Source organism: Pecten maximus, chromosome 18, assembly GCF_902652985.1.
Source record: "Pecten maximus chromosome 18, xPecMax1.1, whole genome shotgun sequence".
Classification (NCBI taxonomy): Eukaryota; Metazoa; Mollusca; class Bivalvia; order Pectinida; family Pectinidae; genus Pecten; species Pecten maximus.
In genome coordinates, this window is record NC_047032.1 from 13070995 (window position 1) to 13215173 (window position 144179).

General features: G+C 35.8%; 6 protein-coding genes and 1 long non-coding RNA gene across 7 annotated transcripts; 3 read left to right on the plus strand and 4 right to left on the minus strand.

The window, feature by feature from the left end:
- Nucleotides 1-5831: 5831 nt before the first annotated feature.
- Nucleotides 5832-28272, minus strand: LOC117317111 (protocadherin Fat 4-like). Its single transcript, XM_033871910.1, has 16 exons — nucleotides 28142-28272; nucleotides 27596-27661; nucleotides 26573-26743; nucleotides 23591-23657; nucleotides 21650-21807; nucleotides 20094-20276; nucleotides 17767-17882; nucleotides 16641-16818; nucleotides 16313-16471; nucleotides 14776-14907; nucleotides 13216-13338; nucleotides 11006-11188; nucleotides 9747-9934; nucleotides 7382-8094; nucleotides 6941-6982; nucleotides 5832-6180 (listed from the first exon to the last, which is right to left on the minus strand). Exons 1-15 carry the CDS (start codon nucleotides 28221-28223, stop codon nucleotides 6946-6948), a joined length of 2556 nt encoding a protein of 851 aa, XP_033727801.1. The 5' UTR covers nucleotides 28224-28272; the 3' UTR covers nucleotides 5832-6180; nucleotides 6941-6945.
- An 8885-nt stretch (nucleotides 28273-37157) lies between these two features.
- LOC117316236 (protein dachsous-like) lies at nucleotides 37158-47962 on the minus strand. Its single transcript, XM_033870773.1, has 8 exons — nucleotides 47935-47962; nucleotides 45876-46058; nucleotides 44758-44948; nucleotides 42788-43111; nucleotides 42389-42556; nucleotides 41534-41742; nucleotides 40703-40968; nucleotides 37158-37219 (listed from the first exon to the last, which is right to left on the minus strand). Exons 1-8 carry the CDS (start codon nucleotides 47960-47962, stop codon nucleotides 37158-37160), a joined length of 1431 nt encoding a protein of 476 aa, XP_033726664.1.
- Nucleotides 45947-58705, minus strand: LOC117317082 (protocadherin-like wing polarity protein stan). The gene is made up of 12 exons (XM_033871870.1): nucleotides 58597-58705; nucleotides 57121-57183; nucleotides 55890-56060; nucleotides 55648-55714; nucleotides 55268-55434; nucleotides 54576-54764; nucleotides 53840-53955; nucleotides 52777-52954; nucleotides 50809-50967; nucleotides 49728-49860; nucleotides 48841-48963; nucleotides 45947-46058 (listed from the first exon to the last, which is right to left on the minus strand). The coding sequence occupies exons 1-11, from the start codon at nucleotides 58646-58648 to the stop codon at nucleotides 48909-48911; spliced, it is 1350 nt and encodes a 449-aa protein (XP_033727761.1). The 5' UTR covers nucleotides 58649-58705; the 3' UTR covers nucleotides 45947-46058; nucleotides 48841-48908.
- A 12524-nt stretch (nucleotides 58706-71229) lies between these two features.
- On the plus strand, nucleotides 71230-75775 carry LOC117317083. The gene is made up of 3 exons (XR_004530090.1): nucleotides 71230-71330; nucleotides 72347-72452; nucleotides 75387-75775. It is a non-coding gene; the product is annotated as an uncharacterized LOC117317083 (long non-coding RNA).
- A 15419-nt stretch (nucleotides 75776-91194) lies between these two features.
- On the plus strand, nucleotides 91195-93718 carry LOC117316237 (sericin-1-like). The gene is made up of 3 exons (XM_033870775.1): nucleotides 91195-91297; nucleotides 92203-92322; nucleotides 93350-93718. The coding sequence occupies exons 1-3, from the start codon at nucleotides 91195-91197 to the stop codon at nucleotides 93685-93687; spliced, it is 561 nt and encodes a 186-aa protein (XP_033726666.1). The 3' UTR covers nucleotides 93688-93718.
- Nucleotides 93719-103295: 9577 nt separating this feature from the next.
- LOC117317084 (collagen alpha-2(I) chain-like) lies at nucleotides 103296-107213 on the plus strand. The gene is made up of 3 exons (XM_033871871.1): nucleotides 103296-103472; nucleotides 106056-106158; nucleotides 106811-107213. The coding sequence occupies exons 2-3, from the start codon at nucleotides 106059-106061 to the stop codon at nucleotides 107140-107142; spliced, it is 432 nt and encodes a 143-aa protein (XP_033727762.1). The 5' UTR covers nucleotides 103296-103472; nucleotides 106056-106058; the 3' UTR covers nucleotides 107143-107213.
- A 7515-nt stretch (nucleotides 107214-114728) lies between these two features.
- Nucleotides 114729-115850, minus strand: LOC117316238. Its single transcript, XM_033870776.1, has one exon. The coding sequence runs from the start codon at nucleotides 115848-115850 to the stop codon at nucleotides 114729-114731; it is 1122 nt and encodes a 373-aa protein (XP_033726667.1).
- Nucleotides 115851-144179: the final 28329 nt, after the last annotated feature.

The following is a 144179-nucleotide window of genomic DNA, read 5'->3' on the forward strand; positions in this document are numbered from 1 at the left end:
ATTTCGCTGGACGTGTAATTCAGCCACTTTTCCTGCAGTTAAAGGGAGATAATATACATACGAAATGCAAAATAAGTATTTCCTGTTCCGCTCTAAGGACAAGGTTATGTAACCATATCAGTACATAATTTGAACGTAGCACGCCTGATTGTTTATTTGTATTTGTTAAGTTTCTTGACTTCCCTTTTGATTTTCAACGCTGTTGGGCCCTAGCATCACTAACAAGTCCAAAAAGGACAAAATATAGTTGGTAATATTCACGCAAAATAATAATAATAATAAAAAAATTCATTCTATTCGCGAAAATAGTTTTCTAGCAAATATAGTATGTACACAAACATGTTCTCATGGTGATGCGCGAAGTTTAACAACAATACCTGCATGGTACGTGCGTCTTCAGTGCGTCGTGCGTCCGTAAACAATTTATATTTTCTACTTCTTCTCAGAAACCCCTCAACCAATGTAAATGAAATTGTTGGAGAAACCTTCTATGGCAAAAGATTAACCTAAATTGGGAACTATATGGTCCCCACCTCCAAAAGGAATGAGGGGAGGTGCCAAAGGGGTTCAAATCGACTGAAATTTCAAACATCTTCTCCTCTAGACCCAAATAAGGTCGAATCAAATACTTTTCATAGAGTAAAGGGTCTTAAGGTGCTTTACAAAAAAGTGACTTTCATGACCGGGGAATCTCAAGTTTGCCCCTGGTTTGTATCGGAATGCATTCAATTTTTTACTCCTATCCTGCATGGCATATTCGAAAGGTTCTTAAAGGAAAACGTCTTCTCTCTTATCGAACCCACAATGCTAATTTAGATAACATCTATGTTATGCTACGTTTTCAAATAGATGACCGAGGTGGTGGTAATAAAACAAGCAGACATGTCATGCATCGTCTTACTTTTGATCTGCAGAGAGTGCCTTGTCGTATTGGCGAATAGTGAAGAATCCAGTCTACATGGCTCAGTTGATCAGTTCCACACTAGACAAGGCTGGCAGAGCTGTATATAAACACACAGTTCAACATCCCGCTTTGGCAGGCCAACATCACCTTAGGTAAATATATGCATACGCTTTATATCATCCCAGGAAAATACATATATACTCTTTATTATCACCTTAGCGAAATAACACATTATCATGACGTATATAGTTAGTAATGGGAAAACAGTCGAATCTGTCGGTATAAATTCCGATTGGGAAAACAGTCGAATCTGTCGGTGAAAATTCCGATTGTTTTTTAGAGATAATATTGTGCCTTGAGATGTAGTTAAATATGTTTTTTTTCTACCACAATACCCTGTGTTATTCAACTCTCAGACCATCAGTTAATCATTACAGCTGTTGATTAACAATCTGTTTATACCACACATGGTATAAACTCTGTACGCATTTTGATTGGCCAACACGGTGAACTTTGACCCAAGCTGCAATTGTTATTGACGTCATCAATAATCTAATGACGTCACATCACCGGGTCCCGGACGTCACCGGTACACTTTATTTGCATACGCGAAATTATACTTGTCCACGTTTCCCTTTGATTCAAGCCGATATTATTGTGGTAGAAACAGGTCACATGACTCGAAATTGTTGGATATGGAATTTATTTCACACGAGTAAGTTATTTTTTAAAAGTTGCAAAAACCACTCGCTAAAGCTCGTGTCTTTTGTATTTTTAAAAAATAACTTACTCGTGTGAAATAAATTCCATATCCAACAACCACTCGTTGTGTAACCTCTATATAAACAATTTGCTGCTAAAGATAATATTTGCAGATATTTGTTTGAAGTACGACGTCATATATTGACATACTCCATACTTGTATAATTCTGAATACCTTTTTAAATACTATATATACTTCTAGGAGTATTTTGTACAAACTCCCCTCTTTGTTTAGATGTAGTTAGTTTATAATTATATTTTGAAATAAACTCATGTTTTTCATTAATGCCTTTCGATGATCTCTATGATATTTCGTTTACGTTTCAAATGTCAATTCTGATTTTTGTATCAACCAGCTATTGCCAACATATCCTCCATTGTTCTTGGCTCGTTCTCTGGTGGTTTTATTACAAGACGGATCAAGCTAACACCTTGTAAGATGCTTGAAATGTTAATTATTTTATACGCTGCCAACATGATTCTATTTGCTGGGGGTTTGTTGCTGGGATGTGATCAACCGGAACTAGTTGGCCCCAAAAGGTACGTGTTTTGATAGGATCATATGTCAGTGAAAGACAACACGCTTCGTCCAAATAAAGAATTAATTAAATTAATACAGGTATTCGTGGATCTATGTGTTGTAAAATGTGTTTGCTAGAAAGAAGGCATTTTATCAACAAATTTGGACCACTTATTTTACTTTAGCGACATTTGCATTTGAATTGTCGGTTTCAATTCGGTAGTAGAAAGCACTGTTGTGATTGATGCCAAAAATAATCAATAGCGAAAATATAAGAAACAATTTGAATTCTTAGGAGCAATCCACTTGTTTGTCTTCTCTACATTTCTTGAAGTACAGAATTGAATTTATATTACAGTAAGCATGCGGTTATTCTTACATCAGCTAACCATTCCACGATATGTTCATATGATTGTGGCTGTAATGAAGATGATTTCTTTCCAATTTGCGGATCAAATGAAATCAATTATCATTCCCCGTGTTACGCCGGATGTGAATCTCCGTTAGGAAAAGGTGGAGTAAGTATAAATGATACACAAGATGTTTTTTTTTGAAATTTGAGCAATGAAAGTCGATCAAGTATCTGTGTTCTTAATTATACGCCGGATATGAATCTCAATTAGGAAAAGGCGGATGTGAATTCCCGTTAGGATAGGTGGGGTGAGTATAAATGATGTATTCATAAATGGAGCAGTGAAAGTTAAGTATATATATGTCTAATTACAGGTAAAGTAGATAAAAGCATGTGACAATTTGTTTTCTAAATAAAATCGCAACAAAAGATTTATCGCTTAGAATTTAAATGCGCCATGTTTACCCTGTCAATCGTACCAGTGTGTGAGTGGCAGTTTGAAATAACAATTATCAGATATGGTTCTCAACTTTATTACCGTTTCCTTGAATATATACTTCCACAATATATAACTTTTATCAATGTTAAATGTTTTTCAAAATATCATGAATGGGAGACAATTAAGAAGTGAAATATATATTTATAAAAAAAAACGGTTTTAATTAGATTCTAGGAATTAACATAAATTCGTTGCTTTGTAGAACTTTGCCAATTGTACATGTATACCAAATGGAAGAGCCTCCACGGGACTATGCGAGTCAGATTGCGGGATGTTGTATCCTTTCGCAATTGTCAGTTTTGTCGCTGGATTCATTGTGGCTCCTACCATTTTACCAAGTATCATTACAACGATAAGGCAGTTTCTATATCTACAATTTGATGCTTGCCTTACAGTTTAATTATATAATGTAACATTCATAAATATCAAGATTAATGTCAAAAGTGATATTCATATAAATTGTTAAAGTATGTATAGTTAAATGAAGAATGGTATGTAGCGTTTTAACTGTATTCAAAAACTACAAAGCAATATCTAGTTCAACTAGACATATATACATGATTAAAAAAAATTTAAGAACGGATATGCCATTTTAAGAAAAGCCTCGAACAATATTTACTTTAAATTTAGTGGATGTTAAGCGGCATCGCCGTGTATTACCATAGCATCGTTATGATAATTAGATTAACATATTCTTTAATTAGACAGCAAATGTTAATTGTGGACGTCTGTGTATTTAAGGTGTGTGGCGGACCGCGATAAATCAACGTCCATTGGACTTTCCGCTTTCCTTAACTCGTTAGCAGGTACATGTATGTAATACGTTTTCCGTCATATTTTGAATGACTGGTAATTCTTCTTGCTTTTAATCTCGTGGATGGATTAATAAAATGCTGGTAGCTTAATATGTAAGTTTGGATACGACACTTTTCGTCTTCGATGAGTATTAAATCAGCTGTTTTTCGTGGTATTTTGACAGATAAGAAACCTTTGGTTGTAGACGTTTCGTCGACGTCGGGTAGGTAAGAGGTTAGTACCGTCGTAACTTCAGTGCTTCCCTTTAAGTTGAAATATGTACATACATGTATTTCAGTTCATTCCGAATTCAAGGATGTGTTTCCAATATGTTTCGGTGACAAATGTCAACTGCTTACGGACATTTTTAGAACACGTGGTTCCATGAGCCGCATGATCGTAAAGACCACGTAATAGTTTCATGGTAAATAGTGAAAATTCATGGTGAACAGCGAAGGTGAACAGTGAAAGTGTTATGATGAAATTATAATATCCTTAGGAAGTTAGGATGTCTTATTTATGCTATATGAAGTATATCAATGAATATGTTTGATTTGATGTTCGATATACCTAGCGGTTCTGCTTTCACAACTTTGGATAACATTTTGAGGACATAAAGTAGCTCAGATTCGATTTAGACTCGCATGCAGGTTGTCGTCGATAGATCAGAGGACGCTTGCCCTCCGAAAACACCTGGTCTCTTTTTCATGTAATTTTACAAAAGGTTTTATGCAAATCCATCAGTTACCCTTGCTTTATCGTTTATGAGTTATCAACATATCAATGTATTTACCAACATAGTTATCTATGACATTTAGTGAAAAAAAAACACCAACATCAATACCCGGAGGTGTGGGATAACATACTGAATGATGATTTCATTAAACATCTGTGAAAAAACAGAGGTCAAAATATAAATTAATACTTAGATTAACATCTGGAGGGAGTTATACACATATATAAATCCTGCTTGAATCTGGTTATCGATAAAGGGAAGATAACCCATTACTGTTCATGTTCATGGATTTTAATAAATTACGAATTACCATTATGAAACCAGCATTTTATGAAAATAGCATAAATATGGTCATTTTCAGATATGTTTTTTTATGTATAAGTAAGGATTTATCGTACATTCAATTTTTTCAGGGTTTTTACCAAGTCCAATAATATTCGATTCAGCATGCTTAATTTGGCAAAAAAAAACTGTGGAACTGAAGGAGCATGTTTATTCTACCACAACGTCGACTTCCGACTGAAAATCCATCTGATTCCTCTAGTTTACATGTTTGCGGGACTATGCTTCTTGTCGTTTGGGTTTTATAAAGTTCGTTTTGGAAAAAATGGCCAAGCGAAGAAGCGGAAGAATATTAAATTGTCTTACGTTCCGAAGGAAATAAAATTGAAAAAAAAACTAGTAAGAGAACATCGACAACCATGGCTATAAATTTGTGTTATTGAGAAAGGAAAGGTATGAAAATATTTTCAACTCTCGGGAAAATAAACCTTAAATGTCTGATTTATTGACTTCCTTGTCAATGACGTTACTAGGAATCGTATCTCAATTGTCTCTACACTTCACAAAAAAATACGGCCAAGAACTTGTCCAAATATTGTTTATTAAGCATTTGTAAAAATAAATGAGTCGTTACCACGATGAAGTTTAAAAATGTAGCTTTTGTACCGTATACTGTAATTTCTAAATTAAACAGTTTGCACAAAATGTCTTATTTGTTCTTTACACAAATATGTAATGTTTTGATTTCTCGTGATATGTCGAAGTTTGCTGCACGTGATCAAGGGGATGCCTCTACATTATACATTACTCATGTTTCGTCATTGCCAACCCCGATTCTCCTTACAAGAACGTTACATTATCTGGAATTACACGACAGGTGTCATTAATGAAACAGAAGAATCATATGGCGAAAGCTCGAAGCAGCATTCTTGCCTGATATTTTGCTTTGAAATTCATGAACAAAAAATAATCAAAAAACCATTACCAAGATAAATTATTTATTTTGGAATATTTGATGGCCTGAATTGCATTCATGCTTAATACATAAACAATTCTCGTGATATCTCCCCAGTGTAGTTGAATAACAAAAGTAGGTGACCATATGTAACATTCATACATATTCAAACACTGTTTCTGTTCTAAGCATTACGAGATTTTCTTGTCAGCATTTTCTCCATCTAATGGAATCACTTGACTCATTGCTGGACTGTTATAGCGATGTGGCAATTCGCTGAGGTGGCATTGTGCGGTGTATACTGGAGTCGATCACTACTATTCGTCCCTGAGAGATTCGGTTGTCACTGTAATTTCATTCTTGTCGGACATCGCACTAGAAAAAAAAACCGCAAATGAAATACAAATGTATCAGTAATTCGTATATTATTATCTACATTGCAGAATTCGTAACTGAAATATTTTGGTAATCTTACACTGAAACCTTTTCACGTTCGATCGGGGAATCGAACCCCGGCCGCCTAGGTGAAAGGCTAGTGCGTTGCCACTGTGCCACCCGATCACTGAAACTTTCCTTCTCCATATTTCTATAATACATACTGATCTTGTTTCTAATTAATACTATTTATAGACAAACAAGGTCAAACCTGGAATTCCTCTGCCATTAACCAATAACACATATTACCAAACAGAAATATCATAAACGCAAGGTTAATATAGACTGAAGCAATAGTAAAGAATACAAGGAATTTATGTCACCATATAAATGTCTAAATTGAAAATATTCGGTACTGTTGAGTCTATAAAAATGGTAGTTGCTACTCCTGCATAACGTGTTGCATTTTCCGAAGTGGACGACTGGGTTGGCAGGTGTCAGTACAATGTGACCAGTTGGGGTATCCTGCTGGGTGTCTTCGGCAGTATACTTCAGTGCGGTAGCACATGTTATGTCGGCAACAGTTTTATAATGAGGGAGACAAACACGAATATACGACAGCCTCCAAATACCTACACATACATTACACAGAGGCATCACCCACATTAGGGAGGCCGTCCTTAAAATACCACAGCTGTGCCCAGGATGTTAAACAGTACCAAACCAAAACCAAACCAACTCCTCTATAAGAAAACATTACCTTCTTTAAGAGTCTTTGCTCTCCATATTCAGGTGTTCAATGCTGAAAGATTGATTAAAGCAAAAGTTATTTTCACTTCCATTAACTAATCTAATCACAAACCGCTTTTGACCCTGTAACCCCTTGTCTCGGTCAACACAGTTTTGATTTGAAAGAAGACATTTATCCTATGTTTTCTTTTTGATAGAGGTTTAATGTAAGTATCACGTTCTTCTACTAAGATGTGTCTGGCTTAAAGTGCTAAAAACATTATTCCAATCATGATATCAAATATTTGGTTACTTAGTATCAAGTAGTATTTTCACAACATAACAAAAGAGTACAGCTATGCTAGACAATACCAACTTATATTAGGAACACTTAGCTTTGATTTCCAGTGTATCCCGATACATTTATATTAGGTGGTATCTTATATGAAATTTAATAGTCGTTAAAGCTTACCTGGTTTCTGTCGTTTTCTTCGAACAGACATATCCATACCGGAAGTAGCGATATAACATTACACTGAACATAACGACAGCAGCGACACCTATGATAATACATACAGAAAACCAGGCAACATTTCCAGTATCATCAAAGAAATTGTCACTTGTAGGGGGGACCACAATGACCTTGACCGGAACATCAGCTGTCCTTCCGGGGCTAGTTGCACGTATTTCCACATACAGCTCCGTATAATTCCCGTAAACTGACACACTTTTTAATAGGTAAATTTCACCGTTGTCTTTGATTCCGAAATACTCTGTTGATCCAGAATACATTGTGTAGACGATATTGTTATTGGTGTACAGCACATCAGCGTCCTTAGCTTTGACTTGAATAACGGACGAGCCAACGGTCATATCCGAAGCTATCGTTGTCTCGTATGAGTCCTGTTCCCAGACCGGCGAATTATCATTGATATCGGCTACAGTAACCTGAAGTAATACTGTTGCTGTCAAACCGCCAGAATCTGTTGCTGTAACGATCAGGTCAACAAATGCAGGCATATTATCTTCGTCAACGTCGTAATTCACCATAAACGTAAGAAGTCCCGTTGTTGAGTTCATTATAAATCTACCGAGAGAGTTACCGGAAGTGATCGTGTACGAAACTGTGTCTCCTGGATCGTCGTCCGTAATTACGAACCCGGGACTTGGTAGTACGTAGTTAATCTGTAAAACATGCATGCTATTTTTGATTTTCCTCTTACCAAATTCACAAAGGGACTAACAAACAAAGTATTCCTAATGCCATATCATCTACGTTTTGTGATGGCAAGATTTAACTCACTCATACACTCCATGACGTTACGGACGATACGTCATTATCTTCACTAATACACAACAATAGCCACGTTACATAGCACTATACACAAATATATGATAATAGAATTTGTCCCTGCTTTTGGGCAAAGCAATCTCAACCCAAAGGGAAATTCATGAACGTCCAACAAGTCTTAAATTAATTCACAATGTTTATTCAAATAACTACTTAAATAAGGCATCGGTGATAGTATTCGTATGTTACCAAAAGCTCATCTTGTCGTTTCATGAAACTGTGTGTCTCTTACGCATTTCTATCATTCATCAATCGACAGGCTAGTGTCACTCATTCATAGCTTTAAGAATCTGAGTAAATCGCGCGCGGTCGCTTTGGAATTTCATTTGAAGTGTAATTATTAATGTGAATGTTTACATCAAAAGTTCCACCAGTGTTTTGTTTTAAATCGTTAGGAGTGGTACACAAAGAAATACTGTTGTGCGATTTTTTCACTTGTGATAGCTGCATGATGTCGCGATCACCATTATGGAAGGCAGGTGCACTGTTGACTACGCCATTCTCAGATGTTACTGTGTTAGAGAGAATCGCGGACATTTTTAATCTTTGAACGTTGTTTAAATGTCCGTAGCTGTTAAGAGATCGGGGATTTTTGTGTCCAGTGATGTTTTTTCCCAGCAAGATAAAATGTGTGGCCATTGTGGTCATTGTAACAGTAGTTAGTTGGTTGTCACTAAACACTTTGTAGGTTTCAACAGGACATTTTGATCATTCTAACTTTGTCGTCATGTATATTGTTAAGGTTGATCCCCGTCTGTGTTTTATTGTCTAACGTTCATTGTATGTAAGGTATTCAAAGTTTGTTTCATTGTCGTAACATAGTTGTATCCCCCTCCCCCCAACACACACAAACAGCGAGATGTGTTCTCCCAAGTCTCAACAAGAACAGGCATTTTCACAATGTTTAAAGACAAGCAATGTCCGCGATTCTCTCTAATACAGACACAGCTGAATCTAACGTCGTCAACACTACACCTACCAACCATATATGTATATATATTTATCATAGGGATGTAAGTAGTGTGTTTGTATATTTTCGCTTGTTTTACTGTAAGCAGACGACGAATTGCAAACAAAATGCAGTTCCGGAAGTGCTTCCGGTTCAGAAGGTTAACGCGTGCAATCTGTCATACCCTAGGGATCGACAGAGTAATCTGTCACCTCTTAAACGGGATATAAATCGGTGAATTGTGAGAGAAATTCTACTTAACAGGAATTTATGTAATATGCCACCATTCAGGCTTCTTTGTTTCCCTCTTCTTTGATATTTGATGTAATTTTGAAACGATAAATGACTTAAAGATAATTTTGTGAGATTAGGATGTGCATTTGTTTCGGATTAGGGCAGGCTTGACCTACTGTAAGTCCATGTAATACCAAATACTATTCTTATATTTGATATACAGTATACAGGGATATACATTATAACTGGTACTACGTGTTATCAGTACAAGGAAACATTTTAAAAAACGATTTTTTTACTCACACCACGTTCATATGTTATCACCGAATAAATAGATTTCTGGAATACAGGAGCCTCATTGACGTCCAGTATGTTAACGATAAGATCCTTTGGTCCGTCCGACAGGTGCCCGTCGTCCACTGTGAAACTAATCGTGTACTGAGTGACCCCTGATTCGTAATCTAGTATTGAGGCTACTGTTACTCGACGTGCTAGAACAAAGCATGGTAAAATAGGAAACACAAATTACTATTGGTTTGAAGTGTATCTTGTCATCTTAACATTAGAGCATTCTATTTCCTGGTATTTGGGGTTGATAGGAAAGGGTGGAATATAAGATAAATGTCGATCTTATAACGTTTTGTTTTCATTTCAACATATTTACATTTACACTGCAGCCCCACTATATAACTTTACCAAGCTCACTTGGAAGTTATGAGTCCATAACTTCCAAATCTTTATTATGACGTCATTAATATAGTGACGTCATAATTTTCACGTCGGCGATAACGAAAGATGGCTGTTGAAAAGGCTATTCCGTCTTTGACGATAATAATTGGTTCATTCATCGTCGGAGCAAAATTCCTGGATATAGTCTTTAAAAATCGTTGTCAAATGTAAATATAAGCATTGAACTGCTTTCAGTTAGATGTTATGGGCATATGAATGCCAACTGGACAAAGGCAAATTCAACATGAAGCGCCAGCGCGCTTCATTAAATTTGCCTTTGTCCAGTTGGCATTCATCAGCCCATAACATCCAACTGAAAGCAGTTCAATGCTTAATTAACCTCTCTTAAGGAGAAGAAAACACCGGTCATACACACTAAAGATCTCCGTCTCATTCCTGATAGCATTTATATACATTCCAATATAATAATGCACATATTACTAACACTAATGGAAGTAACAACACACAATTAAGTTATTTTCTAGGTTTTCGAAATATTGGTAGAAGGAATGATTTCTCATCAAAAATCATCCCCTTGGTCTGTTCGAACCAATTCAGGGTATTTACGAATTGCTGATACGTATATAATTTGAATACAAACAGTTGGTTAAACGTATTCGTTGATCACATATTCACGCAGGCCACATTTTAATATACGTTTACACAGAATGGTTTTGCAAAATTTGGTTAAATTGTATAAAATAGAAAACAAAATACATTTGTAATAATGTGATTTTTTTTATGGAAAGTCAATATTCAGCAATTATATATCAAAAGCCAATACACATGATGTAATGAATGTTTAAGATTCACAACATGAAAAACATACTCACATGAAGCATCGAAGTTAAACACAGACGCTGCTGATGCTGGATTGTAGGAGAATACATAAGAATGGCTATCTGTGACGTCAGGGTCAGTCATCAATATAGTTACAACTTCCGCTCCGATCGCTAATGATTCTGGAATGTTCAGTGTCCGAGGGAGATTATCAAGAGTCGGCTGGCTATTAATACCTACAAAAGAATTGGAGACGCTCACTTTTCCGGAGCATCTTTGATTTATAATGTCATTATGTTTCTTTCGTTACAGTGTTTTGTCTTTGTTTTCATTATTTTTTTCATAGTTTTTATTTCTCATATCTACAAGTTATGCTGTAGTAGATAGTGGACCCATACTAATTCAGGAATTGGTTAACTCGATGTTCCTATGGAAACATTAAGGAACGGTTTTACTTTACGTTATTTACTGTATCGTTGTTTAATATAGCGGGCTTATTTCCACGATTGTCCCAGTCAGAGTTAGAGCTCGCACAACAACACATTGTAAACATTCAACAGAGAACAGATGAACAGGTTAGTGTATGTGTGTATATATACTGAAACGAAAAAGAAACGCAACTTCAAATTGTAGGTTTAATAAAATAATACTTGTGAGCATTATGTTTAAATTTCATATGTAATAGTTAATATTGAATATTGATGTAACATCCTTTAAATGTTTAGAGATTTTTAAGAACAGGTCACTTTGCTAGAAGGTCATGATTGGTAGTACCCTACGTGAATCCAAGTTGAAATGGCAGCAGTTTTGAAACCGTGCCCTAATATCGTGTGTGTCCTCCTCGAACAGTTATCACATCTCTAATTCTTTGTTGCATTGAGTTCATCAGGGCATTGACTTTCCGTATTGGAATGTTATTCCATTCTTGGACGAGTGCATTTGCTAACTGAGGGAGGGTATTTGGGGGGTTACGGCGATTTCGAATTCTTCTGTCTAATTCATCCAACAAATGCTCGATTGGGGACAGGTCGGGGCTATATGGAGGCCAATCTATAGGAACAATGTTCTGTGTCGCAAGAAAGTCTCTTCAGACTCTTGCAACGTGTGGTCTCGCGTTATCTTGCTGAAAGGTTAGATGATGCTGCCTAACAAACGGCACAACATGGGGCCTAAGGATCTCATCCCGATAGCGTACGGCCGTTAAATTCCCATTGACTATCACCAAAGGCGTCTTCAAACCATGGGAGATTCCCGCCCAAACCATAACTGATCCACCCCCAAATCGGTCGTGTTCCAAAACACAGGCGTCAGCAAAACGTTCGCCTCGACGCCGGTACACACGTTGACGGCCATCTGCTCGAAATAACGTGAATCGAGATTCATCGGTGAAGAGCATAGACCTCCAACGTCTCATAGGAAAACGTCTGGGCATATGTGCCGTTGCCCATTGCATACGACGTGCTCGACGTTGCGGTGTTAGTGGTAAACCAACGTACTGTCGCCTTGCACGCAAATTAGCCTCACGCAGTCTGTTGATCACTGTTTGGGGATGAATTCGACGGTTATGATTACCAATCGTATTCCTTGCCGTTTCAGCGGCCGTTAATCTCCTGTTACGCAGGTGTGCCAACCTAAGAACCCGGTCTTGACGTCGCGACGTTACGCGTGGACGTCCTGATCTCGGCTGGTCATCGACTCTTCCTGTTGCGTTAAGACGTGAAACTAATCGACTAATAGTCGATTTGTGAACTCTGAATTGTCGAGCGACGTGAAGTTGCGTGTTCCCTGCCAGAAGCATCGCTATAGCACGTCCTCTATCAACCTTTGATAACCGTGGCATAATTGTAAAAGGAATTATTGTTTGCAAAAGTATTGGCGATGATGTGGCTCAATGTTAGTGATGAATTGATACTGGTTTGAATGAAAAAAGAACGCATATGTTTGTACAGGCACGGTTTTTGATGTTTTTACCGCGCCGGAAGTGCATAGGTCTCTAGTCACACTTGGGTGATTTTGAAGATTGGTATGGGTGTTAGGCAGGGTGCATGTTTATTTCCGCGATTTTTATACAGATATGTATATTTAATACAAAATTAATCACAATTTTCCATGTTGCGTTTCTTTTTCGTTTCAGTATATATATTCATAATTCACGGTATGCATTTTCGCTGGGTATTTATTATCGCGCATTGAACTACTTTTTGAACTTTTCAGGCCTTTAACAACTGTTCAACAATCACTTATATTTTGTTTGAAGACTTACCCGTAAAGATGAATGTTAGAGTGACAGAGGACGAATCAACGATCCCATCATTCACTCTTATATTTACATTGTAAGTAGCGGAAGTCTTCGTCACCAGTGAAGTCGCTAAAATTACTTCTCCTGCTGAGGGAAGTCAGAAATATTTTGCTTAAAGAATCGCAATAAAACAGTATAGATAGATCATCACTAGATGTTGCTTTAGTGATTATAATTCTACATATCTGTTTAAGTTTGATAATGTCTCGATCAAATACCTTGTTTCTTACTTGAATCATTGTCCTTTTTAACGTTTGTAATTTTCATTTGTAATCAGGAAAGGGAAAGACATTACAGATGTTTTAAGGATACCATATTATTCTTGTATTGTTACATTGCCTGCTGTATTACAGATATGTTAGTAAAAAAGATGGGGACATGAAACCTTGTTTCAACAATTAATTTTGATACAAATTCAATCATAAAACTGATTCAATGATTGTGTTGGTATGTAAATCACGACAGTTATTTGTCAGTAAATAAATAAATAAAATCAATAAATATATTGATTTTTTTTTTACAAATCACAAGCAATTAAGTGGCTCTTTCAAACTTAATGTAAAAATTGTTCGAGGGGTGTATATAGTTGTCGAAGGAATTTTCTAAATCGAAACGACGAAGTAAAAGTATAAAGATTTTGTTTCATAATTTGATAATTATATGGGAAATGTTCTTTATATAATAATTTCCACTATTTTCTTAATAATGGTTTTGTAAATGATCATAGACATTTTTTGCAAGGAATTGTTTTATATTAGACTTCAATTTCAACAAATTTTATTGTCATTGCATGCGACATTTGGATCAGACATCAGGCAAAAAAAAAATCTTTTCCATTATAAATATATACACAGATAAAAACATCTTTGTTTAGCATCCTTGTAGCAAATAATATACATAATTCAGTAAGAGATTGTAGTATATTACATTTTTACCAGTGAAATATCAAAAATGATTCATTCTATAAAAGTGATATTTTTCAAATCACTTTTGCTGATTTGACCAATCAAATTAATGATTAGAAAATACCAAAATAATTGGCCAATCAGAAAGCCCGACATATATGTCAGCACCTGGACAGGGGGAACTTACTTTTTTTAGGGAACTGTAGGCCTAGTTAGCATACGGGGTAGGGTTTTCGTTGATAAAAAATGTAATAAACAGAATATCTAACAGTGTCTTCAGTAATACCAAATATATTTCACTCGTGTGGCTAATATTTTGATATTTTTCACTCGTGCTGCGCACTCGTGAAAAATATCAAAATATTAGCCCAATTCGTGAAATATATTTGGTATTACTGAAGACACTGTTAGATATCCTCTATATATATAGTGAGATCACTCCAGATAGAAGTATGACTTAGTGTAATAATGTTATTGACTTATAAAATCTGTAAATGTGACAATATCAACTAGGGTATGATCTGTATATATATTTGTATGGTGATGATTGTTTATAAATTACTTCCTTGGGTAGTAGGCCATGATGTTAGACATACCTGCTACGATATAGTCTACTTACAACTGGCCAGTTTAAACCAACAGGAACCGCAGCCAATAGTGGCATAGCTCACACTGTTTCCTTCTGGATCTGTCGCCTCTACAGTGTATACCAGGGTACCAAGTGGTGTCGTCAGAGGAAGGGTGACATTAGCTACAAATGTAAATACAAATATAAAAACAATATTAATACAAAATATATTTATTTTACGATATGAATACAAATATAAAAACAATATAAATATAAAATACATTTATTTTACGATATTTATACAAATAGAAAAACAATATAAATACAAAATACATTTATTTTACGATATAAAAACAAAACTAAAAACAAAATAATTACGAAAGAGATATCAAATAAATACAATTCAAATAGAAAATAAATATGAAATGAATATTAAATAAATACAAAATTAAAACAAAAAAATTATTAAGTTGCAGTTATAAAATGTTAAGTAATCTCAATACACCTTATAAATTCTGACAAATGCATTGTGCATTGTGATTAAGGCATGGCATCGTATCCTACTCTTAAGTAACAGCACGTGTTTTTAAAACATACTATACAAATATGCTTCTAAAAATAGAATCATAAAGATAAATTTATGTTACAATTGTTCATACTAATAAGTTGTGCGGTCGGATGGCGCAGTGGTAGCGCACTTGACTTACAACAAGGCGACTGGGGTTTGATTCTTCTGTCGAACGTGAAAAGGTATTCGGTCAACAGCTCAACCACGTGGATTTTCTTTCGGGTTATTCGCTTTCCCCCCGCAGTAAAACCCTCGCGCACTTCAATCCAGTCCAACAAGCGATATAACTTGTTTCACAATGGTTGTTAGTTCACATTTACATTAAATTTTATCAATGAGTAATATAATTTCCCCTTGTGTATTAGATCACTTTTTTATTTACCTATTATAGCATAACACCCAGACATGTGTTCCTACTCTACAGGGGAACGAAGTATTGCAAAACTTATCAAACTGTTGGTTTTTGGTTGTTTGTGTTTAATTTGTAACAAAAGCAATAGATTCGATACTTTGCAGAAGATCTTTAACCTAAAACTCCTCTTGTCCTAAACATGATCATCAGAAAGATATTTTAGTACAGATATGAGGAGGTACAGATTTGCTTTTTGCGACGTAATTTTAACTGGTAACTTTTTCATCTTTTTTTTTTTTACTTATAAATTTTCAATGAGGGAAACCAATGTTGGTACCCACGTGATCAGCCTTCGCATACTCCGATCGAATTTATGACTTATTCATGAACCAAACTCAGTGATTTGATGGTTCTTTTAATAAAATCTGTCCAATCAGGAACGTTGTTTTTGTGTCGCTTGGTTTGTTTGGCAATATGGCAGATACATAAACCATGCCGACATATGGGCGCGGCTATCTAGGTATGTCGTATTTATTTTTCAATGGCAAAGAAAGGTTCAATTTAACACGAAGCATTTCGATTGGTTGTTAAGAATATGAAGTCTCGGCAAAACCGACGGTCAATTACAAACCCAAATCATAAATAAAAATGCATATTGTATACCCTACCTGGTAAATTGGAGAAAATAGCGGGACTGTTTTCTGTCACGTGCACGGTAAATATCTCAGCATCTGTTGTCAGGCCGTCGGTGCAATGTATCGTTAAGGTGTAAAGGGAGGTTGTACTGAAATCCAGATTAGGCGACGATTGGCTGTATATACCGTATGCTTAAAAACATAAAACATATTCTTTACAGACGTAACAACCGATTCGGTAGATTATTGGTTTTAACGATACATAAGATGAAAAAAAGACAAACAAAACAAATTACTGCATCTATAGCACTACACGTCACATGACCAGTTAGCGAGTGTCACAATAATGGAGTATACTTACTTGTAGTACCAGATATGAATTTCAGAAGAAAAGGAGCACCAGAAGGAGACGTGTCATTGAGTGCGCATGTCACTACATCACCGGAAGCATCAGAAACAATAACTTCATATAGAAATGTTTCTATGGTTACTATTTCAGAAAGGTCACATGATGCAGGTAAGTTACCGATCACTGGTGGCTAAAACAAATCAAAGGGCCCTTAATGAAATAATAGTTTGCTTTATAAATCTGTTTTGGTAAAGAGTCTCTATTCTGATCGCATGATCTTATATGGATTGATGATTCGGGCATACTTAACACACACTTGATTAAACTAAGATTTCGTTGCATTGCCTTAGAATAGAAAATAGTCATAATTTTCTATTGAAACAAATCTAACATTGGGTACATCAGAACAGTTACCCATCCAAGAGCTAACCACGCTCGAAGTTGTTAACTTGGATATATATACTCATGTAAATGACACTCAACCGCACAGCAATAAAATATGGCAATTGAACTCTGCAGCTTAATGCCCATCGATATGGCTATTTAACTCTGCAGCTTAATGCCCATCGATATGGCTATTTAACTCTGCAGCTTAATGCCCATCGATATGGTTATTTAACTCTGCAGCTTAATGCCCATATGCATGAACCATCGCACTGCCGCCTTCGCTAGCCAGTAAGTTTCATTCCGAAACTCTCATAGGCTCAACCTGGCATCCTAAGTACAAATTACTGTCCCTCTTGTTTAACCCACTATTCAGCAACAAGTATCAAGGACCATTGTGCTCCACGTGTTATCCGTGGGTATTATACAGGATACAAACCAACTGTAATGTACACCCGTCGTACAATGGATTGGTCACCCATCCAAGGACTGACAATGCTCTACGTTGCTTAACTTCGGTTCATAGACACGGAACTTTATCGTAAAGCCACAAACCATGCAGCTAAAATGTATGGTGTTTAGAGAACAGGCGGATATGACAAATTGATATCACCGTCATGTTAGCTTAATTTGAGGATGACAGTTGTAAGGAATGTAAACTAGGATGCTTGTAGGCAAAATATCAGAGCAAAAAAGAGTTGATTCTAAAACTTTAGCAATAAAAAAATATTCTGGTGATCCAAGTAAGACTTACATAGTTAAGAACGTTGATAGTGAGAGTCTGTGTATTGCCGAAGTTGCAGCGATCCTCGACTCGCACTCTCACACTGATGGTACCAAAGGTCAGTGCCCCTGTAGTAGTGATTTCCCCTGTAGGAGTATGGTATACAAAGTTTTAGATCCGTCATCATAGATTTTCTGATGGTATACAAAGTTTAGGTCAGTCGTCATAGTTTTGATGGTATAAAAAGTTTAGGCCAGTCATCATAGTTCTGATGGTATACAAAGTTTAGGCCAGTCATCATAGTTCTGATGGTATACAAAGTTTAGGTCAGTCGTCATAGTTTTTCTGATGGTATACAAAGTTTAGGTCAGTCATCATAGTTTTGATGGTATACAAAGTTTAGGTCAGTCATCATAGTTTTGATGGTATAAAAAGTTTAGGCCAGTCATCATAGTTCTGATGGTATACAAAGTTTAGGTCAGTCGTCATAGTTTTTCTGATGGTATACAAAGTTTACGTCCGTCATCATGGCTGTTCCGAGACGATATAAGCATATCTTTGTACAAGTAAAATATTGTTTTTATTAATTCCAGTGTACACATTACTGTGTACATATTTTAGCAATGAAAATGTCGGAAAATATTTTTGTCAAATCTAAAATTGTACATATTCAAGCAGGAGATTGTTTTCTGCTTGAAATTAAAACATCAGGTGAAATTGTGTTCTGTGGAAACATCGTGCATGCACTAATTCATCATGGCGCTAATATGTGCTTATTTTCGAGTGCGCCAAAGCAGGCACGTTTACATTAATCATACATCGCTGATAGAGTGAAAACTCTTTAACTTTATTATCAACAGAGGTTAACGAAATTGTTTTATTCTGGAAATAGGATATACGTGAAAAATATTTTATTAATGTGACGTCATAAGTTGATAGCGTAACGCATTGTCCTGGCAGTGAAACACGTTTGATATTATAAATGCATATACATATACAAAAATTAAATGCAATTCTACTATGGACGTACGATATTAACTGATAAAAATCTATGAACATCCGACGATAGCAATACAAAATCAACGACAATGACATCACAAACAACATTTGACGAAGTTCAAATACATATGAAAAATATTTTAGATAAATCGATGCCCAACAAGATAAGTCTTTCAAATACAGTGAACAGGAACCTGCCTTGTAACTAAAGTAAACTGTATTTCTGTGTTATTGGAAGAACTTTCATATTTTTTTTATTGTTTTTCTTATTTCCAACTCCGTGAATAATTTCGGGTTCCTGTCTTCCAGGAAGGGAGCAAGAATCGGACATGGTACCCCCATTGTATGATCGACTATTAGGATCGTTTTTTTCATTTCTTTCTAAACAATTTTCTTCTTCAAAACTTCCTTCACAATGCATCGCTCTTGGTCTGTAGTTGAAAGTTCACTCCATGTGAGAAAGGCTTAGGTCATGTCCCTTGGCAGAGACATACCAGAGTCTCTGAAAATGGCAGTGTCTACTTTTGCTTAGCGATCAGTATTTCAGGAGTGAGACGACTGGTTCACCTGCTGTCATAAAAATGTAACGGTTGGCTGTCTTACGCAGTATACTTCAGAGGGGCAGCACTATAAAATCGATATTAGTTCCACGATATCACGACGCAACAAACACGAATATATTGCAGTCTCCCGAGACACCAACGCATAAACTATATGCATGTATCTCGTGCACCGCTTTTAAAAAATTGACAAATCAAACACTGCTATGCAAAACAACAGCATATCAAGTATTTCTGTTGAAAACTGGGAAAGAAAGCTTGCATGGAACCAAAATTAAATCGCGCCGGAGGGACTGACTGACGTACGACGCCGTGGCAAGATATACATTTCTATTACATTTTTACCAGTGAAATATCAAAAATTATTCATTCTATAAAAGTGATATTTTTCACTAGTGGAAAATATCATATTTTTCACTAGTAAAAAATATCACTTTTGCTGATTTGACCAATCAAATTAATGATTAGAAAATACCAAAATAATTGACCAATCAGAAAGCCAGACATATATGTCAGAACCTGGACAGGGGGAACTACTTTTTTAGGGAACTGTAGGCCTAGTTAGCATACGGGATAGTTTTTCGTTGATAAAAAATGTAATAAACAGAATATCTAACAGTGTCTTCAGTAATACCAAATACATTTCACTCGTGTGGTTAATATTTTGATATTTTTCATTCGTGCTGCGCACTCGTGAAAAATATCAAAATATCAGCCCCACTCGTGAAATATATTTGGTATTACTGAAGACACTGTTAGATATCCTTTTTATATATTTGACGTTTGTAATAAACTTACCAGTAGTTTTGTCAAACGCAACGTTTGCTGATGATGGAAGGATACTTTGTAAGACTAAAGCCAGAGTGGATACGTCCTCGACGTCAGCATCTGTGTAGGAAACTGTGTACAATGTCACACCAATGGGTGTGTCGTCATACACATCTATTGATCCGGGAATATTCGTGAAGTCAGGTTTGTTTCCTACAGGAACAAAAATTAAATATTTCCAACTAAAATTGTTAGTGTTAGGTACCAGCATTTTAGGAACGACTTCAATGAGATTATGATCGCTGGAATGTATTCCAGCTTATTTTAAACATGTGCTAACGAAATGAGAAAATATCTTCAAAAGACCGCTTTGGTTATCAAGGTTCTCAGGATTATGCTAGCCATATAAACTGATTCATTTTTTTTACTTTTATCATAGATTCTTACAGTATCAAACTGTAAGACTTGTCCCTTTTCCATGTGTTTTTAAAGGTCATATCGACCCCACTTTAACTGTTTATAGCATAAATGTTGTATTAAATTAGACGATTACATTGTTATGAGATCATACCAGAATTATTGTATAACGCTAGACAATACCATTATTGTGACGTCATACATAACTATTGTACACACTAGACAATACCAATATTGTATCACACTAGCCAATACCATTATTGTGACGTCATAGCTAACTATTGTATCACGCTAGACAATACAATTATTGTATCACACTAGCCAATACCATTATTGTGACGTCATACCTAACTATTGTATCACACTAGACAATACAATAATTGAATCACACAAGACAATACTATCATTGTGACATCATACCTAACTATTGTATCACACTCATAAACACCATTATTGTGACATCATACCTAACCATTGTATCACACTTGACAATACAATAATTGTGACGTCATAGCTAACTATTGTATCACGCTAGACAATACAATTATTGTATCACACAAGACAATGCCATTATTGTGACATCATACCTAGCTATTGTATCACACTAGACAATACAATTATTATGAGCAATATTGTGATGTAATATGTAACTATTGTATCACACTAGACAATACCAATATTTTATCACACTAGACAATACCATTATTGTATCACACAAGACAATACCAATATTGTATCACACTAGACAATACCATTATTGTATCACACAAGACAATACCAATATTGTATCACACTAGACAATACCATTATTGTATCACACAAGACAAAACCATCATTGTGACGTCATAACTAACTATTGTATCATGCTTGACAATACAATTATTGTGACATCATACCTAGCTATTGTATCCCAATAGATAATACAATTATTGTGACACCATACCCAGCTATTGTATCACAATAGATAATACAATTATTGTGACATCATACCTAGCTATTGTATCACAATAGATAATACAATTATTGTGACATCATGCCTAGCTATTGTATCACAATAGATACACACTAATCCCTACCATTGTGACGTCATTTCTATCTATTGCATCACACCAAACAATACCATTGTGATAAGATCATACTCTAAGCGATGAAGCAGCAATTTCACCTACCGTTATTTACTGAAAAGTTGATGGCGTATAGTCTGTTTATGGTGTAGGGTGTCGACAGGGATAAGTTATATCCCACAGCTACATCACCGATGGACATTACGATGTTTTTGTCATATGCTCCCGAGTCGTAAGGTATTATCCCAGTATTCTCTGTGTACCTGTTTGAGAACAATCTACTTGGTATTCGGAAATAATTTTGTTTACACACAAATATATTCACGCGTATATATATATATACACCTTTATCAAATAACTGATTATGCAACAACTTTGATAGGGTAAACGGGATACAGTCATCATAACAGGCCCAACGTTTGTTTTCATATCTAAATATTATATTGTGCTAATCTTTGGAATTTAAAATTTCAGTTGGAATTGGACAATAGACTTAGTCTATCCAAGTCTTCTCCTTATAAATATAATTGGACATACACAGCATTGTACCAATATATATATGTAATTTAAAATTGGCTACTATCATATTTAATTGAGAAAATATGATAATAATTAAATTTTGTATGAAACACGCATTTTCATTGGCTGAAATAATTTTGTTATACCTCCATAAAAAAATTGTTGACGTTGCAAAATGTAACGTCATTTTTGATTGGCTGATGACGTTGCGTAATAATTTATCACAGAAAAGAGTTCGCCAAAGATAGTGAAATATCTTGGTGTGTATAAGACGAAATTAAATTATAAGAATTAACATAAATTATTTTTTCTGTTATACAGTCATAACATAAAAAACTGGAGTGTACTCTCTTCATAAACCGCTTCGCGGTTTATTTAGAGTACACTCCAGTTTTTTCTGATATGACTGTATAACAGAAAAAATCATTGATGTTAATCCTTAAATAGCATCTCAGTCTTAGCAATAATAGATAAACATCAAAGTCACAGAAAACTGATAAGTCTCCAGGCTTACATCGTTATACATAGATTAACTTTTTGCATGATACTTTTCTATGATTCACTTAAAGCATGGATACGTGTTAATCAAATGATCACAATAATGGTATCCGTCTTACGTAGAGAATTTAATGCAGTTTTGTAAAAAAAATACTAGCAAATGTTCTTTTATATTGCTGCGATACCTTCGTCTTTATATATATTTCGACCTCCAGAACTTATATATTTTCTTTTACGAACCCTGAAGTTATAGATTTAAAGAACGAACAAAAACATATACAAATACGTTCGACCAAGATTTTTTTTCTTTATTGTTTCTGTTTGAGCATACCGAAATATTTATCGACATATTATTGATAATGAATTAGAATTATTAATTGATATCTCACTGCTTATTTTTCAATAATTATGCAGTTGTAAATATATTTTTGTCCGGTACTTCTGATATGCTATTTTGAAGGGATTTGGGTAGAAGGGTGCATACATGCTATTTTTATGAAGGTTTAAAATCATGAGTTAGATACAAGTGTGAATTTTTAGATTTTTTTTTCTACAGTATGCGAGGCTTGGTGCAAGGTGAGGGGTTGTCTTTACTCAATGTACTCCCTCTCTTGGTCCAATTGATTTATGTTTTCATATGAATTTTAGCCATATCAATGTGAAAATCTTAATCTGTAAAGCGCTGCAATACAAATAAGGTATATTGATCACTTATTTTCTTGAAATAAACATTGACTTTTGCAATAGTATGTATGTATCATAAAGGGGTTGAATTCAAGGACAGTTACGGGCGCTTATGTCTATTGTTACTTAAAATGTAACTAGCTTAAATCCTACTATTACATTGCATAATGATAAATTTGACGACTTTATTTTCCCTGCAGTAAATTTACCATTTATGGATAGTAATATGCCATACTTAATTTCATTAAATAAGGGAGGGTGATTGATTTCAATTTTGAATGTTTTGCAACCTTATTAATCAATCAAAGAGATAACTACCGGGAGATAAGTAAGAGCACAGCTTACCATCCCATGCAATCTCCATTTTCCACATAAATCTCAAAAGGAAAGGTCAGTGTCAAGGTGGTATCCTCTGTACAGAAAAAAATACAGACGAATAATTTTCTATCAAGCAAATATGGTATCTATTTTTTGAGAATGAGATTTTACTCTGATTTTTTGTCTTTAATTACAAAATACTGAAGATACTTTTCCACGCGTGTTATCAATTTCTTTTTTTCATGGTGATAGTCTTCAATGTTTATTGTGTCATGCTACGTCTAATAGTATACGTATATATATATATATAGATATCAAAGACTGAAGTTTTACAATTTTTTGGTTAAAATTGAGTTTAGTAATTTTGTAAAGATCTACATCCTATTCGATACCCAGTACAGAAAAAGTTGTGCTTCCCAACTTTAGGTCGAAATAAGCAGAGTAGGCATTATTACTGTACTTTTTACTACCAATCCATACTATCTGGGTCTTGGAGAAGTTCATTTGTGAACCAGAGATATTTGCAAAGTAAGTGAGATTATTTAATGTTACTTCTAAAATTTTTTGAATCATCTAAATAACGGACGTGTCATTAGCGATTTTCCATACAGTATTTCTTTTCCTCAAATAGTTATTCCTTTGATATTTGTTTTATTTCTTAAAATCATTGACAAAATTTCTGCACATCAGATAAAAATGTAAGAAGAAATAGGTTCGCCCTAACGACAACCACGTTCAATATTGAAGAAGTTTGATATGTTCACTACTAAATGTGTATTGTTTTGAAAAGCTAAAAGCTTTATCCATTTGATAATATATTAGATCCATATTAGTGAGTTTTTGGATAATGTTCCAGGACACACAGTCGAAAGCTTTTTCAAAGTCAATTAGAAGTAGTAGTCCAGGTAAGTTGTGATCTTCTGTATACTGCATGATGTCACCTATGTATCTGCCAGGAATGACGCCAGTTTGGTTGTTACTTATTAATTTACTTATGACAGATTTAAATTGTTCAGCTATTGTATCAGATGCTGATTTATATATATCATTTAGAAGAGTTATTGGTCGCCAATAAGTTAATTTATTACGGGATTTATTACCTTTTGAATGCAAATTATAATTCCTTGTTTTTGAGTTATTGAATGTTCTAATGTTCTATAACTTTAATTTTATCATCTTGAAATAAACTGACCTAACTATTTCCAAAATAGTTTTAACAATTGAACTGTGAAACCATCAGAACTAGGACTTTTAATACTTCTCATTTTTGAAAGTGTATTTGTTAACTCATTTAAAGTAATTGGACCATCAGTATTTGATGATTCATCAGCAGCTAATTTGGGTATATTGTAAGATTTAAGAATTAGTTCAAGATCAACATTCCCCAATAATCGGTTTTCATTGTATAAAGTTCTGTAATAACTTTCAGTTTCTTTTAAAATTTCTTTTTTGGTTTGATATTGTTGTATCATCTTCTTTGCTTAAACTTACAATAATTTGACTAGTGTAGTTTTTTATTCTAATTCACAGAAGTATTTGGAAGGTTTTCCCTCCTCCCGATTCATTTTGCCCTGGAACGTATTATATTTCCTGTAGTTTCATGTTTTCTCATTTCCTCTCATTCTTTCTTTTTAGTTTCCAGATAATTTAATGCTGTTTTATCAGGTCCTGTTTTTTTCTAAATTTTGAAGTTTAATATATTCAATTTTTTCCCTTTAATTGTTTTTTTTTCTTAATCAGAGTAGAGTACGAAATTGTTTTACCCCTAATTTCCATCAGTAGTGTTTCTAAGAATAATTGGTCGTTAATACAAAAAAAAAAAAATCACTTAAAGGGATATCACTGTGATTATTAATGTTATACATTTATATTTTGAAGGCTGACCCCAAGGCCCCAACCTTGGCAGCTTTCCAATGTATACATGTTCTGGGGTTTAACATGTTTTGATGTAAGAAAACAAATGTTATACAATGGAAAAGCATATTGTAGTTTTATGCTATTTATTGTTGATTTAAAGAGGTTTTTTTTTATATTCAAACCATTTCCTCGTTTGAAGTCAGTAAAAGTTAAATGTTTGACCGAAAGAGAATGATCTAAGCGATAACCTGGTTCAATTGTTGCTGATGATTGACTTGGTAGTAAACTTTCTGATACAAATATTAGTCCAATCTTGCTTGTTTTAGTGGATTTTTTCTGTGTCATGTGTATTTTTGGTATTGGGGTTTAGTTCTTTAAATGTATCTATTAATCCAAATTCTTCTTTTAATTCTAAAAAAACTTATTCCTATAATTCGGGTTATTTATGTTTTTGTAGTTAAGACAGTCTAAAGCTGAATCGAAAATCATGTTATAGTCGCCACATTATATTTATTTGTTATTTTCAATGTCTTCTATGATATTTAATAGTTCTTCATGGAAAACCAGTTGGTCAGTGTTGGGTCCATACAGTGTTATCAATGTTAGTTTCTCCCCCAGAATTTGTATATCTAAAGCTAGCATATTACCATTATCATATCGTCTTATCCGTAAGACTTTATATTCAAAATTATTATTAAAGAGTATAGCAGTGCCCCTCGGGTTAGAACTATAGAAGTTAAAAATACAATATACAATAAAAAGAGTTAGAACGAACGACTTTTTCTTTATCGGTCTTAGAAATGAGGGTCTTGAAGGTAGTAAGTATTATATTTGCTTGATTTAAAATAGGAAAAACGTCTTTTTGTTTAACGATATCTCCAAGACCCTGGCAGTTAGGCCTAGCAGATCTAATTTTTACACTAGTATTCACGACGGTCGCAACGCATGGTGAACTTACTGACCTAGGCTAACAACAAAAATAAACATCAAAAGACAATCATTTTCAGTGAACAGGAAAAAATATTAGGTATTACAACATAATATCTAATCCTCTAAAGTGATCGTTTAGATTTCTAAAAACTAAAAAATAAGAAGATAAATAAAAATAGAAAATATAAAAAAAATAAATAAATAATTTCCCTCTTGACTTACTTGACGGTACGTAATACCGGTACTCTGTGACCAACATGTACTCATTAATAGACAAGGAACGCCACACCTGAAACTGCACGTAACCGGTATCTCGTGGGTAGTATTCAACTTCATCCAGCAAACCACAACAACCGCCATTGATAGCAGCATCCGCCAAAATCACCTGTTCCCCTGCAGTGGAGAATGATTGATTATATTTATCACGAGAACCCTGTTCGGCCTGGAATATAATGTATATAGGATTTAAATTCAACCTGCTTATCACGTTTTAATTCATTTGAATAATGACAGCACTTGCCTAGAGTACTAGAAGGACGGAACATCTATATGATGCATGTTAGTTTCACTGTATCAAAATCCTATTTTTTTAGAAGTGTTAATATCTTGAGTGTATTCCGTACAGTCATCTTAGCTAGGTTGCCCTGGTAGTAACACAGCGGTTAATCAATAACACAATGAGGTAGATTTTCCCAGATTTGATAAATTACTGCATGATGTTCCATCACCTCATTACACACTTTGGGCAAAGATTAAAGTAGTGGCACTTAGTAACACTATAATTAGTATCATTTTGAGCTTAGATTTCCTGTGCAGTGACACGCACTGTTCTTAAATCGTTTCCTGCTGCTGTTTGGAAGTTCATTATTGCGCGATATAATCTAGTGAACAGGATATATACTGTAAATGTCCCTACTACATATTTTAACGAATGGCCGAAAATAAACATATACGCACTACAATGAATTGATGTTGAAACAATACTTGCCATAGAAAACAATGCAATGTAATTAGTGGAATGCTTCAAGCATGAAACTTGCTAAAATATGATAACCCGCTAAAGTGATCACTAGAAATATAACAAGGTACAAGTAATGACATATGTTGAGACCATTTGACATCATCTGAGGAAATCAGCTGCGAGATCGCCTAATCAATGAATATGTATCTACATAATTTACGAGTGAGAACGCTGGAATGCTGCTATTAATGAATGGAATATGACATCATTCAAATATTGCTGACCTGATGCGCTAGGAAGTGTTGCTATATACGGGTTTACATTATTTGGGCCATGCGTACATCCACTCTCTGTAAAACAAAGATAGAAAATTAACGGGTTATTTTTTCAAGCATTAGGGAATGTTAGATTTCTTAAATAAATAAATAAATAAATAAATATGGAAACGAACAAATGATTTAACAGCCATCGAATCGGAACAGGCAAAGAGAGAGGTTTTAATAGCGTAATTTAAAATAAAAATTAAGGGCATTTTAAATAACAGGTGAGCGATATAAGTCCACTATCATTTTTCACTGTATCGGTCTCCCGGCAAAAACAGTACGCTTGAAATCGAGTTTTATCATTCTTCAAACGTTCCAATATATTGCTTGTAAATTAACATTTACAACTATCAAACATTTCTCAATACAGCAATCTAATATATAATTGATATTAACTATCACAATAAATTAATTGAAATGTATTATACGGTAAGTTATTGATTGATAGTTTTCTATTTCATAAATTAGACATAACCGGCTATCAGAGTTATATGTAGTATTACTTACCTATTTCATTAAAGTGTTGATAAGTAATGAGAATAAACAACAACATCCCAAAATGATAACTATTTCTTCTTTTGCTATACATGGTAATTAAGTAGTAAGCTTTGATTTTTTTCTCACGTGCCGGCGTCTTATACATGGAAAACCACCCAGGAGAAGTATGTTTCTGTAACGGTATGGCTATGGCCTATGTCATAATTAATTGAAACAGAATTGTTTGTTCCACTTTTTGTTTGATTCGTTCCTTTCAAAGTACAATACCTATATAAAAGTTAAAATTCTAATATACATAGACGCTGAATTGAACTTCAAACGACACATGCCTAGTTTATTGTCATTTAGAAATTATAATATGAATGCTTGGGTTTCCGTTGAAAACGCAGTCTTTTAACTTAAATTCAATATGTGTGAAATGTAGTCAGCTTGGCACAGAGTTAACATATATTTCACGTAAATCAAACAAAATACAAATACTATTATCGTATCGTAACAAAAATGATTTCCTGACAAACAAAGTGAATTTACCGCCGTCTTGTGTAATGTAATGCTATGTTAGAGTATGTTATAGAGCCGTTTAGCAAAGGTATTTAAACAAAATAATAGCCATTCAATACTTTAGTTTCATGACTAAAATGGTCAAAAGTGAATTAAGACAGAGACAAACAATGGGTTAGACGTAAAAAGCGGTTTTATTCATTTGTGACGCTACGGTATCAACTCAGGTTGAAGTATGCTGCTATCCAGTGTGTCTTCGGTACAATCCTGTGATATTGCATGTGATAGACACAGCTGGTGGACGTTTCCCCCGCGGTGTACGATAACCTGCAATCTGTATTCATTTAAAAAAAATGCATGGTTAAGGACATACAATATATTCTTAATGTTCTTTTGGAATCCAATATTTCAAGTGATTGTTTTTAAATTACGGGGTCAAAACACCTCCCTACCCTTAATATTATTAATTTTTCTTTCGACTTGTTTAGTTACCCTCGTTGCTTAGGTGTCAACGCTTTAGTATGCCTGATTTAGGGCGGGTTGAGGATATATCAGAAAAGGAATAATAATGTCGTTTATAAATGGACCATATTTCATGTTTAAAGTGTTGTTTCGTGGCTATGACATTGACCAACCGACAAAGAATTATTTCCTTCCGGTGTTACCACCAACCAGTTGAAACATTCCAAGGCCTGTGAACTGATCATCTCCAGAAAATCATATTTTAGCTCTTGGCTGATTAGGCAGGAAATAACTGTATACTGGGCACATAGTCACGAAAGCTACAAAATAGTAGAACACATTTCTATCAAATGTGTATGAGCGAAGTGTATTCAATAGAGGACAATCTGACAAAGGGGCAGTGATAAGGAAATAACAAGCACCGATCAGGTAAAGCTTCATATCCATAGGGATAATGAGAATCAGTGTATCTCGTCACTGGCTCATAATCGCAGCAATAGCAGTGCCATAGTCTCTGTTAATCTACATTTCTTGAAAATCTGTATCCAACAATCCGAAAATAGATATCATTGAACGTAAAAAGTAAATATCACCATTAGTAACAAAGAACAAATCAACTTACTTGATGTACACAAGTACATATGCAACTTTAATTAATATCAACATTGTGTTTCATAAGTGTTCCAAATGCTTTTGAAAAGTTGCAAATATCCGCAAAGTAATGAGTATGTGTATGGAATGTCAGCCAAGGACATGCCGCTACAACATTATTCATGATCAGAAAGCACTATTTAATATTTACTTTCGTGTTCCTGTAACATAGTCTCCTGTACTTTTACCCCGCTCTCCATACAAACTGACCTAGTATTTGATTTGGCCTATATTTCGTGTGAAAAAGCGTCAACGATCGGCTGTGTCCATTATGTCATGGCGTATACGGGGTCACCGAAGCGGATGTCTATAGAAAAGACTGGCCTTCAGGACAGGTGGCATGCATTTAAATAGTGATTGTCAAATGTACTCTACCCTCGTGATGTCGCGTTAGTACATCAATACCCTACACAGATAAATGTGTTTGTATATCCCACGATTGGTATGACGAAACGACGAGGATAAGTTGTTTCGTGTTTTGGTTGTATAACTAAATACCGTCTTAACGCACTTTATCATTTGAAATACTGAGTTTTTATCGATATCAAGCATACTTACATTTGTACATCACTTTTAATGACAGCTAAAAGATGTAATTATATTCGAACCTTCTTTCTTATTTAAGAAATAATCAACTTTGAATCGTGTATTGTTCTACCATGTACTGTTTAGTTCTGAGATCGACCTCTTTCTAAATAGAAAAACATTAGAGAAACCCCGAGAAAACCTTGTAATTTATTTCTTGAGTATTGCATTATTTGCTGATGAAATATACAGGCAATGCAGTACTACGATCAAGAGCATCTATCATATGGCATTGATTTTGAAAATTTAAAAAAAAAATAATAAAAAAAAAGATAAAAAGGGGACCTCCGTAGGATTCGAACTCGCGTCGTGATAAAAATTCATTGAAAGACTAACCCATTAGCCCTCTCGGCTATAGTATCCTTTTATGAAACGGGTGAATATTAGATATATAAAATTGTAACAGCCGTACAGTGTATTGTTAGCACGAGCGTGTATTATTGGCACGAGCGTGGGTTATTGGAAAATAATACATGGTTTTAAACCAATCAAAACTGGCATTGCATAGCAAACATGGTAGAATAACATGTATATTGTACGATGTATATTGTATATTGCGTGTTGTATACACTTTTACGAATTGTCAATAAATACCATTGCTTAGTAGTTTTGGTTTGTGTTGTATATGAAACTTACTAGCTGTGTAAACGTTAAAAATGAAATTCACTAAATATAAAATAAGATAATTTGTATAGAAAACGCGAAATTTGGCATACGCTAAAAAAACCGATATACGGTATATGGCTCATAATCACGGCACTAACACTACGTCATAATTTCTGTTAATCTGCATTTCTTGAATACCTGTATCCAATAGTCGACGCCAATTAGGAAATAAAACGAAACCTGAAATATGCTGTGGCATGAAAAACACCTGAGGGGGAACGGAACAGAGAGACGGTTATCATTATACATATTACCAGACAATGCATGAGTGTTTAAAGTCAAGGTACTGAAGATAAATAGAGGTTACACAACGAGTGGTTGTTGGATATAGAATTTATTTCACACGAGTAAGTTATTTTTTAAAAGTTACAAAAGACACGAGCTTTAGCGAGTGTTTTTTGCAACTTTTAAAAAATAACTTACGGGTGTGAAATAAATTCCATATCCAACAATTTCGAGTCGTGTGACCTGTTTCTACCACAATAATATCGGCTTGAATCAAAGGGAAACGTGGCCAAGTATAATTTCGCGTATGCAAATAAAGTGTACCGGTGACGTCCGGGACCCGGTGATGTGACGTCATTAGATTATTGATGACGTCAAGAACAATTGCAGCTTGGGTCAAAGTTCACCGTGTTAGCCAATCAAAATGCGTACAGAGTTTATACCGCGTGTGGTATAAACAGATTGTTAATCAACAGCTGTAATGATTAACTGATGGTCCGAGAGTTGAATAACACAGGGTATTGTGGTAGAAAACTATGTAATTAGCACGCAAATCATTTGGACAGCGATATTAAAAAGTCCTTGCACTAGATCCATCGATACGTTGGAGCCTATCGTGGCATCACATATTGGATATATCCGACTGGACAATAGATATAAAGCGAATTCTAATAGGATATTAATCATGTTAACAGTATGCCAGTTCATCAAAATGAGAACTGTGAGAACTGTGGTTATGACAACGGAAAATGACTTACCATTGTATTCGGTAAAACTAGCGACATGCCAATGTTCATGATAACGTCGCCGTCTAGTATTCTTCAAATCATTAATTGAATCTGCCTTACTCCTAGAGGGTGTGATAGAAAAATCTCCAACTGATATTCTCGGTTGTCTGACCTGAGGCTCTGCCAAGGGCTAGACAAGATTTCTCTGACATATATTCCAGGTGGGGGAATGGTTATATTTTGCAGGGCCCTGATGTTCGAATATTAAAAGCAATATTGCGATGCAATGCCATGCTAACTTGACGTGATTGAATTGCGGCGTGACGTCATTGTATTGTCATACCTGGTGGTTGAGAGAGACATCACACCCTAGGAGTGACATAGAAATATTTCTTGGCCAGGTATAATGGGAGACAAATTTATGAATGATGTGAGAATAATAGTACATTGCCTAGACCTGACGCATTTTTAACGTTATATACTGTAATATTATTTCTCTCTTTTTTTCTGAGGTATTACTGTAGCTATAGGATTATAAATGTGGTTGAAATTGTTTATTTATTATCATTTTTTCAGTGCGCCTTATGTTACATATATTTCTCTCTTATTTTACGAATGTAACACATCTTATATTTGTCTATATGCATCTGCGATATATCAAAATACCTCTGTCTTTAATGTAATTAATTCTGTAATTGGCCCCTCTGGTCTGTTGAAGTAAATAAACAATAAATAACAATAAATATTGAATGATCAGGGAGGTTGGAATGCAAATTCTCTCATATTATCATATTTCACTTCCGATAGTTTCATTTCGCCCAAATGTATCATACCACAAAATACACTAAATAGCAGTCACTAATGGAATGTTAAGTGAGGAAAACTTGACCAGACATTTCGATAATGTGTCTAACGTTTAGACTCGTAATTAGTAATATAGGTAAAGAAAATGATACAGTACAGATATAATGTTGAATAGAGAGATGACATCACAACACACATTGCACTTTATAGAGACGAATTACTTAGTAATACAACATAATTGATCACAGCACTGAGACCTGATAATATATTAGCAGTCTGTGTATTTGGACATACATTAGTGTGAATATCAGATTCACATTCTGTAAAAATTATTATCAAATAGTTCCTTTGTATATCATTACAATTGAGGGATGTCATTTTTACCGATTGAAAGTGTGCTTTACTCCCCAGGAATGGTCAAAATTCACATAGACTCTAATAAATTGCCATGTCCCTCAGGCGAATTATGGTGTATGGTTAAAGGAAAAACACAACGTGTTAATAAGAAAGAGGGTGTGGATATAATTACATTTGTGTAAGCCTGGATCATGTTCAGAGACTGAAGCTTGTTTGTTGCAAAAAGATGACTCGCAAATTAAAGACAACAAAAAATATATTGTTGTTAAAAGGTCATTTATTGAATGACTGATGAACTCTTGCGAGTCCACAATATATCATTATTCAACATGAATAATGTTTGATGTTATGGAAAAAACAGTGTATTTACTGAATATAATGATGTAGCAACAAAGATGGGGTACAAATGATAGCTGGCTCTAGAATAAACATAAAGGGTGGGATAAAAAGGGGTGGGTTTTACAAACATAAATGTCCACATCATGTGAATGGCTGAAAAACACGTGGAGACGCACGGAAATATATGACTAATGTAAGATGGCGATGCATGGCCAGAATCTCCGCTGGGCAGTGAGCAACGCGGATTGGTCCATTGAATACACGCCCTATATGATTGGTCAATCGGGGCTAACACGGCAAGGGTCATGCTGACCCCCATGCACTGATCACGCATGATGACTCCCTAAGGGATAAGGCATTAATGTCCAGAACACGTAATAGCCAAAATAGCCACAGCTGGTCAGCAACTGGGAGATGACCACGGACTGGAAATAATAACCTCTTAATCTCATAATCTAGAGCCAGCCTCATATTAATTAACCATACATATAAAGATACACACAATAGTATCAGAACAATTAAAATGTTAAAAGTAACAAAGGGGGAAAAACCCATCTTACACAAATGTATTTATTTCCATGAAATACATTATATTTGTGTAAGCCTGGATCATGTTCAGAGACTGAAGCTTGTTTGTTGCAAAAAGATGACTCGCAAATTAAAGACAACAAAAATTATATTGTTGTTAAAAGGTTATTTATTGAATGAGTGATGAACTCTTGCGAGTCCACAATATATCATTATTCAACATGAATAATGTTTGATGTTATGGAAAAAACACAGTGTATTTATTGAATATAATGATGTAGCAACAAAGATGGGAATACAAATGATGGCACCGATGATGAGCATTAGATACATGCAATGGACTGTACATACAGTACATGTAGATCAATGTTCATCATCACCAATAAAAGTGATGTACAAATGTATGTATGCTTGATATCGATAAATACACAATATTTCGGGAATTATATAGGGCGTTGTTATAAAACCAAAAACACACTACAACTTATCCTCGTCGTTTCGTAATATAAGTCGTGGGATATACAAACATATATATCTGTGTAGGGTATTGATGTACTAACGCGACATCACGAGGGTAGAGGACATTTGACAATCACTATTTAGATGCATGCCACCTGTCCTGAAGGCCAGTCTTTTCTATAGACCTCCGCTTCTGTGACCTCCTATACGCCATGACATAATGAACACAGCCGATCGTTGACGCTTTTTCACACGAAATATCGGCCAAATCAAATACTAGGTCAGTTTGTATGGAGAGCGGGGTAAAAATACAGGAGACTATGCTACAGGAACACGAAAGTAAATATTAAATAGTGCTTTCTGATAATGAATAGTGTTGTAGCGGCATGTCCCTGGCTGACATTCCATACACATATTCATTACGTTGCTGATATTTACAACTTTTCAAAAGCACTTGCAACACTTATGAAACAAAATGTTGATATTAAATACAGTTGCATATGTATTTGTGTACATCAAGTAAGTTGATTTGTTCTTTGTTACTAATGGTGATTTTTATTTTTTACGTTCAATGATATCTATTTTCGGATTGTTGGATACAGATTTTCAAGAAATGCAGATTAACAGAGACTATGGCAGTGCTATTGCGGCGATTATGAGCCAGTGACGAGATACCCTGTTTCTCATTATCCCTATGAATATGAAGTTTTACATGATCGGTGCTTGTTATTACATTATCACTGCCCCTGTTCTCATTTTGATCACGTTACATTACTCGGATATCACCCTTATCAGATGTTAACCCTTGAGGAATATCAGGGCCCAGTTATTCCAATATGAGTAGCTTGATCACTGGATTAGTGAAAATGTTATTTCTCCTTTACTTCAAAACCTGTTTGTGTGTTTGTCTAAACCTTTAATTATTATATAGTAGTATATGGATGTACATTTCCTTTAAATTCTATTTCATTTCTTCCATACCAAGATGGTAGGATATCGTTTTCGTGTCTGTTTATATCCTTGGGTATATATTGTCTGTATCTATGTTTCGCCGAAGACACTCGAGTATCTATTATCTATTTGATATGTTTCATATAGGATACACTTTTATCTAAAAAGGTTTTCTTGTTTCACCAAGGGCATGTATGTGTTAATGTAACACATGTAATTATTGATATACAATTATCGCATGCTGATGAGTTCGAGCCATGTATCGACCGAATTCAACATGCAATAATAGTTTTATTATTTCGTCATATCATTATGCGCACATGACCAGTGTATAATATTTGTCAAATATTACTAACGACATTGAAATTCATCTTTAACAATAAATACATTTTATTGATTAAAGCTATTTAAATTTCATCTTTAACAGTAGCGATATGTATTAAATAAGTTTTCAGTTTTACTATTGATAACTGATGTTTATTTTAAAATACACCGAGGAATAAAGCCAGGAAATAAGCAAAGCATCACAGATTGTTGGCATGTCATTATTTTGGGAAAATGTTGTAATTAATTGTTATGTTTTGACAGTTGTTTAAAGGAGGTGCCTGTAAATACTGTGCCATAGACACTGAAGCTCATATACTCATAGATTTTTTTTTTTACAATTTACCATGTTTGATTCTCTCTTCCATATAAAAATCTCCCAGGACTTGGTCTAAGTTTTGCCTTTCGCCTCAAGGTAAACGCCTAACCAATGTGGACGTCGATCGCTTTGTGTTATTAGACTCAATGTTATCGATCAACTCCCCTTTTTCTTCAGCTGTCAGCACAGCAAGCATCTCCTGGCCCTTCATGTTTGTTGTCAAGTAGGAGTCTTGGTCATTCAAACACTTGACATGCTCGCTACGTTATCTTCTATTAAAGCCTCAAATTTAGTACGACTTCATTATGACGTCACCAAGTCAATACGACTTTTTGTTCTACAATTTAGTCAATACGACTCTTTACTGGTGGTCACGTATGATTAGATTGTCCAATGATAATACGCATATGATATGAAAAAAAAATTAAACTTATTTGAATGCCTCTGCAAGAATTCGAATCCGAGACCTCTGGTGTATAAGTCATGCCCTCAACCCTTCGAGCTTAAGAAAAGCCGAGTGGTATATTGCGGCTCGTATTTAAGGGTTATATATTGTTTATACATGTATAGCTGTATAACTTTGCTTCATTGGCACCAGTTAATGATGTATCTGTTAATTGTCTACTTTACACTGCATTGTAGGTATGTGAGCATATTTGTATTTGGTTTAACCGTAATCTCAGGTTTATCTACGAATATCATCCAACTCGGTATAGAAATGTTTTATTATTATTTTATTTTGAATCTGGTAAACCTATGCATTATAACTGTTTAACCATGAACACAAGTGTTCTATATAAATTACCTGTCTGACTTATGTAGGTATTCTGTCCTGTTGACCTCGGGATAAAAACTTATCTACGAAACAAATGCATCTAGGATTTCTTTGTTTTTTGTTTGCATTTTTCAATGTAGACATGGGTATTTAAACATAACTGCTTTCATATGTACACTTGTTCTAATTTTCTAGTATCGTCCCTTCCATCCTGAGTGCATGTACATGATGGATATTCATTTTATTTGTAACTCTGAATGAATTCTTGAAAAAGATTTCATCCTCACTAGACACAACCAAAGCATACAGGGGTAACGAGGAATTTTATTAATATTTCATAAAATCATGCTGTCATACGTAGCCTGCATACTGTGACCTCAAGTTCCATCCGTTCCGTTCAGACACTGTTACCCCTGTAACAAAAATAGACATTTCATATATATAAAACAAAACATCTTAAATTGACTATGACTGTATAAATCGCCGATCTCATATTTCTAAAAAGTATGTCATGAAGATGAAAAAAGAAATCCCTTAATTACGTAAATCAAAAGTAATCACAATACGGTTTTGTAAATACCAAAATCAGTGCAAAAACAATACAATTTGGTAGGTACTATAGCAATCCAAAAGTACTGCCCATACGCAGAACGCTGCGCGGACTTGTCTATCTCAATCACCCTGACTCCATCCGGCTTTCTTCATGTGGCATTGCTTACATACACCAGCCGCAGACATGACCGTTTAATGAGTATAACTACAGATATATCATATTCTATATATATTATATATTATATATTATCCAAAATTTGCACGGGGATATACATAGTTTCGATAATTAAATTAGTTTGAAAATTTTCAATAATTTACCTAAAAAGAGTATTAAATATACAGATTTATATTCTGAACAGTTCCCTATTCGAAAGAATTGACAAGCGGGATACGTAAAATGTAGGAAACTAGATCCACCAGTAGTGTCTGCCACCCGCAGTCTCAAAGGACTGTACACAGGATACACAAGATATTACCTTCTTTCAAATCAAATTGAAAATTAGATTGTGTAAAGCCAAAATGAATGCACCATACCCATCGTTCGTCCTGCCAAGACCAGTTAGTGACGCTAATAATAACTTGTTAATTTCAACATCTGTATTGAGTAATGTCCTATCAAAAGCTATGGCAATATTTCAATATGGCAAGTATGTAGAAGTTCATTGAATTATTGTCAAGGTACTTATTTTAGCGTGCTCAATTTTTTGCGCAAAAGCTAATTAAAACAGATTAGTGGAATGGTAAATTAGCACATCAACAATGACAACAAATAGGTGTAGATACAACACCATTAGCGCAATCAAAATTAAGCGAGATCGCTAAAATAAAACTACCGCTAAAATATGTACGTTTACAGAATTCGCTGTAAAAACGGACTTTTTAATAAGTAAATTAGTAACAGGTGCCAGTAGTAGTGATATACTTACGATGACATTTCCCACTTATTCATCCATGGTGCCCAGTTGTAACTGCCGGTCAGAGGAACAGGTTGCTCAGGCTTCACCGCTACATGAATTGAAAATAGTCATGGTCTTCCTCATTTTTAACATATTTATGGATGGCAAACAAAGAACATGTGTATAAACATTTGAAATCCATTCTTAAAATTTACACAAGAATCGTATATTGGTATCTTACCAGCATATATTACAAATCCATTACAACAAATCGTATTGATATATAATCACCTAGTTTATATAAAAACGATTTTCACTGGGGCCCTGACTATGCCTCGAACTAATGATTTAGGGCACCTCATCGTCTAGACAGATATACCTGAAGCCTACTTAACTATATGCATAAGATATATTTTGAACTATTGCACTGCTAAAGTGACTATTGCTAGATAACGTGCGAACTATGAGCACATGTGACGTTTAGGAAGCTATCCTACCCTTTCAAGCGTCTAAGTCACTCAGATGTCAACACTGCCAGACTATAGTCATTGCGACATCTAGGCCTACATGAAAGTCGAGATTTCAGTTAATCTAAGTGTGTTTTAGCGATTATGTAATAAAAAAATAGATAGCATGGGTGTCTGTGCAATAGTCCAGAATATTTGACCCTCGGTATTGGTAATCGACCGTTGTTCTCTTGCACTTAGCCTTCGGCCTCGTGCAAACGAACAGCGGTCGATTACCAGTACCTCATGTCAAATATTCTGGACTATTACACAGGAACCAATGATCTATTTGTATACTATAAAAAAAGTATCACAGACAATGCTATTGTTGACGTACAGTTTAAATGGTTGGATTTCATGTCGCAATAACATGTACAATGGGCTATTGTATATAACATAAGCCAGATTTATACAGAGAAGAGGACTGGACTGCATAACCTATAACACGTAGAAATAGTTTTGCTTATGCAGCAACAGAAATGTCTACGTTAAAAGTCAATAACATAATTTATGATTAACAGAGGCTTTGACGCCATTTTGAAGACCTCCATTTACTTAACTTTGGATGTACCTAGTACGGAAGAGCATTAGGGCCATGAAGCAAAAAAATTAAATTCATTTTTTCATGTTAATAACTCGAAATTTCGACTTACTAACTCAAAATTTCGAGATAATAACTCGAAATTTCGACTTAGTAACTAATTTTACTTTTGGTTATTAAGACGAATTGGCTATAAATCATCCTGACATAAACTGATGGAGAAGATGAAGTTGATTTCCCATTCTTGTGTATATATATGTATGTGGGAGGCCACTTAAAAGGGGCCAAGAACTAAGAAGGCTTATAGTAAATTGATAGTGGAGGTAATAATGACTATAAAGAGGGGCCTTTCATCTATGTTTTCAGTCTTTGACAAATCACGGAATTACAAGTACAGATGCTATCGAAGACTTTGATTAAATGAATTTAACAATTCTGCTTAAAACTTCATAAAAGTTGAAAGATGGTCACACATGTACCTGTATATACACGTCATAATGTGGTAACCTAGACGTTGAATAAATGAATCGCCTGAAGATGGCCGTTAGGCCTGAAGACGTTAACAAAACACAACAGTTGTCATGTTGAATTTATATTTTTCAACTATATATACATATGCATACAGTGCATTCCTCTAAATATCATGTCCTATTTGTCAGACAAAAACATGATATTTACAGTAGTGTGACATTAAGAGAAACATGTTTTTTCACTAAATCTAGTGCATTACCAATCTCCATAACTAAAATTATTATCTCGAAATTTCGAGTTATTAAGTCGAAATTTCGAGTTAATATCTCGAAATTTCGAGTTAGTAAGTCGAAATTTCGACTAATTAACATGAAAAAATGAATTTAATTTTTTTGCTTCATGGCCCTAATGCTCTTCCGTAGCCTAGCCTTTATGATTCTCAGGAAGAAAAAAGTATTTTTACGCGAAGACGTGATTCAGTGCTCCTTTTTCATGCATAATATTCAAATTCAATAGGTTGACATTTCCTTTCTGCTACTTTTTATTTCCATATTGATTCGCTAGATTAACACTTCCATAAGAAATCACATTGGTAATACTAATGGCGCAATTCGACCTGGCTCCTCATCTAGGCTGGTATAGAATATCGCCTTAACAATATGTTTAGATGTTGGAAGAAGGCTGTTCTTAGACCACCTTTGATGAAACGGTACGAAACGGTTTAATACAAATATAACCTTGCATAATTGACATTTGACAATAAGCATTATATAGTTATAACAATCATAACGGGCGATTGTTTTTGTGAGTAAAAATGTTAAATATAATGAAAATTATGATCGACCGTGCGTTTGACAACACTACCCTATAGCGATAAAATGTACATTAACCAAGTCGTGATGACTGAACATTATTGATCAATTAACTTACGTGCTACCTGTATTCTTTCGACAGGTCTTTTCCGCTTTTGTAAGCATGACAAGAGTCTTCTGTAAAACCCGTTACATCGTCCTTTAGATTCAGGTGGCGCTGTCTTTGGCACTTTCTCAGATGAAAATACAACCTTCTTTGGTTTTGATATTTCTTTCCTATGCTTCCTTGATGCTCGCCATGCTTTCCATTTAGCGCGGCACGTATTTGCACCCTCGTGTAGTTTTTGTTTAAAACCTTGCCATGCACGTCTTAGTTGGGCGCATCTTGGTAACAAAGAAGCATGCTCATATTAAGAGTATTTTTTACTGCGATTATTTTTTTCATTGCAAGAAGTAACTTGATTTTATCTTGCAACTTTTGAAAAAAAAAAAAAAAATGGAAATGATAATAATGATACAAGCACATGACATTTACACTAATGAAATATTAAAATCTAACAGACTGAATGTGATTTGTTTATCTACACAAGATGAGGTAAGCTAGTTTTCAAATATTTATTATAAATTTCCCACAGGAGAATATATAAAAAAAAAAACCTCTTCTCCAAACAAAAAAATGTCGTGTTCACTTAAAGTTTTGTAAAATAAAGTGTACTGGTGTAGACATGTAGTTTTCAGCAATATACACGTATCTCAATCCAGTTTGAATGGTTTTAATGCACGATACTGGAAGATACTCGAAAGAGATATGGTATTTAAACAAATGCTCAATATGTTGCAAAATAAATACCAACATTAAGTTCAAAATCAAAACATTTGATATCGAATGTTACTGAAAACATTACACAAATAGTGAATTAATAGTATTTCCATTTAAAATATTACTTACTCAAGCGACCATTTCTTTGGCGAGCAGGCATATCCATACCGGAAGTAGCGATATGTCATTATCAGACATAGAATGACGATAAGTACCACAGCTACAACACATGCAGTGAACCAGAGTATATTCCCCGTGTGATTAAAAAAACTGTCTTCAAGTGCTGGGCTGACAAGTATATAAGCGGACGCGTATACATAGTGGCCATTAGAGTTTGCCTGTAAACGAAATGCGTAACCGAATTTAGTTTTGATTAAATCTCGTGTCAGTGAACATGGAAACTACAATAAAATTTCAAATCATCTGAATCCTCCGCGTATGAACATTATGTGTGGTAATTATTCTCGTAAAGTTACGAGAGTTTGAAATTAACAGTGAGGTTCTGCAATGTTTCAGCATGATTTTAATGTTGTTTGATTACAACTACTATTTCTTTCTCCAACTATTAACTATGGTGTAATAATAATTGACGCCAAATATATTCTTAATCTTGATTTTATATAGAAAGGTGATACATAAAAATAAAACTGTGAAACAAGTTATATCAGCTTATTTAAATCACTCTTGTTGGCCCGAACAAAACCAACGAGGTCGGACAGGTGTCCTCCTACTTTTTCACGTTCACCCGATCGCCCATATAATATCTCGTGGTGAATGCAATCAAACAAGATTACAAATGTCCTATTGTTTAGCCTTAGCTCATTTTCGCATATCAATAATATGTTTGCATGCCTAACTTTATTTTTCATTTGGTCAATTCGAATAAAACGCAAAACAATCAACAGTGAATCTATATATTCCGAATCATAAATATTTTCAACTAAAAAACAAGATTAAAGTCGAGAATGTTACCTGTACTCTTACGGACAGCGTCGTGTAGTTATAAAACTCAGCGACAGATTTGGTAAGATAAATCCACCCTTCCTCATTTACAGCGAAGTACTGGAGATCCCCGTCTATAAGTGAATACTGGATTTCATTGTAGGTATAGTCAATATCAACAGCCGAGACAGACATTATACTAGACCTCACCTGAGGAGGGAAAATATTTGCATAATGAAAAACTAAAAGAAAATTTTGTAAATATAATTATGCATGAGATGATTCAGAAAAACCCCACAGCAATTAAAAAATAATATACTGAATCTCTTTTTTTTCTTCTTCGAGTGGTCTTTTTAAATGCATGTTTTTTTCTCTTTAAACGTACAACAAGCATACTTTTACAAAATGTACATTTCACATCTAAATATAAAAGTACGTTACCGGATAGTCATTTGGGATGTTAGCTTCGAAAGTGTCTGAGATGAAATAAGGTCGGTTATCATTGCTATCGGTAAGAGTGACTTGTATCATGGCTGTTGCTGACAGTCCACCTTTGTCGGCCACTCTAATGGTCAAATTAACCACTGCTGGCATCCGACCCTCATCGATATCATATCTAACAGCAAACGTCAGTATTCCGGAAGTGGCATCAATTGTAAAGTGTTCTAGGGGATCACCGGAAGCTATTGAATAGGTCAAAGAGTCACCGATATCAGGATCTGTTACGATTAAGTCTGCACTTGTGATGGACAGGATAGATCCGATCTGAAACAAGAACAATTATGTTGTATTTGATGATTTACCATTTCTGGACAGACTCTAGAAATAAAAAAGTTCATATTTTGGAGAGATCTTTTAAGGATCTTACATCATCGCAGCAACCATGACCATATGGGGGGTTATCTACGAAACACAAACAGCCAGGATCAAATCTGGACGGGTGTCAAGGAGACACAATCAGCCACGTCCAAGTGAGGGCGGTTGTCAAGATGACACAAAAAACCAGTGCAAAATGAGGAGGGGTGTCAGGGAGATAGACATCAAAGATCCAATCAGAACAGGTGTCAAGAGGACACAATCCGCCAGGGCCAAATAGGAACGGTTGTCAAGGTAACACAAACAGCCGAGGCCAAATGAGAACAGTTGTCAAAGTGACACAAACAACAATTGTCAAATCAGGACGAGTGTAAAGGAGATACCAACTGCCCACGCCAACTAAGGACGATTGTCAAGGTGACATTAACAGCCATTGTCAAATGAGGACGATGAGGTCGAGTGTAAAGGAGACACAGTCAGGGGCAAATGAGAACAGCTGTCAATGTGACACAAACAGCCATTGTCAAATAAGGACGGTTGTCAAGGTGACACAAACAGCCAGTGCAAAATGAGGAGGGGTGTCAAGGAGACGCAATCAGCAAGGTCCAAATGAGGATGAGTGTAAAGGGGACACAAACAACCAGGATCGAATGAGGACTAGTGTAAACGAGACACAAACAACCAGGATCGAATGAGGACTAGTGTAAAAGAGATACACAGAGACAGTGTCTGTCAACTGAAGACGATTGTAAACGAGACACAAACAGCTAAGGTCAAATGAGGACGTTTGTAAAGGAGACACAAACAGATAAGGTCAAATGAGGACGTTTGTAAAGGTGACACACACACAGCCATTGTCAAATGAGGACGGGTGTCAAAGAAGCACAATCAGCCAGGTCCAAATGAGGACGGTTGTAAAGGTGACACAAACAGCCAGTGCAAAATGAGGAGGGGTGTCAAGGAGACACAATCAGCAAGGTCCAAATGAGGATGAGTGTAAAGGGGACACAAACAACCAGGATCGAATGAGGACTAGTGTAAAAGAGATACACAGAGACAGTGTCTGTCAACTGAAGACGATTGTAAACGAGACACAAACAGCTAAGGTCAAATGAGGACGATTGTAAAGGTGACACAAACAGCTAAGGTCAAATGAGGACGTTTGTAAAGGAGACACAAACAGATAAGGTCAAATGAGGACGTTTGTAAAGGTGACACACACACAGCCATTGTCAAATGAGGACGGGTGTCAAAGAAGCACAATCAGCCAGGTCCAAATGAGGACGGTTGTAAAGGTGACACAAACAGCCAGAGCAAAATGAGGAGGGGTGTCAAGGAGACACAATCAGCAAGGTCCAAATGAGGATGAGTGTAAAGGGGACACAAACAACCAGAATAAAATTAGCACGAGTGTAAAGGAGACACAGTCATTGTCAAATGAGGAGGGTTTGATAAGGAATCATCTAACAGCCAGGGTTATAGGAGGAGGATTTTCGAAAACAAAGTACACAAACAAAAAGACAGTGTAGACGGGAACAGAAAAAAGTTCAAAAAACATTTCAAAAGGAAAAAATATGACTTCAAAGACAACTTACGTTCTGATTCTCACTTTCGGTAATATAATACATCTCATTAGCAATAACGGGAGCCTCGTTATCGTTAATGACATTGATAGTCAAGGTCGAAGGGCCAGCGGTCAAGGACCCATCGTCAACAGTATATCCAAAAGTGTATTGAATGATTCCTGACTCGTAATCGAGACCTTGTACCAACATCAACTGTTTTGCTGTAATCGAAATATCAATTTTGATTAACAAAATATATACAGCTGTTTCATTTCTTATTTTTGTTTTCTTTTCTTTATTATCATCAGTGATATGAAAAGTTTTTACACCCACTGAGGTGCATTAAGAATCTGCTCTGGTGAAAAAGTCACAATTCTCTGATGACTACCTTTTTAAATGCTATACATCTTTTTTTTGGAAGAATACAGAGACATAAAAAAAAAAAATAAATATGTCGGTGTGCTCCTTTTAGAGCTGTTGTTGATCAAACATTATTTTTAATCCGAATAGCCCCTACCCCTAACACATTTTCCTAAATTTTGAATTATAAAATACCAAATTTTTCACCATTTTGCTAGATTTAACGCTTAATATAAAAATTTCTGTCGACAAACTTTTAAAGATATTATGCAGATCAAATGGGAAAAGGTTTTTTCTTTCTAAAACTGATACAAAAATGTTGGATCATTGTTCTTCTTTTTTTTGTCTTGAACAAATATTTGTTATTTTTCAGTTTTTCGGAAAATATATTTTTAAGTGCTCCAGTTACATTTAAAAGTAAAACTAAAATGCACAACCTGTGTAATTTCCCACTACGTTGTTTATTATTTTCATTGTATTGATCATTGCAAAAATGAATTACAAACGTTCAAAATTGCCATCAAATTGCACAAAATACAAGAAACAGCAATTATCAAAATGATCGCCAAATGGACCATAAAAAAGTCTGAAATTTTGACATGTTTTTCAGATACAATCTAGCTATAAAATTTACATTTTTGTGTTATACACTTCAAGAATTTTTTTATGAAAGATCGAAACGAGACTTCAATATGACTGCATCCTTAAAAGTAAATTTTAAATTTCTCTGTTCTACGATACACTGTAATTAATTCCCTCTCCTCAACGAGTAATTCTTTTTCACTCACTGCTAGTGTCAAACTGGAACTTAGCTGCTGCAGAGGCTGGCGAGTATGTGATGACGTAATTCAGTATGTCATCTGCGTCATGCTCCGTCACGTCTAATGTGAAAACCACCGTTCCTATGGCGACGGATTCAAGAATATTCAACGTCAGAGGCAAATTATTAACCGTTGGCTGGTTATTTACTCCTGGAAGTAAATGATAGACGTGAGTCTAGGGCATGATAGAGTTTGAAATAAACAGTGAGACTCTGACAACAACCGAATATGACGTCAACATTATAAGACTTCATGTTACGAAACATATAACACCAAATATACTGAAACGAAAAAGAAACGCAACATGGAAAATTGTGATTAATTTTGTATTAAATATACATATCTGTATACAAATCGCGGAAATAAACATGCACCCTGCCTAACACCCATACCAATCTTCAAAATCACCCAAGTGTGACTAGAGACCTATGCACTTCCGGCGCGGTAAAAACATCAAAAACCGTGCCTGTACAAACATATGCGTTCTTTTTTCATTCAAACCAGTATCAATTCATCACTAACATTGAGCCACATCATCGCCAATACTTTTGCAAACAATAATTCCTTTTACAATTATGCCACGGTTATCAAAGGTTGATAGAGGACGTGCTATAGCGATGCTTCTGGCAGGGAACACGCAACTTCACGTCGCTCGACAATTCAGAGTTCACAAATCGACTATTAGTCGATTAGTTTCACGTCTTAACGCAACAGGAAGAGTCGATGACCAGCCGAGATCAGGACGTCCACGCGTAACGTCGCGACGTCAAGACCGGGTTCTTAGGTTGGCACACCTGCGTAACAGGAGATTAACGGCCGCTGAAACGGCAAGGAATACGATTGGTAATCATAACCGTCGAATTCATCCCCAAACAGTGATCAACAGACTGCGTGAGGCTAATTTGCGTGCAAGGCGACAGTACGTTGGTTTACCACTAACACCGCAACGTCGAGCACGTCGTATGCAATGGGCAACGGCACATATGCCCAGACGTTTTCCTATGAGACGTTGGAGGTCTATGCTCTTCACCGATGAATCTCGATTCACGTTATTTCGAGCAGATGGCCGTCAACGTGTGTACCGGCGTCGAGGCGAACGTTTTGCTGACGCCTGTGTTTTGGAACACGACCGATTTGGGGGTGGATCAGTTATGGTTTGGGCGGGAATCTCCCATGGTTTGAAGACGCCTTTGGTGATAGTCAATGGGAATTTAACGGCCGTACGCTATCGGGATGAGATCCTTAGGCCCCATGTTGTGCCGTTTGTTAGGCAGCATCATCTAACCTTTCAGCAAGATAACGCGAGACCACACGTTGCAAGAGTCTGTAGAGAGTTTCTTGCGACACAGAACATTGTTCCTATAGATTGGCCTCCATATAGCCCCGACCTGTCCCCAATCGAGCATTTGTGGGATGAATTAGACAGAAGAATTCGAAATCGCCGTAACCCCCCAAATACCCTCCCTCAGTTAGCAAATGCACTCGTCCAAGAATGGAATAACATTCCAATACGGAAAGTCAATGCCCTGATGAACTCAATGCAACAAAGAATTAGAGATGTGATAACTGTTCGAGGAGGACACACACGATATTAGGGCACGGTTTCAAAACTGCTGCCATTTCAACTTGGATTCACGTAGGGTACTACCAATCATGACCTTCTAGCAAAGTGACCTGTTCTTAAAAATCTCTAAACATTTACAGGATGTTACATCAATATTCAATATTAACTATTACATATGAAATTTAAACATAATGCTCACAAGTATTATTTTATTAAACCTACAATTTGAAGTTGCGTTTCTTTTTCGTTTCAGTATATGTTTTTTGGGATAGTTAAAAAGAAACTTTATTTATTTTACAACAGTTGCGAAACATGGCGTAATAAATATTCTAGCCACCAACAGATAAGTCTGTAGCTATAAAGTATTAGTGTTATAGACACTGAAACTACGCATTGAAATGTTGCCAGATGCTAGTATACAGTCGATATGAATGCAAATTGAGAGACACATCTATATTATACTAGTAATGCCCTGGTTGTAGGGAGACATGCTTATTTGTTTACCCAATGCATGTAATAAACATCCGAAGGGGCTCCGCATGGAGGATACATGAGAAATTTTACATGATGCATGCATATCTATCCGACACGTGACGGCCTTCCTAAGCCAATCCCTAACTGTGTTTAAGTTGAAATCACAAAACAGCTATTCTTTTCCAGAAAAAATATGTCATCATATTTAACGCGCACACAAAACAGTTTGATCACATTTTAAACGCTATTATTCATTTTACAATGTCTTAAACTTACATTTCTGCTAACATGATGGGATGAAATCAAAACCGTTTGTTTGCATTGATATATGATTAAGAATTGATGCGGTGAACGTAATCTGGATTACAATGGGGAGACTCGAATATTTCCATGGAAACTTCAATTACAATTTTTCAGAAGAATATCGACTCAAAAAATTTAAATGAAAGTCGCCGACACTAGGTAACAACAATTCAAAGGACATTTCGGCTGAAATAGATTCCATGTTTAATTTTTCCGAACAGCGGCACTAGCAGATAAGTGTTGATACACTTTGTAATATCGTATTTGGAATAACGCTTATAATATTTAGGGGCAACTTCATTTTAAACTATTTTCTTAGTTTTAAAGATTTGTATTATTTTTTTCTTGACGGGATGTCTTACCAGAATTGTATGTATTCTACACAAGTGTTCTTTACTTTAGAAAATATTTTAACTGATATATTCTCTGGAATATGCATGATACAATCTTTAAAAGACAATCGATCCGAATCTACTAAATGGCTTATGAATGCAGAATTATTCTCTATATCAAATTATCTTTATAACGGAAATCGCCATGATTTCACATGCGCGGGAAAAAAATTCCATTAGAAAGTGTGTGGTTCTTTACCCGAAATAATGATGCTTAGTTCTGTAGACACCGCTGTCAATGAGTTGTCTGACACTCTGATATTTATGTCATAAACAGTTCTGGTGGTGGTAAGGATAGAAGTTGTCAGAATCACTTGTCCAGCTGAAACAACAGAAACGGTTAAAATGAATAAATCGTATTGTTATCTGACTCTTTATGTAAATGTAAATGAAGTATTTTCGACTGTTGACCGGTTAATATATTTGACTGTTGACGTACGTGCCCAAACACCCAAATGATTACGATGAAACGTCTTTCTGGTTGTGATGTGAAATTAGCATATCTAGCAACGCTTATATTCGAAGTAAGAAAGGTTCGAAGAAATCTCCAATCAAGGTTTGTTGTATGTAATTGAAAACAGGGATTTGGCTACAACATATAATGTCATTAAACGGTCTGTATGCATTCTTACAGCGTAGAATTTAGACCTATCGAAAAAAAAAAAAAAAAAATACCCATATATTTTGTTATGTCAATGTTTTCGATTAATCTAGAAATTCCCTTTACCAAGAGTCCTAAAGCTCACCGCACAGGATCAGGGCTGGAAAAAAGCTGTGTATGGAACTTTCCTTTTTAAATGGATGTTACTTATCCCTTCCTTCCCCTTTCTCTCTTTCTCCTCCTTCTTCTACCTCTCCTTTATCATTTAATACTATTCAAGTGTCTTTATCCCGATAATGACACTCGTAATGGTATTAATTATTCTCGAACATTTACCAGAAACAGGTTAGCTTAGGTGCAAAGTTGACATTTTACGACACTTTCAAACAAGACTGTTGACGTCATTAATTGAATGATCTAATTGATACTAAATCAATTGGTGTAAGCTCTTTTAATAACAACTTCGAATCCAGCAAACAACTTACTATCCGCCATTGTAAACAAACAATTTGAGCAACCTGTGGATCCAAAACTCGAGGTCACTCGTCTCATTGTCTGCTGCCAAAACTGTGTAGACCACTGTACCGATCGGTGTTGTTGTCGCTATGGTAACAGACGCTGAAATCATAATCAAGCATTACAAGAAGTTGACTTTATGATATTTGGATGTCACTTTAAAGGAAGAAATGACAAAAGATTTGAGTCGGAGATATAAAGTGTTAACGAGTTAATAATGTCGAACTGATTAGGTGTTAATGCTTGTAGATTTGCCTAGTGGTTCCTTTGTGGCGTCGATGTAGTAGAAGACGCTTACCCTCCGAAACACATGGTCTTATTCTCCTTGTAGAAATTCAATGGTCTCCATGCGAATCTATATTTTATCTTTTTTTTTTGTCCTCGTTTATGGATTTAAAGTAAGAATTACGGTCTCGTTAATGTGTCAGTAATCTATGTTGTATCTCCAGCATATGGAAGGCAGTGAGTTCGATTTACCGATAGTGGCTGGATAGACATATCGAAGGAGATTTAAAAAATACTACGTGGCCGACAGCCTATATATACACTGCTTGTCACAAAAAATGCAACAAAAATGAACCCAAGGTATAGACAATATCTAATAGACATAGATCCAGTTAATTCTATTTTCTAAATGCAAACAATCAAAATGTGATATTCGTTCTATAACCTTAAGTAAATAATGTTATTAAATCCATTCAAATGAATGTACATGTTATGCTTGTTTACATTTCATCGACTGGATCTTGTATTTTTTTTTATGTTACAATGACATATTTCATCATAACTGTTTGTTGTTGTCTCTCCAGTCACTTGTATTCTGCGAATCATCTATAAGTAGCTCACAATATCGCTTAAAAAGTGTATTATCTCCTACAATTAGCACATTTACAATTGGACTTCTCAATTTTTAGACAAGCAGACGGCTATTATTGTTAATATCAGACACGCTTGTGTAACATCCGGTTTCGCACGCGCTGATGATAAATGACCCTGAATAGAAGTATGGATATATCGGTAAGTTGGGTAAAAATGTTGATGCTAACTTACCTGGGATATTGAGGAATACAGGCACGGTGTTTGGCAGGATGTTGACCTTGAATTGTCCGGATGCAGTGTCCTTGGTGTCTGTACAGTTAATGGTCAGAACGTATTGACTGATAGTCGAGTGGTCAAGGTTTGGCATCAGACTGCTGTACACCCCGTAGTCTGAAAAAAAACCCGGAACCAAGCATTCAGTTATCTAGTTTTCCATGTTCAACTCATTAGTATTGATATGTCTGGTATTTCATTTGTAACTTACCACAGGGACCTGAAAAAGTGTTACAGTCTATGTCTATTTGGACCTGACTTTTAGGACGTTTTAGAGGTCTACAGTAACATTAGGTATAAATGCCACTTTCCTCTCTTCTCCATATAGTCAGTAGGAAGGACTGTCGTTCATAAAGAAAACGGAGGAAAACTTTCACTATTTCGAAAAACCTGCTCGATAAAATATAGGTTTCCGATGTCAACAAAAAATAGATATTGAGCCTATGGCATAGCATCAAAGTGGCGTCAACAAAATGAATATTCGAAAAATAATTACTTGGATGTAGGATTTGGAATCTTTATAGTTAAGCATTATTCTCAACTATTTTTTGGTTGATGAAGTCATAGACAAAAAACGGATTGGCATTCTTTTTCATAGACGCTTCGCTATCAACAAAGTAACCCTGCTAGGCATATTCATAGACGCTTTGCTACGGATGGGCATTCTTTTCATAGACGTGAAGAATGGCCGTCCGTTTTCTGTCTATGACTTTATAAATCCAAAAATAATATAGAATAATGTTATAATTTAAGATAAATAACTCAACGAAATACTAATAAGACAATCCCCATTTATTTATTTATTTATGATAACAAATGGAAGTGTGGGGCATTTATATCAAAACCAGAAATCATTTATACAATAACCGTGCCGCTTTTGAATTTCCCTCGAAAAGGGTCCTGACGAACCGGTTTGATCCAGTTCGCATTAGTCACATTGACACTGGGTTGTTTGTATGTAGGAGCCTAGTGAGGAAAATTAAATACACAGTTATTGAAAGATGAGTTTGAAAACATCCCAGACGACAGGACATTGCTACTCGAGGAGGCGTATGAGTGGGACGGTATCAAAGGCAAGTTGTATTTTTCCGCGGCCACAAGTGGGCCTACGCCATTTTGATTATGGTCGCAGTTTTGATTGGTTATCGAAGTTAAAGTGTTGTTGATTACGCGTTTTTGGTTTGCAGAACATTCTCGACTGTAGTTTCTGGCCTGAATAATACATAATGTATGAGTTCAATGTCAGCTTCACTCAGTTTGGAGATACTAGTGGCCCGTAATTGTCGATGGTGGTTTTATGTTGTGTTGGACGCGATTTCCCTTCCACGATATCCTGTTTTAATTTGCCATCCAACATGTTGTTCGCTGAACGAAAATCCTTGCCCCGAACGATGTCCATATCCCAACCTTATTCTATTGGCTGCTTTAAATAAAAGTCATTTTAGACACAGGTAGCTCAGTGAAGAGTACTCGGGTTTCATGTCCGGGGGATCCAGGTTCAATTCCTGGTCTGTGTAATCTTTGACAGCTGACAGTCTTCTAATTTCTCGTTCATTTACCGATTGGATTTTTAAAGGGAAATGTCATCAGAAGCAGATTAAAAAAATGATAAAATTGCATCGGTTTTTCCGATGGCTTTAAAATCGATCTTCTGTTCGATATCCAATCCGAAAATATCCTACGTTGACCGACATATTGATAGTTGCAAGCAGACGACGTCAAAAGTACATGTAGTTCTACGTGTATTACGTCATTAAAAATGACGTAAATATTTTCGGGCTATGAAGAAATAACCTTAATTTTCTAACCAAAGAAAACGAGTGTAACAGATGAAAACAAATTATTCTTTTTGGTAAAACGGAAGTATTGCTGGCGTAATGATAAGACATACAACATGTACGACAGGAAAAAACAAAACACGCTCACCTGTTGTTCCCGGGACGAGTTGTACGATGAATGGAGCTTCTGCCGGGGCTGAAGACGCCATCGTGCAAGTCATAAGGTCACCCGAGGGGTCAGAAGCGGACAGTGTGTATAAAAGTGTTTCCACAGTTACGGTCTCTGACAAATCTACAGCTGCCGGAAGGTTACTGATGACTGGTGGCTGAGGATGGGATATACCAAAACAGATGAATCGTTATTATAAAAAAAAAAACAGAAAAAAACCAAAAAAAAACCAAACAAAAACATTCGCCTGAAGATTGTCGTGCGAAGGATATTAGTATTACTCAACTACATACGTTTATATACCCACCTACCATGCAGTGGTCTTTTTAAAATGTCACAATTATGAATAATACAGCGTTTCTGATTGGTCAGCGACATTTCTGCAACCAATCACAAATATCGTATAGTTCATGGACGGGCAGTTCAAATACGGTGGCCTTCGTGTTGACGATTCACTAACAAATGGCGACGCTATAAAGAAGCCACTCAATGGTAAATGGACATTCATTTTGTTGAGTTTGGCAATCTTCATTTTGTGTATTAGAGAGCGAATATAGCTGTGCTGATGAGAGAATTCACACCGGTGAGGGATGTATTGAAAATGTCTACCAACAATGTAGCATCTCGCGAGAATTATTTGGGATTTTGCTTGTCGCAATTGATCACTCTTGACTCGAGATGTGTTATATTGTTAAGAAAATTGGAGTATTTTCTTTAAAACGAGGTAAAGATTGAAAGAATCGGACTTCAGTGTGGTCAGAAACGAACTTTAAAAACCATGGTTTGAATTTCGAAAGACGAGGTTCTTCTCATTATCATTTAACGTTGTTGGTGGACCCATGGGTTAAAATATTTAATTCTGGCTCATACGAAGACAATTTGCCACCGACTTATAATCTATCTACATACAGTGCACTTCTGCTTGAATGTATTGGTATTTTCGTAAATCAGAACTAGTAGTGTAGTTTCAGATAATATGGAATAAGCAATATCATATGATGTATTCAAGGTCGAAGGTTAAACTTTCTGACGTAATTCGTACCTGGTTGATGATATTAACTGTCAGTGTTTGACTATCAGAAAGCCCACATACGTCTGTAAGTGTCAGTGTTAAGGTCACAGTACCGACAGGCAACTGTGTGGCTGTGGTCACCTGACCTTTGTGGAAACAAATTAAATGCCAATTATAACATGTCTAAATGTAAATAATACTATATTTAGAATAATCTATCACATATCCGTTCTATTATCTAGTTAATTCGCCCGTGTAACAATTTTGCCTATTTCACTGGTGAAATATACTCTGGAATTGAGCCAATCAGAGATAAATTGTGATGTCATAATAAGGACAGTGACGTTACACCATGAATTGAAAATGACTTCCACCGTTTGAAGTTGTCCTCCAAATAAGCTTTCAACTCAATTAAAATGCATGTTTCTTAGTTGCGAAACTCTTCGAATTCTCGAAGTTAAAATTCTTGCTTGCCAAGGAGCCCGAATATAAAATCTCATATGAAATGAAAATCATTTCAGATCCTTCATTTGTATATGTACACCGAACTGTCTGCTTGTCATATATTTTTCTACTGTAAAATATCCCATCAAACATTTCGTGTATACATCTTATCAAACGTAATGCTGGATCAAACACTTTGTATATCAAGTATCATACATTTGTACAATGTACGTAACTATTATGGATATATGCTATTGTTAATAATGAAATTAAAATTATACTTCAAACACAAATTGATAAAACGCTTAACCTTGTTGTTTACCTGACTTCAGATCGATGACGATAGCTGGAGCGCCACTGTACGGCTCGTAGAAGGAAACAGACAACACAAGAGAAGATAACTCTGCGGTATTACTATCATTGAAGGCGACGTTAAATATGGACGACCCGATAGTTGTGTGGTCGTACACATCAACACTAGCAGGTAAGTTGGTTAATATGGGTGCGGCTCCTTAAATAATATAAAAATAAAAAATGTCTGATGAAAATAAATGGATACAGTATATATTGCAAGACACAAGTTCACGGACTCTTGGACATATGGTCGCGCTAAAAAGCATAACCGTAAGCATCATTATATTAGCAGTTAACATTATCAACTAGTGCATAATTTGGCTCATCCTGGATACTCCAAGAGCTACCAGTACCATTGTATGTGAGTGTCTAGGATAAATTTGGCTAAATGCGTAAATACAACATGGCTATGTTCCTGCATTATATCAAAACATGTTTAATAATCGTCACGTGCTAATAGCAGCCCTATCTCATAGCAGTCCTTGCTAATAGCTGCGAGTAAATATAAGGACAGCAACACAGGTATAGGAATGGAATTTGATAGAAAACAAAATTAAAAAAGGCGTCGAATAACAATAATTTAGGAATGCTAACGAACAAAGAAGTTATAAAACTTGAAAAAAGGTATGAATAAAGAAAGCTCGAATTAGAGAAGCATACCGTCCGTAACAGTATACTGGATGGCGTACGTCCGATCGTCCGTAGAGACCACGTTTACGGTGTAATTAAATCCAACCACGTGATCAACGGACCAGGGGAGAACAAATGTACCATCTTCTTCATTACTTCCGGTTGTGTAAGGAATTATGTCGATTGCCTCACTATACCTGCCGGAAATGGGTAAATTATATCAAATCGATGTCTTATAATGCAAAAAATACATAATAATTTAAAATGGAAAAGTATTGCTTATATAGTCACATATGATTTAAATTATGAATTTATCTAATTATTTCAATTAATGTCAAACTATTGACTGTAATGAAACATTCATGAGAAAGACTTGTAAAGGCCAAATGTCATATACTTAACATACGTACCAGCCAATAATGTCTCCTGATTGGACAGATATTTCTTCAGATATCACCACAGTTTCGTTAACATTGACTGAAAAGACAAAAATGAATCGGATTCTATTAATTAACTAATCTTCGTTAATTTCTTTCTTATTCATAAAAAGCAATGTTAAAAGAAACCCAATTCATAAATATAGGAAATGTTAACATTATAATTGTACAGCTGATTTACAAAGCATAAAACTAATGACAGAATTTATACTCACTGGAAGATACTAAGTACCGGAACTCTCCAACTAACATGTACTGGCTCGCCGCTAGAGGGCGCCATATCTGGAATTGTATGTGGCCTGTTCTCTTTGGGTAGATCTGAACCTCGGATAAAACTCCACAGCATGATGACCTCAGGTTGGATGACGTCACTATGTACTGGGTTTCTAAAATCAGCACGTGTTAACTGTTATTAATGGTTTAATTTGAATGATAATAGACTCAAAGCTAAAAGCTAGTTACAACAATGTAGTTAAAATGCTATGTCAGTTTAGCTCCGCCTGTATGAACGTTTATACGTACTGAGTTAAATCGAGGATCAAATTCTTATTGGATTAAACTTGAATTTCTATTTCTATTTTTATCAAATTTATTGATATAAAAGCTAAGCTATACTTTTATTTTTGATTTGTCATATGTTGCTTCGATACATTGCAAGCCTATTACTTCTGATGGTTTTAATCGGCATTTTAAAGACTTGATGGACCAAGTTCCCGCCGCATAGTTTAAACTCAACGATTGGTCTCAATCAGGATGTTCCAACAGCAAGTCGTTACCTTCTTTTATATAACCAATGGTTGTTTAAATGGTCCGAAAAATGTATATGGTTACATTGGTTTCTCCGCACATTCACATACATGTCACCAAACTTAGATTGTAAGGCAGTAATACGATTTTGAGGTAAGCAAGGTTTAGCGATAGAAAATCCAAATTGGAGCAGTGCCCAAAACGGATCACTTTTCAAAGCTAGTTTTTAATGTACAACTGTGACCCAAATCAATGTGTATACAAATTCTGGTCTAAAGACGATTATGTAACGAGCCTAAGGGACCACAAAGATGTTACAAATGTACAATTCTTACCATGATTTATTTTTTATTTTTATTTGTTTTTTGTTGTTTTTTTTTTTTTTGCTTTTTATGTATTTTTTGATAAATGGCGCTTGAGATATAGAAACGTCTCGTTTTTGGCTCAAAGAAAAGATCCTGACAATGGAAATAAAATCCTTGAATAAAATTACAAAGATCAATTTTAGATAATGATATCATTGCTTGAAAATATGAATAACCCTGTTTTAAAGCTGATAGGTTAAGTCCTAGTGAATATGCCGTTTGAAACATCCTTCGAAATTTCAACTTTAATATAAATCAGTATAATTCATCCCCAACACTGTAATAAGAAAATCTGTCTGTTTGTGAAACCTTAGACAAACTGTGCTGTGTTTACCGTAATTGTTATCGACGTTGGTGGTCTTCTCTGAAACGATGGGTCCAACTGTACAACCTGCGTCTGAAATAGCGGTATAAAAAATAGTGTTTTAATGCAATAACATATATTATCAACTTGAACATGTTTTTCACAATAAAAAATATTATAGTTAACAAATACAGAAGATGAGAACAAACTCATTGAAATTGATATAGATTAAAACTATCCTAATGTGTATTGGAATTTTCAGACGTTTTTGTTGGCACAGTTAGCAAAATTGCTGTTTTATGATTTCCCTTCCTGAATGACGAAACAGCAGTATTGATGTCCATATCATCACTGACGTGCCCTAGAAGGACGATGTCCCAAACATCACTGTCGAGTCATATAAGGACAAAACAGCTATATTATGTCCCTGGCATCATAAAAGAACAAATCAATTGAACGTTGTCCCTAGCTTAAAGTGCTTTCGGGTCCTAGAATGACTGAAATGCTGTATAGTATTCATAACAACACTGACGAGACCTAGAGGAACGAAACAGCTGTATAATATCCCTACCAACACTATCGAGTTCTACAAGGCAGAAACAATTGTATGCCGTCTCTATCATCTCATTGTCATGGAAGGATCAAACAGCCGTGAGTGAAATTCTGTACATACATCTCTTGGTTATTGATGGATGTTTGGATCTGCTGATGGACTAAACTAAATACATCACACGAAATAACACGCGATAAAATGCATTGCAAAAATTCAAATCCTAGGAACTTGCAAAACAAAAGAAACATCGAAAGCCTGTTTCTGCATTATGACGATTATGTCCAGACAAATAAACATCTGTATCAAATATTTGTAATCATCGATTTCGTTTGTTACGCAGCGTTCATGGAACTTTTTAAAATCCATTCGATGACGTCATCCTTAAGACGTTATATCACGTGTGATCAAATCATTGAAAATATACCTTTGATAAACACAATATACCTTATCTATCGTTATTAGCATATTTCGGTACGAATTGCAAGCTAGGTACACACGATCAAACATTGACTTACCTGCGTCAAACAGCTGTTTCGTGCTTCTAGAAAAAGGTCGCAAGAAATGTACAAAATCCCCGTGGTTGAATTAAAAGTTTAGATAAAATTTTACAATTTTCAATACAGGATTTCAACTGATCTTCAAGTGTATGAAATACTCCCATGACGAAAGATGATATATTATGAATGAAGCTAATTTGACTCACATTCATTTGATGTTTTGTTTATCTTTGATTTACTGCAAGCCTATCAATTTTAGCGCACTCAAATTTTCTTGCATTTCCAAATTACAACAAATTCTCTTATTTTCTGTAGGAATATCAAATATATAAGGTAATAAGCGAATCATAATTTCGCGCATTGCTTCAAGAGCGAATAGCGCTAAGATAAGATCAACGCTAAAATACGTACGTTTACAGTATCGATATCTGTTTTATATATGAATGAATGACGTACCTATTCTAAAAAGCAGGTCGGCTACAATAATGAGCAGCAAATAGGTTTCCATTACAGCGCACGCATAACATCCAACTCGTTCACTATCCGAGGGGAACCAGGCACAGTTTTCAACCGATTCACCCTAAAGGTTTTAAGTTATCAAAGCAAAACCTCGCATGACGTAAGTAACCTGCAGAGTACTTGTGTACTCAATATCAGACATTAAAAGGTCGTTTCCGTTTCATTGCGATACGAGGTCGTTTGTGATTTTCCTGCTTTTGAAGAAATAAAGAAAAAGTTGACTTCTTAACCGGAAATAATTGTTTGTGAATGAAAACCAACACAGGAACATTCTTCCGGTCTAAGGCAATGTGTCTTTTGTAACAATTTCCGTACATTTTCAGAGTAGTAGTGAAAACTATTAGTGTGAACGTACAACCGTTGGGTGTATAACGATTGGCGAATACACTTCTCCATTCGCGCATGATCAATGCGGCTCTCATGATATTGCAATGTTTGCATACGGGTGATTTGGAATTTGTTAGACCTTTGTGTTCTCTATTAGATTCAGTTGTTTGATTATTGTTATCAAACACAAAGGAATGACCACGTGATTGTTATTGTTATAATCGTTACAACACGTGCAACGTGACGTGAACTAGCGAACTGACACAGTTTATAACATTCTCGTCTTTAAGTCGTTGAGGTGTTAATGAAAGTGTCACAGATAATGGACTGAGCATGCTCTTTCACGGAGTAAAGTGATCTGGCTCGCCGTTTTGCTGGGATGCCATACCTTGGATATCAACGCCTACTGATTGGAATTATCTTGTTTAACATGAGACGTTTGTTGTGTATACTCATTCATTGTTTTCGTGGTTGTTATAGAACCACAAATACCCATATAGCAAATATTGTTGATGTTTCAATGTTATATGTTTTACATAGGTTAACCACGAACCTTTGCTCACACGAAATGATTTGAGAGCTCTAAATCATGGAATAAAGTGAGCAAACACCAGTATACGATAACAAAAAAAAAAAAAAAAAAATAAAAGAATTATTCTTTATCTTAACATTTAAACCTGTGTTGTTATTTCATTGTATAAAAAAAACTTAAATCGGGATTCTCTTTTTCGTCATTATACGGATATAGGTAACAGTCGGGCAATTAAGGGAATCGCTAAACAGCTGATTTCAATTTGGTGGAGAATGTTGTCAACTACAGGTATAATTGAACAGTAACATCGTTTTTTTTATAGTTTCATTCCTGTAAGATATTTCAAACATATTTTCCCATCATTTTTAAGAAATTCTACTATATTCTATTCATAAAAAAATTATACGGGAAAAGGTCAGAACAGAAACGAAAATAGGGATTGCGCATTCGATTTTTTCTTTAGGGAGGTTTTATACCGAACTCACAACGGAATTCTAAATAGTACCCTCTGAATGAGTTTGGTTCTGGGTAGCTTTGATAATAATAATTATTATTCTGTTTTTCTTTTTGTTAACAAAATTATATACCCCCTCCCCCCCCCCCCCCCCCCCCCCCCCCCCAAAAAATAAAATAAAATAAAAACCAAGACAAAAAAAAACCAAAAAAAAACCCCAACAAAACAAACAAACAAAAAAACCCAAACAAACATCTTTTTGCTAAAATGGTCTTATGATCCTTATCAGCGTGGGGCCGCGGTGGCCAAGTGGTTAAGGTGTCCCGACACTTTATTACAAGCCCTCAACCTCTTGGTTACGAGTTCAAAACGTGAGGCAATTGCCAGGTACTGACCGTAGGTCGTTGGTTTTTTCTCCGAGTATTCCGGATTTCCTCCATCTCCTGGCACGTCCTTAAATGACCCTGGCTGTTTATAGGACGTTAAACAAAAACAAACAAACAAACAAAGTATCAGTGTATAGCCAGTGTGTTATGCATATTGACTGTATGGACTGTTTATGTTAGCAGGGTTAAATCCAATATTACCAAATATCTATTATCAACAGTTTATTTTATGGAAATATCAATAGTTTATTGTCTAGTATTATTCACTAATAACGTAACAGTCTAGTAAGTACGTGTATATCAAATTAAGTACCCCTAGAGGAAGGGTTACTTTCTAAAGAACATTGAACAAGTCTGTTTACTTCAAGGAGTTACTTCCCGTTAACTCAAAATATCGTAAAAATGTGTAAATATGTCTGTATTTCTTACAACCTGTTGTAACTCTAGGGATGAGTCTTAGATAGGCCATGCGTGATGTCTAATCATATTGACTTTTCTCTTATGTCAATAAAATTTGTTGAAAATGGAATTGAAAGAGGAAATGAAGAACTCTGGGGAAAGCCAGGCGGTCGGGCAGGTGACCCCATACCTTTTCACGTCCGATCGGGGAATCGAACCCCGATATAGTATAATGTGGTAATTATAATCAATATATATGTCATTTTTTAATTTTTTTTTCTCTCACTCAAGCCGGCCGTTGGCCGCTAGGCTGGCCTCTACATTTTGGATGTAAAATACATGACTGTAATGGACTAATACAATCTATATATATAAGTACTTACTACATATCTTAAATTATTGAATTGTATGGCAGGTGACCAGCCTTTATACATGATTAAGTACGTATACTTTAGCTTAGTAGCTGACACAGTCTGTCTCATAACTGGGCTAACATATTGAACTGAATGTTATTTTTGAAATAAAACTATTTTTCGTCACACCCGGTCGGCTAGATGACAAGGGCGTGTGTTATCAATGTGACATCCGACCGCCCATAAATACATATTATTGCGGGAAATTCTAATAGTAAAAATAGGAACTGGGGTGGTAACAATAGAAGCACTTGGTATATTAAAGAGTATTGGATACATCTGATTTTATATAGCACACCTTTCAATGAGATCAGATTATCGACCATAAACATCTCGGAGGAAGACCTGTATCTCTTGAAGATCTTGTGAGATCATGATACTGACAATTCTCTGCATATCAAATCAACTGGGACGTTCAAATATCGTAGATAGGGGAAGCAGGGATGCTACTATCTAGAAATGGGAACCTAACATTTCGGAAATTGAAACAATCATACTTATAGTATAAATTCAAAAATTGTAATTCAGAACTGGTTTACAATTCCTAATAAGAGCTATATGAATTCTGATTATTAATTGCCTGGTACTGTGGACTGTTGGATTTATGAACATTTTCAATTTTTGAGAAACGGATATGAAAGGGTTGCTCAAGAAAAGCTGTTTCAAGATGAGCATGTAACAGCGATTGCTTTAATACACTACCTTGTACACCGCTTTGATTTTAATTGTGAATTATCTCTTGCTGAGTTTTGTAAAAATCATTGAACTGTGTTTTTAACTTATCTGCTGGGTTTCATCTTTCTGTTATTTTCAAGTAAGAAGATAACCACATCACTGTTAATTCTTTTTCTTTCTTTTCTTCTTTTTTTTTCTTCTTCCTTTTTTTCTTTTTTTTTTAAAGCATAATTGTCAGGACCAATATTGTCCAGTATCCCAATATTGACCACGGACCGTGTTTCATTTCACCATTTGGATCTTAAATACCTGCTAAAATGGCATACGCACCAGATATCGGTTCAATTACCTGTTATATCTTACAAACTAGACAGTTTATTCGACTTCCCTAATAATATACAGTATACCAGAGAGTCCATTGACCTGTCAACCCCTAGGCGTCCATTCTACCTGTTGACCTGCCAACACCTTCATTAATACTTCATTAATTCTTCCTACAAGTAAGGTCTGTGGAGGCATTTCAGAAAAACAAATTTATCGTTAGATAATTAAAAGTTTACAATCACACAACCTGTGGATGACGATTTTAGTTTCGCAGTTGTCCGAGTCGGGACTAACTCGTGGTATCAAAGTATTCTTTCGCGATAGACCATCTTGTAAACATTATGAAGTAAACGCATATTGTGTGTATAAATATGAATAATAGCTGTGGATTTACTTTCGCGCTGTATTAAATGAGCAGTGCTGAAACTTGTATTGTAATAACAACGCTTAATATAATAATAATTATTACATTAAAACCGAAACTGTATTATTGACAAATTCAGCAAGATTCTTAATGTGATAATTTTGGTTTATTTTGTTTAAACTTCCTATTAACAGCTAGGGGCAATTAAGAAAGAGCCAGGTTTTGGAGGTGGAGGAAAGCCGGAATACCCGGAGAAAAACATCGGCCTACAGTCAGTACCTGGCAACTTCCCAACGTGGGTTTCTAACTCGCGATCCCGAGATGGAGGGCTAGTGATAAAGTGTTGGAGCAACTTAACAACTCGGCCATCGCGGCATGGGTCAAGTTAAAAAAATCCGTAACGGTAGGAATGTTGGCATCTTATTACCAAGAACTAAAAGGTATAGTGTCATGGTCAGGAGGGAAAAGATCAAGGTCATATATCTGACTTATTATCATCATAAAGGTGAAAATTGCATGGAAATATTATGAAACAATACAGTAGTGATTGTCTAAGTATACAGTATTAAGGTAGGAAAGGTTCAAGTTGTAGATTTCCCTAAATAATAAACAGTACACATGATCACTTTACCACTGCCATATTTTTGTTAGGAGTACTCCAAATTCACGATGAACTCAGTGGTCAAACTGTTTTAATTAATAAGTATTTATTCTTACATGTCCAAACTCGAATACTATAAATATTGTACTCGAATACTATAAATTTTGTAAGTAAAAAGAGAAAGCATTCATTTGCGCAGAGAATGTGACATTAATAATCTTGCTGATTAGAAATGGTTAGATCAGGCAGGATACAATTTTAACTAGACCCGTGTGACATCTATCTGGTAACATAGGTGGAATGAAGGTTTCGATTCTGTATTTGAAGTAGTAAATGCCCTGCTCTAGATAGAAGCTAAAGAAAGTATTCTTCTGAAAATATATCGCTGAAAAAGAACGATCTTTATAAAAATCATCTTTCATATCAAACCAGTGTCTATGAACAATTGTCTTCATCCAAAATAAGTACTGTACATCACAACAGCAAACCATAGAGGAATTACCTAAACACAATCCTGATAACGAAAAATGAAACAAAAATGTCTTAAGAGAAATTTAGAGAAAACGTATTTAATGATACTAGTGCCACTGTGTCGTTATGTGTTGCACGTAATAATATCAAATATATGCTACACTTTCTTCTGAGGTATGGTTAAATGCATAATATTTGCATATATGGGTTGCTGAATTGCCATAAATTGTACGGAAGTCTATTCTAAGACATTTATGGTACAATGTTGAGACTTGTGCCTGAATTTGACCAACTTTGTTTAAAATTCAGACACCATATGGTATACGCTCATCTCTTAAAACATGTAGTTTGCATACAATTAACAAGAGTTGGTTTGTCGGGTCATATAGTATACTATTATAGAATATCACAAAGTGAGCCGTGGTGGCAGAGTGGTTAAGGTGTCCCGACACTTTAACACTAGCCCTCCACCTCTGGGTTGCGAGTTCGAAACCTACGTGGGGCAGTTGCCAGGTGCTGACTGTAGGCCGTTGTTTTTCTCCGGATACTCCGGCTTTCCTCCACCTCCAAAACCTGGCACGTCCTTAAATGATCCTGGCTGTTAATAGGACGGTAAACAAAAACAAACAAATCACAAAGTACACCAATTCACGATTTATCAATCTACGGATCCATTGTTAAAAAGTATTGAAACATAAAATTTCACGCGTAAGACACAATATCATACATATTTTTCCAATAAAATATGGATGAATATGGTAGAATTAACTAAAATATAACGATGAAAATATTAAATGTTTGAAATATCATGAAGTAGTCGAATAAAAAAATGATTTAATTCTGGAACTATATTTTGTTTATTCCTGTAGTTGACAACCTTTCCCGCAAAATTGGAATCAGCTGTTTAGCGATTCCATTAATTCTCAGTCTATTACGCCTAAAAATAATGCTGATTTAAATATTTGTTAACTTAAAAAAAGCAGGTTAAAACGATTCTTGATTTTTGTCAAACGTACATCATTTCAAATATCTGTACAATATGCAGCGTACACGTACACCACTTAACGATAGAAATAAGAATTACTCCTTGCATAAATTCTGTAGAGTGTGCTCGGTCGATATGATATGTTAATATTCCCAAATGGATGGTTGAAAAGTGTCTACATGATAGATTGTATTAGAGTTGTCGCATCAATCACATATTTCTAGCGGCTATTTCAAGTTGTGATGACGCACCCAAAATGGCAGCACTTAACGCAACGACAACCAGCTAAGAAACTATCCCGTTAAATATTCTCAATACGGGATATTTTTGGAGGAAATGAATAAGATAAATTACATCATTGTGTTGCTATTTTAACGAAAAAAATATATAATTTGGATGTTTCTTTGTCATCATGCAAGACTTTATTGTATATCATTTGGTTTCGTTTTGTGTTCCAAGTTGCTATTTCCCTTAAGAATAATGGACCTACCTAGTTTGAGTTACTATGCTAGTGTACCAATTCTGGGGTCAAATTAATCAATATTCCTTAACTTAAGGGAGTTCCTTAACCTAAATGTTCCCATAGGAGTATATTACAAAATTAAGGAGGGTTCTTTAAATAAAATTTCCCTCTTGAATTCTGAAATGCTCTGTAAGGAATGTTGATGCCAAGAGGGCCAGAAAGGTGGATTTTTACTAATTCTGTGACGTAGTCTTTTCTGGAATCCTATGAGTATATGGGAGTGTTTATTCCACCTCAATGTTTGAGTCTCTCGGTATTTAAATATCTCCATAAAAACTATCCATCAATTTTATATTGCATATGTTATTTCATGATAAACTCCATATATTAGTCCGTGTTTGATTAGACGGTGTTTGAAAACCATATTAATATTCGAAAAGGGTGAAGTGGAAAAAAAACCCATTTCGGCAGCAAATAATTCATCGAGACTTCACTAGGTGACACTGATAACACAATCATTGTGATTTTGAATATTCCAAGCAATAATATTCTATCCCATCTTCTGTCATAACTCGGCGGCCGCTGTGGCCGAGTGGTTAAGGGTCCCGACACTTTATCACTAGCCCTCCACCTCTTGGTTGCGAGTTCGAAACCTACGTTTACAGTTGCCAGGTACTGACCGTAGGCCGATGATCTTCTTCGGGTACTCCGGCTTTCCTCCACTTCTAAAACCTGGCACGTCCTTAAATGACCCGGGCTGTTAATAGAACGTTAAACAAAATAAACCAAACCAAATATTTCAAAACTCGTAATCGCATGCTGCATAACTTCATGATACAGGTAATAAAAAAAGATCAAACAAATAAAATATCGATTCTTATGCCATTTAATCTGGACGTATTGCTGAACGACTTACGATTTTCCCCCTTTATTTACTAGACTGTGCGGATCCAGTTTTGAATGACCTGAAGCTTTTCCGATTAACATCAATGATGGAACGGGACGTTTGGCTGATCGTTGGTGTCAACACTCCTTAGCATTAGATCAAGTCAGCGAAATGACAGATTACACGTTGAAGTAACCTGATTTTACGGGAGTGTATTCAAGAAAAATTTTGTGAACTAGATGAACATAGACCTATCGCTGTAGAGACTTGGCACTCCTGTAATGTGTACTTATTCGTGGCATTCGATGATGTTATATTACTATTAGATATCATATATATATTATATATGTATTGTATATATAATATATGAATTGTATATTAAATATGTATTTTAAATTGTATATGTATTGTTTACATTATATATGTATTGTATATATAATATATTTAATATGTATTGTATATTATATATGTATTGTATATATTATATATGAATTGTATATTAAATATGTATTTTAAATTGTATATGTATTGTTTACATTATATATGTATTGTATATATAATATATTTAATATGTATTGTATATTATATATGTATGGTATATATTATATATGTATGGTATATATTATATATTTAATATGTATTGTATATTATATATGTGTTGTATATATTATATATGTATTGTATATAGTATATATGTATGGTATACCATGTATATTATGCATGTAATTTATATCATATATGTCATTTATGTTTTGTATATGTAATGTATGTAACCTATAATGTATAGGTTGTATATTATATAAATACTATATATGTATCAAAATAAGAGAAGTTTCGTTTTGGTTCAGGACTTACATAAAAAGTCCTCTATATTAGACTCAAAAAGTACATACAAAGGATTATTATGCATATTACATGCAGTTTGGCAATGTTATGATTGCAGTTCTGTATCTTAAAAAACCAAGTTCGTGCTTTTTTCCAATGTCTGTTAAGTTCGTTTAAAAAAATAACGTTATTTCCTAACGTAACATATTCAGGAATTTAATTAATGTTGATGTTGATCATATCGTAAGAGAGTTTGTCCTTAGATTGGTTTAAGAGCATTTTGGGTATATCGTTTTTGATTTTTCTCTACGATTGTGTCGTTAAGCGGCATCTTCCCATAGCAATACTGCATTGTAGTTTTCCTGGTCGTATACACTGTTCATGATTTCATATTGATCATGTCTTCTCTCACTCTTCTGAAGGTTTATGTTGATAGATGTAGTCTCTCCAGTCTCTGGCTGAAGCTGAGGTTACTCGTGCCTGGGAGGAACTTGGTTGCTCTTCTTTGCTATCCCTTCTATCTTTTCAGGTATGCTGCCCATACAGGGCTCGAAAAGTCCGCTTGTGAACAAACGATCTACACCATTAATTGGAATGTGAAGTGCAAACATGAAATTCACTTTTTTTGTTTGCTTTGTTTGTTTTTGTTTTTTTGTTTGCTTGTTTTCTGTTTTGTTTTTATTTTCACTTATATATATTACTCCTGTGTTAAACCAGATGGTATTGATCACCGTATAAATGCAGCCCATATCACATGACGTCACTTCCGTCAGCGTCCAAAAAATGTTTGGCAATGCGTTGCGGGTAGATCAAACCTAGCAAGGATTTCGACTTAGAACAATCGCGTAAATATGACGTCATTTTGGTGCTTTGTTGATCATCGTCACGCCGAGGCTTTGTATTACACATCAATTTGAATGCACACCAAGCACTACAATGAAATTGATTCACATGTACCGTTCTTTCAATTGAAAAAAAAACCAGAGGAATATCTTAACTTAAACCTCAGATTTAGCAAAGAGAACGTGAAGTTTAACGTATTAACTACTAACGGGCGTCATTCTATTCATCTGTTACCCAGATTGCATTGATCTTGCAAATAAACACAATCTACCAAGCGTTTTATTGTTAAATAGATGCATCTTTGACTGGACGGAGCTTGGGAGATCATTTACAAGTATTTAATTTGGCACCGCTGTCTCCCTTTTCCTCAATATTAGTCTTGACTGCATTTATGAGCGGATAGATCACATGACGTAATTGTTACGTCACTTTGACCAACGTCATAGAAATGCTTCGCTGTGCGCTAAGAATGAATAAAACGCGGAGAGGTTAATGTTTCAAGCTATTTTGAGCATCATCACGGTAAAGCTTCGTAATGTGTGTCAGATTGGTTGCAGATCTATCACAAAAAGGAATTTGATTTAATGATGCAATTTTCAAGTGAGCAAATGAGAAAAGGGTTGAAAATAAAGCACGAATTATTTCATAAAGATAGATTATAAAATATATATATATGTAAATATACCAGTTTAACGCTTGTTAGATTGTGTTCACAGTCAATATAAATGCAATCTGGATGATAGATAAACATAATGCTACCAGTTAATCTAATAAGCGCTTAATTATGAACGATAACGGACAACAAAGGTCCGATAAGAGTTCCTTGGGGGTATCCATGATGTGACACCTGCCCATTCGGACTTCTCGCCGTTTACTCATACTTTCTGTTTCCGACCTTTTAAAATGTTGTTATCTGAGAAATACGAATATAATCTACTTACTAGCCGATTATGCGGAACGGTATCGAATGTCTTTTATAGTCCATATATGTACAATCGATGTTCTGTCCTTAATCCAGATTATCAGTCCATTCAGTTTACGCTTCTAAAAGTTTCAAGGAAATTGAACTCCGAGATATAAAGCTCATCTGTGTTTTCCCTTATGACGGATTGCTGAACATTGTGTACGCTCGATGTTCAACACACAGGCAGGCAGTTTCCCGTTGCGCATTTGTCATTCTTCTTAAAGATGGCACAAGCCCTGGCTTTTTACCAGTCATCTTGTAGCGTGTCCTGTTACCAGTGGGCATGTTATTGCCACAGGTACTTGAATATGAAATGTTAAATTCAATTTTCTTTCGATATGGCAGTGGCATGTGTACTGTGGAAAGTACATGGTTGGCAGCTCCACTGCATGTGAGACGGCACCCTGCCTTACTTCAATCGGCTAAAAACAAGATGCATTCAAACTGACACGGCGCATATTATACACGACCGTCGTCAACAAAGCATCAATCTTTAACCTAGCGTATCACTGACTACTAATTTTACATCTTAAACACAAAGATAAGTTAAAACCTCGCATAATTCCTCCAACATGACACCATGTTACAACTCTCAGCCTCCGTATTTATGTTCACGTCTGTTGACAGCATGTACATTGTCCGGAAACTACTTAGGCTATTTGCAGAGATTCGTCTAACTAATGATCTATTTGAAGAGTTTCGTTTACTCATCATAAATTTAGTTTAAACGTGAGAGTACTATGAACTGTACCTTGTATTCCATTCCTGTTTTTTTCTCCACTAGTATTCGAAACTCCAAATTAATCCCTGGCTAGATGAATATTCCAATTTTCAAAACTGTTTGGTCCCTTTTAGCTGCTTCTTCCAACATGTCAGGTAATTTACTGTTTTCTTCTTGATGATCCAGAGTCTGATAAATATATGTACGAGACATATAAAGATTGTCTGTATTATTGGAATATCATGTTTTATATATTTTGTGTGTTTTATCGGTTATGGTATGGATGTTTTAGTGGCGAAATAATCAGTACATTAATACATAATAGATATAAATGATATATAGAGGTTACACAAAACGTGGTTGTTGAATATAGAATTTATTTCACACGAGTAAGTTAATTTTTAAAAGTTACAAAAGACACGAGCTTTACAAAAGACACGAGCTTTAGCGAGTAGCTTTTGCAGCTTTTAGAAAATAACTGACCTGTTTCGGCTTGATTCAAAAGAAACGTGGCATAGTCTGATTTCGCGTTTGCAAATAAGGTGTACAAGTGACGGCCGGGACCCGGTTATGTGACGTCATTCGATTATTGATGACGTCAATAACAATTGCATTAATTGAAACTAATTGAAATAATCAGTATATTATCACGATTTCCTTGAGAGATGTGAACTTGGCTGGAAGTATTAACAGCACAGTGTTTCGAGAGATACAAGTTGATGAACCGGAAGATTATTTGGTCGATATCGAGATCGTATTATCCTTATCAATGTCAATGGTATCCATGCATTTCTATATATGTTTTGTTCGTATTTTTTTAAATTTTTTTGACGCTTGTTTTGTTAAAGATAAAAAACAGAGTTCGCCTATCTTACTGGGATATTTTTTGACCCGTCTGAGGTGCAGCAATTTGAGTTTGGAAAACAACGCGTATGTTGTTTTACCTACACTGACATGTTGCCCTTCTCTTCCAATTACATAATGTAATACATAATAGATATAAATGATATATAGAGGTTACACAACACGTGGTTGTTGAATATAGAATTTATTTCACACGAGTAAGTTATTTTTTAAAAGTTACAAAAGACACGAGCTTTAGCGAGTAGCTTTTGTAACGTTTAGAAAATGACTGACCTGTTTCGGCTTGATTCAAAGGGAAACGTGGCATAGTCTGATTTCGCGATTGCAAATAAGGTGTACAAGTGACGGCCGGGACCCGGTGATGTGACGTCATTCGATCATTGATGACGTCAATAACAATTGCAGCTCGGGTTAAAGTTCGAAATCTTGACCAATCAGAAAAACGGAAGGTCATATTCCACTAGTGGAATATAACATATATGTATCCAACAGTCGGCACATTTATACAATGGCTTGAGAGTGGCATAACACAGCGTATTGTGGTAGAAATAAATATATATGATGGCTCACGTGATGTCGCTTTAGTGTTGAAGACTTGAAAGTTGGACAAAGAATTACAAATAACATTCCTGTCTCAATTTATTAGGGCGATGATTATAGACACATACAAACTTACCATTTAATTCAGCATAGTCAACCCTTCTAGAAAAGATTCATTAGAAGCATAAGAATTAAGTATAGTAAATATCCATATCTAAAGTTCAAATGAGTTGAACTTAAATTAACTAGAATGCTGCTCATGTAGATAAAACCAAATAAGTAAAGGTGGTAATCATCCATGTTAACATGAACCGATAAAAACAAAAATAAAAACAAATAAACTCTATGCATATATACATTATATAAAAGTGTGTTCAACAGTGGCAAAATACAGTTACCATTAGCTGATCATTTAAATAAAATCAAAATGATATTTATTTAAAACTGGATATATAGGATGTTTCTACCGGAATCCAGAAGGTTCATTTGTATATCATGTTAGATATGTCATTGACAGATCACCCATTTGGCATTACATTAAAACCCCAGCCCCATAACCTAACAGTTGTCATTTCGATCTTCGCCGCCTTGGACATCTGATCGTACCAGTATTCAGTGTTGATCAGGCAGCTCAGTAAGTAATCCTATATATATATATATACATATATTGTGTGTATATTTTAATGTAAAATGATTGTACAACAAGCAAACACTACATTATACAGTTACTTCTTGGATGCCACCTTTCAGGGTGATATTTGCTCTACAGAATAAGACCCCCATGCTTTTTTCAGATGACATATTCATATATTTTCTACATAAAGACATTATATGATTTTCACATTTACATATCTATGTTACATTAGTTTAAGACATTGAAGACTTTATTTATAGTTTTGGAAGAAAAATACAAAGCTTTACATGTATTTGTTGATTTTAACTTAATTTAGGCTGCTTTTGTGCAGTGTACATATAAATAAAGGAATAGAGAAATAAAATTACATCATACAGCTATTTCCTTCGTCAAGGACTCGTTTGTGATCAATGGTTGTATAGAAATACAGAAGGAAATATGAGACAAACAGTTAGAATATTAAACTATATTAGCAACTCAGTTTGATGTATTTCGAAATTTTCGGATAATGCATATGAAAAACAGAACCTGGAATATATGTCAGTTCATAGCAATATTATCAGCGTTAGATGTGATAATGTAGCGAAATTGGGAGTAAACGCACCGAAAGAGAGTTAAGTAGATTAAATAGATTTAATTTAATTTATGTCCTCTCGATATATATTTTTGTCATTAAAGAAGTACGGTCAATTTTACCAATGTTTAATTGAAATTACCTTTCGTAAGAAATGCCTATACACTTTTATTGCAATCGGAAAATATGATACATACCTATACCCAGTAAGATAAAATGTGATATTATTTTAATCTTACCTTTACATTCAGTTTTCATCTTTTACAGAAAAGATGTTTGTGCTGAAACTGTGTTGAACTATCATACGTTATCAAAGATTCTTGTCATTATTGATACTTTGTCAAGGAAAATGTATATATCTATGGACTGATTTTTAGAATTTAGATTTAAATCTTCATAGTATTCGACTTGGAATGTCATTAATATAGGCATTTTCTTTCAGATCATGGCCACGCCCGGGGACTTCTTCCCACCTACAGGGGCAGGGCTAGCGCCGCCCTTGCTGACCGCAGCTTCAATATTGTCTGGTGTGATTACTTTCAGCTTAGGTATGTATTACTTTACATATTTGTTATAGTAAAATAGACACAATGATGTATCCCATACCTCACAAGTAGATCGCCGTTTTTATTAGGGAGAAGATAACTTACAAATCCCACGCGTTATGACGCCACTCACAATAGCGAAACGTCATCATTTTCAAAAACATTGATGATAGTGCGATGAAAAGGTTTCACACTACTTTACAATCTATTACTTATTAAAGTATGTGAGAAAAATAATCAACAAAACATATACATCGTTCAACTATGTGCATATAATTCTACTTACCAATTAGATAGTGTTTTATTACGATATTCAGTTATATGTAAACTGTATAGATATGGCAGAGAGCAGTTAAAATTTTGATATTAAACTTATCATATGGGCCAATATATATTTATATTATTTATATCGGATCACGTGTTATTCAATTTAACATTGAACTGCACTCTGCGACAGTAATAAAACATCATATTGCAGGTCATAGTGGAATCCCCGGTCCGAACGCTAATCTGTTACTGATTACAAATTGTCTAACTCATGGCTTGGTAATTCTAACACTTCTTAAAAAGTAACAATTATGGTGAGCAAAACAACTAACAAACCTATTTATCCCTCCTTGTTTATGGATAATATCGCACTAATGGACGTCACACGTCACAAAGACCTAGGTATTACGCTATCGGCCAACGGAAATTAGATTATCTACAACGCCTTATTAGTAAATCTATTTTTCTCAGAAATCTTAATTTAAGCATAGATAGAAAATCCCTTCAAACCTTGTACTATTCCAATCGTAGACCTTTATAAGGGTATGAAAATATTGTTTGGGATAACATTAGGTTAAGGAAAATAATTAGAAAGCATACAGCTTGAAGCTTGAAGATCATGACTGGGGCTAAAAAAAACTCCCCACTTATGATCGATTATACTCAGAATCTGGTTTAGGTACTCTTGTTAATAGAAGGAGAAAACATAGAATCATTAAATTCGATCAGAATGTTCATAACCATTGTCCTTCCTATCTCACTAACATTCTTCCAGTTCGTCACTCCTATAACACAAGAAGAGGCTTTCTGTCAACTTAAATACCGAACTTATCTCAATAAAGACTCTTTCCTTCCTACTTCTGTTGATCTATTGAACGCACTCCCCGATGTCATACAATGTAATCCGTCTACAACTATTGTTAAAAATTCCTTAATGCTGATACCCCAATTGTTGATCTATATTATGATCATTGTAAACTAGACACGTCCAGATTCACCACGCACGACTGAAGAAGCATTACAGCTCTCCAAATTCTCATTACTACTCTCTTAATCTTGTTAACTGTCCTTTGTGTTTATGTAACCAATCTAATGAAACTGCAGAAAACTTCCTCCCCACGTGTCCTTACTACCAGCAAATAAGAATGGACTGTTATAGGAAAAAAAACTTTATTAGTCGCTCTAAATGTTTTAAGTAGGCACTGGTACATATTTCCCCTCCCTTTATATAGTTTTCTTTGATGAAATACAGTATTTACAAATATCGTATATTAATCACAATCCACGTACAGACCCATTACAGTACTTTCGTAAGATTAAACCGCAGTTAATGTCTGCTCTTAAACATATCTTAAATCGTGTTTCGCTAAATCATCAACAGTTTTTCAACACTACATCCTTCATTACTGCACAATGTACACCATTCATTCTGTCAGTACTGTCATTTTGCTTAAGTTATGATACGGAGACAGATTGTACATTGTACTTGATTCTACATTATGCTTTTTTATGCTTGTTACTTGTATTGATTTATAAAAAAAAAAAAATACAGACATAGAAACATAATAATAACGTCCAAAATTCTCGATAATAAGACCGAAAGTTACTTCCTATTGATCATCCGCTTTATTTTTCATTATTTCCTAATTCTGACTATATTGAGGCCCTGACAAAAATCCGATTTGGGTTTCTCAAAGGATATTTACACATGTTGTTTACACCGTCAACAAGCCAAATCAATTGCAATAATACAAAACGTCTATTAATTTTACTGAAGATTTACAACGAACACATATTTTAGTTCTTATTTAGTGAATTGTTTTGCTCAGAATACAACAAATACTAAATGGATGTCTTATATTGAGCAAATCATATAACATTTGTATCAATTTAATAGAAAAGGAAGGGATATTTTGCGCTCCAATTATGTTTTATTTAGAATTAACACTATCACAAATAATGCAATGTTTTAAGAAAGCCTTTAAAAAGTGGATATATTATATATCTGCATGATTTGCTTATTTTCCAGGGTTCAATTCTGTTAAGCAATTTTTATTTTATTTCTAAACTTTGGCAAGAAAAAAGTAGAAATAAACGGAAATGTTCGATAACATGATATATGCCGTCGATGAAGCACTGCTTATCTTTAGGAAAACCGTAACACCGAGTCATGTACTCTATCAGGAACTCGTATTCTCTGAATGCTTGAATTCACCATTTAACCATTTATCATTATCATAGGTAAAAATAGAATCTAACATGGGTCTGTTTCGTGGACAGGGATATCTCAACCCGAGTGTAAGAGTTTGGCCAGTCAGCACGAGGCTTGCCGAGTGCTGGCCAGCCAAACTCTAAAGCAAGCAAATGTAAGTTTTTGCGAAAGGTTTTCATCGCGCCATCTACAATGCCTCTTAGAATGTGCGTCGAAATTGAGGACGCATCATTTATAACGTGGTTACTCAACGTAAGATGATGACGTTACGTTATTGTGAGCAGCGTCATATAGCGCGTTCCAGCTGTCTATACCCTCTTGTGTGAGATCGATTATCTTTTCTATAGCAACCGCAGGATAACTCTGTGAAGTATGAGAGAAATGTGGATTGACTTCCTACAAAGTATACTTGTGGTGAGAATCAGTTACATATGCTATATATCATTGCTGTATTACAGGATTTATTCTGTTGAGTATATCTGATCTCACCGAAGGGCCAAGAGGGCCAACAGGAACTTTGGGAATCACCGGTTCTACTGGAGTTGCACCAACAGGATTAACTGGTCTAACTGGTACAGCTAATACAGTAACTGGTTTAACTGGAATGACAGGGCCAACTGGAGATACAGGACCAGGTATAACCGGTGCAACTGGTACAGCGAATACAGATATCTGGTGCAACTGGACCTACAGGATTTAATGGAGATGCAGGACCAACAGTTACCGGCGCATCTGGCACAACTGGTGCTACCGGTGCAACCGGCGCAACTGGTGTTGCAGCCTCGGGATAAGAGTGCGAAAAAATACCTTGTGCCAGGTAGACGGACAAATAAAAGATTTTCCCCCATTTCTCGTGTTATGTTTTTGTTGATAGTATGGAGATATTTCATTGGTTTTATTTTCAGAATATAAAACAGGTAGTATAAGTGAAGGAGATAAACTATCTCAGGGTCAACAATGAGCATTTGCTACCTAAGGTCAACATGCATGTATTTTCATTAAATTCCACAAAATTCAAAACAACGCCAACATATATTGTTTCTTATTTATAAAAGTATTTCCATTTGTGCTGATATTGTGCTGTTCGATGTTGGTAAAAATATACTTACAAAATACATCAAAATTCACTTGATAACGGGAAATAACTTAATTATCAGGAGTCTGGAACCAACTGAAAACTGCACGCGGTACTGCATGTATATCACAGTTTTGTATGAGTGGGAATATGCTAAGTCTTTCTAGCTAGTCATTAACATTACACTTAATCATCGCCCAACTACAGTTTGATTACTCTTCGATCGGAAATGAAAATGTATGGGGTCACTTGCCCGACCACATGGGTTTTCTCCGGGCTCTCCGGTTTTCTCCCCCTCAAGCTCTTCCATCCGAACCAATAAAAGTGATATATTAAAGTTGGTAAAGTTTTATACGCGTTTGTTGTAAAATAATAAAGTTTATATTTTGTATTATTTTGTGTAGCAGCTTAGCGTACGTTTACTCCATTAGCATCTATATATCAGATTTTAACTGTCCGCCAAACAGACAGCTTTAAATATCGTGCTATATAATTTATTTGTCATGTTCAGATGCAGTATTTGATATTGTAATACACGTGTGCTTCACCACTTACATGCCGCTTAGAAGGAATATTGCGCAAAAAATGCAAACTTTCCTATTGGTATGCCGCAATCAGCACTAACGATCATTTGTAAATCGATCTTGCTAGATATATGAAGAATCTATACAAATTAAACATAGTATATATCATATATAGAGCATAGGTTATCCGCAGGTAAAAGTTCACCTGATCACAGATTCTAGATTATTCGGTAAATACACGAGTTTTTACGTTATTCAATTTCTTCCTGGATCGCAAATTAATTTCTTTATTCACTTAATTTCTGTCAATTTGATCATGTACACCAATTTTTCAGCTAATACAGCACAAACATTTGTACATGTTATTGCACAATTAGCACTAGCGAACGTTTGTACATGGATCTAGCTAGATCTATCAATAATCCCCGTAAATTTAACATTACAATTTTGTTAATATGAAAGATTGAATCGTACGATTTCCATTAGAACATACATAGTATTTCAAAAGAGTTTTCATTTAATATGTTTTTTTATTAAACGAGTCTAAGAAGTATTTTTTTAATTATTGCAAGAAGCCTTGGCGAGAAAAAATAAAACTTCGAGACGACAAAACAGCGTGGTATGAAAACAAAGTATAACGTGACAAAGCATGAAATGTACTGATGTATTTTTTCATTCATTGTGTAACTTATTTTCTCATAAAACTAGGTTATGCCGAAACGTATACAGTAAAACAGGTTATAACTGAATCAGTTCGTTATATTGACAGTTCGTATTACGTGTACTACGAATTTTTTTTGTTTTTTTCCTAAAAACTTTCGCTGTATGAAAATATTAAAATATAATTACAAGCAAGTACAAATAAAAAAACATCCAATTATTTTTAGTCAGTTATAATTTTCTGCCGAAACTTTCCGCGTGAGGCAAGTGTGTACAATGTACTAAAAGCATCTGACGTATCATTTTGAGACTCCAGAAAACGGCTTATCTTGTGTAAATAATCAACCGCCGTAGCACCACTGATTACGGAATGTTCCTCCTCTGTCTCTATTTTCTCCTCGTCTTCACTGTCCGAAACGTTCATACCGTCTTTTACAACATCTCTGTAGTATTACTGACGAAATCGGTCCCGGTGACCTTTACCCCGGAAGTCTCGTTTTCACTAGCTCTCAGTCGCTTGATGATTAAGCCGTCGCGTAACATACATGTACTGTGTACACACTAAGACATCTAAGAATGGATCAGCAACTCGACATAAACATCGATTAAACAACTTACTTTATTCAGAAGTCATCGAAAACACAACTTTAATTGAGGTACCAATATATACCCTGAAAGGTGCCCTCGTGTGCCTCTCGGTGACACGGTCGTGATCACCAGGGCAGTGACTTTCCGACTTTGTACTAAAGTGTTAAAACAACAAGGAATTTCAGCCGACGGGACCCTTAAATTGGTTCGTTATAGACAATATTTCGCTATGTGAAATTCCCAATATAATTACAGAATTACCTAGCAGTAAGAGGGAGAATAGCTTGGGAATCGGGATCAGTTCGCAATATCAATACAATCGCTATAAGCGTGTTCGTACTAAACGTGTTTTACTGTATATCGATAAATAGCTTGCATACTAACACAGGTTCGGTTAAAAATATACCAAATACTTTTATTGGTATAAATATTTGTTATTTACGATGTTTATTTCCTGGGTTATAGCCAGATGAACAGCCAGTGTCATTTTTAGGCGGGGACTCCTTGTAGTAGTTGGTGATTACCTCATTTACCAGCATACGAAAGGTCCGTCGCATGTCATCCAAAGCAAGTAGGGTAAAGTGTCTTGCCCAAGGATACAACCAGGACAGTACAGACCGGCTTGCTTCTCAGCTCCCCGAGAAACCTAATTCTTTTTAAAGTGTAGAAAATATATCAACATGTCAGTGGGTACTGCATCGCAAGAATCCTTAACTTACATGAAGATTTGATGACGATTGACCGATAAACTCTCAATATCCATTTTAAACTGATATGTATTGTTTGAGAGATACTCATTTTTACTAATGAGAACGAAAATATTATAAGAGTTGGGATATGATTGTTATGATAACTCAGAAAACAGGGAAATGTTATTTAACGTAAAAAAGGAAAGCAGATACACCGCGACATTTTATTATAAATGGCACGAAGTGTTAATTGCTTACAGGATTATAGCTGTTTTCGACATATTAATACATAGGGATCAAATTGGTTTCTCTCCGAGAGGTAAACAGATGGGTGGTCGGATGACATTGTGGTAGCATACTAACCTTTCATCTAGGCGGCCGAGGTTCAATTACCCGATCGGACGTGAAAAGGTATAGGGTCCCCTGCCCGACTATGTGAATTTTCCCCGGGTACTCCTGGGATTTCATTGATGTAACCGTTTGAAAAATGTTTTTAAGGTAGTCGCACTCTAACTCAGACTTCCGGTAAAAAATACGATGTTAGCCGAGTTATAATGATATGCAGGTACTCGGCAAACATCGTAATCTCGACCGGAGTTATCCCCGACGGACAGAGTTGTCTGCCGTCGCAGCCGTCCTTTGTTTTTATTGATAAAATATCAATTTCTATGACGTTGGTAAATGTATTTCAGCTTTGGTTAAAACAAAAATGCTAACACATTCCTTAATCCGGGCGAGTATGTTTCGCCTTCTCTTGATAGCCATTAAAGACACCATAAAGTTGAATGTTGGGAACAAAGTAACTAAACTAAAATAATTAATTAACCCTGGAGAAAGTTGCTAACCCCTATTGAAAGATAAATTGTTAATCACTTATGTAACCCAGGTGTTATATACATATTCATATATATATATATATATATAACATAGTATACGTATTGTACGTTATATACCTGTCTATGTATACATAAGTATTCATTGTGTATGTGTGCGTCAAGTCCCTGTGTACGTGACATGTTGTTTATATTATCCTGTCAAAGTACCTGTCTTGTGGAATGTAAGGTACATGTATGTGTACAAAGTAGCCGGACCAGTCCGACGTGACATGGACATCAGCATGAACGCAACTCAGCAATTAACACCTGCACTTGCTTTGCACGCTCGTTGCGTTCCCACACCTGTCTACGTAACTTCCTTTCTGACTTTCTATCTCTCTACCTATAGCTATCATTCCATTGCTGGACGTCGGCGCAAGCGGTCCAGCAGCGCAAAGCACTAGCTAGCATCGGTCATCGAGAGATGACCGAGTTGAATTTGTCGCCATATAGAAGCCTGGTAAGTTGACATTGTAGTAATGGTGAATGGTGTGTGGAACTCGCGTTCGAGACTGGGTGAGTGTGTTCGATTTGGAAGACTTTGTGAGTAAATGTTTGTCTTGTCTTTGTAGGTTTCATGATCTGATATTAAACCATCAAACGAACAACTTCTGTATCTGGTAATATTTCCACACCCCGGTGACACTTATATTTTGCGAATACCTTAAAAGTGCCATATACAGTTTAAGCACCTCTAAATTTCATTTTCAAACCCAAATGAAAACTTTCTTAACTGGAATTGTATCCCGTGTCACAATTTTGTCACATACGTACCCCTATTGATATTTTTAGAAGAGTTACAGAAATAAAGAACAACACACGTACATCTCAAACAACATCGAAAGAAAAGAAAATGCATTCAGGTTCATGATCACACGTCTACATGGCACACACATGCGCAAGGACAGAAACACATATAATATTTTATGAGAGCATGCGAAGCATACCACAAGGTATTTTAACAAAACGCAGTGATATAATTAGTACTATTGACGTTAATTATGATTACTCCGTTTCTTCTTTTTACCAAAATGTCCGCAATTGCATTTGATTGGTCCAAATTAAGATATTGTCAGATTTTGATGAAAGTTTGTAATATGTACATTATTATTTGTAGGTACACCGGTCAATCTCGTAACCTTACTTTCACATTTAAGAAAATGGCTGCCATTTCCTGCCTTCTGATTGGTCGGAATTTAGGTATTGTTTGATTTCAATAAAAAATGAGGTATATGGGTTTTAAGGGATGTCGATCACAATGGTACGACTGCGGGGCGTTCTTGGGACTTCTGTAATGGTACGCCATTACAATTAGTACTTGTTATATTTACGATGATAGACAGTGTAACAATCATATATTAAATCACACAGTGATATAATTAATTTTCTATTGTTTGTACGCAGAATGCGGCTTTCTGGTTGGTTGAGATTTTTTTTTTCAATTAAGCATTGATGTCATTTTGTTTTAGTTTCATCGGAGTATGAAACAAATTTTGTTTGCAAACTGTATGAATCCGCGTAGCGGATTCTTACAGAAGTTTGCAAACAAAATTTGTTTAATATTATAATTAATTTTTGAAAATAATTGTTTAATTTAAAACATATTTTATGTACAATTTTACTGGTTATATATGGGATTCTTTTTCTCAAATCAATACGCAACGTAAATTGTCGTATTGTAACGTCATATTTTTCGCGCCATTTATTTATTTTTCTTTCATAGAAGAATGAAAAGAATTTTTCGACCAATCACATTTGAGTATTTACCATGAAAACACAGAAAAACTAATAATACCACTATGAAAAAATCCGAGAATGGCACGAAAAATGCTACGTAACAATACGAAAATTGACGTTGCGTATTGATTTGAGAAAAAGAATCCCACATAAAACCAGTAAAATTGTACATAAAACATGTTTTAAATTAGAACATTATTTTCAAAAATTAATTTTAAGCGTTGATGTCAATAGTTTTTTAGTTTCATCGGTGTATGAACAAAAAAATGTTTGCAAACTGTATGAATCCGCGTAGCAGATTCTTACAGAAGTTTGCAAACAAAATGTTTTTCATACCCCGATGAAAATAAAAAAAAATTGACATCAATGCTTAAATGATATACATCTTTACACTCCTCGTGCTACATCATCAGAGATCAATATGTATGTACAGTAATACCCTTTTCGTACTAAGTAATCAAACTAATAGTGTAATAAACTGTAATACACAAACTATACAGTACGTTATAAGTATGATTAAAGATAGTATTACTGATGCATAACTCACAATCCAAGACTGATTAGAACTCGTTGCAAGAAGTCATACGACATAGTCGTACCTTGGTGTGAAATACATCATGTTACACGATTTATATGATACAACCACACAATATTGTAATTAAAAAATGTTTGGCAACAAATACGAATAGAAAAATATATGTATTTTATTTATTGAAATTGCTGAAGCGTTAAGTACGCACAATGTAAATTGAACGTCGCATATACTGTATACCTGGTAATTTTCGCCCCAGGTTATTTTCGCCCCTGAATATACCCTGGAAAATACGAATAGAAAAATATATGTACAATTTGTATTTTATTTATTGAAATTGCTGAATCGTTAAGTATGCACAATGTAAATTGGACGTCGCATATACTAAATAACTCGAAGTATACGAAATTCAATTATCTAGTATATGTTAGTTTAAACATATTTGACCTAATCTTGACCCCTAGGGAATACCAGCTTTTATTGCCTTCCACACATAGTTCTTACCATTTATAACCACTCTCTGCTGCCCTATTAATTATAAACTCCCCCCGATGCCAATATTACGTAATTTAAGGAGTAACCCTTCATGCCAGACTCTGTCAATGGCCTTACTGATATCGCAAAAGACCGTCCTAATTTCCCTACCCTTGTCTAGCGGTGAATATATATCATTAGTAATGGTGAGTAGTTGATTTGATTTATTGCAGAGACCCTGAATCCAAATTGAGAAGATGATAGAAGAGAACTCTCAGTTATTGGAGATATTGTATCTACATCTTTCCATTGCCTTGTCCATTATAGACAGTAATGCTATAGGTCGATAGTTGTTAAAAAGTGAAGGATTATCTTTTTTGAACACAGGGGTAACGTAAGAGAATTTCCCGGTAATGGGAAGACAGAAGCTGTTAGAGAATTATTGAAGATAAGCTGAAGAGTGTAACTCAGAATAACTGCTGCTTCCTTAAGGAGTCTTGGATTGATAAGGTCAGGTCGAACTGCCTTGGAACAATTAAGGCCAAATATAACAGAACTCATGTCGCCCTATCGATGTATATGCGATTAAGCAGTGGTTCATTGTTGACAGTAGGGGAAAGTTCAGTACTGGAGTCATCAACACTGGGGTTGTGACAAGAATTCCTTAAACGCATTATCATCTTTGGTGTCATTAGTAATAATAGACGTATCAGTATCGATTGGTGGGATATTACATGTTTTACTGGAGTTAAACATTAATTTACTTACAGTTCTCCACCAAGACTTCCCGCTGGTCTTATTTTGTATACCGAGTAATCCACAAAGTTTACGAACATATTTGGATTTAGCATTACGTATTATACTTACGGTTATCATTTACGGTTCCTGATCTTTTGGCTAATCTAAACAATCTTTTCCTTTTTCGAATTTTTTTTTGCGAATGTCACTAGACATCCATTGAGTTTCTGTTGTACGTATTGTTACTGTTTTATTAGGAATACATTCCTTAGCAGTGTTAAGGAGTACATCAGTAAGGCCACCGACAGCTTATTCATCTAGATTATCAATTGATATAGCTTTATCCGAATCAATATTGGAAAGTCTCGCTTTATATTTATTAGTATCACATTGGTCATACAACCAAATGTTACGTTTAAATAAGGACTTACTAGGTACAGTTATATCGAGACTACGTAATACAGGGCAATGATACCTAACAAGCTGGTCTAGAAAACTTCCCAACAGAGCATTTATCTATCAAGTTATGATTATAAACACACATACCATCCAGACGAGACGATTGATTATCGGTATAATATGTAGAAGATTATACCATCGGGGATAAGTTGAAAGTTTGAAGAAGCCCATGTAGATGTGAAAAATCTTGGTTATTGCTTAAACACTTTGCATTCAAATCACAACTTACAATGATATTTTCACATCCAGTGTAGAAAGCCAGTTATAATAACTTTGAAATATGATCCCAAAGTAAGACGGGAGAATTAGGAGGTCTGTAAAAGGTACCATAAAGGAGAGGAGTACCTGCTAAGATCAATTCTATCCAAACACATTCAACAGTTAGCAACTCTAAATCGTAGCGACGCTTACAAAGTATGTTATTTTAGCGTACACAGACACTCCTCCATCTTTACGCTCTGATCTAAAATGACTGTATGGGTCGTAATAACCAGGAAAGTTAAAATCTGATAAATTATCGTTGATAGAGAGCTACATTTCTGTAAATGATAGAATACACACATCGTGTGATTCCGTAAATAAAACATCTATCTTATTCCGAAGACTTTGGACGTTCAAATGTACAAACAAGTACTTGGTATTATCATGATAGTCGCTTGTATACTAGAGAGGAAGGAAGACTCGGAAGAAATATCAAAGTCAGAATCAGACGTATTCAAATGGCCATGATTTACTTCTATGTTATCAGATACGATAAGTAATACAATGTAAATGATTTGCACACAGAAGGAAACCACGAAAGAACCAAATAATCACAAGATCTAGCATTAACTTTGCATGTTATCACAGAACTTCGATATGTCTTTATGTGGAATAATCCTATCCGAAAACGGTATAACTATAATGAAACAAGGGTGTGCTCGCACATGATATGTAAGGTATAGTTTGAACCATTCCATAGTAGCAAGTGAAGGTATATGTATATGAAAGGGTCGGGGTCGGGGGAGAGCGTTAAAAAAGGACGAGTGAAGTAAAGAGAGAATGAAGCTAAACATGAATGAATAGAAGAATAGCGAGGAACATTTGAGGTCAGTGTTCATGTATTGTATTTTGTCAACTAACATGAATACAAAAATATATGTATTTCATTTATTGAAATTGATGAAGGGTTAAATACGTACAGTGTAAATAGGACGTCGCATATAACTTCAAGCATACGAAATAAAATTATTTAGTATATATTGAATTGTATGATACCATTATATTATTAGATTCTAGGAATAATAACAATGGACTGCTTGCTAAGAGTTTCGCGTTAAACAATCAAATTTCAGTGACGTGCATGGATTCCCCATTACATTTTCAGACTTGAAACCATAAAAACACATCACTGGTAAATCGATAACGTATGTGTGTCATGATATTCCATATGTCCGTCCGACTCATCAGGAAACCAGGTTTGATGTATCGGTGGTGTACACTACAAGACCGTGACAGATCGACTAATTGGAGGTTATGTTTAGCTAGCCAAAGCCCCATAACATCACAGATGTCAGTTCCGTCCTCGCTGCCTTGGAATTTGATCTTTCGAGAATTTCATTTCGATCAGACAGCGCGGTAAGTCATGTTATACATATGGTGTGTAAATTTTATGTGAAATGAATGTGTCACACGCAACAAAAAAAAGTGAAAAAAATAACTTAGGGATGTATGAAAGTCTGAATTTTTTTTTCGAAAATTTAACTTTTGTTCTACCATAGTTATTTTGAAAGAAGAGTTTTTTTTTTTTGTAATTTATATTTTATTCAGTTAAACATATATTATCAACAAACACAAGACATCTACATTTTATGGTCATTCACACCTTTCAGCACTGATGTGTATTTCTATTATAATTTACTATGCACAAGCTTACACACACACATACACACCAACACACCAACACACCAACACACCCCCATTCTCGCCCCCCAGAGTCTGCTAAGCTACACCACCGTACTGACCGAGTGACATATGAAACGAAGGGAAGTAACTCTGATGAATGAGAATGACACACCCCACGCAAACACCTTCCCACACACATGAATGTTCTAGTACATATACATACATGTACACAACACTATACACATATACATGTTCATGCGTACTACATATAGTCATATACTAACTATTGCATATGACAATGAGCACACATGCTTTACTACACATACATGTACTATTTTGATATCCATCCGTTGGCATGTACACACAGCACTTACATGAAAACATATCCACATACCGCACCTACTACAACTCAAATATACCCATACAAGTGCACACATACTACACATGTTGTATATATTATTGTATACATACATATATAAGAAAATGCATATTAAACACACATTCTGTTTCTATTATCCTGCTATTCATCCATGTACAGACAAACAGACAGACATACACACAGACAGATACATAAACCAACACCAACCTACTTAGACAGAAAGATACAGACAGACTAAACAGAGACACAGACATATACAGAAAGACTGACAGACATACACACAGACAGACAGATACATAGACTAACAACACCAACCTACTTAGACAAAAAGACACAGACAGACTAAACAGAGACACAGACATATACAGAAAGACTGACAGACATATACAGACAAACAGATACATAGACTAACACCAACCTACTTAGACCGAAAGACACAGACAGACTTAACAGAGACACAGACATACAGACAGTATTGACATACATAAATAGAAAGATAAATAGACAAAAAAGGGAGAGAAAGGGGATGGAAAAATCACAATATATTATCAGAGCAACAAAGCAAAATTATTGACCAGTTTAGTGTTTTAGAGCCTAGGAGACATGTCAGTTAAATATATTATGAAATGAAAGCTATAACCTAATTAATTTTTCCCATTTTAGCCATTCGTTTCTAAATCTCTCCTTATACATACCTCCTTTGCTATAAGCTACACATCTTTGTATATTAAAATAGTCCTGTATAGTATTTATTAAAGCATTTAAATTTAAGGACTTGTGCAGACAGCGCATTTTATATATGTACTGTTTAATTACAATGAGAATTTCATTATCAATTTTACCATTTACATTTTGTGTGAGAAGACCAAATAAAAATGATTCTTTATTAAAACCAAAAGGAATAAGGAGTGTATCTAAAAGAGTTTCAAAGCCAAGAAGAAGATTTTGAACCTCCTGACATTCCCATAAAATATGAATAATGGTTTCAATCTCTGAGTTTTGAAAGAAGAGTTGATGCCGGATTCAATTCTAGAAAGAAAACAGCATGTCTCTGTGCTTGTTTTTGCACTATATCTCTTTGAAAATGACATGTGATGCAACACCATTTTCAAAACTGTTTCCCAAAAAAATTCATGCTTAATTTAAATGTCATTAAAATATAAAATAAAGCACAATTTTTAAGTTTGATTTATTCTCATCATTTTTTTATCCATTTCAAGAATTTTCTTAAACTTTGTCACATAATAGAACCGACCCTAGGTTATGATAATTTAAAAAGAAAATGATAGGTTGGTGATTTTGGTTATACAATGCTTTATTATTACCTTTTAAATGTCCCTTTATTGATTTCAAAATAAAAATTAGTGTTTCAGCGCGACCTGACAGTTTCAGTTGTTTGACCTATTTTGTTAGAAGAAATTTAATTATTCATTACTATTTCTAAATTAAAAAATGAAGAGTTGAAAATTATTTCCGGCACTCCTTGATGAAATGTTTAAAAAGAATCCTAATCCATTTATTCATATGAAATATTTCAACCTTAGAACAAAATTAAATAACATTCTAGATTCTAGTAACTATGTTTTCTCCAAAGTTTGTTAGTTCGTATAACATATATAACTAAATCGCAGTTTGAAAACAAATATAGATTAGTTTGGTAACCTTGTAAATTATGATATTGGAAAAATATAAAATGAAAAAAATGAGGCAGCTTAAACCAAAACAGTTTTATTCGACATGAGTTAATTCAAACAAATGCCAACATACAAATGTATTTTTCCAATATTTCAGAAATATTTATTTTAATTGTAAGTTTATACTTTCAAAGAAAGGAATGTTATTAAAAAGAAACTATATATATATTTAATCTACTGAAAGGCTTTCCTTGACAAGATTGTCGACAGATTACCATGGAATTGATAAGGGCTTCAAATTCAACACAAAAAATGTGTCCTCTCTGATTTTGATTTTTATATGATTAAAGTGTAAATTACCTAATATTTTGATAATGCATGTGAATATTTTGATAATGTATGTGAAATATATTGTATAGATATATTTTGCTACAATTATGATGCTTCCAGTATGAAGAAAGTATTGATATTGACACAAAGGTATTTCAAAGATATAATTCAACATATTTGTCACTTGTCAACAGTGTATATTTGGCATTCATAGAGGGTAGTCTATATCTTTTCAAAGTATGTGGGGTACAGAATATAACTACATCATGGAATTCAAATCTGGTCTACACATGGTAGGGTAGGGTACGGTAAATACGGACGCTTTAGTTTACGTTGCCCTGTTATGTCACATTCCCATCTTGTCGTTCCACCTACTTCGTGGTGTGTTATTATATCGGGCCTTTCCGTTTAGAAGGAACGCGATACTAGAGAGTTCCGAATGAAAACCATTGAGTACATATAATAAAAAAACGGTAAACGGACACTGCATGGGTAAGGAAAATACGGACATAGGTAAGAAAAATACGGACAGTGTTAACTTAATACACATTTGTATATTGTTTTTTTTTTTTAATTCTAAAACGAACAAGAGCAATTAGACCTATAGATATGAAGTTCAGAGTAGCCTAATTCATCACAAAACGCTACAGAAAAACTTTTTGTAAAAGCAATCATTTCTTAAATAAATTCCGTTCAGGTCTAGCTTACATTCGTGTATGTACACAACTACACATGCAGTGTTCCATGGATTATAAAAAGTTTCTTGTTCTCAACTTCTTCCTTCATTTGAATGACATTGGCATGTGTTAACAATCTATGTGTCGTGACCGCGCGATTTGGTTTTTTAAAGTTTGTTTTTCCGAGGTAGCATCTTTTTTATTGAAAACAAGTTGCTGATTTCACATTCCATAGACCGCTTGGTAGGGTAGCTGTTCCGTTCTCATTAGCTGTGGCAACAATGTCTTATGTTCCATCACGGATCCGATTTAAAAGGTCTACCGGATCATCCAAAGACATTTATCGGCATTGCCGTGCTCAGTGGTGCATGCTATATGGTACTCATCAGACGCCGAGATGGTTTCAATGCTGAGTTGTGAAATACTCGAAACAGCGGCAACAGTTTCATCATCGCTTATGAACGGAATGTTTTCTGTGTCAAATGAGGCATCAAGGGGCTCGTTGTCCGGTAGCAACACCAGTGGCAGACGACGTGTGTCAGCCAGGTAATATTACTAATGAATATATGAATTAAAATTGTAAATTCAGTAAACAACTGTTGAATACTGAATACGTCTCAGGTTATTTACCTTAATGATCGGTGACAGTCCTAAGGTCTCCATTATAGATCAGCATACGGTATGTCACTGTAATGAGATTTGAAGAGACAATGAACCATGATCAGCTAATTACATAAATCAACAGGTCAGTTCAGCAATTCACTTGCTCTGCATCCAATCCGCGGTTTTCGATAGACCAATTTATTATCAAGTGCAATCATTATAATTTAAGTACGTTGCAAAATTAAACAATTCTTTTCCAGATTGATACATTTATTTATCATAATAATAGCATGGTTTCATTTTTTTTTTTATAAATGACGCTTTGACATCGCCATCAAGCAATCATAACCATTTTTCAAATTTGGCGCGTATCGTGACTTTGAGTGCTGTGACGTAGGATGACTGTGGTGAGAGAAAGGCCACCATGACAGTTTCAGTTCATACGGAGTCGGGGGAAATCTGAAGCAACTTAACACACAGTTACCTTTAGCAGATAATGTTTGGTGTAACTGGAATACACAGTTGTTAAAACAGGACTTCGAAATGAAACCTGACGACATGATATTGCTGGATGACGAATATGCCATGGAATGAAAGGGTTTGTTTACGTCATTCATAGGTGCGGTTTCAGCAGGAGGAGTACGGACTAGTTGTGCTTCATTTGGAGCAGTAACCGTGTAGATCACAGAGCTTAAGTTATGTTTTTGTTGAGTGGAGCATTCTCTGTTGTAGCCCCAAATGGAGCTTCCATTGCGCATACTGTGGCCTAGCAGACGATCTTTAATGTCAAAAGTAGTACTTTGTGTATTACGTCATCAAAACTTGTCCTTTATTTTAGTCTATCGCTTGATAGCGTGTTTCAAACAAAATTAAATTATATGCAGATAGATAAGTAAATAAATAAATCTACATAGTATCTTCTTAGATGCCACCTTCTAGTTTGACATTTGCTTTACCAAATAAAATGTTTCCCATGTTTTTCTAAGATCACATAAAATTGTATTTGTTTATTTCTACATCAGGACATGTATATAATTTTCTGATTTGTGTGTCTGTGTTGACATTTGTTTTAGACACTAAGGTTTTTTTTACAGTATTGAAATAAAAATACAGATATCTTGATATATTTGTCGATTTTGATTTATTTAAGTTGCTTTCTTGCTGTATAGCTAAAAAAGGTTAATCAAACTGCACCATACAGCTATTTCCCTCATCAACGACTCGTTTGTGATTGACGGTTGTTCTGTTCTTTAGTTCTTAAAATATAATTATCAGACGGTAGAGACGTGGTAGGATAACAACTTGGGGTGTTTGACACCAATGAAGTCAATTATAAATACGATTAGTTTGATTTCAAGTCCTTTCGACAACTATTTATTGTCATTATTAAAGGATGATCAACTTTGTCACATATTCATCTAAAATTATCTTTCGTAAGAAATGACTACATAATTTCAAATTGCAAATGTCGGACAATATGGAATAAATTACATATTAATACCATGTAAGCGTTTCTCATGTAAATACCAGTATCTAGTATGGTATAATGTAATATTATTCTAACCCTACGTTAGAACAAGTATCCATAATGATATACATTGTACATTGTAATGTAATATTATTCTAACCCTACGTAAATACCAATATCTAGTATGGTAAACATCATATCTGCCTGAGGTGCATGGGCCAGGGAGATACATATTATATCTCCCTGGATCGCGTGCCCCTATGGACGCCCCCACTTTTTGTTGCGAGGAGCTGTCTCCCTTCCAGTTGTTGTTTACAAATGGCCGCGAACAGAAAGGCAAACGTTTTCGTGCTGTCAAAGAAGCAGAAAAGGATAAAATTCTTCAAAAAAAGATTTCTCAGAACACGAAAAAAAACCCATGCCAACTGTTTCCAAGAGTTTCTAAAAAAAAAAACAGTCAATAACACCTTTACTTGGAATCGTATCAATAGAGCGACCGGGATCACAGGGGTTTGTGATAGAAATGATATTTCATATCTTCAGTTTATTTTTGAGTATCATCATTCATAACTGATAATTTTGCGGTATAATAAACAAGTTATGACCCTAGATGCAGGGAAATACGAAGGTTTGTTTCCCCTCAGCCCTCATATTTCGCTCGGACAATCCCTCGGGAAATATGATACCTTCAAGTAAACAAAACTTCATATTACCCTGCACCCAGGGCCATAAATGCATAATATAATTAAACCCTACTGTTACTTTCAGTTTCTATCTTTTAGAGAGAAAAAAATGTATCTGCTTGAAATGTGTTGAACAATAATATCGCATCATTTATGTAGTTTTAGAAGAAATTTATGGAGTGATTTAAGAATTTTTGTTAAAATTTGCATAGTATTATACTTGTCATGTTATTAATATAGCCATTTTCTTTCAGATCATGGCCACGCCCGGGGACTTCATCCTACCTCCGGGGGCAGGGCTAGCGCCGCCCTTGCTAACCGCAACTTCATTATTGTCTGCTGCGTTGAGTTTCAGTTTAGGTATGCATTACTTCAGCTACATTAGTCATAATGAAATAAACACGGTTATTTTCCCCATACATCACAGGTGAATCTCCGTTTTTGGTAGGGGAAAGAAAACTCTGTCTATTAACTAGGTAGAGAAAAGACCATCTCAAACGCTCTATGACGCCATTCACAATAGCGTTACGTCATAAACGTCATATCTGCCTGAGGTGCATGGGCCAGGGAGATACATATTATATCTCCCTGGATCGCGTGCCCCTATGGACGCCCCCACTTTTTGTTGCGAGGAGTTGTCTCCCTTCCAGTTGTTGTTTACAAATGGCCGCGAACAGAAAGGCAAACGTTTTCGTGCTGTCAAAGAAGCAGAAAAGGATAAAATTCTTCAAAAAAAGATTTCTCAGAACACGAAAAAAACCCATGCCAACTGTTTCCAAGAGTTTCTAAAAAAAACCAGTCAATAACACCTTTACTTGGAATCGCATCAATAGAGCGACCGGGATCACAGGGGTTTGTGATAGAAATGATATTTCATATCTTCAGTTTATTTTTGAGTATCATCATTCATAACTGATAATTTTGCGGTATAATAAACAAGTTATGACCCTAGATGCAGGGTAATACGAAGGTTTGTTTCCCCTCAGCCCTCATATTTCGCTCGGACAATCCCTCGGGAAATATGATACCTTCAAGTAAACAAAACTTCATATTACCCTGCACCCAGGGCCATAAATGCATAATATAATTAAACCCTACTGTTACTTTCAGTTTCTATCTTTTAGAGAGAAAAAAATGTATCTGCTTGAAATGTGTTGAACAATAATATCGCATCATTTATGTAGTTTTAGAAAAAATTTATGGAGTGATTTAAGAATTTTTGTTAAAATTTGCATAGTATTATACTTGTCATGTTATTAATATAGCCATTTTCTTTCAGATCATGGCCACGCCCGGGGACTTCATCCTACCTCCGGGGGCAGGGCTAGCGCCGCCCTTGCTAACCGCAACTTCATTATTGTCTGCTGCGTTGAGTTTCAGTTTAGGTATGCATTACTTCAGCTACATTAGTCATAATGAAATAAACACGGTTATTTTCCCCATACATCACAGGTGAATCTCCGTTTTTGGTAGGGGAAAGAAAACTCTGTCTATTAACTAGGTAGAGAAAAGACCATCTCAAACGCTCTATGACGCCATTCACAATAGCGTTACGTCATCATTTTATGTAGCGTTACCACATCGCAAACTGATAACGTCATCCATTTTGGCGCACATTTCAAGGACCTTGGTGATAATACGATGAAAATGTTTCACAATATATTACAATTTGTTACTTTAATAAAGTACATGTGAAATAAATAATCAAACATGGGCCTGTACCGTGGACAGGGACATCTCAGCTCTTGTGAATGAGTTTAGCTGGTAAGTAGTCGGCAATCCTTGTGCTGACAAGCCAACTCTTATACTCGGGTTTAGATATACCTGCCAACAGAACGGGCTCGTGTACGATTACATTATTACGCTACACTAGGTACGAAACTTGTGTGTCGAATAGTCGAAGTTTTATACAAGGATTGTTTTTCGATCGGAGGAAAATTTAATCCATTTTCTAAATAAATTGTAATATTTATTCTTAACAGCTATAGTTGTAGCAGCGAGAATTATTTTCTCGCTTAATTTTATTCCATCAATGCACATAAGAACGGAAGGCTTAGAACCCCCCAGCTGGGAGACCTCTGCATCTTATTTACATTTTGTCGCCATTCCAATATGTCAAAAGGGCTTGAAATCAGGCTTAGCATATTTAAGTCATTTCCAAATTAATAAAAATTAATATTTACATGTGTTATTTTGAACAGTGGTATACATTATCACAAGTAAAGGGAGATAACTATAAATTAATTTGCAGGTAAACACTATTGCTGTCACATAGCAATATCCATCCAGTCCTGTCAATCAAAAAATAATATTTATGTTGTTAATTATAATTTACATCCTAAGTAAACTTCCTACAAAGTATACTTGTGATGAGAATCAATTACATATTCTAAATATTATACTGTATTACAGGATTTATTCTGTTGAGTTTATCTGATCTCACCGAAGGGCCGCGAGGGCCATCAGGAACTGTCGGGGTCCTTGGTATTACAGGATTTACTGGATCAACTGGATCATTAGGATCAACAGGATCAACTGGATCAACAGGATCTACAGGATCAACTGGATCAGCAGGATTAACCGCTGAAATCGGTGAAATCGGTGAAATCGGTGAAACCGGTTCAACTGGTGAATTTGGTTCAGCTGGAACAACTGGAGAAACAGGTTTACCTGGAGCAACAGGACCAACTGGTGAAACCGGTGCTTCCGGTATGACTGGTGAACGTGGTATTGTACAAATGATTGGGTAAGAGTGCGAAAAAATACCTTGTATTATGTAGACGAACCAATTGAACGTCTTTCAATAAAGGAATGTCCCCATTTTTCGTGTTCTGTTTTCTGTTGATAGTATCACAGGCCTGATGCTTTTCCTTTTGTTTGGAAAATACCCCAGGTAGTATAAGCAAAGGAGTTTCTCAGGGTCAACAATGAGTATTTGCTACCTAATGTCAACATACATGAACATGTATTATCACTAAATTCTACAAAAAAATAAACACATCCGTCTTATATTATTGGCTTATACGAGTATTTCCGTTTGTGCTGATATGAGAGTGATCGACTAATCGTTTTGGTGAAAATAAGATACAAAATATATTTCTTAAAATGCACTTAAGTTAGCACATCACATTTTTGCCATGAGTGGGGATAAGTTTCGACTTTCATACGAGTCTATAACATAACACAAATCATCGTCTAACAACAGTTTGATAGTTATTAATTCGAGTTGTCCGTTGCTCAATGATCGCACACTTTATTTCACTGAAACGGCCGGAGTTCGAGTTCGGAAATGAAAAGATATTGGGTCACTTGCCAAACCACGTTGGTTTTCTCCGGCTACTCCTCCGGTTTTCTCCAACAATAAGACCCAACACGCGCTTCCATCCAGGCTAACAAGAGTGATCAATATAAGTTGGTATAGCTTGTTTCGCAATTGCTATAAAACAGTAAAGTTTACATTTTACATTCTTTTGTGTAGCAGGTTGGCGTAAGTTCACCCCATGAACATCTATATATCAATTAGCTTTCAAATGTACGCCAACCAGCCAGCTTAGATATCGCGCTACATATCCGTGATTCATGTATATATGTTCATATACCTTTATATTGTATATTACAGTATTTGATATTGTGATACATGTTTGCTGAGGGGCCGCGGTGGCCGAGTGGTCAAGGGTCCCGACACTTTATCACTAGCCCTCCACCTCTGGGTTGCGAGTTCAAAACCTACGTGGGGCAGTTGCCAGGTACTGACCGTAGACCGGTGGTTATTCTCCGGGTACTCCGGCTTTCCTCCACCTCCAAAACCTGGCACGTCCTTAAATGACCCTGGATGTTAATAGGACGTTAAACAAAAACAAACCAAACATGTTTGCTGCAATATGTGAACTCGCAAGGCTTAATTAAAGGAACATTCCGCATAAAATTCCTGCTGATATGTACCTTTACGAATTCTTTCTAAAAACATTTAAACTTTTTATATGAGTGTATAACATTCCCTATACAACCTATAATAAAAAAAAGAAGCAACAATTTCGCTATCATATGTCGCAAACAAAAAATAGCTTCCCAGGTCCGGTCTTTTAATTTGTACTGTCCGCCCTTGCGTGAGTGCCAAGGTAGCATTTCTTATTTCTCGCGATGCAAGTTAAACTTGCAATTTGATTGGCTGATTTTTCAAGCGTCTCCGGGACCTTGCAAGCAATGTTGACGTCTGCAAGCTCACGAAAGGCTCAGCCCGATTTGCTTCTTCTATATCTTTATATTAATACGTTGTAGTACCCGTTTCCAGTTTTATTACAACGGTAGAGAGAGAGGTTTGACCGGGACTATTGGTGCATACGTGCGTACCTGAAAACCTCCAATGATGGGGCACATACTATATTCATCATTCAGATGATTACAGTCTATTACTTTGCGTACAAGGAATGAATTCTTGTATTGGTCACATTTGTGTGATGGTATTGTAAGTACGATGTAGAATATTTGACAAAAATATTGAACAAGAGAGACCGCAAAAACAACGCCAATGTAATAAAGGTTGTTGTTAGGATCCTGGAAGATTATTTCGCCAAATCCAATACGTCTACAGCAATAACATTTGATGATCGTCTTATATTGATGAAAACTTGAACACTTTCGTTTCAGTGTAATGTTCTCCACATTCCAGCAGAAAGAAGTAACTGTTATGTAACGCTTCTCGTAGCACATCCAGTCTTTAACCAGAAAACGATTTATCTATTTTTCATTTAAACATACGAAGTCTGAGAAATAAGGTGTCCTATTTAGAACATATTGCCTCTGATTACGATATTGTCTGTGTCACCGAGACTCACCTTGATACATCAATTACTGACGGTGATATACTCCTAGGTGGTTATGAACTTTATCGTAAAGATAGAGGATCTCCGGGAGGGGGGATAGCTGTTTACACATCCAGTCTCTTGTGCACAAATCGTAGAGCTGATTTAGAATTTCGGGTGGGTGAAGTTATTTGGACAGAGATCCAGTTTCCAAATAAGAAATTCCTCCTATGCACATTATACAGGCCTCCAAATAGCACACTCTTCTTTTGGAATCACTCTAGATTTTCTTAAGAAACTGCTCTGCATGAAACTCCACATGTAGTAATAGTAGGTGATATAAATGTTGATCTTTTAGTTGCAGAAAGTACACATATAATTTATGATATCATCAACTACTTTCATCTGACGAATGTTATCAATGAACCGACACGTTTTGGACACACGTGCGCTACACTCCTTGACCCTATATTTCTGTCGGACACGTGTACTTTTAGTTTGGCTGACGTAATCGACATAGAAACCGACACCCCTGACCACAAAGCGACGAGTGTAGAATTAACTGTAGAAACTGGTATTGTAAAGACATATATTAGGAAAGTGATATGTTATAGTGACGCAAACTACGGACTTTTTAATAGCAAATTAGACGAAACAGATTGGCAAGGGGAGTGTATACCGACAAAAATAGTGACAGTAGACCAAATGACAAACCTTGGTTCAACTCTAACTTAAGAAGTGAAATCAGAAAAAGAGACTACTGAAAACTTTCAAATCTAATCGAACCTCAATTAACCTTTCTAACTTTAGGAAACAACGTCCATCATGTCAATAATCTTAAGAAAAGCACTCAAGGACGTTTTTATGCGGACATAAATGGCATTCTTGATCAATATTCAGTTTCGAACACGAAAAATTGTCCGCAGACTAATAAAAACAACTGATACTACTAATATTATACCTCCCATTAGAAATAGATGTGGGAAATTGAAAATACAGATGATGGAAAAGCTAATATTTTAAATGATTACTTTGTTTCCATTGCTACTATTGACGATACTAACACTGACGTACCAGCTGTAGAACTAAGGACGGACGCGACTATATCTGACAAACCCTTCATTTGAAATGACATAATCGACATCCTAAAATCGTTAAATATTAGTAAAGCAGTGGGTATTGACACAATTAGTCACAACATATGTTGAGGAATACAGCAATATCAGTTGCATTTCTTTGGTATCTTCCCAAAACAGTGGGGAAAAGCGTTAGTAATGCCATTATTTAAAAAAGGGGATAAGCATGAAGTTTCAAATTACAGACCTATATCATTACTTAGCACTGTTGGGAATATTTAAATAATTATTTATTAGTACACTCCTTAGAATATAAATATCAGTCTGGTTTTCAGCCGGGTCATTCCGCAGTGCACCAAATTATAGAATTATATCACACTTTATGTGAAAACATAGAAAAAAAAAACGTCCGACATGTTTAGATTTTTGTGATATATCAAAAGCGTTCGATCGTGTGTGGCACAAGGGGCTGATGGTGAAACTGGCAAATTATGGTATTTCAGGGAAATTGTTGGACTGGTTTGGTAATTATATTAGTAATAGACAGCAGCAAGTCTTTGTTGCAAATAATAAGTCTTTAGTTAAAATACAAATGCCCCCTGAAAAAATGCCCATACAAATGTGTTCCTCGGGGCTCGGTATTAGGCCCTCTTTTATTTATTCTGTATATAAATGACATAGCCGATAACCTTGAAAGTTTAATGTAAATTATTTGCAGATGATACTTCCTTACTGTACTCGGATACCTCACCTCAAATCATTGAAACAAAGATAAATAGCGATCTAGGTAAAATTAAACACTGGGCAAAAGTGGATCGACGGAGGCATTACTTGTTTCCAGCTTTGAGCTTGACCATGTTATTGAAATAAAGTTTAATAATGTAAATGTTGACTTTGTAGAATATCATAAGCACCTATGGGGTAATATCAAATAAAAATTGTAAATGGAGTTGCCATATTGAAAATATTTGTAAAAATGTGTCAAAACAGGTAAGTGTGTAACGGAACCAGCCTAGTCAAGTACAGCTACGGATAATTATATGTAATAAGTACAAATCTGGGACCTGTCAGGGATAGGATTAATGTCTGTGAAACTTACTTACTTGTATCGCTATTGATTTACGGTGATTTGGGGACCGTTTTTAAGTGTAAGGAGGCAGTTTACACCTTGGTGGTTCAAATACAGCGCTACAGGCAGCCATTTTGCGGGTCACTACTGTCAATGATATGAGACGTTGGCTGTGATTGGAGGAACTGAGGTCGCAACAAGCAGCGACAGCCATCGTCTCTATGGCGCGCGGGGTATAAATTTCGGGCATCGTGCGTTTTCCGACAGACTGACAGGACTGGTGAGCCAGTCCACTAAACCTGGGAAGTGTCAGCAGTCTCCGGAACGGGGACACTCTGGTGCCATATGTCCCCATACCACCTTCAACTTCAAACAGTTCCCAAGTTAATTTGATAATGAAAATAAATACTTAGATTTAGACCCAGTCACACACCGGTTTGTTATCAACTATGAATTAGTGCTGTATTACCTCGGTCCGTATGGGTGCATGGGTAACGTTAGAGCCCACAGGCGCTTGCATATGACTTTCAATTTTTTTTTTTTGATATGACAGTGGTATGTGTAATCTGTTAAGCTGAAGGTTGGCAACAACGCCACGAGCGAAACGGCACCCCATCTCACTAAAACACACATTTATTCAAACTGACACGGCGCACACTATATGCGACCGTCATCAGAAAACATTCATCTTTAACCTACCGTGCCACTCAATACGAATTGTTACATCCAAAACACAATAATCCGTGAAAACATCGCCGAATTCCTTGCTCAGAACGCCATTTCTCAAACGGCTCCCTGAGCCTGTCCAGATTCTTCATTTACATACGGGGTCCAAAGGTCATGCCATCATATAATCGACTGTCACCAGGTGCACTTTTTGGGGTCATCTCGGCATACTTTATTTTACAGGTGCATATACAGGACGTCGTTTGTGATATCACGGACTAATAAGATAGCATTTTTTAATGCCATGCAGTGATGAGATCGTCCTTTCCTTTTCTTCAACTGCATCATTTCGGTAGTTGTTGAACTTCGTTTTCAATCAAAAAGATTGCATATAGCGGTGCTCAATAACTTGTTCAGGACAGGGCCGGGAAATTATACGTATACCATGAACAAGCAGTATCAGTTGGAATTTTTCGAAGTTAAAATTTGGATGGGGTAATAGCTGATAGTTGTTTGATATTTTGATTTTTATTGTACTTGCCATCTATTAAGGGCTATGCCAATCTTCAATTTTTAAAAAATGGACCCCTACATGACTAGTTAAAAATGTATATACCACACACAATACCGATAAGAATAAGAGGTTGTTATGGGTATTCTGGCGTTAGCCCTAAAATACTATCAAAGTCTGGCGTTGACACAAAATAACCACTACTTCCCCTTCAAGTATTCTCTTTTCTTTCTCATTTTAATTCAGTTTCATAATTCTGTAAGCACTTCAGCCAGCTTGATTATTATTAGAGTAGCGTTTAAAGCAAGCCCCCCCCCCCCCCCCCCCCCCCCCCTAAAATTGTCAAAGTAAGGGTATCTTAAAAAACGAATTCCCGTATCAATCAGCGAAATAATAATATAAAATCATTAAAAATCATCTCTCATATACTTGTTTTTATAAAACACACCAGGTATGAATCTATCGTGAAATACACTAGAATGCAGGATTTTGCATTTACCTGCTATTTTTTTCAGGGAGAGTACCCGCTGTTTCGAAAATTTGAATAAAAAGGGGTTTAAAACAAAATGACTGAAGGAACTCAATATTTCGATAATTAATACAGTGATAGATGTACTCATAAAATTTGGATTGAACTCGAAGAACTTCTAGCAAACATTAAATCTAACATTGTGGTAAATGAAAATAAATTGATGATGGATCATAGATCACAACGTACAAATCGTTTGGCAGGTCTGAAGTATGATTTTCGTATTTGACGACGACATGATATTTGTAAAATGTGCAGAAATAAATGAACTGTTCTAAAGTAAGTAATGTTGGTACACATGTATACGTTCCAGTAACCTGATGACAGTCTTATTCGTGATTCACTTTTCTTTTTGTTCGTCCAGAAATAATCAATAAATAAGCATTTTGTTCTACCTTTGTGACAATTATTTCATTATTTAGAAAACGATACGATAGTGACGTTCTGTGTGAATCAATTTATGCCCCCTCCCCCTTTCCACTTATCGAAAATCTTATTCTCGAAAGATTGCAAAATTTTCTATAATCATTTGATCATTTCATTTTTCCGAAATTTTCCCCTGCTGTGTACTGTCATATACGGTGCATGGTAATCTAACGTTCAAAATAATGAATAATTTATGATTATAAATCATCGTTCATCGACGAAACTCTTCAAATAATCGTAAATTAGACGAAACTCTTCAGCGAGCCGAAGCATTTTCCGGACAAAATGCATGCGGAGATGACCCCAAAAAGTACACCTGACGACTGACGATCATATAATCGCATGGCCTTTGAACCCCGTATGTAAATGAAGAATCTGGACAGGCTCAGGGAGCCGTTTGAGAAATGGCGTTCTGAGCGAGGAAGTCGGCGATGTTTTCACGGATTATTGTGTTTTGGATGTAACAATTCGTATTGAGTGACACGGTAGGTTAAAGATGAATGTTTTCTGATGACGGTCGCATATAGTGTGCGCCGTGTCAGTTTGAATAAATGTGTTTTTTAGTCGATTGAAGTGAGATGGGGTGCCGTTTCGCTCGTGGCGTTGTTGCCAACCTTGTACTTAACAGATTACACTAAACACTGTCATATCAAAAAAAAAAAAAAAAAAAAAAAAAATTGAAAGTCATATTTTCTATGCAAGCGCCTGTGGTCTTACCAAGCAAACTATACACGCAATACAATGTCATAACGCGTGCGAACAGTAAAGAACAGTAAATTCCCGCTAATCTAAGAAACGCGCGATTTCTTAATTCTTGCATCAAAACCTTTGACTGATTTGACAACCAAATTATGTGCTTTCTCTAGCATGTTAATTGTATTTTGCTTTAACTGCAATTATTCACATATACATATATGTATACACGACAAAAGAACTGTTGCCTCTTTCCTGCTAAATTCTACTTCATTTAGCAAATCATTAATGAAGAATATTTGTGACAGTCTCCCATTCCTCCTGTGTTAAACCAGATGATATTGATGCAGCCCAGATAACATGACGTCACTTCCGTCCCCGTCAAAAAATGTTTTTGGCAATGCGTTGCGGGTGAATAAAACCTAGCAAGGATTTCGACTTAGAACAATCGCGTAAATATGCCGTCTTTCGACTCTTTTATTGTGGTAAACGTATTTCTGCTTCGGTTAAAATTTCACACAAAAATGCTAACACATTCTTCATGCAGGGCAAGGATTGGTCGTCTTCTCATGGTAGCCATTCGTGAAATACAAAAGTTCATATGGAGATAAATCATAATTGAGAATACTACCAAAAAGAATATGGAGTAGATGGTGATTAGACATGACTTTGAGATCAGATACGAAATCTTTATCTTTTACAGTACTGAGTACACACCAGAGCTGGTCACGTGATAGCTCTGTGAATGAACAATCAAGTACACAGTAGTATCTTTGTGCATAAATCCTCAGAAATGAGACATGTATTTCATGTATTTCATTATGACGAATTTCAACAAGTTTAACATTTTCTTTTAAACATTAACTGTATTGTGGAAACCCTATAGCATGTTTTAAAATAACATATGTGTGGATACTATTATGTCAAGTGTGAAGCAAAATAAGTAACTATCGTTGGTCATTCTTTCTCGTAGATTAAACTGTCCCTGTTTGATCAAGTGGTCGTTGACATAACGAATACACCTAGAAAATGATACAAATTCTATTAATAATCGCGAGAACAAAAGCTGTGCTAAAATGGGACAGGCTGACGAAAGACGCTTGATAAGAAGTTCGAGTGTTGAACAGCCCATTTCATATATGGTAAATATGCGACCAGAAATTTACATTTTCTTTAAGCTGATGTGTACTTCTACCCATCCACTGTGTGCATCTGAGCCGAGGGGACGATAGACCCGTCATTTAATCAATCAGACTTGTCAAAAGTATACGATTACGTACCTTACCATCGGCAGAGCACTGTACTCTCCTACGCAATTCGTTCTCTAATAATCAACATGTTGAGAAACCAAGCGAATAAACCAACATTAAAACCGGTTTATTAAACGGAAAAAAATCTCTAATGCTTCAGGTTTTTAAATATATGCTGGGATTTCAAGCCTAATCTCAGAACAAAACTGCCTGTTATGATAATGCGAAACACCTACACATCTATACAACTACAATGTACTACTCTTCCTTAACGAAAATATTTACATTATTAACTGAAAGTTTGTTACGATCTTGAAGTCGTCGGTTAGAATGACTATTCTGCAGTATTTTTCGGCAAAGCGCCTCTGTACACTTTGGTTTGGTTTGTTTTTGTTTAACGTCCTATTAACAGCCAGGGTCATTTAAGGACGTGCCAGGTTTTGGAGGTGGGGGAAAACCGGAGTACCCGGAGAAAAACCACCGGCCTACAGTCATTACCTGGCAACTGCCCCACGTAGGTTTCGAACTCGCAACCCAGAGGTGGAGGGCTAGTGATAAAGTGTCGGGACACCTTAACCACTCGGCCACCGCGGCCCCTCCTCTGTACACTCACGTGACTACATTACACGTACTTATCATCGGATTGACTGTCATACCAAACACGTTAAACGCCATATATAACGCGTGCGAAAAGTATAGGTCAGTTAATTCCCGTCAATCTGCGAAACGCGTGAATTTTTAATTCTTGCATCAAAACCATGGATTGATTTGACAACCAAGTTTTGTGCTTTCTCTAGCATGTAACTTTATTATGCTTTGACTGCCATTATTCACATATACTTTACGCTTCACAGTTTGTTGCTGTGGTTAAAGGATTGGCACCAGAACGAATTAAGGACATAGCCCACATCTAATTTGGAACAGTCTTACTTTCTGTACGTTCGACATGTTTTGTTTCTACTATATAATACACAACATGAGTTACACTTTCTACAATTGGTAGTTTCTTTCCAAAAAATGTGATATCACAATGACATTGGACTTCTGTTTGGAAATAAAATCAACACTTATAGATTTAGTAAAAGATCATGTAAACCTAAACTTTTTACTGTATGTCTCACAAACAGGGAGTAGATACGGTACACCATTAACCCCACTGCTGATAATACATACGGCATCAGCTTGTTTAGGTATATGTATACAAGAGAGAAAAAATGTTTATGTAGATAAACTCTTAGACTGAGTTTAAATGCGATAGTACTCCGTCTGTATTGTAAACATTAGCTGATCATTTTGAAAATTATACGTTTTTTTATTTTATTTTATCGAAATCCAGTAAACTTACCGTGATATCAGTTTTGATATATCGGTGGTATACACTACGAATTCGTGACAGATCACCAAGACGGCAGTATATAAAAGGCCACAGCTGATGACATCACATTTGTCAGTTCCCTTCTCGCCGACTTGGAGACCTGATCCTACCAGGTTTACATTTTGATCAGACAGCTCGGTAAGTAATGCTTCACATATGGTGTGTATATTTAAGGATTGAATAATGTTATGTTGAGGTGTATGGGGGTGTAAACCTGGTTAATACTTTTAGGATTTCTTTCGTGAACAAACTTAATAGCGAATTAAAACAAATGTTAGTTTTAAAGGAATTTATTTCATATAAATATGATCACTTTTGAAAAGAAATTAAAAAAATTATAGTCCAAGCTCAACAAAGGTATTCCTACGCCGGACTTGATATAGTTCATTGAAAAATGACTCGAGTTAATTGTGGTAGGTTCATTGAGTCTGAATTGAGTGGAAATATAAATATTTGAATGTAAAATGAATGTAAAAATAACTTTATATCTTAACTTAGTGTCTGAAACAGTATATGCAGATAATTAAAGGAATTAATACATTTATATGATACATCATCTTCTTTGATGCCACCCTCTAGGATGACATTTGCTTTACAAAATGAAATGTTCCCAATGTTGCTGTTATTTTTTTTTTTTTTTAGATCACATATTTGTATAATTTTAACATCTACATGAACATTTATATCCATTTTTGCATTTACGGGCATTTGTTTTAGATACTGAATTTTTGAAGTATTGAAATAAAAATACTGAGATCCTGACATTTTTATCCATTTTACTTACATTTAGGCGTTTTTGGGAAGCATAACTAAATAAATAGGTAAATAAAATTATATCATACAGCCGTTCCCTTTGTCAAGGACTCGTTTGTGATGGATAGTTGTAAAGACATCAAGAAGGAAATCCTAAAGAAACAGTTAAAATATATAATTATTAGCAATTTAGTTTGAAATATTTTGGGATGTGGCATAAATGTAGTAGCCTGGAATGTTTAGTTTGTAACATTGTTATCAGACGGTAGACATGGTAGGATAACATCTTGGGGAGTTTGACACCAATGAAGCCAATTCTAAATAAGATTAGTTTGATGTCATGTCCTTTCGACAACTTTTTTAGGATCAACATTGTCACATATCTATCCAATATTTTCTTTTGTAAGAAATGGCTGCATACTTTTATCACATATGTCGGCCAATATGAATTTAATTACATATGCATAACATGTAAGCGTATCTTATATATCTACATTTAGTATGCATGAAAGTATTGGCCAGAATTGTTTTCGTTTTTTTTTTTCTAAAAAAACATTGGCCTCATCACAGTGTGTAGTAATGCCGGGTACCGCGTTACCCCAGGTAGTACTCTCCGACGTCGGATTTTGTTTTTCTAGTGTTCTTTCAAATAAATACGATTCATGTTAAATTAACGGTCTCCTAAATGTCCAAAACATAAAAAAAAAAAAATCACACAGAATAAGTGTCGTAGATGAAACTACATTTTGTTTGTGATGTTGTCATTTGCTAAGACCATGCCAAGATATCTTTTCCACGAAACGGCTGTTCTCTCTCCGTCGTTACTCCCGGGTAAAAACACGAAGATCATGCTCTTTTTTATCATTTATTTATAAGGAATAAATTTCATTTTTCACCCTTTTTTCTGGATATATTTACTGGAATATGTCTAGAAGCCAAATGTGTTATGACCTCATGAATGTTAAAAAAAATAAATGTCATTCCTTAAGTAAACACCAGTAGCTAGTATGATACAATGTGATACCACATAAACCCTACATATATACAAGTATCTAGTATGATATAATGTAATGCTATTTTACAGTATGTAAATACCAGTATCTGTATTGAATATATTTGTATTCCATAGCGTTCATACCACCGTAAACGCAATAAAAACACCGTTCAATAAATATATTGACATCAAACAATTCGTTGCTAACATAATAAAGTTCCAGTAAATCTAAATAAAGACACCGGTATTGTTTACAAAATTAAAAGAAACAACTCAACATTTTTGCTTGATACATTTTACGTTTTCAGTTTATTAATCTATTCACAATTTCTGTCTCGCATTAACTAGGTTGTCAAGTACAGCGGGTATTGACACAGTGTCAGTAGTGACGTGGTCGATTTTTCTATAGGAGCTGTAGGCTTCAGACATTTGTTGTTAGCTTACCTTGTGGAGAAGATAAACATTCGCTCATTTCCGCAATCTTCAGTTTATTTTTGACAAAACCCTCAATTAACATAAGTTTTGTGTACAGAGATCATCGGATAACAGAAGAAAACGCTAAAATTGCGTAGATCAGTCCTTTGAAAATGGCGCCGTCTAGTTGACGTTCCGATAACGTCACAACGAGACGACGTCATGATTATGTTACCGATTCCCGCGCTTATTAATCCGCTGATCCTTTTTTTCACTGCTTTACGCTAATTTTAGCGCAGTTAGTTTACAAAGCTGAAGAAAGAAGAAATGTAAATATAATGTATTATTATGTCAACCCTTCTTTTTCTTTCAGTTTCTATCTTTAAAAGAAAAGATATTTCTGTTAAAACTGTCTTGAACAATTAAATCGCATCACTTTTGCTGGTTTAAGAAAAAAATGTACATTATGATGGAGTGATCTTTGAGAATGAGGGTTAAAATCCCAGCTTATCCAATACATTTCGAATTGTCATGTTATTGATGCTGGTATTTGCTTTCAGATCATGGCCACGCCGGGAGACCTCGTCCTACCACCGGGGGAAGGGCTAACTCTGCCATTATTTACCACAGCTGCCTTATCTGCCGTGTTGAGCTTCGGCTTTGGTATGCGTCACTTCATTTACGTCATAATAAACAAGAAATATCTTTAAAAAGATAAACGGCATAGTTTTAATGCTAGTGGTTATAATGTAAAACTGCTGGTGAAATAAATTAACGAAGTAATAATACATAAATGTACGTTTCAGCACGGTTAACAAAATTATATCAGTTTGAATCATTTTGGTGATAATGAAACTGCATTTGAATCAGGAATATCATTTTATTAATGTGTCATTTGAAAAGATACATCTATTTATTCATCTTGCATTCAATCTTAATTTTGTTTCGTTTTTAATTGCATAACTGTATTTTGCATTTACCGCTACTTTGACCAATCACATACTTCATCTTGACCAGTAACGACGCCACCTGTCGCGTCATATCCGGGACCAAAAGAATATTATACGGCTATGCCGAAAAAAGACACGAGTATTTCTCCCATACATCACATTTTAATCTCCGAATATACAGGACATTCACTACACTCCTATCTTTACACTTCATCACGTAGTCTTTCTGGAACGCGTATTATTATTTAATTCACCATTAAACATTATCATCCTAAGAGAGAAGTGACGTATTGTTTTGACTTCCTACAAAGTATACTTGTGATGAGAATCAATTACATATGCTAAATATCATTGCTGTATTACAGGAGTTATTCTGTTGAGTTTATCCGATATCAACGAAGGGCCGCGAGGGCCAATAGGAACTTTGGGAATCACCGGTTCTACTGGAGTTGCACCAACAGGATTAACTGGTCCAACTGGTACAGCTAATACAGTAACTGGTTTTACTGGAATGACCGGGCAAACTGGAGCAACAGGACCAGGTATAACCGGTGCAACTGGTGTAGCGAATACAGTATCTGGTGTAACTGGACCTACAGGATATAATGGAGATGTAGGACCAACAATTACCGGCGCATCTGGCACAACTGGTGCTACCGGTGCAATCGGCGCAACTGGTGTTGCAGCCTCGGGATAAGAGTGCGAAAAAATACCTTGTCTGAGGTATATGGACGAATTGAACGTCTTTAAATAAAGGATTTGTTTGCATTTCTCGTGTTCTGTGTTTTGTTAATATTATCATAGTAGTGATGGAGATTGTCATTTCATTGTTTTTACAGTGAATACAACAGGTAGTATAAGTGAAGGAGAAAAACTATCTCAGGGTCAACAATGAGCATTTGCTACCTAAGGTCAACATGCATTATTATCATCAAATTCTACAAAATACAAAGCAACGCCGACAGATATTTATTGATTTATAAGAGGAATGACGGGTTTTACCAGAGCTACTGGATCAACAAGATCAACAGGATCAACAAGATCAACTGGACCAACAGGATCAACAGGATCAACTGGACCACCAGGATCAACATGATCAACTGGATCAACAGGATCAACTAATGAAACCGAATCAACAGGATCAACAGGATCAACTGGGAAACCGATGCAACTAGTTCAACTGAACCAGCAGGATCAACTTGAGAAAAAGGACCAACTGTAATCGGTGCAACTGGCGCAACATATATTTATTGATTTATAAGAACATTCCCATTTGTACTGATATTGAGCTGTTTGACTAACTACTTTGGAGAAAATGATATACAAAATATTTTTCCTAAAATGCATTTAAAATGGGGATAATCTCATTATTAGGATTCTTGTATCAAGTGAAAACCGTGCGCTGTTCTTCTACCAGTCATACGATGGCTATTTGACACCATTCTGAGAATAATTGGAATCAATTTCAAACCAGATAATGAATAGGAAATGAGAGTTCTACGCCACCCTATCCCTCCCATAGGTTTACATAGGGATCCCTCCCTGAAGTAAGGGATCAGTGAGGGATGAAGAATTGACCCCGTGACCTCTAATTAGAACGCATTCTTAATGTGCTATTATTAGAAATTATAACCGTAGGGGATATACCTTGCGTCATGTTTATCCATAGCCCGACAAGTGTATACAGGGCGGTGATCCTCCCCTTTATTGCATCATTGCTATTTTAAGTATTTCTCGGTTTTTCCAAGCTTTGTAACGTTTACCTAACGTATTAGTTGCGACAATCCTCCACTCTATTGCATCAGAGCTATTTTAACATCCACCATCATCCTATGTATACACAGGTAATGTTGAACAAACGTATCAGTTGAAGGGTGTCACTCGAGGTGAACAGACGTATATGTATACTCGCAGTGAAAACCTGTGGAGTTATCAGTACTGAGGAAGCATCTATATCGAATTGTGTATACATTTCTACAAAAACCAGTCAAGCAGAATTTACCTGTGGAGTTCTTATTCCTGCAGAATATCAACATCGACTTGTGTATATATTTTTCCCTACACCAACAAAATAGACTTTTACCTGTACGCTAATCACGATGGATATAAGAAAGGAGATGTACAATATAGACACGATAGCAGAGTTAGATAAGTGGGCGATAGAAAACAACTTATCAAGCAGCACGGATACGGAGCTAAGTCTACGTCGAATCGCCCTACTTACTGATCAGCCAACCGTGCAACAAACAACAAAGACAAACACATGTTCCATATGCGATAAGGTCTTTAAACAGAAGTGCCTAATGCGACATAACAGAACATTCCACGGGGACTCTAAATATACATGTTCTTACTGCAACGCGACTTTTAATCGTAAAGACAACTTTAATCGTCATTTAAAATCACACAAGGAAAATATACTATCAATAATGAAAAGAAAATGTGACGAAAATAGCGTTTCTTCAAGTTAACCAAAGAAGCAGGCAATTGATATTGAGGACAAACCAACCAGTTCTACAAGTCCGTTGAACACAGGAAAGTGTAATTGGTGTATGCGAACAAAAGTTTTGCTTCCGGGTAAGAAATTTTGTAACGTTTGTGGAGATCAAGGAAGAGAGTGTAACTGGTGTCACCGGCCACTTCCGGAAAGGTTTTATGGGAAAAGAACAGATGTATGTGATAGATGTTTGACGCGCCGCGATACCTGGACTACCCGTCAACAACGTGGAGGAGGAATCGAGGCTCTTGAATGAACAGCGCAATAGGAAACATTAGATCCAAACCCGGGAAATCTTTGGGACATTTTACAGTTTTTCAATGACAATCAAACACAGATTAAAGACATTTTAGAGGAGAGGCTCAAGGAAATCAAAGGTATGAAATGGTTTCTCACATTATTTGTGAAGTTTGTGAAATATGACCAAAACAATGAACCCATCTATGCTGAACCCACATTTAGATCCATTAATTTGACATACACGAACGTAGCAAAGCTAACAGAACAGCTGGCCGAAGCTTTTCAAAACTTACATAATGCCTATCAAATTTTTGAGCGGGATGGGAGTGGATGGACGATATATAGAATTCTAAAACTCGAAGTGAACACAGTAGAATACACACCGTTAGAGGGCAGTAGTTACATTCCCCTTCCGCTAAAAATACAAAAGAAAAGGCTGTTCTGAACATACAAAATACTGACCAAAAATGTTTTTTTTGGTCGGTCCTTGCCGATATGCATCCGGTGTCATATTCCGACCACCCAGATCGAGTGAAAAATTATAAGCAACATGAAAACGAATTGAATATGACAGGTATCGAATACCCTGTCCCCCTATCTCAAGTATCAAACTTTGAAAAACAAAACGACATATCGGTAAATATTTTGGGGTTAGAGGGTGACGAAGTGTATCCGTTGTACGTTACCGACTTGCGCAACACTTCGAGACATGTTAACCTTCTCTTATTTTCAAAAGGTGAAAGCAGACACTATTGCCTCGTAAGAAGTTTGAGCCGTTTGTTAGGCGATCGCACCGCGCACAATGGTCAAACACATTATTGCAATTATTGTCTCCATGGCTACACAACACAACAGATGTTAGATGACCATGTTCCATATTGCTCCCCTCACGGTCCTCAAAAATTAAGCTTCCCCAAACATGAAGAACAACAGTGGGTCAAATTTAATCAAATTCATAAACAGCTCAAAGTCCCTTTTGTGATTTATGCTGACTTTGAAAGCTTTGTACATGTGAACCAAATCCAGACAAATCATCGACGACTCGGTATCAAAAACATGAACCTTGTGGCTTTTCATACATGGTAAAATGTTCATCCGACGAACTATCGAAATCTGCACAGGTCTATAGAGGTCCCGACGTAGTTGACAATTTTTTCAAAAAATTGATTCAAGAAGAGGAAAGTATTTGTCAAATTTTAGAAAATGTTAAACCCATGACTTTGACTCAAAACGAAAAAATCTCTTTCCAAAATGCAACACAATGTCATATTTGTCAGAAAAACCTTGAAAACGACATAGTTTTCGACCATGATCATTTAGATGGACGTTACAGAGGTCCGAGTCACAGTAATTGTAACTTTCAATATCAATTCAGACAAGGGAAAAGGTCACAGAGTTCAAGGTTTTACATTCCTGTCGTGTTTCATAACTTACGAGGCTATGATATGCATTTGTTGATGGAATCAGCAGGAAAATTCAAATCAAAGACTTTGTCTTGTATTCCAAACAATATGGAGAAGTACATGTCATTTTCTCTAGGGAACCTGAGATTTATTGATTCCTTGCAATTTCTAAATGCTCCTCTAAACACACTGGTGTCCAATTTGGTAGCAGAGGGAGTTGATAAATTCCCGAATTTATCGAGACACTTCCACAACGAGGAGCATCGCCAACTTCTTCTTCGAAAAGGGGTATACCCATACGATTACCCATACGATTACGCAACGTCACCCAAAAAGTTTGATGAAAACAAATTACCTGGAGAAAATCAGTTTTATAATAAACTTACAGAAACGGATCTGTCCGACACAGATTATAGACACGCGCAATCGGTCTGGCACACCTTCGATATGACTTGTTTTGGTGAGTATCATGACCTTTACTTAAAGACGGATGTCTTACTGTTGGCCGATGTGTTCGAGAACTTTCGATCAATCAGTTTAGAATATTACCATTTAGACCCCGCCCATTATTACTCGGCTCCCGGGTTTTCATGGGACGCTATGCTAAAAATGACTGAGGCAGAACTTCAACTTCTTAACGATATTGACATGGTACTGATGGTTGAAAAAGGTATCCGCGGAGGCGTGTCCATGATTTCAAAAAAGTTTGCTCAGGCTAATAATCCCAAAGCACCTGAATATGACCCATCGAAACCAAACACCTGGCTCACGTACCTAGATATGAATAATTTGTACGGTACGAGTATGTCTGAATCCTTACCGGAAAAAGACTTTGCATGGCTGACACCTGAACAAATTTCAAATTTAGTTGTTTCTAACATTGACGACAACGCGGAAACGGGTTACATTTTAGAAGTTGACCTTGAGAATCCGGAACATTTACATGACAAACATAATAACTACCCCTTGGCCCCCGAGAACATCGGCATTACGAAAGATATGCTTTCTCCCCATTCTCAAGATCTTCGAGAGAAATTAAATATCAAAGGCAACCATTCAGAAAACTAGTTCCAAATCTATACCCCAAGCAACAATACGTCCTCCATTATCGAAACTTGAAATACTATCTCTCCAAAGGCATGCTACTTACAAAAATCCATCGAGTTATTGAATTTAAACAATTCGCTTGGTTGAAACCTTACATTGACTTTAATACAATCAAAAGAAAACAAGCCAAAAACGACTTTGAGAAAGACTTTTTCAAACTAATGAACAATTCCGTTTTTGGTAAGACAATGGAAAACATGAGGAAGAGAGTCAGCGTTGAGCTGGTGAATACACCAAAACGACTCAGAAAAGTATGTGCTAAACCAAATTTTCAGTCTTTTAAAATTTTTAACAAAGATCTTGTTGCAGTCAACAAGAAGAAAACAAACATTATCTTAAATCGGCCGATTTATGCAGGGTTCTGTATTCTAGAGGTATCAAAGATATTCATGTATGAGTTCCATTATGATTTCATCAAACAAAAGTACGGACCAAAAGCAGAATTATTATTCACTGACACGGACTCTCTCGCATACTGCATAGAAACACCTGACTGGTACGGGGACATGCGAGACAATGCTGACCTGTTTGACACTAGCAATTTCCCAAAAGACAGCTCTATGTTTAGCATGAACAATTGCAAAGTCCTCGGTAAAATGAAAGACGAGTGTAGCGGTCAAATTATGGACCAGTTTGTAGGATTAAAACCCAAAATGTATAGTCTTACATGTGGGGGTGTAGAGAAACGTACGGCTAAAGGTGTGAAGAAATCAGTCATTGAAAAGCAATTGAGACACCAAGCGTATTTACTCTGTCTTTCCGAACAAAGCAGTTGCAAACATAAAATGAATCTTATACGTAGTTTTGATCACCAACTCTATAGTAGAACGGTCAACAAGACCAGTCTGTCTCCGTATGACGACAAACGGTACTTCACTGGCATAGACAGTTTGGCTTATGGTCATTATAAAATTTTACAAACATGAACCATTTCATACATTTGAATATGATATTACCTTTTCTTTTATATAGATATGTCTATTTATTTTCAAAAAATACACATTCAATATTTTTGATTGATGGCTCTCAATACAACATATTGATAAACGTTATGATTAAGTATGTAAATGCTGTAAGAGATATATTACATTTGATTTAACAGTATATATGAATGTAGATAATATCTGTCTAAATCTTTGCCCGTATCAGGTGTATATATATTTTAATTACTTATCCAATATATCTTTAGTATGATGTATAAGTATGAAATGTATTTTTAATAAAGTCCTTGAGCATCACCCAATGGTTTGTGCTGTTTATGGTATATCTCATCAACAAAGAAAAAGCAATGACAACATCAGAATCTTTTAAATTTTATTAACTACATGACCCTATTTACAAGTGATTATTCCTAGGTGAAATTGACATAATCAAAACGTTCACGTTCGATTTTTAATCTTCCATTTCACTATTGTCCTCATCAGTTTCATCCTCATTGTTCGATCCCTCGGAATCAATATCAACACTTTCCTCGTCATCGGTTACATTATCCAAATAGTCTTCAAATTGATGTTTGAATTGCCTGAGAGTAACCCGAATGGCTTTTTCTCTGTCCATACCATCAGCAATATAGTTTTCAATTGATTCTATTACCTGTCCGTGTAATCTCCCATGTCTTAACTGCAATAAATAGGTCAGAACTTGTTTATAGTGTCCTAGGAATTCTTTCATATCATCTTCCCTGAGTTTTATGTCAGCCTTCGATTTAGCCTCGGAATTTGAGAATCCTTCATTTTCATATTTCTCTAATTTCTTTTGCCAATGTCCTTCGTTTTTCTCTCTGGCTATTTCTGCAAAATGCGTAAAAACTTCGTCTTCTGCGTCATCAAATGAAGAGTTAGACTCATCGCTGTCGTCAGAGATCATTCTCTAGAATTTGATCTGTTTGTTTTGTACACTTTCTTCTTTCGACATGCTCCTCTTCACTGTGTAGTGATCGGGACATCAATTCTTAATGTGTTTCTGAAGATCATGCAAGTTTTCGAAGACAATTCCACAATCTTCACAGCTAATCATATTGAGCTTTTCTGTATCTGTCGACATTTTGACTGTATCTTCTTCTGCAGGGACTTCTGAATACGTCTGCACGGTAGGGGTGTTGTTTTCAGAATGAATACAATTTGAAACCAGTGGTCCTTTTATCGTCTCGTCCAGAAAAACATTGTTACGCAAACGTAGAGATTCCGGGGTAGTTGGTTTAAGGTCCACCAATAAATAACCGTATGGTTTATCCGTAGCTTCATTAAATTGACGCATGAGATGTTGGGGTCTTTCCGGTACATTTGCCGAGCCAGCGTCATGGTCTGTTGCCTATCAACCGGGTTATTAAACATCACTAAATAGTAACATTTTCTTCTTTGAGTTGGATCTTTGTTGTAATAAAGATTCTGATTGATGGCTATGACAGACAAATTTCTATGATGACTGCCTTCTGTAAAAAGTTCGTTGACACGTTGATCCTTGGATGCCGTAGACATGAGATCATCTAGCAATATTAAGTTGTTGATACTAGGATTAATAAACGAATCTTGATCCAAATCTAGAGGTATCCCCTTTATAAACTCAACTGTCGGTGTAACAGTCGACTGTATAACATCATACAGTGATTGCCATCTTTTGTAAAGCCATATGATTCTCTGAGGTGCGGGCTCAATTTTTGTCATGCAACTCTGAAGCACTTTTTTTAAACAAAATAAGTCTTTCCACACGATGTTGGTCCGGAAACATTTGCTGTGAAAGGATGTTTGAAGACAAAATCCCGCACTGACGGTGGTGGCGGTGGCGGCGGGGGCGGCGGCGGCTGCTGTGATGGTGAGTTAAGCACCTTCACTTCATGTGGTGGCGGTGGCGGCGGTGGTGGTGGCGGCGGTGGATACGCATGACTGATTCGTGGATACGGTAGACTTCCTCCATGTATGGTTTTCATGTGCCGTAAAAGAACATCCCTTCGAGAACACACTTTATTACACTTTGGACACGACGTGGACTGCATGGCTGTCAGATTGAAAATGAACACCCTTTCTTTTTTAGGTCCTTTTATAGGTTTTGGACGTCGCTCTCTTTGATCCAACTGTTAAATTTCTTTGGATAACCAAGCCATTTTACATATACTTCCTGAATTCCGTTTCTCTTTCGTCGTTTTAACACCCTTTCCACCTTGAACAAGTCATCCCTCCCTTTGTTGACCTTTTGTAGTTCGCTGTTATAAAAAGTTCCAGCTATCGAATCTCCGTCGTAGTCAATGATTTTATAGATAGGTATACCTTGACGAAGGTACCTCGTCTTGATGGTGAAAACCTCTTCTGTCCATTTTTGCTCAAAATCACGTTGGAATGTGCGTCTGTTGGCCGATATTCTTACTACATCGCCAACTTTAAACTTGAAAGGTTTTGAGCTTTTCTTTTTCTTAACTATCCTAGGTTTCTTCGAGTCAACATACAAATGTTTCCACACCAATGCTTCATTGGACTTCTCAATACCATCCGGTGATTTACCATCTAGAACACTGTGGGGCCTGGCATTGTAATTGTGGACGATATCCTGTAGAACATCTAAGTAGTGATGGGTCCGGTTGTGAGTGAAATAGCAATACATCAACACTTTCAGTGTCCTGATTACTCTCTCAGCATAATTTGCATGAGTGACGTTATGAGTGACATAATGCCCGACTCCCTCTTTGTCTAAATATTGTTTTACCCATCTATTTTTCCATTCACTGCCCGGATCCGATCTGACCTCTTGTGGTTTTCTACCCTGACCAAATATGTGTTTGAATCCGTCAATGATAGACTGGTGTTGTTTATTCTTCAAAGGAACAACCCACAAATGACGCGAAAACACGTCAATGGGAATGAATAAATATCGTATTCCATCGTTTTCTTTCTCTAGGTTAGAGACGTCAGCTAGATCAACATCCCATAAAGCATCGATACCTTGAGATATTACTTTTCTAGTCTTAAACTTGTAGCGTAGAGGACGTTGTAAGCTGTAGGCGTCTATATCCTGAAGGAAACGACGAATGGCATGAATTCCGATCTTGTACTTTCCTTCTTTTTTTTTTTTTTTTTTTAAATATTTGTAAATCTTTTCTGGTCCCGCATAACTGATAGGGTTGTTTAAATCAAAGTAGATATTATCCAAGTGTTCCTTCCAACCCATATTTAAAGAATGAATCACTTATCTTCTTAGTTTTTATATGTTTGTCTGAGGTAATACACATCAACATTAGCTTATGTATACACATTATAAACTGTGCAAAAATAGCTATGATGAAATAAAGAGGAGGACTGTCGCAAATAATACGTTAAGTAAACGTTACAAAGCTTGGAAAAACCGAGAAATACTTAAAATAGCAATGATGCAATAAAGGGGAGGATCACCGCCCTGTATACACTTGTCGGGCTATGGATAAACATGACGCAAGGTATATCCCCTACGGTTATAATTTCTATTCTACCATGTTTGCTATGCAACGCTAGTTTTGATTGGTTTAAAACCATGTATTAGTTTCCAATAATACACGGTCGGGAGTCACGGCTGTAACAATTTTATATATCTAATATTCACCCGTTTTATTTAAGGTCACCATAGCCTAGTGGTCTAATGGGCTAGTCTTTCATTAATTTTTATCACGACGCGAGTTCGAATCCTACGGAGGCCCACTTTTTTTTTTTTTTTATCCCTTCTTTTTATTTTCAAAATCAATGCCATATGAAAGATGCTCTTGATCGTAGTACTGTATTACCTGTATATTTCATCAACAAATAATGTAATACTCAAGAAATAAATCACAATGTTTTCTCGGGGTTTCTTTGCTGTTTTTCTATTAGAAAGAGGTCGATCTAAGAACTAAACAGTACATGGTAGAATAGAAATAATCAACTTTGACTCGTGTATTGTTGCAGGATATACAACTCGGTCTCTGATATTTTGCAATTTTAATTAATAACTCAGGCCTGCGGCCTTCGTTATTAATTTAATTGCAAAATATCCTCGTCCTCGTTGTATATCCTGCAATAATACACGAATCATCGTTAATTATTTCTTAAATAATATCACATTAAGAATGCGTTCTAATTAGAGGTCACGGGGTCAATTCTTCATCCCTCACTGATCCCTCACTTCAGGGAGGGATCCCTATGTAAACCTATGGGAGGGATAGGGTGGCGTAGAACTCTGATTTCCTATTCACGAGCACATCGCATTTTTTTCATGGGATAGTTTCGACTTTCCGAGTTTGTTATATCAGTGTGTAAAATTTCTTATACAGTTCAGGCACCTACTTATTTAACTTCCAAACCTAAGTGAGAACCTTCTTAAGAAGTAGACTCGTATCCTGTGTCAAAATTTATAAAATGGTGGGTCAAATAAAATCAAGAGAGATGTGAATGAAAGTCTAAAGATGCTGTCATTTGTATTTAAAACGCAATAATGACATTTATAATGCAGAGTTGACATTTTTTTCGGGATTTATAAATTACTAAGCTTAAGTCGTTTAAGTTCCATGCCGTTCACCACATCCTGAAAAAATTCTTCTCTCTGTAAAATTGGACTAGTTGTCTCCCCTTTATGAATCTATAAAACTGAAAATCAACAAGCCGCGCGTGCCTTTATTGGCTTCTATCGTATACTGAAACGCGAGTTCCCAGGATGGCGGCATCTCTCGCTTGAAACATAAAACCCGATTATTTTCCTCTTTTACAATGTAACGGATGTAAAATCATAACCTGAATAGTTCCGTCAAATATTGACTGATATAGTTTATAAAATTTCATCGCAAATGGAGAGTTCCCGTCTAGTTTTCTTCAATCTCATTAAAATGACACTTGTACATGTACATGTAATTTCCGCTCCTCTACGATCCACTGCAAAACAAGATATAAAAATATCCTGTAAACTGAGATAATTTTTATTTCAAATTCTGTTGACATAGATGAAGATTAACATCTCGGAAGTGTGTGTGTGTGTGTGTGTGTGTGTGTGTGCGTGTGTGTGTGTGTGTGTGTGTGTGTGTAGGGGGGGGGGGGTAATATAAATGCCATATACAGTTATGTTATGAAGAAAATAAATGTATTAAGAATATTGAAAGTTTTGCTACATGTAAATCGAAATTATCTTTTAAAAAATTATACATCATTTATCTTGCCGGTTTAAGAATGTGAGTTTGAAGTATGGGATGGTTGTACTAAATTTGAAACTGAATTTTTAGAGAGAGCTCAATGGGAAGCTGTCCGTATCGTAACCGGCCTTCCAACCTTCAATGTTTTGAGCTCGGGAAGTTATGAATGAAATGACTCCGATGGGTGAGATATCCCGGGATGTAGTACACGGGGTGGTAGGTCATGAGTCTTCTCATTCTAATCAATCGTATTATAGAGACCACAGAACCAAATCAAAATGTAAATGTAAAATATATAGAAAAAAAAATTATATTTAAAGTTAATTTTGTATAGCCTTTTTTTTCAGAGGAGTTAATTAAGTGTGTATTTTATTGTAAATTTAGGTGAATTCTTGGTGGTGAATTCAAAACAAGATAGTGGCCCCAATATAAAAAAGGTCAAATTGGTAGAAATTTTAAACATTATATTTACAGATTTCCGATATGACATTCTTCAAAATGATGGCTAGTGGACCAGTGTTGAAAACTCCGTTTAAGCAGGACAGTGGTAAACGTTAACATTATCGTCTATGGGAAATCATTTGGTTCCGTGGTTCCTATATGTGCGGTATACGTATGTAGTGTTGTTGCTTTAAGTTAATAGGGCTCCAATAGGGGAAACTTCAAGGACAGAGTCCCCAATAAGGGAACATTCCCGAGTCCGACTATTCTTTGAAAAAATATTATACAAAATTACGCAATCACACTGTCGAACGAATTGCCAGATCCCAATGGGGGGACTTTCCAGGACAAAGTCCCCAGTGGTGAAACATCCCCGAACCTGACAATTATTCATGCGGGGCTTGTCATATACGAATGAATATGATTACATAACATTACACAATATATAAAGGCATATATGTACCATGAGAGAAATATGAGAACGACAGCATATATGTCGAAAACGCTCTCGTCTTTATTAATTACAAAATTGGGAATGAAATGTCCCTTACAAGAATTCCTCCCTGGCCGTAGGTATGTAACAGCCCCTTTATATGTCTACAAGCTGGGGAGTGGTGGGTATATGGTGGTGGATAATGAAATTTACAGTCAGTTTTGATAAACGTCTGTTCTCAGTTACAACTACAAACAAAGTGAGACGGAAGTATTAGGCATTAGCCAATCAGACACCATTACACCCCTCGCTCCGCCTTCACACTTTTCATCAATTTGTGCCTGACTGCATGGCCCCTCATGCACTGACCAGCACCTGCATTGTTCTATTATATCATAGGTGTGTCAGAAGGTCATACACACTCGTCACACTAGTTACACTCGTACACACTCGTGCACACTCGTCACACTCGTACACACTCGTTCACACTCGTTCACACTCGTACACACTCGTCACACTCGTCACACTCGTACATACTCGTACACACTCGTCACACTTGTACACACTTGTACACACTCGTCACACACTCGTCACACTCGTACACACTCGTAAACAATCGTCACGCTCGTACATACTCGTACACACTCGTCACACTTGTACACACTTGTACACACTCGTCACATACTCGTACACACTCGTCAACACTCCTCAAACTCATCACACTCGTACACACTCGTACACATTCGTACACACTTGTCACAAACGTCACACTCATCACACTCGTACAAACTCGTCAGACTCGTGAACACTCGTACACACTCGTCACACTCGTGCACACTCGTCACATTCGTACGCACTCGTCTCATTCGTTCACACTCGTCACACTCGTCACACGCGTACGCACTCGTCACACTCATACACACCCATACACACTCGTACACGCTCGTCACACTCGTACACACTCGTCACACTCGTACACACCCATACACACTCGTACACACTCGTACACACTCGTACACACTCGTACACACTCGTCACACTCGTCAAACTCGTACACACTTGTCACACTCGTACACACTCGTCACACTCGTACACACTCGTCACACTCGTACACACTCGTACACATTCGTAAACACTCGTAACACTCGTCACACTCGTACACTCTCGTCACACTCGTACACAATCGTCACACTCATCACACTCGTCACATTGTTCACACTCGTCACACTCGTACATACTCGTACACACACGTACACACTCGTCACAATCGTACACTTTCGTACACACTTGTTACAATCATCACACTCGTCACACTCGTACACACACTCATACACACACATTCACACTCGTCACACACGTACACACTCGTCACACTCGTACACACTCGTACACATTCGTAAACACTCGTAACACTCGTCACACTCGTCACACTCATCACACTCGTCACACTCGTACACACTCGTCACACACGTACACACTCGTCACACACGTACACACTCGTCACACTCGTACACACTCGTACTTTTCGTACACACTCGTCACACTCGTACACACCGTCACACTCGTACACACTCGTCACACGCGTCCACACTCATCACACTCGTCACATTGTTCACATTCATCACACTCGTACATACTCGTACACACAAGTACACACTCGTCACAATCGTACACTTTCGTACACACTTGTTACAATCATCACACAAGTACACACTCGTACACACACTCGTACACACTCGTCACACACGTACACACTTGTTCACACTCGTCACACTCTTACACATTCCATTGATGGTCATTTCAACAAAGCACACACAGAAGTGGGAGCATGAAGAAGTGATATTTAACCATTAACAAAAATTGTGGACACTAATAGAAAAAATATTGGTAAACCAAGTTTATTGAGACAATAAACAATAATTTAGTCAAAAATCAAATACTATCTTGTCTCTCTTTCAATCTCTTGTTTATCCAATAATATGCATTGAATGCAAAATGTATCATAAAAAAACAAACAAAAGGAAAAGGATTTCGACTTCCTTAATTGCCAATTGCTAGAAACTTCCGAGACACCTACTTATGACCAGGAGTTGCTTCCCCTACACCATTATTACAATGTTATGTACTTTGTGTAAGAATTGGAGATGTTGCTAGCATTTTATGGGTCATGGTTAGTAACAGACATCTAAAAACAATACATACAAATACAATGAGATCTTTAAAACACAGCCTTCAATCATTCACTTGTAATTGTAATTAATATTGATAAAGAGCACGACTGTATTGGGAGTTGAAGCAATAAATATTGAAAGGGCACCTTGTTGTAGCAAAACAAGGTGTAATTAATGTTATTAATGAGCTCATGGATATATTTATCGGTCGAACTCTCGGATTAAAAAAGTATATCACCTGAAAGATTACTGAAGACCTCTGGGACTAAAGTATACCAGCTGAAGGGTAACTGTCGACCTCTGGGACTAAAATATACCAGATGAAAGATAACTGTCGACTTCTAACTGTCGACCTCTGGGACTAAAGTATACCAGCTGAAAAGTAACTGTTGACCTCTGGGACTAAAACATACTAGCTGAAAGGTAACTGTCGACCTCTGGGACTAAAATATACCAGCTGGAAGGTAACAGTTGACCTCTTGGACTAAAATATACCAGCTGGAAGGTAACTGTCAACCTCTGGGACTAAAACATACCAGCTGACAAGTAACTGTTGACCTCTGGGACTAAAATATACCACCTGGAAGGTAACTGTCGACCTCTGGGACTAAAATATACCAGCTGAAGGTAACTGTTGACCTCTGGGACTAAAATATACCAGCTGGAAGGTAGCTGTTGACCTGTGGGACTAAAATATACTAGCTGGAAGGTAACTGTCGACCTCTGGGACTAAAATATCCCAGCTGGAAGGTAACTGTCGACCTCTCGGACTAAAATATACCAGCTGACAGGTAACTGTTGACCTCTCGGACTAAAATATACCAGCTGACAGGTAACTGTTGACCTCTTGGACTAAAATATACCAGCTGACAGGTAACTGTTGACCTGTGGGACTAAAATATACCAGCTGAAAGGTAACTGTCGACCTCTGGGACTAAAGTATACCAGCTGAAGGGTAACTGTCGACCACTGGGACTAAAATATACCAGCTGGAAGGTAACTGTTGACCTCTGGGACTAAAATATACTAGCCGACAGGTAACTGTCGACCTCTGGGACTAAAATATACCAGCTGAAAGTTAACTGTCGACCTCTGGGACTAAAATATACCAGCTGAAAGGTAACTGTCGACATCTGGGACTAAAATATACCAGCTGGAAGGTAACAGTTGTCCTCTGGGACTAAAATATACCAGCTGACAGGTAACTGTCGACCTCTGGGACTAAAATATACCAGCTGGAAGGTAACAGTTGTCCTCTGGGACTAAAATATACCAGCTGACAGGTAACTGTCGACCTCTGGGACTAAAATATACCAGCTGACAGGTAACTGTCGACCTCTGGGACTAAAGTATACCAGCGAAAAGGATACTGTCGACCTCTGGGACTAAAATATACCAGCTGAAGGGTAACTGTCGACCTCTGGGACTAAAATATACCAGATGAAAGATAACTGTCGACTTCTAACTGCCGACCTCTGGGACTAAAGTATACCAGCTGACATGTAACTGTTGACCTCTCGGACTAAAATATACCAGCTGACAAGGAACTGTTGACCTCTGGGACTAAAATATACCAGCTGACAGGTAACTGTTGACCTGTGGGACTAAAATATACCAGCTGAAAGGTAACTGTCGACCTCTGGGACTAAAATATACCAGCTGACAGGTAACTGTTGACCTCTCGGACTAAAATATACTAGCTGACAGGTAACTGTTGACCTGTGGGACTAAAATATACCAGCTGGAAGGTAACTGTCGACCTCTGGGACTAAAATATACCAGCTGACAGGTAACTGTCGACCTCTGGGACTAAAGTATACCAGCGAAAAGGATACTGTCGACCTCTGGGACTAAAATATACCAGCTGGAAGGTAACTGTCGACCTCTGGGACTAAAATATACCAGATGAAAGATAACTGTCGACTTCTAACTGCCGACCTCTGGGACTAAAGTATACCAGCTGACATGTAACTGTTGACCTCTCGGACTAAAATATACCAGCTGACAAGGAACTGTTGACCTCTGGGACTAAAATATACCAGCTGACAGGTAACTGTTGACCTGTGGGACTAAAATATACCAGCTGAAAGGTAACTGTCGACCTCTGGGACTAAAATATACCAGCTGACAGGTAACTGTTGACCTCTCGGACTAAAATATACTAGCTGACAGGTAACTGTTGACCTGTGGGACTAAAATATACCAGCTGGAAGGTAACTGTCAACCTCTGGGACTAAAACATACCAGCTGACAAGTAACTGTTGACCTGTGGGACTAAAATATATCACCTGGAAGGTAACTGTCGACCTCTGGGACTAAAATATCCCAGCTGGAAGGTAACTGTCGACCTCTCGGACTAAAATATACCAGCTGACAGGTAACTGTTGACCTCTGGGACTAAAGTATACCAGCGAAAAGGATACTGTCGACCTCTGGGACTAAAATATACCAGCTGGAAGGTAACTGTCGACCTCTGGGACTAAAATATACCAGCTGACAAGTAACAGTTGACCTCTAGGACTAAAACATACCACCTGGAAGGTAACTGTCGATCTCTGGGACTAAAATATACCAGCTGGAAGGTCACTGTCAACCTCTGGGACTAAAATATACCAGATGAAAGATAACTGTCGACTTCTAACTGCCGACCTCTGGGACTAAAATATACCAGCTGAAAGGTAACTGTTGACCTCTGGGACTAAAATATACCAGATGACAGGTAACTGTTGACCTCTGGGACTAAAATATATCAGCTGACAGGTAACTGTCGACCTCTGGGACTAAAATATACCAGCTGGAAGGTAACTGTCGACCTCTGGGACTAAAATATACCAGCTGACAGGTAACTGTTGACCTCTGGGACTAAAAATACCAGCTGACAAGTAACTGTTGACCTCTGGGACTAAAATATACCAGCTGGAAGGTAACTGTCAACTTCTGGGACTAAAACATACCAGCTGAAGGTAGCTGTTGACCTCTGGGACTAAAATATACCAGCTGGAAGGTAACTGTCGACCTCTGGGACTAAAATATACCAGCTGGAAGGTAACAGTTGTCCTCTGGGACTAAAATATACCAGCTGGAAGGTAACTGTCGACCTCTGGGACTAAAATATACCAGCTGGAAGGTAACTGTCGACCTCTGGGACTAAAATATACCAGCTGGAAGGTAACAGTTGTCCTCTGGGACTAAAATATACCAGCTGGAAGGTAACTGTCGACCTCTGGGACTAAAATATACCAGCTGACAGGTAACTGTTGACCTCTAGGACTAAAATATACCACCTGGAAGGTAACTGTCGACCTCTGGGACTAAAGTATACCAGCTGACAGGTAACTGTCGACCTCTTGGACTAAAATATACCAGCTGGTAGATAACGGTATAGAACTTTATAGGCAGATACTTATAAACCCAGTTTATGAATACAGATTTTAGAAAAAATAAGCATTAAAAGTAGAGGGATTCAAAAGTGCCTAGCGAATGTTAGTAACTAAATGATTTATATAAACCGCATTTAATTGGATAGCCACGCGATCATGCGACATCCAGATGATCAGGAAAAGGCAGAGTTGAGAGCTGTTACGTACACTTGAAAATAGGATATATATATGTGTGTATATATTTGATTTGATGCACATCTGCACAACCATATTTACATATATATTCAGAGAAAATCTTGTCTCATGAATAGCCAAACGATCACGTGATCATACCAGATAGAGTGTGTCATTAAAACGCTCAAGTAGCAAAGTGCGGTATACTGAGGCGGCGGAGATGGGGGGTAGCTGGAAATATTAAATTAGTTGGAAGCGAATTGTGTTAAGGATTATGATATAGTGTAAAGAAATGGATGAATTTGGATTGGAAACAACATACCTGATAGAAAACAATATATTATATAAGGGTCATCTATATAGCAGAATAGTGTTGAATTTCAAACACGAATAAATACCTTAAGATTTGCACAAAAAATGTCATGTAATATACCAAAATGTTTGTTTGGACATGTAGCTTCTTACAATCACCAATATTATGCTATAGATGCTACCAGTTTCTTCTGTAGAGTAACTTTGTGGTCAGATTTGGCATGGAATAATTCTAAGTCACGCAAATGATCAAACCTGAAAAATAGCTATGCTGTTATGTTCACAAGTGTCTATAGCACAGGGTAGGAGCATTTGTTTGACCAGATTTTACTTTATGTACGTATAAACACTTATTTTGTTTTGACCTTGAAATGCAAATGGCGGCTGAGAATAATATTACACAAATATGGCTTACAGGAGGCATTTCAGTCAATAACAAAACTCCTATATCGTACTTTTAAGACATCTCATCATAGTAACATGAACATTTTAATGTCAATTTGTTAAACTGGTGAGTTTGCAGCCTTTTTCAGAAATAGTCATATTTTACCCCAAACTCAGCGGTTGAAAATTTTTTCATAAAAGTAGTCTTCTTGCCACTTCAAGAATACTTTATATTGTCTAATAAGAGCATTTTTGATGTTTTAAATACCTTCTTATATGCCATATTTGTGTGATATCATTCACGACCGCCATTTGCAATTCAAGGTCAAAATAAAAACATCGTTTATACATATGATAACGTAAAAGCTGGTCAAACCAATGCTCCTATATTGTGCTTTAGATACTTGTGAGCAAAACGACATGGCAAGTTTGCGTAATATATGGAATACAAATGAGTTAATTATGTCCCCCTGAAACATGCATTTTTCATACGTTTTGTTGAAATTTACAAACAGCTTAACAAATTACATGTCAACAGCAAGTCCCAGGGTTTCCCATGATACATATTAAAAGTTCATCATGCTACTTCTGTGACATTGCACCATAATAGGGATTTATAGGCCTGTAAAATATCAATGTTTTGACAGGATTTGCTGTTTAGATGCCCCTTAATTCCTTACATTTCATTCTAGAGAGGCAGATGTGTGTTCACCATTACGAAAAGTCAAAATCTCGCGAACGATTGAGTAACCAATCAGACAACATATAGAAAAAACAATAAACCAATCAGACATCTGATATAAAAGGAATACTTTGTCTACATGAGCAAGGATTGAGGAATAACAAATTAAAAATTCCATTGCCATCAAAATTAAAAATGTATTTTATTGCCATTTTATGATCTAGAGATCCAGTAGACCAGACCTAAAACAACAGTATCTCCTTCCGGATTTCGTACCGGATGCCGCACAGAATATGACTGCACGTCTTAAACTTCCGGAATATCTCCTACCCTCCCTTCTTTAAGCTAATTTCATATCTATACAGCCTTTTTGGCTCAACATGCGAGTTGATTACGTACATAAGTAATAAAACGGAAATAAGATATAATTTTGTCTAAACTATCGTGGCCGTGTTCCTCGTAAACACATTAAATATAAAATACACATACTGTATAGTGGGTAGTATTTGCGAGGGATTTAAATTCGCTATATTCGCGATAATTAAATGTAGCGTGAAAATAAATAAACAGCCATCATATGTGTGTTTATATATAAAATCAGGACACATCAATGCTAACTGTAGAATGCATACAAGTCGGTGCTGTGCGAAATTTAACACCCAGAACTAGTTCCGATTGGGGGGAACCGCGAATATAAACCCGCGAAATTTAACAACTCTACAGTACTATTTACTTGACAGGTTGCAATTATCCAATGCAGAGCCAAGAAGTACACGATTAAGATTAAGATAATCAAACATAAATGTTATCAGAACGTAATGAACAGTATTTGCATTGTCGGGATAGGATACCAAGTACACACGCCCAAACATATTCTTAAATTTAACTGGCACTTGTCAATTTCAATATGTACATGTATAGGGTAGATGTGTATGGGGAATAAGGCAATGCTGTGTCCACACAATTCCCAATGATAATTTACATGGAAATTTGGCTATTTCAAAATTATCACACTTTTGCTTTTTTAAAATGATTAAGCAATCAGAAAACTACCATGCGAAAATGTGACTTTCCTCATGCGGTACTGACGTGCAGAAACACTAATATGAAGAGATGTAGGAACTAGTTAGATGGGAACTTTTATTGACAAGTTTGTTTCACCTTCATACATGTAAGTATGTTTCCAATTATTGAGTTTCAAATATTTTTATTGATATTTATGCACTTAACGTAAAATTCATTATAGAAATAGTATTTTTAATAAAAATTGCATCATTGATTATGCACTCATTCATTGACTTTAAATTATCAGTGTGAAGTAAAGATCAAACTGTTAAGCATGAACTCTTGGTGCAGATCACAGGATCAGCTGTACCTAAATAGCTTATGAATACTACGGTAAAGCAATGCGCAACATCAGAACACATTTGGATAAAATGCATGCAATCAGCGGTTCAACTTGTTTAACAATGAACCAAATTACATTGAACACTCGTCAAAGAATTCAAAATGTGAATCAAAGTTAATATATATATTTCAAGTCATGTGGTTCAGTCAAGTCAAGCTATCTATCATTCTAATTAAAACAAGCATAGCAGGAAACTGCTCGACACAAAACAATAATTCCAGGTTCCCGTTTTGTACACAAGACTAAGCCTGGGTTTTAGTCTAGATTTACATGATGGACGTCGTTGTTGAAACCACTGTGGTCTCCTTCTGGTTAATATATATAGAAAATATATTAGCCCTTACTCCTACTTTATCAATAAGGTGTAACACTTGACGATCGGACGACTATGGAACAGAAGTAGGCTATTGATTAGTCGACAATCATAGATAGTATTGTTTACAGCGCTGTCGTCCAATTAAATGACCCCTTGAAAACCATTCTAAAATATACAGCCTATACCCGCTGAACAGTCGATGCATCGTCGGCTATCGCGATCCCTTCTGATCCATTTTGATCTGATCTATCTTTAAATCATCGCCATACGACAAAAGAATAAAATGCATTGATATTTAAGGATTCAAAGTAAATCGAAGCCCCCCCCCCCCCCACCCACACACACACACACACACACACACACACACACACACTTCCGGTTTCTCAAGTGTTACACCTTTTTGATAAAGTAGTAGAGGTTAATATTTTTTCTAAATATACTAACCAGAAGTAGGCGCCTGTGTTGAAACAGAGGACGCTTACCTTCGTGGAACACCAGGTCCTATTATCATATGATCATACAGAACTTTTACATCATTAATATTTTAGTTGACATAGTATTATATTAGTTTTCATTAGACTTGTATGTATCATTGCCTGATTATTTTATAGAAACAGCATTCTTATGCCGAATAATGAATTAAGAAATCAGTATACGCGAGGGATCTAGAAATTCGTCAATGATTCAAATATTATCGAAAACATTTAGCTCTTGATTCATCAAGGCACAGCCATATCGAAACTTTTTTTTTTGAGTTTATAATGTGCCTTAAACAATCCAGTTTTGTTTTGTTTTTTTCAGTCTATACTAATATATACACAAGAAAACTAAATATATTACTATTAACAAGATCGCAGTACATTTTTATCTATCAATTTAATTGTTTTAATTAACGAATAAGTGGAAACTGAAAAGTGGCTGCAATACAATTTACATGTAACCAGATGTGTATCATCATATTCCTGGTATAAGATACAGCAATTCAAGGAAAACGCAAGCCGGGCAACTATTTCCGTCCTTGTACATCAGTGGTATATGTGTATTGATAGAATAATAGAACACTCGTCACTTTCCGCCTTTAAGTGGCGTTAACAATGCCCAATTAAACACATCAAGTTATGCAAATGAATGTATAATCATTATCATCTAGTACATCCCGATTGCGGATGGATAATTATCTAGCCAATGATATAACAATACCGTATATACATTGTATTAACTTCCGACCACAAGTGGCATTAACAATGGATATACAAATTTATATACAAAGAACAATGAATCAGATTAATATAATATGATTGTCATCTGATATATTCTGCTCTTAGAAATATCAGTCCAATTCAACTGTATGATTAGTTAAATATGACAGAATGAATAACTTCGTCGAGCTACACTAAGTTTGAAGGAAACATGCCATATTTTGATTCAGTTATTGCACAGAAAGCGTAGGTGGCATATCTTGTAAATAAACAGGCCATACCGATGTCAAAAGTGGCAATCGGACATGGCCGAGCTGTTAAGGCATTTCAACTTGTTACGAGGTTTGGAGGAAATATCTCCGAATATCTAATTTACACAATGAGCAATCACCATAAATTTGGAAAATCGTATGGCATTTAACCAGGTCACCAGAAAAAATGTCTAACAATTGTTGCACGGAGGGGAAATGTGAAAGATGGACGAACCCAAATTAATAACCCCTCCCTCGGCTTTGTAATATGTCTGAAATTTTGCTTGATGAATAGATCAGTTTGAGGAATACTTTTTTGTACGTAATGACAGTTTGTTAAGAACATGGATTTTAATATTGTATAAACATTAATACGAAAGAAGTAATGACAAAGAATAAGTTAAAGCTATTTACAAGATTAATTCATTATCATCGTTACCCTGGAACTAATTTTAGTACAGCTTTTATCGCTACATCAACAGCTGATGTAACCGACAAAGTACTTGCATGTCACATTGTTTCGTCAACAACTTATACAACTGGCATTATAATACAAGCTTCATAAGTGTTGACAATGGCTTATAGGTTTTAGCGCTAAAAACAAAAACAAAAAAGCAGAAAAAAACAAAAAAAACAATAATATGCCTTCAAATCAACTTGAAGGTTCAAGTAATACCTTGAAAACGATATATGTTATTTTATACTGTTGTAACAATATTGTTCGAGACAATAATGGTTCACAACATCAATCTTCACTTCCTTTTGACAATGGATGAATCAGCTGACAATATGTGATGTGAGCTGTTTCACGTCTAATTATTGACTCTAATGATGACGCCAGTGATTAAATTCCAATAGTTTATTCAAGAAGCCTTACGGTTCACAAGTATGTACATAGAAACATTAATTTAACAGCATCGTTTTTTAATACATTTTTTATAGTAAAGTACACAGTTTCTATAAAACTAGCGGGGCCGCGGTGGCCGAGTGGTTAAGGTGTCCCGACACTTTGTCACTAGCCCTCCACCTCTGGGTTGCGAGTTCGAAACCTACGTGGGGCAGTTGCCAGGTACTGACTGTAGGCCAGTGGTTTTTCTCCGGGTACTCCGGCTTTCCTCCACCTCCAAAACCTGGCACGTCCTTAAATGACCCTGGCTGTTAATAGGACGTTAGTGGGTAATATTTGCGAGGGATATAAATTCGCTATATTCGTGATCATTAAATGTAGCGTGAAAATAAATAAACAGCCAATACATGGATACATTAATTTAACAACATACATACAATATGTTAACATGGACACAGCAATAGGCGTTAATGAGGATAGGAATATAGAAACTTTTATTTCAACAGCAAATATACAATTTATAATAGTATTCAGGGGATAAACAAAGCCATAGGTCTAACTGGAGATGATAAGTACATAACAATAGATTTATAACAGCAAATAACAAGAAATATCTTAAAAAAGATAAACGACATAGTTTCAATGCTGTGGTAATGCTGGTGAAATATGCGTTTCAGCATGGATATAAAAAATATATCAGTTTAATCATTTTTGATGAAAATAAGACTGCATTTGAATCAGGAATATACTTTTATTAAGATGTCATTTGAAAAGATACATCCACTTATTCAGCTTGCATTTAATCTTAACTTTGTTTCGTTTTTACTGCTACATTGACCAATCACATACTTCATCTTGACGAGTAACGTCACCTGTCGCGTCATATCCGGGGCCAAAAGAAAATTATACGGCTATGCCGAAAAAAATCCTTAATATAAAACTTGCACGTCATCCTTCATACAGAAACTATGGAAAACGTAAATTGCAAATTTTACACACGATTCTTCGCTTACATTGCAGTACATTAAAAGAACACTTGTTCAATAGAAACTTATCTGTCAGCCCGTTTTGTACGTGTGGATATATTGAAGACAACTTCCATTTCCTCTTTATGTGTAAAATAATATCAAAATCAAAGAGAACAGTTCATTTTTCCCTAGATATAGCTCGCGACAATTTCCGTACGTGCCATTTTAATATACATTATGATCGCTTGTATTATCAATAATTTATATATCTGCAAACGCTGCTTAATGTGGCGAATGAAACTTTGTTAGAATAGGCGATACCGGGTTATCGTTAGGTTATCGCTCTATGGTATACGGTACCAATCGAAGAAGGAGACAATACGAGGTGTACGACAAGGTTTATTTCTTTTCAAAAGGAAAAATAATTTCTGATAGAAATGTGAAAAGAGATGTAGCATATGGAAGATATGGAGTTTATAAGGGGTTCATGGGAAACGATGTCATTCAATGTCTTGATCAGATGTAGATATATAAAAATTCGCCCGCGAACTAATATTCCTAATAAAAATGACATCAGTTCGTAAGCCTTTAATCTTATTAAGAAAGTGTTTCGGCTCATTTCATAGTGGTTCCATGAAACGAATGAGGTACATTCATTCATCCATATATATTTGCAGAACAATCCATTTACGTTTACTGGCGTTGACTGGCGTTTACTGGCTACACACATGTCAAAAATATGTCCATGAACATAAGAAGGCAATTGGTGAAACAGTGTGAGTAAGAATTATTTAAAGAATCATTACATGCTATAGATATGTCTAAATCTATTCAGGAGAAAATGATATGTGCGAAGCGTCTGGTACCATGAGACAAATTCCTAACTCTGACAGCAGACTGGCCGAACAGTAGGATAGTAAGGCTTAGTTAATGTAATGACAGTGTGTTATCACTAGTATTTCTGAAAGAAAAAAAAAACAAGTTTCGTCTATTTTCTACGAAAAGTTGTTATTTCTCATTTAAGGACGATGTCCACGCTGAAACCTCACATCTTGACACGACAGCTTGGCACCCTACCAAGCCACAGTACAACGAGGCCAACATTCGGGAAATGTCATGAGAGACATTAAATGGAAAAAAGTTGTTTCAAAATAACCGGAGCTAAGAATTTCATATTCAGTCGCCTCTCACGAATCACATAATGGGTAAAGCATGTAACTTTTCTTATGATTAAAAAGTTCGTGTTTATGCTTTATGTAAATAAAATACTGTTTATGAATATAGGGATTTTCTACTGTCATCGTCTGCTTAAAGGCGTTAGAACTGATGTTATCAATATGCCTAGTTTGTTTACAATCTGCATAACTAACACATGTACAAACATAATATGAATTTGCATGGAGATCACTCAAAACAACCGCGTTAAGACCAGGTGCTTCGGAATGTTAGCGTCTTCTGCTTCGTCGGCGGTCATGTGCCATGGAATTCTAGGTCAAATCCAGGTTATTACGTCACATTCACAAAATGATACCTAGAGTGGTGACAATGGAATCACTGAGCATAACAAGCATGGAACACTTCCTACTTAATATGACACAGGGAAACGAGATAGTTTCCAATAAGATAGTGATATGGACCATTATGCGGTCGACCATAAAAAAAAGTTTAATCAGCAAAATGCTGATTATATTAATTATTTGGTAGTTGCTTTATTAACTAACACAATTTGTGTCCTTAAATTAATTTAAGATTTTATTTCAAATACTCATTCCTCGTTTTGAGAATAACAAGACAATACTGTCTTTATTTATGTATTTATCGATCTATTTATTTATCTATTTACTTTAACGGATTTTACGTCCGATATTGCGGCCTTTCAAATGACGAGTATGAATATCGTCAATTTAATCATCTTTTTTTAAAATAAAAGCACAGTTCTTTTGTTTTGTTTTTTTAGACGTGTGAATTACATACTTGAAAGCGAATATACATTTATAAGCAATGAACTGTTACCAGATGGTAGTATACAGTCGATATGAATACAATTTGAGCGACAGATAAATAGAATGTCGACATGAAATACATTCTTGTCACCAAAATTGTATTCATATCGACTGTATATTACAATGTGGCAACAGTTCAATGCTTATATTTACATTCATAAACATTTTTTATCTACTGTAACGCGTTTAAATTTTGCCGCTTACCCTATCATTGTGTCATCAAGTTCAAATACCGGAACAGCCGAAATTTCCAGAAGGAATAATATAGTCCCTCATGTCGTTATTAATAGCAAACACATACAATGGTTTTTGCACAAATTTCGCTTTATTTTATTTTCATGAACGTTTGTAGATATCGTCCAATTGTTCACAATTGCATAATTTCTAATTGTTTAAAACCGTTTTTTTCTGTGCAATGATATAGGTTAACATTTAGAAGTGATGCGGCGTTGAACGGGTATTGTACAGGACAGACTCGATTCATTGGAAACATGTTTCTATTGACTAGATTTACTTTGGTTTTTTTTAGAAGAACATAAGCTCTTAAATTATAAATTAATGTCGTCTTGACAGCATGTGAAAACGAGGATTTCGTTCGAAACAGATCCCAGTCTGACCGGTCACATCAGTGTCGCTAACTTAGCAGACGATGTTCAATTTCACAGGGGCTCGATTTTGGAGTAAAACTAAAATCCAGTATTGTATACACAACCGGAAACCATGTCGACACTCCCGATTTTTCGTTTTTTTTTTATCGTGTCTTGCATTTCTGAAAATTCGGAAACGAGCCCCTATGAATGTAACGACATTGACAATTTGATAATTTTGTATAGATCAAGAATGGCGCTTATAGTAATTGTGTGTTGACTACATGTTTTTGTTTTTGTTATAAAATATTACTATCATAACATGCGAAGTTGCTTAATTTTTGGTGGTTTATGTGAATATTTGCATTCGAAAGTTCTCTAGGCCGAAAGTAACTTGCGACCATTTTTTTAACCTGCAGTACCCGGGGTTGTATTCATACACTGACCGAATCACTGCAAATTGCAGTATACATTCTCATGAATACAATTTGATTTACTAACGTGATATAGGCAAGTGCAACACAGAATGTAAATATAGATATCTATACAATTTAATTCAAATAAAGATACATTACATTACATGAATTTCAAACGACATCGCATGAGGCGTCACGTCAGGATGACCTTTTGGATTAACCAATCAAATTACTACTTACATAATCTTGGAAGTGAAATTCGTATGTGCGAAATAACATGACTAGCATGCATAGCTTGAATAATCTGTCAATCTGTTTCAAGTCATTTCGTCCAACGAAGCATACAGATATATTGTTTGTTTTGTTTGTTTTTGTTTAACGTCCTATTAACAGCCAGGGTCATTTAAGGACGTGCCAGGTTTGGAGGTGGAGGAAAGCCGGAGTGCCCGGAGAAAAACCACCGGCCTACGGTCAGTACCTGGCAACTGCCCATCGTAGGTTTCGAACTCGCAACCCGAGAGGTGGAGGGCTAGTGATAAAGTGTCGGGACACCTTAACCACTCGGCCACCGCGGCCCCATACAGCTATATACATGCTGTATTAAAATTGCAAATGCTGTATAGATTACAAATATATATACTTTATTAGAGGTAATGTGTAGGGTTAACTCGCAATGTTTACATATCTAAAACATGTGCCACATTTTTCAGAATTGGGCATTTTTACTGTACACTGCTACCTTATGCGATGTCGTTAGATGTTCATGTAACGTAGGGAGAATGAGTAAGTATCTATATTTTAATTAGATTGTATATATATATATATATATATAACTTTTCGTTTAATATATTGATCTTTTTTACGGTTCCTCTGGTGTATCTCAGCTAGCTGTCCCCTAATATAAGTACCACATGTAAGTACAAAATCCTGTCACTAAGATGACGAGCTAATAATCTCGCCGCGCGATCTACATTCCGCCCACTTATTATCTCTCCCACTCGAGATATACACTATCAGTTAAGTGTCAAAAGATGATTTCTAGCAAAGTGTAACATGAAAGTATTGTTATAATTCTTTTTCATCAGAAACATCAGTGAACACACCATAAAGCCTGGTCGTTCACAATTTGATGAAAAATTAACGCCAATTTAACTATTGCATTTTTGCAAAAATATAGCAATTCAAATCTAGGATAAGATGAGATGAAGGATAGCTATCAAAGGGCGACAATGTAAATAAAAGAAAAAATTTGAAATTCTGTGATAATACAGTATGTTTTTATGTACATTTCATATAACGTATCATGGGAATGTATTGTAATTCCAATTTTCCTCTCAGAACAGTTTACATACAATAGGTGATGAGTGCAGCAAACTAGGCCTTAAGGGGGTGTTCTCCATTTGCCCACTTTTTAAAGTTCAAAGAAAAGTGTTGATATAGGAGAACAAAGGAAAACCAATTATAGTCTGTTCCATTTTAATTTTACCTGTGTTTTACCTGTTGTCATTTACCTGTGCTACCTGGAGAAAGTGGGGAAATAGAGATATATATACCTGTGACATGTAACATTAATATATCATTAATTTCATTTTATGGAAAATATTATAATACAAATGCGTTAATTCATTTAAGACACATTTTACATAACATTACAATATGTTACTTTAAATACATTGTGCGATACATAACTACAGTTACATATCAATACATTTTAATTAAAAATTAATTTTTTTAGAAAGAATACATGTAATGAGTACTAATGACATAAAACTAAATTATACAACGACAGACATACAAATTGTATATAGATAATACATTCAATCAGCAACATATATCACCAAGAAAGCACTAAATACATTAATTTCATTTTTTATGGAAGATATTACACTACAAATCCCTTCATTCATTTAAGACATATTTTAGATATCATTACAATATGTTACTTTAAATACATTATGCGATACATATCGACTACAGTTTCATATCAATACATTTTAATTAAACATTATTTTACCATATACATGTAAATTTCATGAGATGGAAACAATTCATTTAAATTTTTTTTTATAAAAACATATCTACATTTGTACAACATCTAAGATACAGTATATATGGCAATATTATTAATATCATTACAGTTCATATGCAGGTTTCTTCCCTGATTTTTATCTTTACTCAAGTGAAGAAGGTGTGATGCTGCGTCGGCGGCTGAAGGGGGGGGGGGGGTTGTAGTTCGTCATGGTCATCTTCAGAAGGGTGAGGAATCGGGTGTAGGTCTGCTGGGTCTTGCTAGGCAATAAAGTGTAGACTAGTGGGTACATCTGTCCGTCTATGTCTGCATGGATGGTATAAATCTGATAGAAAAGCTTGGGCAGGTTTCAGAAGTTTCAGAAGTTTTTTTATTTGACACTAAGATCATATATACGATACATGAGCAACACCAGAATATACACAAATAATTAACATTAGACAATAAATCGCACTGGTATAGTTAACATGGAGACTGAAATGTTTGCATAATAAAGGTGAAGAATGTTCCGTCGCAGTAGATGGTGTCGGCGTTGGCGAGGTCAAATAAGCTGTCCGTGGTTGGAAAGCTGATGATCCGCGAGTCATCTCCATCATTCAGTCATTAATATTATTGGACATTGTTACATCTGATCATTGTAAATTGGTGAAATTTTATTGTTATTATAAGTAATGATAAAATGATTATTAAAAAATCTTTGATTTTAGATGATTAGTTCATTATAGTCTATAAATGCAATTAATATATATATATATTGTAATTTATTGCATTGTTTTTAATTAATAAGTTTTTCTTGATATGTATATACATCCTATAGGTATAAGCTACCATCATGATATAATCAGGTAACAGGTGAAAAACACAGGTAAAAAACACAGGTAAATTTAGGTTAACTACTCTGAAATAGACTATAATTCTTGTCACAACACTTCCCTCGTTATAGGATTTTAAAAAGTTGGCAAATGGAGATACAGCCGCCTTAAGAGCTCACTCCCCAATACATATTTTATACATGTGTATCTGATTAATAAATTATCTCGGTGCATTCGTATCACACGATTTGATTTCTGTGTGAATAATTCTCATTTCGTATTGAATATCAATATAATATGACGCAATTTCGTTGTTGAATAGGTTTTTTTAAATCTTATTTCTATTGTTGTTGTTTTTAATATTTCGGTGTTAGTGAATCTCCATACTTAATTTTGAGCATTTGTTGGAACGATACCTTTGGCCCTGAACATCATGACGAGTCCTAGAAGAACCAACCAGCTGTATGACATTCCTGTCATCACTGAAAAGCCATAGAAGGAAAAACCGTTGCATAATATCCGTAGCAACACTGGAGAGTCCTAGAAGAAGGGCGAACACTCTACATGATTTCCCTAACCTCAGTGACGAGTCTTACAAGGGCAAAACAGCTGAATGATGTCCCTGGCATCACGGATGAGTCCTAGAAGAAGGGCGAACATTCTGCATGATTTCCCTAACCTCAGTGACGAGTCTTACAAGGACAAAACAGCTGAATGATGTCCCTGGCATCACGGATGAGTCCTAGAAGAAGGGCGAACATTCTGCATGATTTCCCTAACCTCAGTGACGAGTCTTACAAGGACAAAACAGCTGAATGATGTCCCTGGCATCACGGATGAGTCCTAGAAGAAGGGCGAACATTCTGCATGATTTCCCTAACCTCAGTGACGAGTCTTACAAGGACAAAACAGCTGAATGATGTCCCTGGCATCACGGATGAGTCCTAGAAGAAGGGCGAACATTCTGCATGATTTCCCTAACCTCAGTGACGAGTCTTACAAGGACAAAACAGCTGAATGATGTCCCTGGCATCACGGATGAGTCCTAGAAGAAGGGCGAACATTCTGCATGATTTCCCTAACCTCAGTGACGAGTCTTACAAGGGCAAAACAGCTGAATGATGTCCCTGGCATCACTGATGAGTCCTAGAAGAAGGGCGAACATTCTGCATGATTTCCCTAACCTCAGTGACGAGTCTAACAAGGACAAAACAGCTGAATGATGGCCCTAATATCACTGATGAGTCCTAGAAGAAGGGCGAACATTCTGCATGATTTCCCTAACCTCAGTGACGAGTCTAACAAGGACAAAACAGCTGAATGATGTCCCTGGCATCACTGATGAGTCCTAGAAGAAGGGCGAACATTCTGCATGATTTCCCTAACCTCAGTGACGAGTCTAACAAGGACAAAACAGCTGAATGATGGCCCTAATATCACTGATGAGTCCTAGAAGAAGGGCGAACATTCTGCATGATTTCCCTAACCTCAGTGACGAGTCTTACAAGGACAAAACAGCTAAATGATGTCCCTGGCATCACGGATGAGTCCTAGAAGAAGAGCGAAAATTCTGCATGATTTCCCTAACCTCAGTGACGAGTCTTACAAGGACAAAACAGCTGAATGATGTCCCTGGCATCACTGATGAGTCCTAGAAGAAGGGCGAACATTCTGCATGATTTCCCTAACCTCAGTGACGAGTCTTACAAGGAAGGACAAAACAGCTGAATGATGTCCCTAATATCACTGATGAGTCCTAGAAGAAGGGCGAACATTCTGCATGATTTCCCTAACCTTAATGACGAGACTTACAAGGACAAAAAGATATTATATATATCACTGACAAGTCCTAAAAGGACAAAATAGTTGCATCATGTCCATAGCATTACTGAATAGTCCTAGAAGAAGGGCGAACATTCTGCATGATTTCCCTAATCTCAGTGATGAGTCGTGCAGGGACAAAACAGCTGAATAATGTCCCTAGCATCACTGACGAGTCCTAGAAGAAGGGCAGAGAAGCTGCACCGTTTGCCTAACCTCTATGATCAGTCTTACAAGGACAAAAGAGCTAAATGATGTCAATTTTAGTTCACTGACAAGCTGCATGATTTCCCTAACCTCAGTGACGTGACATACATGGAAAAAAATCTGCATGATTTCCCTAACCTCAGTTACGAGACATACAAGGAGAAAAAATCTGCATGATTTCCCTAAACTCAGTTACGAGACTTACAAGGAGAAAAAATCTGCATGAAGTCCCTATATAGCATAAGTGACGAGACCTAGGACAAAAGTGCTGCACAATGTTCCTAACATCACTGACAGTCCTAGAAAGACGAACCAGCTACATGATGCCCCTAACATCACTGACGAATCCTTGAAGGACAAACCAGTGTCGTGATTTCTCTAGCATCGCTTACTAGTAATAGAAGGGCGACACAGCTGTATGGCATATAGTTAAATGCTGTTTGGCTCTACTTTTAGACTTACTCTCAACATGTAATGAAAAGTGTTTAATATCTTGTGTGACTTTTCTACATTCCTTTGATTGCACTTACCATGTATTACTCACAAAACGTCTGTTATATTACATGCAGTACCATTATACTCAGACTATCAGTAATCAATATTATATTTCCCCTTTCATTAAGCTTACATTTCCATGATAATGATGTTTATCATAAAAAAACATTACAATGATTTGAATAATTGTCTACATAAACTCTATAAAATTCGATATTCCACTTTTGCATCAAGGTTTCAAGAAGACGTTATTTTTTATTTATTTTTTTATTTTTTTAAATTTTATAATCCATTTCTCTAGTTTTTCATTTGAACAATAACGCTTGATGAGATATATCTAGTATTGAACTTATATTTAAGCATTGATGTCATTTTTGTTTAGTTTCATCGGGGTTTTCATACCCCGATGAAACTAAAAAATAATTGACATCAACGCTTATTATTCATTTTTGAAAATGGATTTTCTATTTTAAAACATGTTTTATGTACAATTTTACTGGTTTTAAAAGGGATTCTTTTTCTCAAATCAATACACAACGTCAATTGTCGTATTGTGACGTAACATTTTTCGCGCCATTCTCGGAATTTCTGTCATAGAAGAATGAAAAGAATTTTTCGACCAATCAGATTTGATTATTTACCATGAAAACAAAGAAAAATTAAATATATAATCATAAATGTAATATTTGTTTTTGATATATGTATATATTAATAATCTGTGTTGAAAGCCTTAATATAAGATATGACGGTCCCAAAGATTTACCATTACCCTGAATGCCACGTTAAAGCTCTTGTGAAAAGGGGTTAAATTCTTATAATAGGGGGTTATTTCTTATGAATAGGGGTTACGTTCTTATGAATAGGGATTAGTTTTTTTAATGAATAGGAGTTAAATTCTGATGAAAGGGGGTTACGTTCTTATGAATATGGGTTAGAAGTCTTCAAAATAGAGGTTGAATTCTTATAAATAGAGTTTAATTTCTTTAAGGTCTTGTGAATAGGGATTACTTCTTATGAATAGGATAAAATTATTATGAATAAGAGTTAAATTCTTGTGAATAGGGGTTACTTCTTATGAATATGGGTTTAATTCTTATTAATAGGAGTAACTTCTTCTGAATAGGATTAAATTATTATATTTCAATTTCTACTCAAGTTGGACTCAATGAAACTACCAAACTTAATCTGTTTCATTTGCTCATGAATTTGACCAGATTAACACTGATCAGTGCGTATGAATACATGGTTAAAATCCTTCCGCGGAACGATATCACTTGTTTACATTGTTGTTATAAACATGGAATAATTATTAAAATTATCAAATTTATAATGTATTCTTCTATTTTATGAAAGACCATAAAATCATATGCTAAATACTTCTATTTTGACAAAATAATGCTGTTTTTAATCCTAACATTGCGGACTATTTTACTCGACCGACTAGACATGCATAATCCGGAACTCCTCTGGCTTTTCCGCATTTGGACTTGCACAAGCTTCGAGACATTAATATCTAGACCGACTTTTTTATTTAAAAAAAGAAATTGAAATATAAGGATTGAATCTTGATTTGGTCGATTTCATGGGGTCATGAATTGAGTTGCTCTTGAGACAAATTCAACATGAACTGCTTGGTAGTTCATTAAATTTGTCTCAAGAGCAACTCAATTCATGACCCCATGAAATCGACCAAATCAAGATTCGATCCTTAAATGAATAGGAGTTAAATTCTTATGGAAAGCGGTAAATCCTTATGAATAGGGGTAAGTGTACATTCAATGACATGTATATATTATACCTTTTCTTATTTTACACTATATAAAAGGTAGACAATATATATGCTATTTGAAACAAAAATGCTATTTACCAGGTTAATAGTTGAAAAGTGCTTTTTACCCGGAATGAGCGCATTCATATTTTCGCGGATTTTTTTCTTTGTTCATTCTGATTGGACAATATATTTGTTATATCTCTTCGGATCGTCTCTACCGCCATCCCTTGTATAAAGATAAAGTCCGAAAACTCTTTCGAAAACGTAAGCGTTTACTAACATCGTTCGAGTGATTGCTACAGGAACATTTCGGAAAATGGCTTCACCTACAAGATTATATAATGGATGGAGAAGCGCTGGAGAGGATTGTTTCTGAAAGACAACGACAACGCTAACACACAACAAGTAATGCTTTATTTTTGGTTGATTTTAAATTTACATTAAACTTCGATCATTAAAACAGGTTTTGATTTTATTACTAGTCTTGTACAAAATGGAATAATTCTAATGTGGGTATAATTTTTGATTTAAACATATTTTATTTGTAACTGAACTTTACAAAGGGATTGGGCACAAGTTATACAACTTAAATAAAGTAGGTATAATAAAACAATTATTGTATGGGTATTTCTGGAAATAGCATATTTCCCTCGGCTTCGCTTCGGGAAATAGTTAATGTCAAGGGGGACAAAAAAGTGCCATTTCCCTCACACCCATACAATAACTGTATCATATAATATCTAAAACTAAACACTTACAATAACGGGTAACATGTAGGAATATGCGCGAAATAAAGTATTCTCAAAATCTACGTTATTTGCAGTATCATCATTATAATGTTCATACTAGTACGTGTATTGTTTACAATGACTGTTAATAATATATATTAGCACATTAATTGCACCAAAATTGTTAATAAAACATATCTTCAAATGAAGTTTAAGTACGTCATTTGCTAACAGTATTTTGTACTTGATGAAACTAGCTTTGTTGAAACAAGGATTCTCTGTGACGAGTAGACGTCCTTGACCTTATCGACTAAACTTTATACTTACTATTATATACACCCATCTGTTTGACCTTGTCTTCCCCGGACTTCCTAAGAGTAAGTTTTACAAAGTCAGTCAAAACGGCGTGAGCAAGATTTATAAGTGCATTCCTAATACAAGGAAATATTAACTTTTAAAGCATTTTCCTTATCAGAGACAACAGCCACTTAACGTCTCCATAAACTAAAAACAATAACTTTACAAAAGTATATTTAGAAAAATAGCCAAGGAAGGAAACTTGGTGAGTACTCAACAATAAATATTAATACTTGTTCGAGCTCAGTACATATTTATTTGGCAGTAAATAGAAAAAGTCCTCAAATAGCTATTGTGATAAGGCAATGCTAGCACGCTGTCGTCAGTTTTCCTGTGTTGTAAGACTAATCCCTGTTTTGTGTTAAAGTTGGCCAAATGTTGGATCATGACTGTAAATATCCTTTTATAGAAATTTAAAGAAACCTTAAGAATGCCGAGTTTATCATTCTTGCAAAACTAAAATAGAATATCGACATGATATTGGAACAATCCAGAACCCGGTTTATCAGAGATTGAATGTTTAATAAAATTTCGATTAAAAGATTGACTTTCATTCAGTAAGTCCTTGTAAAAAATATAACCAAACAAAAACCAAACACACAAACAATAAAAATAAAAAAAAAAATAAAAAAAGCAAACAACAAAAAAAAACAAAAAAATATATAAAAATAAAAAAAACCAAGAGATAACGATAAGAAAAACGATTCGGGACAAGGCATAGCATAGGGAAAGTACACTTCCACCCATGGACCACCTGTACCCGGTACGTACGGTATAAAGTAGGATGCAGACTTCTCCGTTTCTTTTTTGATCACATTCCGACAATTTTATATTTCCTCCCAAATATATCTGTCGGTGTCTCTGTTTCAGACGGAATGCATGCCCGTTTTCGTTGGGCAAATTTGTGTTTACATTAAAACATCGGTTTTGTACTGCATTATGGGATTGGAGATCCTTATACAGGAGCGTGTTTGGCCTGTCTCGTCCTCTCGACGATTAAATCGGTCAGAGATTTCCATCTATATCTGTATGATAATGACACACTTTTTGTAACCAAGGAATGCGTGAAAATTATATAAGGGATATATACCAAATCTGAAATTTGCACTTTGCTCCATTGTATTAGAAAGTTGCAATTTGCGTGGGTGGTGACTAGTATTAATATCGTGTCCATGCTGTTATGTAACTTGTCATATTTATATAAGTGTCTTGACACTTGTTTCTGATTCCTTTTCGTATCATTCATATGTTGTATATATATTGTTAATTGGAAATTAAAAAAAAAAAGTTTAAACTAATGGCTCATTGTCAGTGCTCATCATTTAATACAAATGTAGTGCATTGCGCTCGGCGGTGCCCACAGCCATGCTGATAACAATGGGGATGACAGTTACAAGGTACTGGCACTTGAAAAATACAATCACTCAGGAAGCTTGTATAAACCTGTAACTTACGGTTCAAGTACGTATGTACTGTGGGTATACAAATGTTTACTGCTGGCAAAGCATTAACTTGTCTGCTACATCCAATACATTTGTTGTTGTTTTTCATTTTTATTATTTTTGTCTCTTTTCCTTTTTTTCGTTATAATTTGCCCTTCCTCTCTCCAAAATCAAGATATGCCTTAACGAAATGATCATCTAATAGACACAAACAATGCAATTAGTGCATTTGTATGATCATCAAATAGCATCTATTTAATTTATACTTGTTTTACCACCAATGTTCAAAATACCACGTTTTCACAATATGGATAACTTTGGACACTATGGAAATAGCCGTCTTTCGAAATAAGCTGTTCCATTCCGATATCGCATTGCTTTATCTATCAATCTTGATATAGATATATAGAATATCAGGCCTAGCTCTCTGTCTTTATATAGGACTGGACATCAGGCCTTGTCCTCTCTCTTTATATAAGACTGAACATCAGGCCTTGTCCTCTCTCTTTATATAGGATTGGATATCAGACCTTGTCCTCTCTCTGTATATAAGATTGGACATCAGGCCTTGTCCTCTCTCTTTCTAAAGGACTGAACATCAGGCCTTGTCTTCTCTCTTTATATAGGATTGGACATCAGACATTGTCCTCTCTCTGTATATAGGATTGGACATCATGCCTTGTCCTCTCTCTTTATATAGGATTGAACATCAGGCCTTGTCCTCTCTCTTTATAT

What these genes read in the sequence shown, in the direction of transcription:
- LOC117317111 (XM_033871910.1), bottom strand. Translation starts at nt 28,223, where the DNA reads ATGTATAGCAAAAGAAGAAATAGTTATCATTTTGGGATGTTGTTGTTT. An exon ending in TCAACACTTTAATGAAATAG is followed by an intron (nt 27,662 to 28,141) that starts GTAAGTAATACT and finishes TTTGTTTTACAG; the next exon opens with AGAGTGGATGTACGCATGGC. An exon ending in TGATAACATATGAACGTGGT is followed by an intron (nt 8,095 to 9,746) that starts GTGAGTAAAAAA and finishes CATGTTTTACAG; the next exon opens with ATTAACTACGTACTACCAAG.
- LOC117316236 (XM_033870773.1), bottom strand. Translation starts at nt 47,962, where the DNA reads ATGTCTCCCTACAACCAGGGCATTACTA. An exon ending in GTTCCAGTTTGACACTAGCA is followed by an intron (nt 44,949 to 45,875) that starts GTGAGTGAAAAA and finishes TTTCGATTACAG; the next exon opens with CAAAACAGTTGATGTTGGTA. An exon ending in ACATCCCAAATGACTATCCG is followed by an intron (nt 42,557 to 42,787) that starts GTAACGTACTTT and finishes TTCCCTCCTCAG; the next exon opens with GTGAGGTCTAGTATAATGTC.
- LOC117317082 (XM_033871870.1), bottom strand. Translation starts at nt 58,648, where the DNA reads ATGGAAACCTATTTGCTGCTCATTATTGTAGCCGACCTGCTTTTTAGA. An exon ending in CGACCTGCTTTTTAGAATAG is followed by an intron (nt 57,184 to 58,596) that starts GTACGTCATTCA and finishes CCGCTATTTCAG; the next exon opens with ACGCAGGTTGTACAGTTGGA. An exon ending in CCAGTATACTGTTACGGACG is followed by an intron (nt 54,765 to 55,267) that starts GTATGCTTCTCT and finishes ATATTATTTAAG; the next exon opens with GAGCCGCACCCATATTAACC.
- LOC117316237 (XM_033870775.1), top strand. Translation starts at nt 91,195, where the DNA reads ATGGCCACGCCCGGGGACTTCATCCTACCTCCGGGGGCAGGGCTAGCG. An exon ending in TGCGTTGAGTTTCAGTTTAG is followed by an intron (nt 91,298 to 92,202) that starts GTATGCATTACT and finishes TTATTAATATAG; the next exon opens with CCATTTTCTTTCAGATCATG. An exon ending in TGCGTTGAGTTTCAGTTTAG is followed by an intron (nt 92,323 to 93,349) that starts GTATGCATTACT and finishes ACTGTATTACAG; the next exon opens with GATTTATTCTGTTGAGTTTA.
- LOC117317084 (XM_033871871.1), top strand. Translation starts at nt 106,059, where the DNA reads ATGGCCACGCCGGGAGACCTCGTCCTACCACCGGGGGAAGGGCTAACT. An exon ending in CGTGTTGAGCTTCGGCTTTG is followed by an intron (nt 106,159 to 106,810) that starts GTATGCGTCACT and finishes GCTGTATTACAG; the next exon opens with GAGTTATTCTGTTGAGTTTA.
- LOC117316238 (XM_033870776.1), bottom strand. Translation starts at nt 115,850, where the DNA reads ATGGGTTGGAAGGAACACTTGGATAATATCTACTTTGATTTAAACAAC.